At 36.8% G+C, this 144,179-nt stretch overlaps 5 protein-coding genes and 1 pseudogene across 13 annotated transcripts; 1 reads left to right on the top strand and 5 right to left on the bottom strand.

The window, feature by feature from the left end:
* Positions 1-1,060: 1,060 nt before the first annotated feature.
* On the bottom strand, positions 1,061-5,713 carry LOC137248087 (uncharacterized; annotated as a pseudogene).
* A 19,983-nt stretch (positions 5,714-25,696) lies between these two features.
* Positions 25,697-31,792, bottom strand: LOC137248086 (uncharacterized). The gene is made up of 3 exons (XM_067778972.1): positions 31,354-31,792; positions 26,362-26,460; positions 25,697-26,300 (listed from the first exon to the last, which is right to left on the bottom strand). The coding sequence occupies exons 1-3, from the start codon at positions 31,687-31,689 to the stop codon at positions 25,698-25,700; spliced, it is 1,038 nt and encodes a 345-aa protein (XP_067635073.1). The 5' UTR covers positions 31,690-31,792; the 3' UTR covers position 25,697.
* Positions 31,793-37,034: 5,242 nt separating this feature from the next.
* Positions 37,035-40,746, bottom strand: LOC137248085 (uncharacterized). 4 transcript variants are annotated; one of them, XM_067778971.1, is made up of 6 exons: positions 40,647-40,746; positions 39,416-39,562; positions 39,122-39,154; positions 38,882-39,063; positions 37,770-37,920; positions 37,035-37,712 (listed from the first exon to the last, which is right to left on the bottom strand). In XM_067778971.1, the coding sequence occupies exons 2-6, from the start codon at positions 39,423-39,425 to the stop codon at positions 37,573-37,575; spliced, it is 516 nt and encodes a 171-aa protein (XP_067635072.1). In that variant the 5' UTR covers positions 39,426-39,562; positions 40,647-40,746; the 3' UTR covers positions 37,035-37,572. The 4 variants fall into 4 exon arrangements, with proteins under 4 accessions (XP_067635072.1, XP_067635071.1, XP_067635070.1 ...); XM_067778970.1 differs by having other exon boundaries at positions 39,416-39,523; XM_067778969.1 differs by having other exon boundaries at positions 39,416-39,612; positions 39,692-40,739.
* Positions 40,747-65,608: 24,862 nt separating this feature from the next.
* On the top strand, positions 65,609-69,200 carry LOC137248083 (uncharacterized). Of its 3 annotated transcripts, none has more exons than XR_010952058.1 (5): positions 65,609-65,695; positions 67,388-67,420; positions 67,487-67,668; positions 68,633-68,783; positions 68,841-69,200. XR_010952058.1 is itself a non-coding variant. In XM_067778964.1 (5 exons), the coding sequence occupies exons 1-5, from the start codon at positions 67,094-67,096 to the stop codon at positions 68,978-68,980; spliced, it is 516 nt and encodes a 171-aa protein (XP_067635065.1). In that variant the 5' UTR covers positions 66,768-67,093; the 3' UTR covers positions 68,981-69,200. The 3 variants fall into 3 exon arrangements, 1 of the variants encoding a protein (XP_067635065.1); XR_010952057.1 differs by lacking the exon at positions 65,609-65,695 and adding an exon at positions 65,896-65,989; XM_067778964.1 differs by lacking the exon at positions 65,609-65,695 and adding an exon at positions 66,768-67,103.
* Positions 69,201-73,072: 3,872 nt separating this feature from the next.
* Positions 73,073-137,479, bottom strand: LOC137248084 (T-complex protein 1 subunit eta-like). Of its 3 annotated transcripts, none has more exons than XM_067778965.1 (8): positions 137,380-137,479; positions 77,259-77,803; positions 76,684-77,190; positions 76,251-76,627; positions 75,671-76,197; positions 75,482-75,615; positions 73,756-74,134; positions 73,073-73,696 (listed from the first exon to the last, which is right to left on the bottom strand). In XM_067778965.1, the coding sequence occupies exons 5-6, from the start codon at positions 75,834-75,836 to the stop codon at positions 75,524-75,526; spliced, it is 258 nt and encodes an 85-aa protein (XP_067635066.1). In that variant the 5' UTR covers positions 75,837-76,197; positions 76,251-76,627; positions 76,684-77,190; positions 77,259-77,803; positions 137,380-137,479; the 3' UTR covers positions 73,073-73,696; positions 73,756-74,134; positions 75,482-75,523. The 3 variants fall into 2 exon arrangements, 2 of the variants coding, with proteins under 2 accessions (XP_067635066.1, XP_067635068.1); XR_010952059.1 differs by lacking the exon at positions 137,380-137,479 and having other exon boundaries at positions 76,702-77,190; positions 77,259-77,785.
* Positions 129,231-134,092, bottom strand: LOC137248082 (pH-sensitive chloride channel 2-like). Of its 2 annotated transcripts, none has more exons than XM_067778962.1 (4): positions 134,019-134,092; positions 132,362-132,555; positions 130,884-132,294; positions 129,231-129,751 (listed from the first exon to the last, which is right to left on the bottom strand). In XM_067778962.1, the coding sequence occupies exons 2-4, from the start codon at positions 132,429-132,431 to the stop codon at positions 129,748-129,750; spliced, it is 1,485 nt and encodes a 494-aa protein (XP_067635063.1). In that variant the 5' UTR covers positions 132,432-132,555; positions 134,019-134,092; the 3' UTR covers positions 129,231-129,747. The 2 variants fall into 2 exon arrangements, with proteins under 2 accessions (XP_067635063.1, XP_067635064.1); XM_067778963.1 differs by lacking the exon at positions 129,231-129,751 and having other exon boundaries at positions 129,818-131,329; positions 131,389-132,294.
* Positions 137,480-144,179: the final 6,700 nt, after the last annotated feature.

The following is a 144,179-nucleotide window of genomic DNA, read 5'->3' as shown; positions in this document are numbered from 1 at the left end:
TTACTTATTATAAATGTTTTTATTAAATCAATCACGCTTTTGTAGCAACATGAACATTTATATATATAAATATATATATATATATTTTATTGATGACATTACAAAGCTGTGCTGCCACATAAACAAAAAAAAACATATATAAATATTACCTTACCACCTTTCATTTAATAAAGAAAAAGGAAAATATATATTTTTACTACGTGGCCGTAGCCACGGTTATACCACACACCCTGACTTGGCATGGCGTAGCCCAAGGTTATTTTTTATAAACGCGGCCGAAGGCTGCCTACGCAGAAAGGTGTTCTACGCAGAATTACTGTGCATGGCGCAGCCGGTGTTGGATCGGCTAACATAACAATAAACATAAGAGTTATAAGGTAATATCAGCTCGTTCACGAATGCAAAAAAGAGTTTTTTCAAATTTTTGGTAAATAAAGACTAGAAAAGTTAAAGATATATATACATCAGATGAAAGGTATTTTATGAGTTATTTTTCGATTCTGCACTTGTTCCGTTTTTTAGATGTGGCAGCACAGATTTGTAATGTCATAAAATATATATACGTATACACATATAAAAGTTGTATAGAAATTTGCTAACTTTAACAACAAATAACTTTTAAATTATAAGTTTGCGCACTTTAAAATATATATATTTGTGATCGGGAGAATTCCCTCTTTCATTTGATACCAAGTTAAACCCCGAACTCGGGGGGTGCTAAACTAAATCGCTGCCCCATCAACTTTAAAAACAACCCAATAAACATTTTTGTCAATTCTCAGTTTGAGATACATTTGAGAATCAGTCCATTTCTCACATTTCAAACGTTAGTTTTCAAATGCATTTAAAATAACCGTTGATAGCATTCTCAAGCTAGGCTCATTTTTAATATGGTATTTTTCTTCATTTTCAAATTGAGAATTTTTGGATTCTCAACTTTTTCTCAAACGATAATAAAGCGGAACGAAATGGAATCCAATATCTCTAGTTTAATTGTTTCTTCAGTGTTACCTACGCTGTAAAAGAAATGCCCAGTTTTAATAATAAGGGTTCTTTTTTATGAGTTTTGACAAATTTTTTAAATTTTCTTTATTCAGTTAATTCAAAAAATTATATCAATGCAAAAAATTAGTTACATACCAGTTTTTCAACCATCTTTCTATGATATTATATTCTATTATATTAAATTATACTGTAACAAATATGTATAATTTTTTATTATTTAATGTTGATAGATACGTGAATAAAAAAATTTAAATTATATTATAAAACAATTATTATTTTATGAAAATCAAAAAAATAAGCATTAAGTTCAATGTTTGTAACATTGGATGTAAAGAAACTCCCACTAGTTATACATATATTGTGAATACATTAAAATATTTCTTCATGTAGATTAAGTACACATATAGGTAAACAAAAAACTTAGGCACAAAAATTTAAGTTTGCAAAGAAAAGTGCAGATGAGGTAGAAAAGTTCCCATTAGTCACATGTATACAAGCCTAACATATTAGGTATGTTCATCTACAAAAAAATTATTACTGGAAGTTACTAGTTTCTGTCATTGCTCATAAAAAATATCAACAATTAGTAAATTCCAGTAACAATATTTTTGTAAATGAACAGGCCAATTATTTCACATAAATAAAAAAAAAAAATTTACATAAAAGGTTACAAAAAATGCATATGAGCTAGAAAAACTTCAACGGGTTACACATATAAATGTTCTTTCAATTTAGTTGAAGAAGTGAAAAGAATTTAATACAAAAATTCAAATAACATTTTTGTAGTTAAAAAATTCAACATAAATATCTTGCGTTTTTAAGAAAAAGGATACATTAAATAATAAATAAATAAATAAAATGCATCTAATAATTATTATATATAGATTATAATGTATGGCAAGCTGGTATTCTTCTGTTTTTCATATTCAACCTTTTTATTTAGCCTAGTACTAGCGTGTTGGAAGAAGTTGATTGTCGCTCGTTCAAACTCACTGTCATTGGCCACATTAGGAAATTTTAGATAAAAGGCTTCTAAATATAATCAAGGAAATAACTAAAGCCACAACATAAGATCATACGCGTAATTACGTTTCAGTGCTCCTGTTACACTTAGTGCCCTAGCTGATGTCTTTGTTTTAGTTCCTTGCCAGGAATACGATTGCGCAACATTGTCAGTTATTATTTTGCGCCAAGCCATTTTTACGAATTTAGTTGTACTTGCACAGATGATGGTCTGCAGTTCGGCCACCTGAAAAAAAATAAAGATATATAAAATAGCTGCATTTTATTGAATAGCTAAATTGTTAGGATATTCACCAAATCGTTATATTTATTCTCAGAGCTTTGAATTTTTGCTTCAAATTCGGAAAATTCTTGTACTTCTGAAAAAGGTTTTTGCGGTTAAATCTTCTTCCCTTTTACAGTTGCAGAACTAGCGCCTAATTTAGCTTCTTCCAATACCCTCTTTAGCAACTTTTGTGTTGATTGATTTTCTGAAATTATTGAATTTATAAATATGTATGAATATTACAAAAATAATTGCATGAAATAATTATATATATGGAAAGTACGCCTCGTTTCAAAATTTGCTACTGGGGTGCCACCAATGTAATTTTTTTTTTTAAGTATTAAGCAAGATATGCCAATAGGGGTATCAAATGAAAGGTATTTTAAGTCGTATACCAACTAAAATACTTTCAAGGAGGTTTATCATTATATATACACGTTTTGACTGATTTTGAGTAAGGATAAAATTCTTCATTCCAAAATTTTTGTAACTTTTCAATCAAATGTTTCACAATATTTTCGAGTATTCCATTTATTCCATACAACGTAAGGACAAAATTTAAATTTTGTATACTAAAAAGTGCATACTCGAAAATGTTATGAAAAACCTGACTAAAAATATAAAAAACATTGGGTATTCAAATTGAACATATCGCACATTAATTCAAAAAATTATAATAAATAAATAAACAAATATTACCCTTTGATAAATTTGATCTCCATTCGTCTATTTTCTTGTCTAAGGCATCAATATTCCTATTCAAATTATCCAAATCTGAAAATGATAATAGAATATTAGTATAAACAATTTCAAATAAACAATGAATAGTCAAAAACCTTACCTTGTTTGGTAACTTGGTTATCTCCAGCTGACAAAAATGTGCTGTTAAAATCCATCTACGAGTGAATAAGTGGTAAAAATAGGAATTCGTTATTTTCACAGTTATGAAACAAATTTTTTTGATATTTCATCTACAGAATGCTCAAATCGATAACTGGAAAAGTGTAAAGTGGCGCAACAATAAATATTAAAGATCGCGGGTTCGAATCGAGCTCAAGGCCTAACAATAATTATTTTATCATTATTATTGTTATGATAAATTTTTTTATGATAAATTTTTTCTTAATTGAAAAAATTATTAAATTAGAATAGAAGAAAAAATTTAGACAACTGCCAAAAAGCTCGTTGTATAGATCCATTTCGGGAACTGCTAAATTCCTTCATCGGCAACGTTTAGGCGCCGCTGCTATAACCATTCAATCATCACAGCGGTTTTTTGTTTGTCTTCATTAATCCTACTTCTATTCTGGTTCTTGCCAATTGATATTCACAACACATCTGTTGCAGAATGAATGTCAAAATTGGAGTTTTCTGATGGCAATGCTGCCATAGTGTCATATTTTATTGACACTTATTCCCCGTGCTCTGGGATGTATTAACAATTTTTGTTGTTATATCGGCCTACTGATTTGTAAGATCGCGGGATCGAATCGAGCTCAAGGCCTAACAATAATAATTTTATCATTATTATTGTTATGATAAATTTTTTCTTAATTGAAAAAATGATTAAATTAGAATAGAAGAAAGAAAAAATTTAGACAACTGCCAAAGCTCGTTGTATAGATCCATTTAGGGAACTGCTAAATTCCTTCATCGGTAACGTTTAGGCGCCGCTGATATAACCATTCAGCCATCACAGCGGTTTTTTTGTTTGTCTTCATTAATCCTACTTCTATTCTGGTTCTTGCCAATTGATATTCACAACACTGCGACATCTGTTGCAGAATGACTGCAGAGTGAAAATTGAACTTGTTTGATGGCAATGCTGCCATAGTGTCATATTTTATTGACACTTAAAAAAAAAATTTTTTTCTTTCTTCTATCCTAATTTAATAGTTTTTTCAATTAAGAAAAAATTTATCATAACAATAATAATGATAAAATAATTATTGTTAGGCCTTGAGCTCGATTCGAACCCGCGATATTACAAATCAGTAGGCCGATATAACAACAAAAATAAATATTAAAGTTTGATGACTTTATTGAGTAATAAAAAGATCATTTAAATTTGCTAGTGGAAGACCGTCAATATTTATGTTGAGGTGGACTTCAGAAGATATGAATGATTTTCTCATTAAAGAATCTGTAAGGGAATCTTCAACACCGTAGTGGAAATATTCTCCTGACCCCATTTTTTCCACTGGCGGTATCTTGGGAGTACATTTCAATGTCCTGCCATCTTTTGGAATGCCAGTAATACATTTCCGAAGTATTTCTAACAAACCATTAGTTGCATCAGTGGAAATATTAAAATGGACGGCCCATCCAGCTAGCTATTCTCGTATAACACTTTCAATTTCACTTTCTGCATCAATGTCAGATTTCGAATAGTCGCAATCCACACTTTCTGAATCACCTCGATCATAAATAACACTATTGGAAATAGAAGGGCCTTCGCCTAAGTTGGCGCCCACTCCTAAACTTTCTATTATTCCCGGTACCACTGTTGTGCCACTTTCGGTAAGCAAATTTATTATTTGCCTCACTTCACTTTTCACTCGTTTAGATTTATGCATAATGTAGTATAATATCACTTAATATTCTTAAAATTTATAAATACTTCCTTACTTTTTCACTTTATGTCCAACTTCTCTCAATAAAATCACTTGCTTATATTTCCAGCTAAAGTATGCAAATTAGAGATCGACGATTCGACATTTCAGGAATGGAACGAAATGCAAGTATATCCCAAACCATTCTCAAGTTGAAGAACAACGTTTTAGAAAAATTAGAGAGAATATTTAGGTTCAAATGATTAATAATGCAGAATATCAAACTGAGAATTAATGTTTTCTCAAACATTTGAGAGAAAAAAGATTTTCAAGTATGTCTCAAATTATTCTCAAGTTGAAGATCGACGTTTGAGAAAAAGTCGAGAAAATATTTTGTTTCAAATGATATATAATGTTGAATATCAAACTGAGAATCAATGTTTTTCTCAAACATTTGAGATTTTTGGTTTCAGTGTTTGTTGGGAAGTCATAGACCGGTCGAGTCATTATTGTGTGTGCGAAAAACTCTTCTTCGTCCATACTTTTAACCCTCAAAAAAGTTTTTCGGTGATATCGTGCCGATTAGCATTGATGGGGCGGGAATGCCATCGTCTTTTTATCTCCAAGTTCCTTCTTTTTGTGTATAATGCCATTATGTTGATGAACAAATTGTCGATTTCTTCATCACTGCTTATTTTAGGTTAAACTTGATATTCATATAAAAACAAATCAGTGAAAGTTATTATTTTATTCTCACATTGTTAATTTCATTATAAAATTATTCAAAATATATCAAAAATTCAACATCAATAACAATTGTTAATGTAAACAAAAACTTCGCTTTTTTAATGGCCGCAGCTATCAGCTAGTTATGGTATCAATAATCGATGAAAATAGATATGGTTAAGTATAAATCATGGTGGAATAACCAGGTGAAGTACGCCGTCAATTGTCTCGCTCTAAATTCTTCTTTGTTCTGTCATTCGGCTACCTGAAAATTTTTCAACGATGTTGTACCCCCGAACAGTGTGGTTTTTCGTTGAAGGTGTTGCTTTTATGAGAATTGTTCATGTGAGTCTGGGGAATTTTCGGTAAATATGGAAAAAAAAGTTGTGTATTGCAACATTTAATATTCTTTTGACATTTTGCTTTAATTTTCGTAAGAAATAATTCGTTATTATTTAAATTTCCGCGATTTATTTTTGAATATGCCAAAGCGAGCTGTGTATTGTGTAAAAGGACGTGGACGGCGGAGGGTTTTAGCCTCCTGTGGAGGAGAATAGGCTGAAATTATGGAGCGAAAGCAGCGGCGTTACGCTGAAGCATGCATTTGCTGAAAGCGATTTTAGGCAAACAACGAATCCAGCAAAACGTGTGCTCACCAAAGAAGCAGTTCCAATGGCTGTGAAATTTTTATCATGTTCGGATTATGCAAATGAAAGCCCTTTTGAAAAAGATAACAAGGTAACGCGGGCTAGGTAAACTCTTTCAGCATACGTTTCACACATTTTTGTAAAGTGACCACCATAATATGAAATAATAATGTAAGTTTACAAACAGCGATGGTTACTAGGACATGTTTCTGAATTTCACTTCTTCATCAGCTAGCTTTTCGGGAGCTGAGCGTTGAACTCGAATCTCCAACATTCATATCAGTGTAAGCCTTTAGCTGCTAAGCCATATGAATGTCCCGTTGTTCGCTGTACAATTGGTCTCTAAGAGTTGCCTTTTTGTTTATATTCCTTTTGATCACCATGTAGGCACATACACTCTGTATGTAGTTTATTCCTAACGGTGTGGATATGATTTTTTAGGCGCGCTTTTGAAAGCTTATACTATTTTCACACAGACGGCTTATTGAATAATAAAGGCAATTTTCTACATTAAGACGCTTATTGAGCTCAATCTTCCCTACAAAATTCGAATCTATTATTATTCCATTAGTAGCTAATCGAATGCCTATTGAAGTCAAAAGCACAATGCAACTCTGTTGTCAACGTTCCGCTTCCGTTTCTTAGTTTTTGGTGTGTTCAGTGCTTAAAAATGTCATTTGTCAAAGCAAATGTCATTGTCTGCATGGCGGAACGATACAAGGTGGCCGCATCGAACAGCTGATTTTAACCTTTTTTATTTGATTTGATACATCAACTACCGGCGCAGTAAGATTTTGACATTTGTCCATCGAATTTACAAGTACATGGAATTTTTTTGGTTTGTAGGTATGTCACCATGCTCCCACCTTGTGTCGTTCCGCCAAGATTGTCTGTCTCATCCTTCGTACTAATCGAGCAGTTACTTCTGTGTGAAAGCAAAAAATTTACGATTTCATTAGCAGGTGAAATGAGATCATTAAGTTTCTGTGTGAAAACAGTATTAGTAACATTTGTTCGGAATTTTACAGTATTTGTTTTTAATACTTCCGCTGTTACTATTATATCAATATGATCATATGTATTTAATTAGCGAGCTTTTCTCATATTGCTTTATACAATGGTTTTTGTAATTGATATTAGAGAAAAATTGTAAGTTTACAAACGGCGATGGTAACTAGGACATGTTTCTGAATTTCACTTCTTCATCAGCTAACTTTTCGGGAGCTGAGCGTTGAACTCGAATCTCGAACATTCATATCAGTGCAAGCCTTTAGCTGCTAAGCCATATGAATGTCCCGTTGTTCGCTGTACAATTGGTCTCTAAGAGTTGCCTTTTTTTTATACTCAGTTGAGCAGAGCTCACAGAGTATATTAACTTTGATTGGATAACGGTTGGTTGTACAGGTATAAAGGAATCGAGATAGATATAGACTTCCATATATCAAAATCATCAGTATCGAAAAAAAATTCGATTGAGCCATGTACATCCGTCCGTCCGTCCGTCCGTCTGTCTGTTAACACGATAACTTGAGTAAATTTGAGGTATATTGATGAAATTTGGTAGGTAGGTTCCTGGGCACTCATCTCAGATTGCTATTTAAAATGAACGATATCGGACAATAACCACGCCCACTTTTTCGATATCGAAAATTTCGAAAAATCGAAAAAGTGCGATAATTCATTACCAAATACGGATTAAGCGATGAAACTTAGTAGGTGAGTTGAACTTATGACGCGGAACTGAAAACTAAGAAAATTTCGGACAATGGGCGTGGCACCGCCCACTTTTAAAAGAAGGTAATTTTGAAGTTTTGCAAGCTGTAATTTGGCAGTCGTTGAAGATATCATGATGAAATTTGGCAGAAACGTTACTTGTATTACTATATGTCTGCTTAATAAAAATTAGCAAAATCGGAGAACGACCACGCCCACTTTTGAAAAAAATTTTTTTGTAATTCAAATTTTAAAATAAAAGTTAATATCTTTACAGTATATAAGTAAATTATGTCAACATTCAACTCCAGTAATGATATGGTGCAACAAAATACAAAAATAAAAGAAAATTTCAAAATGGGCGTGGCTCCGCCCTTTTTCATTTAATTTGTCTAGGATACTTTTAATGCCATAAGTCGAACAAAAATTTACCAACCCTTGTGAAATTTGGTTAGAGCATAGCTTCTATGGCGATAACTCTTTTCTGCGAAAATGGGCGAAATCGGTTGAAGCCACGCCCAGTTTTTATACACAGTCGACCGTCTGTCCTCCCGCTCGGCCGTTAACACGATACCTTGAGCAAAAATCGATATATCTTTACTAAACTCAGTTCACGTACTTATCTGAACTCACTTTATATTGGTGTAAAAAATGGCCGGAATCCTAGTAAGACCACGCCCACTTTTTCGATACCGAAAATTACGAAAAATGAAAAAAATTCCATAATTATATACCAAATACGAAAAAAGGGATGAAACATGGTAATTGTATTGGTCTATTGACGCAAAATATAACTTTAGAAAAAAACTTGGTAAAATGGGTGTGACACCTACCATATTAAGTAGAAGAAAATGAAAAAGTTTTGCAGGGAGAAATCAAAAGCCCTTGGGATCTTGGAAGGAATACTGTTCGTGGTATTAAATATATAAATAAATTAGCGGTACCCGACAGATGATGTTCTGGATCACCCTGGTCCCCATTTTGGTCGATATCTCGAAAACGCCTTCACATATACAACTATGGGCCACTCCCTTTTAAAACCCTCATTAATACCTTTAATTTGATACCCATATCGTACAAACACATTCTAGGGTCCACCCTGGTCCACGTTTATGGCGATATCTCGAAAAGGCGTACACATATAGAACTAAGGTCCACTCCCTTTTAAAATACTCATTAACACCTTTCATTTGATACCCATATCGTACAAAAAAATTCTAGAGTAACCCCTGGTCCACCTTTATGGCGATATCTCGAAAAGGCGTCCACCTATAGAACTAAGGCCCACGCCCTTTTAAAATACTCATTAACACCTTTCATTTGATACCCATATTGTACAAACGCATTCTAGAGTCACCCCTGGTCCACGTTTATGGCGATATCCCGAAAAGGCGTCCACCCATAGAACTAAGGCCCACTCCCTTTTAAAACACTTATTAACACCTTTCGTTTGATACCCATATTGTACAAACGCATTCTAGGGTCACCCCTGGTCCACGTTTATGGCGATATCTCGTAAAGGCGTCCACATATAGAACTAAGGCCCACGCCCTTTTAAAATACTCATTAACACCTTTCATTTGATACCCATATCGTACAAACAAATTCTAGAGTCACCCCTGGTCCACCTTTATGGCGATATCTCGAAAAGGCGTCCACCTATAGAACTAAGGCCCACGCCCTTTTAAAATACTCATTAACACCTTTAATTTGACACCCATATCGTTCAAACACATTCTAGAGTCACCCCTGGTCCACGTTTATGGCGATATCTCCAAAAGGCGTCCACATATAGAACTAAGGCCCACTCCATTTTAAAATACTCATTAACACTTTCATTTGATACCCATATCGTACAAACAAATTCTAGAGTCACCCCTGGTCCACCTTTATGGCGATATCTCGAAAAGGCGTCCACCTATAGAACTAAGGCCCACGCCCTTTTAAAATACTCATTAACACCTTTCGTTTGATACCCATATCGTACAAACACATTCTAGAGTCACCCCTGGTCCACGTTTATGGCGATATCTCGAAAAGGCGTCCACATATAGAACTAAGGCCCACTCCGTTTTAAAATACTCATTAACACCTTTCATTTGATACCCATATCGTACAAAAAATTCTAGAGTCACCCCTGGCCCACCTTTATGGCGATATCTCGAAAAGGCATCCACCTATAGAACTAAAGCCAACTCCCTTTTAAAACACTCATTAACACCTTTCATTTGATACCCATATTGTACAAACAAATTCTAGAGTCACCCCTGGTCCACCTTTATGGCGATATCTCAAAAAGGCGTCCACCTATAGAACTAAGGCCCACGCCCTTTTAAAATACTCATTAACACCTTTAATTGGATACCCATATTGTACAAACGCATTCTAGAGTCACCCCTGGTCCACGTTTATGGCGATATCCCGAAAAGGCGTCCAAATATAGAACTAAGGCCCACTACTTTTTAAAACACTTATTAACACCTTTCGTTTGATACCCATATCGGACAAACACATTCTAGAGTCACCCCTGGTCCACGTTTATGGCGATATCTCGAAAAGGCGTCCACATATAGAACTAAAACCCACTCCTTTTTAAAATACTCATTAACACCTTTCATTTGATACCCGTATCGTACAAACAAATTCTAGAGTCACCCCTGGTCCACCTTTATTGCGATATCTCGAAAAGGCGTCCACCTATAGAACTAAGGCCCACGCCCTTTTAAAATACTCATTAACACCTTTCATTTGATACCCATATCGTACAAACAAATTCTAGAGTCACCCCTGGTCCACCTTTATGGCGATATCTCGAAAAGGCGTCCACCTATAGAACTAAGGCCCACGCCCTTTTAAAATACTCATTAACACCTTTCATTGGATACCCATATTGAACAAACGCATTCTAGAGTCACCGCTGGTCCACGTTTATGGCGATATCCCGAAAAGGCGTCCACCCATAGAACTAAGGCCCACTCCTTTTTAAAATGTTCATTAACACCTTTCTTTTGATACCCATATCGTACAAACAAATTCTAGAGTCACCCCTGGTCCACTTTTATGGCGATATCTCGAAAAGGCGTCCACCTATAGAACTAAGGCCCACGCCCTTTTAAAATACTCATTAACACCTTTCATTTGATACCCATATCGTACAAGCAAATTCTAGAGTCACCCCTGGTCCACCTTTATGGCGATATCTCGAAAAGGCGTCCACCTATAGAACTAAGGCCCACGCCCTTTTAAAATACTCATTAACACCTTTCATTTGATACCCATATCGTACAAACAAATTCTAGAGTCACCGCTGGTCCACCTTTATGGCGATATCTCGAAAAGGCGTCCACCTATAGAACTAAGGCCCACGCCCTTTTAAAATACTCATTAACACCTTTCATTTGATACCCATATTGTACAAACGCATTCTAGAGTCACCGCTGGTCCACGTTTATGGCGATATCCCGAAAAGGCGTCCACCCATAGAACTAAGGCCCACTCCTTTTTAAAATACTCATTAACACCTTTCTTTTGATACCCATATCGTACAAACAAATTCTAGAGTCACCCCTGGTCCACCTTTATGGCGATATCTCAAAAAGGCGTCCACGTATAGAACTAAGGCCCACGCCCTTTTAAAATACTCATTAACACCTTTAATTGGATAACCATATTGTACAAACGCATTCTAGAGTCACCCCTGGTCCACGTTTATGGCGATATCCCGAAAAGGCGTCCACCCATAGAACTAAGGCCCACTCCTTTTTAAAACACTTATTAACACCTTTCGTTTGATACCCATATCGGACAAACACATTCTAGAGTCACCCCTGGTCCACGTTTATGGCGATATCTCGAAAAGGCGTCCACATATAGAACTAAAACCCACTCCTTTTTAAAATACTCATTAACACCTTTCATTTGATACCCGTATCGTACAAACAAATTCTAGAGTCACCCCTGGTGCACCTTTATGGCGATATCTCGAAAAGGCGTCCACCTATAGAACTAAGGCCCACGCCCTTTTAAAATACTCATTAGCACCTTTCATTGGATACCCATATTGTACAAACGCATTCTAGAGTCACCCCTGGTCCACGTTTATGGCGATATCCCGAAAAGGCATCCACCCATAGAACTAAGGCCCACTCCCTTTTAAAACACATATTAACACCTTTCGTTTGATACCCATATCGTACAAACACATTCTAGAGTCACCCCTGGGCCATGTTTATGGCGATATCTCGAAAAGGCGTCCGCATATAGAACTAAGGCCCACTCCTTTTTAAAATACTCATTAACACCTTTCATTTGATACCCATATCGTATAAACAAATTCTACAGTCACCCCTGGTCCATCTTTATGGCGATATCTCGAAAAGGCGTCCACCTATAGAACTTAGGCCCACTCCCTTTTAAAATTATCATTAACACATTTCATTTGATACCCATATCGTACAAACAAATTCTAGAGACAGGCCTGGTCCACCTTTATGGCGATATTCCTAAATGGCGTCCATCTATAGAACTATGGCCCACTTCCTCTTAAAATACTCTTTAATACCTTCCATTTAATACACATGTCATACAAACACATTCCAGGGTTACCCTAGGTTCTTTTTACAACATAGTGATTTTCCCTTACTTTGTCTCCACAGCTCTCAACTGAGTATGTAATGTTCGGTTACACCCGAACTTAGCCTTCCTTACTTGTTTTATATTCCTTTTGATCACCATGTAGGCACATACACTCTGTATGTAGTTTATTCCTAACGGTGTGGATATGATTTTTTAGGCGCGCTTTTGAAAGCTTAGTAACATTTGTTCGGATTTTTACATTATTTGTTTTTAATACTTCCGCTGTTACTATTATATCAATATGATCATATGTATTTAATTAGCGGGCTTTGCTTATGTTGCTTTATACAATGGTTTTTGTAATTGATATTAGAGAAAAATTGTAAGTTTACAAACGGCGATGGTTACTAGGACATGTTTCTGAATTTCACTTCTTTATCAGCTAGCTTTTCGGGAGCTGAGCGTTGAACTCGAATCTCCAACATTCATATCAGTGCAAGCCTTTAGCTGCTAAGCCATATGAATGTCCCGTTGTTCGCTGTACAATTGGTCTCTAAGAGTTGCCTTTTTGTTTATATTCCTTTTGACCACCATGTACACACTCTGTATGTAGTTTATTCCTAACGGTGTGGATATGATTTTTTAGGCGCGCTTTTGAAAGCTTAGTAACATTTGTTCGGATTTTTACAGTATTTGTTTTTAATACTTTCGCTGTTACTATTATATCAATATGATCATATGTATTTAATTAGCGAGCTTTGCTCATATTGCTTTATACAATGGTTTTTGTAATTGATATTAGAGAAAAATTGTAAGTTTACAAACGGCGATGGTTACTAGGACATGTTTCTGAATTTCACTTCTTCATCAGCTAGCTTTTCGGGAGCTGAGCGTAGAACTCGAATCTCCAACATTCATATCAGTGCAAGCCTTTAGCTGCTAAGCCATATGAATGTCCCGTTGTTCGCTGTACAATTGGTCTCTAAGAGTTGCCTTTTTGTTTATATTCTTTTTGATCACCATGTAGGCACATACACTCTGTATGTAGTTTATTCCTAACGGTGTGGATATGATTTTTTAGGCGCGCTGTTGAAAGCTTAGTAACATTTGTTCCGATTTTTACAGTATTTGTTTTTAATACTTCCGCTGTTACTATTATATCAATGTGATCATATGTATTTAATTAGCGAGCTTTGCTCATATTGCTTTATACAATGATTTTTGTAATTGATATTAGAGAAAAATTGTAAGTTTACAAACGGCGATGGTTACTAGGACATGTTTCTGAATTTCACTTCTTCATCAGCTAGCTTTTCGGGAGCTGAGCGTTGAACTCGAATCTCCAACATTCATATCAGTGCAAGCCTTTAGCTGCTAAGCCATATCAATGTCCCGTTGTTCGCTGTACAATTGGTCTCTAAGAGTTGCCTTTTTGTTTATATTCCTTTTGATCACCATGTAGGCACATATACTCTGTATGTAGTTCATTCCTAATCCTAACGGTGTGGATATGATTTTTTAGGCGCGCTTTTGAAAGCTTAGTAACATTTGTTCGGCTTTTTACAGTATTTGTTTTTAATACTTCCGCTGTTACTATTATATCAATATGATCATATGTATTTAATTAGCGAGCTTTGCTCATATTGCTTTATACAATGGTTTTTGTAATTGATATTAGAGAAAAATTGTAAGTTTACAAACGGCGAACAAATGTTACTAAGCTTTCAAAAGCGCGCCTAAAAAATCATATCCACACCGTTAGGAATAAACTACATACAGAGTGTATGTGCCTACATGGTGATCAAAAGGAATATAAACAAAAAGGCAACTCTTAGAGACCAATTGTACAGCGAACAACGGGACATTCATATGGCTTAGCAGCTAAAGGCTTGCACTGATATGAATGTTGGAGATTCGAGTTCAACGCTCAGCTCCCGAAAAGCTAGCTGATGAAGAAGTGAAATTCAGAAACATGTCCTAGTAACCATCGCCGTTTGTAAACTTACAGTTTTACTCCAATATCAATTACAAAAACCATTGTATAAAGCAATATGAGCAAAGCTCGCTAATTAAATACATATGATCATATTGATATAATAGTAACAGCGGAAGTATTAAAAACAAATACTGTAAAAATCCGAACAAATGTTACTAAGCTTTCAAAAGCGCGCCTTAAAAATCATATCCACACCGTTAGGAATAAACTACATACAGAGTGTATGTGCCTACATGGTGATCAAAAGGAATATGAACAAAGAGGCAACTCTTAGAGACCAATTGTACAGCGAACAACGGGACATTCATATGGCTTAGCAGCTAAAGGCTTGCACTGATATGAATGTTGGAGATTCGAGTTCAACGCTCAGCTCCCGAAAAGCTAGCTGATGAAGAAGTGAAATTCAGAAACATGTCCTAGTAAACATCGCCGTTTGTAAACTTACAATTTTTATCTAATATAAATTACAAAAACCATTGTATAAAGCAATATGAGCAAAGCTCGCTAATTAAATACATATGATCATATTGATATAATAGTAACAGCTTAAGTATTAAAAACAAATACTGTAAAATCCGAACAAATGTTACTAAGCTTTCAAAAGCGCACTTAAAAAATCATATCCACACCGTTAGGAATAAACTACATACAGAGTGTATGTGCCTACATGGTGATCAAAAGGAATATAAACAAAAAGGCAACTCTTAGAGACCAATTGTACAGCGAACAACGGGACATTCATATGGCTTAGCAGCTAAAGGATTGCACTTATATGAATGCTGGAGATTCGAGTTCAACCCTCAGCTCCCGAAAAGCTAGCTGATGAAGAAGTGAAATTCAGAAACATGTCCTAGTAACCATCACCGTTTGTAAACTTACAATTTTTCTCTAATATCAATTACAAAAACCATTGTATAAAGCAATATGAGCAAAGCTCGCTAATTAAATACATATGATCATATTGATATAATATGATCATATTGATATAATAGTACAGCGGAAGTATTAAAAACAAATACTGTAAAAATCCGAACAAATGTTACTAAGCTTTCAAAAGCGCGTCTAAAAAATCACATCCACACCGTTAGGAATAAACTACATACAGAGTGTATGTGCCTGCATGGTGATCAAAAGGAATATAAACAAAAAGGCAACTCTTAGAGACCAATTGTACAGCGAACAACGGAACATTCATATGGCTTAGCAGCTAAAGGCTTGCACTGATATGAATGTTGGAGATTCGAGTTCAACGCTCAGCTCCCGAAAAGCTAGCTGATGAAGAAGTGAAATTCAGAAACATGTCCTAGTAACCATCGCCGTTTGTAAACTTACCATTTTTCTCTAATATCAATTACAAAAACCATTGTATAAAGCAATATGAGCAAAGCTCGCTAATTAAATACATATGATCATATTGATATAATAGTAACAGCGGAAGTATTAAAAGCAAATACTGTAAAATCCGAACAAATGTTACTAAGCTTTCAAAAGCGCGCCTAAAAAATCATATCCACACCGTTAGGAATAAACTACATACAGAGTGTATGTGCCTTCATGGTGATCAAAAGGATTATAAACAAAAAGGCAACTCTTAGAGACCAATTGTACAGCGAACAACGGGACATTCATATGGCTTAGCAGCTAAAGGCTTGCACTGATATGAATGTTGGAGATTCGAGTTCAACGCTCAGCTCCCGAAAAGCTAGCTGATGAAGAAGTGAAATTCAGAAACATGTCCTAGTAACCATCGCCGTTTGTAAACTTACAGTTTTACTCCAATATCAATTACAAAAACCATTGTATAAAGCAATATGAGCAAAGCTCGCTAATTAAATACATATGATCATATTGATATAATAGTAACAGCGGAAGTATTAAAAACAAATACTGTAAAAATCCGAACAAATGTTACTAAGCTTTCAAAAGCGCGCCTAAAAAATCATATCCACACCGTTAGGAATAAACTACATACAGAGTGTATGTGCCTACATGGTGATCAAAAGGAATATGAACAAAGAGGCAACTCTTAGAGACCAATTGTACAGCGAACAACGGGACATTCATATGGCTTAGCAGCTAAAGGCTTGCACTGATATGAATGTTGGAGATTCGAGGTCAACGCTCAGCTCCCGAAAAGCTAGCTGATGAAGAAGTGAAATTCAGAAACATGTCCTAGTAACCATCGCCGTTTGTAAACTTACAATTTTTATCTAATATAAATTACAAAAACCATTGTATAAAGCAATATGAGCAAAGCTCGCTAATTAAATACATATGATCATATTGATATAATAGTAACAGCGGAAGTATTAAAAACAAATACTGTAAAATCCGAACAAATGTTACTAAGCTTTTAAAAGCGCACCTAAAAAATCATATCCACACCGTTAGGAATAAACTACATACAGAGTGTATGTGCCTACATGGTGATCAAAAGGAATATAAACAAAAAGGCAACTCTTAGAGACCAATTGTACAGCGAACAACGGGACATTCATATGGCTTAGCAGCTAAAGGCTTGCACTGATATGAATGCTGGAGATTCGAGTTCAACCCTCAGCTCCCGAAAAGCTAGCTGATGAAAAAGTGAAATTCAGAAACATATCCTAGTAACCATCGCCGTTTGTAAACTTACAATTTTTCTCTAATATCAATTACAAAAACCATTGTATAAAGCAATATGAGCAAAGCTCGCTAATTAAATACATATGATCATATTGATATAATAGTAACAGCGGAAGTATTAAAAACAAATACTGTTAAAATCCGAACAAATGTTACTAAGCTTTCAAAAGCGCGCCTAAAAAATCGTATCCACACCGTTAGGAATAAACTACATACAGAGTGTATGTGCCTACATGGTTATCAAAAGGAATATAAACAAAAAGGCAACTCTTAGAGACCAATTGTACAGCGAACAACGGGACATTCATATGGCTTAGCAGCTAAAGGCTTGCACTGATATGAATGTTGGAGATTCGAGTTCAACGCTCAGCTCCCGAAAAGCTAGCTGATGAAGAAGTGAAATTCAGAAACATGTCCTAGTAACCATCACCGTTTGTAAACTTACAATTTTTCTCTAATATCAATTACAAAAACCATTGTATAAAGCAATATGAGCAAAGCTCGCTAATTAAATACATATGATCATATTGATATAATAGTACAGCGGAAGTATTAAAAACAAATACTGTAAAAATCCGAACAAATGTTACTAAGCTTTCAAAAGCGCGCCTAAAAAATCACATCCACACCGTTAGGAATAAACTACATACAGAGTGTATGTGCCTACATGGTGATCAAAAGGAATATAAACAAAAAGGCAACTGTTAGAGACCAATTGTACAGCGAACAACGGGACATTCATATGGCTTAGCAGCTAAAGGCTTGCACTGATATGAATGTTGGAGATTCGAGTTCAACGCTCAGCTCCCGAAAAGCTAGCTGATGAAGAAGTGAAATTCAGAAACATGTCCTAGTAACCATCGCCATTTGTAAACTTACAATTTTTCTCTAATATCAATTACAAAAACCATTGCATAAAGCAATATGGGCAAAGCTCGCTAATTAAATACATATGAAATAATAATGTTTTACACATATGCATTTAGGGGCGGGCTCACGATTCCTAGTGTGGGACGTGAAATTAAAATAAATAAATGAATCAACAAAGACAGATCCACAAACAAACTTAACATTAATACTACTCCAAAAGTCCCAATGTGATAGAACCACTTGATTTAAGCACGTATGCCTCCACAATAAAACTCTACACATACACAAAAGAATATTTGGGCTTTCTAAAAAATTTATGGAATTTTCCAGTTGTAATATTCCAACAGATTTGCTTGCTCAAATTGCCACACTAAAGTTGCAATTACAAAATTTGGAGTGCGAAATTGTACAGCGAACAACGGGACATTCATATGGCTTAGCAGCTAAAGGCTTGCACTGATATGAATGTTGGAGATTCGAGTTCAACGCTCAGCTCCCGAAAAGCTAGCTGATGAAGAAGTGAAATTCAGAAACATGTCCTAGTAACCATCGCCGTTTGTAAACTTACAGTTTTACTCCAATATCAATTACAAAAACCATTGTATAAAGCAATATGAGCAAAGCTCGCTAATTAAATACATATGATCATATTGATATAATAGTAACAGCGGAAGTATTAAAAACAAATACTGTAAAAATCCGAACAAATGTTACTAAGCTTTCAAAAGCGCGCCTAAAAAATCACATCCACACCGTTAGGAATAAACTACATACAGAGTGTATGTGCCTACATGGTGATCAAAAGGAATATGAACAAAAAGGCAACTCTTAGAGACCAATTGTACAGCGAACAACGGGACATTCATATGGCTTAGGAGCTAAAGGCTTGCACTGATATGAATGTTGGAGATTCGAGTTCAACGCTCAGCTCCCGAAAAGCTAGCTGATGAAGAAGTGAAATTCAATAACATGTCCTAGTAACCATCGCCGTTTGTAAACTTACAATTTTTCTCTAATATAAATTACAAAAACCATTGTATAAAGCAATATGAGCAAAGCTCGCTAATTAAATACATATGATCATATTGATATAATAGTAACAGCGGAAGTATTAAAAACATATACTGTTAAAATCCGAACAAATGTTACTAAGCTTTCAAAAGCGCACCTAAAAAATCATATCCACACCGTTAGGAATAAACTACATACAGAGTGTATGTGCCTACATGGTGATCAAAAGGAATATAAACAAAAAGGCAACTCTTAGAGACCAATTATACAGCGAACAACGGGACATTCATATGGCTTAGCAGCTAAAGGCTTGCCCAGATATGAATGCTGGAGATTCGAGTTCAACCCTCAGCTCCCGAAAAGCTAGCTGATGAAAAAGTGAAATTCAGAAACACGTCCTAGTAACCATCGCCGTTTGTAAACTTACAATTTTTCTCTAATATCAATTACAAAAACCATTGTATAAAGCAATATGAGCAAAGCTCGCTAATTAAATACATATGAAATAATAATGTTTTACACATATGCATTTAGGGGCGGGCTCACGATTCCTAGTGTGGGACGTGAAATTAAAATAAATAAATGAATCAACAAAGACAGATCCACAAACAAACTTAACATTAATACTACTCCAAAAGTCCCAATGTGATAGAACCACTTGATTTAAGCACGTATGCCTCCACAATAAAACTCTACACATACACAAAAGAATATTTGGGCTTTCTAAAAAATTTATGGAATTTTCCAGTTGTAATATTCCAACAGAGTTGCTTGCTCAAATTGCCACACTAAAGTTGCAATTACAAAATTTGGAGTGCGAAATTAAAAATTTAAAAAGAAAAAAGCCGAACACGAAGAAGTATTAAAAAACGTGAAGAAAGTGTTTACTGTTGGGCAATTGAGAAAGCTGGCGAATCCAGATAAGATAATTCATGGGAGTTGGATTGAAATATCCAACGCATTAACACTTCACGCGGCAGGGTCTAGCGCATGCCATCAGAAGATCGTTTGACAGTTCTAGCTTTTGATGAAATGAGAGTAGTTGCAGTGTAAGTGATCTCGTTCGCAAGCCAAGTCGTAGCATTCAAGTCGTTATTGCACATGGTTTAAAGTCCTCATGGAAGCAGCCAGTGTTTTACGGCTTTGACCAACCGATGACTCGTGCTTTATTAATGGAGGTAATTAATGAGCTTTGTATGGCTGGCTATCCGGTGGTTGCTATGGTATCGGATATAGGACCACACAACCGAAACCTTTGGAAAGAGGTAGGTATATCACCAGGTACAACACATGTTTTTATAAGTAGTGCACATATATATATATATAAGTATATATTTCTTACACACAGAAAGAACATGGTTCAGTCATCCGTCAATAAATGAAGGAAAAGTTTTTGTGTTCGCGGATACACCCCATCTGCTTAAGTTAATACGAAGCCATTTTTGGACAACGAATATATTGTAGAGGGAAAGCGTATAAATAAAGAGGCAGTACGTCAGGTGATGAACCACACGTTATTTCGGCTGTGCCAATACCATACAAATTGACGAATGAGCACTTAACCGTCAAACGCGAACGTCGCCAACAAGTTAAATTAGCGGCGGAGTTATTTTCTCACTCTGTAGCTTGTGCCATAAGACGGTGCTACGTACTTCGCAAAGAAATAACAAATCCTTGCGAAACGGCAGAATTTTTTGATTTAGTGAACGACTGGTTTGATCTCCTCAAATCGAAGTTGAGCACAATAAGCAATACCGCAGCCAAAAAACTGTATGGCATGGATATTGCAAACCAGGAAATCATACTAGACAGGATGCGTTATATATTCGGACAAAACATTGTAGAAGACAGGAATGTGCTGTTGCCGTTTCAAGAGGGAATATTGATGACAAATGCAAGCCTCAAAGGCTTGTACGAATACGTAACCTGCCAGTACGGGATGCAATATGTGGTAACGTACAGGCTCAATCAAGATATACTTGAAAACTTTTTCAGTGCGATGAGAAGCATAGGGGGACTGCACGATCACCCCAGCCCGCTACAGTTTAAGTACCGGCTTCGCAAGTACTTATTAGGTAGCATCTAACCTAATAAAACTCATTGTAACATTCCAATAGTAATTTATTTCCGCACTTTTATAGCACGAAATACTGAAATTTAGGAAAGAGGAAGGGGTAACGTTGAGCCTGACGATACTGAATGGCTCGAATTGGGTGATATTCAAGTCAATTCACACAATTTTGAAGAAGCTCAACAGGACGAGTCCTTAATCGAGCTTGTTCGTGGATTCGGTGATGATGTTTTGGATGAGTTGGCGGAGGACGGTATTGAATATTTGGCTGGATATATTATAAGGAGGTTAAATTTGTCAGATAATGAATCGCACGATAGTACTTTTACATGGATAGGCGAGTTATCGCATGGACCGTCAGTATTGTTTACAAGAAAAATTAATTTATGAGAACGCTTATTTCAAAAGTTTAATGGAGAATCAGTTTTCGGAATGGAACGTTTTTCCGATAAGCTCATTAAGCTTAGCGGGGGAATAGCCCTTCCTTTAGAAGTAAAGAAACTCTTCTTCAGAAGTAAAATGCACATATGTACGTATTAAATATCTCAATAAGTGCTTGAAGTCCTGAAGGTAAACTTGTACTTTTTAAGCAGAGAAGTATTTTTTTTATTTACTTTCATTTACTTTTATTTTTTTGAAAGATCCCGATTGCAAGAAGTATCCTTTGCCCCCATACAAAAATCAGTATACAACTTCCTTTTGACGTTTCAAATTTTAAACAATAATATGGCCATCTTCGAATCCAAAGACTAAGCTTTCATCGAATTATTTAATTTCTAAAATATGGCGTTTTATATATATATACCGTAAGTCGTCTAGAAATCATAATTCAAGAAGTCATACTTATGCTTTTTATTCTAAACAGGGTTTCAATGAAAAAAATCAGATGATATATAGCAGTTTGCACAATTTTATTATTTCCCCCTTTCTACCAAAAGGGGTAAAAACTTAATGCTATTTTACCCCGTTTTCCCTTCTAAAATGCATCCCTACCATCTCAGATAGCGTACATCTTCTATCTCTTTTTATTTACTTCACCTGGTGATTCCACCATGGTATAAATATGGTTATGACAATGGCGTTATGACTATGTCAATTTCGCCAGCAGCTTAAGCCTTTTGGCCATAATGTAATGATAAAAGGTGGAGGAAGATTTGACATATCGAACGCCCTTAGCTCCAGTGAGCTCCAGGTTGTATTTTGGAAGTACAAAAGAATGGGGCATAAAAAAGGGCCCGAGTTTTAAAATAGTACTTAATTTCATACTTTTTTATTTATTGTTAGAATTGGATTGCAAAATAAAGAAACGATTTGAAATATAATTAAAGTAAAAAAACACATGTTTTGTTTTGGCTTAACAATCATTAGCGATTTTTTTATATTGAGAAAAAGTATAAATTATAAGCTCAATGCGTTTTACCGCTTAAATTACAATTCAATTTAAAAGGTAAATCAAGCGCTGCGTTGTCTAGGGAGAGAATCAGAGAATAAAATGCAGATACCAAGCTATTTGAAAATAGGATTGGCGCTTAGTAGAAACGAATTTCTTCAAAGATAAAGTAATCATTTCCATGTATCTATGTAGTTTGCGAAATTTTAAGAGAAAAACATTAATTTTACCCATCAAATTGGCGATTAATAAAAGTTTTATTTATATTTTAGGTAAATTTAACGTTAGAGAAAATTACTTTACATCAAAATTAACATTACTTACAAAATACTTATATTCTATTGCAAAGTTTTTCCTTTAATTTAATTTTACCAAGTTTTTGAAATTAATAAATTGAGATAAAATTAAATTAATAATTTGTTTATAATAATTTACATATTTATTTTTATACATATTGGAATAAGTGAAGATCGAATAATGGCGGTTATGACAATTATAACGATTAAGATATAGGTGACGTATGCCCCTATTACCGTTTACAACTCAACTCTGTTTGGATTGAAATTTCGCAACTTCATATTACAGATTACAACTCAACCAGTCAAAAAAAATCTCGGTTGAGTTGTCTAGTCTAACAACCTTTCGTGGCATTACCGTTTACAACCTTGTGTTGGTGTAGTTGTCAAAGACGTCAAAATCTTACAACTGATTACTAGCAGTTGTCTCATACAATTTTGCAGTTGTTTTGAAAAAATGTTCCGTTTTACAACAGGGTTCACCACCTAATTTTTAACAAAAATTTTCAAAGTTGGTATCAAAGGACACGCTTCGACCTCCGATTTAAGAATCCGGAAACAAAAATTTAAAATTTGATTTTTGTCATATAATTTTGGTTCAAATTTTCATGTGGTTGTTGTATTTTGCAAGATTTTTTGTACACACTAACGCAGAAAGGTGTTCGACCCACCCAGGGTTATTTTTACAAATCGCGGCCAAAGGCCGCCAACGCAGAAATATGTTCTGTGCAAAAAAACTGTGAATCGGGCCTCATATTTCGGACCCTTTCGGGCCATTTTGTGGGTTTTTGTAAATATTTTTCGACAGAAATAAAATTTTTAATTTCCGCTTTCGGTCCTAAAAACGGAGATCGAAACCCGTCTTTTGATACCACCCTTGATAAGAGTTAGATGGTGCACGGGCTCATAAAACTTTACCAAAAAAAAAAAAAACAAAAAATTGAAAGCCGGTAGTTAAACCTTTTTTTATCAAACAATAATTAACAATTTTGTACACATTTATAGAAAAAACAATGTTTAAACGAAGGATTACATTGTACAAATTTTTGACTTTATGGAGCGACATTCCGAAGTTGGACGAGCCAGCCTTCGGATGCAGCCAAAATAGGTGAAATTATGCGAATGTGAGTTCCATTGATACTAATCACTACTCCTGTGAAACCTGTTTTAGAGTAAAATACAATTTTTGCTGTTTGGGTTTTAATCCAATTCGCACAAATATGCTCCACAATAATATCTAAAACCAGTCCAACACCAAATCATTTCCACCGCATTTTTGATAGCTGCTATCAGCAAGGAATCTGAGTGTGGCGCATAATTTTAAAATAGGGATAACGCCTTCCCCCGAACGCGTTTGCGGAAATTGTCCTTAATTGTGTTTAGTAATGAGTAAAATTCTTCCTTTCAAATCTGCAAAATAAGTTCATTTGAAGCTCATAATTTGTCACTTGAACATTTTCCTACTTGGTGCTTGGTAGTTCCAAGGGATTGGAATGATCACGCGACTCTTTTTCGTATTCGCGACATATCAATCACCAACATTTTCGCCATTATAAAATAGATTTCATATAATATCCGTTTTGCTTTTAATAACAAAATAACTTTTGCAAATGCTTAAATTTCCGCCACAAATTGATCAGCTTTTCATTTATCTGTCAAATCATCACTTTCTTAGGTTGGCAACATCAATTCAACTTCAACTGAAAATAAGTTGTAATTGGTAATACCAAACAGGAGTTGAGTTGTTTTAAAGTTGAGTTGTTTTAATTACAACCCAACTAAGTTGAGTTGTTAGCCGTAATAGGGGCAGTAATTTTATTTAATTTAGGTAAGTTCGATAAGGCAAAAAAATTCACACTTATGCGGCTTTTCGTTACAATGAATAAGTTGATGCTTATTTAATTCAGATTTTCTTATACTTTCGAATCTTTCGTGACTTGTTTTATGTGTAGACAAAGATTCGCTGCAACGGAATCTTCGGGGACTATAGGGACACCTATCCTTCGGGGACTATAGGGACACCTTAGGCTTATCTCCACCATGACCGAGATGGTGTCTATTTAGGTTGCTGAGTATTCTTTATAGATAACAAGCGAAACATTTATTAATTCAACTAATTTACGTTTTGAGATATTCGAGTTTTAAACATTTAAAGTACTATAACTTCTTTTGTAGTATTTGAACATTTTTTTAATAAGCAGCGGCCGCCGTGGTGTGATGGTATCGTGCTCCGTCATCCACACCAAATATCCTTGGTTCACGCCAAAGCAACATCAAAATTTTAGAAACAAATTTTTTCAATTAGAAGTAAAAATTTGTCTAAGCGGGTCGCTCCTCGGCAGTGTTTAGCAAGCACTCTGAGTGTATTTCTGTCATGAAAACTCTCAGTGAAAACTCATCTGCTCTGCAGATGCCGTTCGGAGTCGGCACAAAACAAGTAGGTCCCGTCCCGCCAATTTGTAGGATAAAATCAAGAAGACCACGACGCAAATTGGAAGAGAATCTGGGCCTAAAATCTCTTCGGAGATAATCGCGCCTTACATTTATTTAATCTTCTTCTTGAGCAGTAACCCAAACGACAATAACACAAAATTTGTGTTATTTCCCATTCAAATGAGAAATAACACAAAATTTGGAGGTTTGCTTTATTACCACTATGGGAAAAACTCGAATTTTGGCTTATTGCTCAAATATACTATTTTGTTACCAGAGTGGAACATCGCCATCGCTGGGCTGTCTTACTTCGAAAACGTCGTATCTAGCAACGTTCTATTTACAAATTGACTGGTTTTAGGCGTTTGCTAGAATAACAGATTGCAGAATAATATGCATATTTAAGAAAAAATACTTTAATGAACATAAGTTTTATTTAACAAAAGTTTTGAAAAATTCATATATACAACAACATTTAACGAAGTAAGCATAGTAAAGTTTAGTAAAATATAGGGAAGGCATCATTAATGACTGATCGGCAAATCGGACATTTCATATCAGCATTAGCTTCCTCTGCATTATTTTTCATTTGCTGAAAACATTGATTGCAAACTTTAAAATGTTTGCATGGAACAAACAAAAGTTGCCGTTCTCGTAAGCAGCATATAACGCAAAGAATATAATCCTTCAGACTTTCATCTTCAGGTAAAATCTCTGCAGTATCTTCATCACTCGATTCACTGTCAGATGTGTGGATTTCGTTTAAGAAATCATTAGAGACCATAATTGATTTCATGTTTGAGAATTGCAGTAAAATTTCGTGTATCGTAATTTTTTTATTTTTCAAGAGTTTTAAGCGGTCTTTATTAAATTTGTCAAGATTTGCAGAGGAGCTTCTTTTTCTTCTACTTATTGAAGTTAATCCACATCTTGATTTGTTGTAATCATTAGACTTCACTTCATCTAGCCCGCACAACGTATCCAAAAATTTGTAAAAGTTTCCATGTTTCAGAATTGAAATATTTAATCGGCTGTGAAAAGTTTCGGCCATACTACTTTTTCTAATTGATTCTCCATAGACAGAAAAATTTTCTGGTTTTACCTAGATTAATAATAATAAACTTATACATTATTGGAAAAAGTTTTAAATCAGTTATATTTACCTTTTTCATCCACTGTGAATGGAAATATCTTATAAATGGTTTAAAGTAATCCATGACTTCGACTTTAAAACTATCGAATCCCTTTATTAAGTATGTAGGCTTTAATAATGGCAAGTAAATGAATGTGTTAAATGTTTCTTTTGCTTTTTTATCTTTGTTGAGTTATGTAATGAATTTAGGAATATTTAACGCTTTTCACAGTAAAGCTTTTGTATAATGAAACCAGCAGCCAACCATTTGTGTTTTTGGGTATAAACGTTTTAATGCATTACGCATACCAGTCTCATAATCAGGGATGACGGTGGTTCGGCACAGATCTAGTACATTTGACTTATAGCGTTTTCTTTTCTGTAATAAATTGTTGCCTAAGTAGAGTTACTCCTACCCCAGAAAATGTTCAACATTTATAGTGCATACAAAGAACATTTCTACTCACCAAATTCACTCATATTAAAAGAGTATATGTGGAACTTAAGAGCGAATTGAGAGTTTCACAGAGTTGTACTGCCACACCGCCATTTTATACAGGGTAAAAGCGTAAAGCTTTTGCGTTGCGAGCAGGCAACAATTTTCACAAAAAAACGAAATACCACATGTCTTTTAGAAAAGAACAACCCTTGCGCGGCGTACAAAAAGCGTAACACTTTAGCCAGAAAAGAAAACGCTATTAATGTATTGTAACAAATGTGCGTATGCCTGTTGAGACTTGTTAGACATTAAAACATATGTATATAAGCGGGAAAGCCTTAAAGTTATAAAAAGTTATATATAAGTCTTTAGCCTTTTTATACTCAGTTGAGCAGAGCTCACAGAGTATATTAACTTTGATTGGATAACGGTTGGTTGTACAGGTATAAAGGAATCGAGATAGATATAGACTTCCATATATCAAAATCATCAGTATCGAAAAACAATTCCATTGAGCCATGTCCGTCCGTCCGTCCGTCCGTGCGTCTGTCCGTTAACACGATAACTTGAGTAAATTTTGAGGTATCTTGATGAAATTTGGTAGGTAGGTTCCTGGGCACTCATCTCAGATCGCTATTTAAAATGAACGATATCGGACAATAACCACACCCACTTTTTCGATATCGAAAATTTCGAAAAATCTAAAAAGTGGGATAATTCATTACCAAATACGGATTAAGCGATGAAACTTGGTAGGTGAGTTGAACTTATGACGCAGAACTGAAAACTAAGAAAATGTTGGACAATGGGCGTGGCACCGCCCACTTTTAAAAGAAGGTAATTTTGAAGTTTTGCAAGTTGTAATTTGGCAGTCGTTGAAGATATCATGATGAAATTTGGCAGGAACGTTACTTGTATTACTATATGTCTGCTTAATAAAAATTAGCAAAATCGGAGAACGACCACGCCCACTTGTGAAAAAAAAAATTTTTTTAATTCAAATTTTAAAATAAAAGTTAATATCTTTACAGTATATAAGTAAATCCTTGTGAAATTTGGTTAGAGCATAGCTTCTATGGCGATAACTCTTTTCTGCGAAAATGAGCGAAATCGGTTGAAGCCACGCCCAGTTTTTATACACAGTCAGCCGTCTGTCCTCCCGCTCGGCCGTTAACACGATAACTTGAGCAAAAATCGATATATCTTTACTAAACTCAGTTCACGTACTTATCTGAACTCACTTTATATTGGTGTAAAAAATGGCCGGAATCCTACTAAGACCACGCCCACTTTTTCGATATCGAAAATTACGAAAAATGAAAAAAATTCCATAATTATATACCAAATACGAAAAAAGGGATGAAACATGGTAATTGTATTGGTCTATTGACGCAAATATAACTTTAGAAAAAAACTTGGTAAAATGGGTGTGACACCTACCATATTAAGTAGAAGAAAATGAAAAAGTTTTGCAGGGCGAAATCAAAAGCCCTTGGAATCTTGGAAGGAATACTGTTCGTGGTATTACATATATAAATAAATTAGCGGTACCCGACAGATGATGTTCTGGATCACCCTGGTCCCCATTTTGGTCGATATCTCGAAAACGCCTTCACATATACAACTATGGGCCACTCCCTTTTAAAATACTCATTAACACCTTTAATTTGATACCCATATCGTACTAACACATTCTAGAGTCACCCCTGGTCCACGTTTATGGCGATATCTCGAAAAGGCGTCCACATATAGAACTAAGGCCCACTCCATTTTAAAATACTCATTAACACCTTTCATTTGATACCCATATCGTACAAAAAAATTCTAGAGTCACCCCTGGCCCACCTTTATGGCGATATCTCGAAAAGGCATCCACCTATAAAACTAAGGCCCACTCCCTTTTAAAATACTCATTAACACCTTGCATTTGATACCCATATCGTACAAACAAATTCTAGAGTCACCGCTGGCCACTTTTATGACGATATCTCGAAAAGGCGTCCACCTATAGAACTAAGGCCCACGCCCTTTTAAAATACTCATTAACACCTTTCATTGGATAACCATATTGTACAAACGCATTCTAGAGTCACCCCTGGTCCACGTTTATGGCGATATCCCGAAAAGGCGTCCACCCATAGAACTAAGGCCCACTCCTTTTTAAAATACTCATTAACACCTCTCTTTTCATACCCATATCGTACAAACAAATTCTAGAGTCACCCCTGGTCCACCTTTATGGCGATATCCCGAAAAAGCGTCTACCTATAGAACTAAGGCCCACGCCCTTTTAAAATACTCATTAACACCTTTCATTTGATACCCATATCGTACAAGCAAATTCTAGAGTCACCCCTGGTCCACCTTTATGGCGATATCTCGAAAAGGCGTCCACCTATAGAACTAAGGCCCACGCCCTTTTAAAATACTAATTAACACCTTTAATTTGATACCCATATCGTACAAACACATTCTAGAGTCACCCCTGGTCCAGGTTTATGGAGATATCTCGAAAAGGCGTCCACATATAGAACTAAGGCCCACTCCGTTTTAAAATACTCATTAACACCTTTCTTTTGATACCCATATCGTACAAAAAATTCTAGAGTCACCCCTGGCCCACCTTTATGGCGATATCTCGAAAAGGCATCCACCTATAGCACTAAAGCCCACTCCCTTTTAAAACACTCATTAATACCTTTCATTTGATACCCATATCGTACAAACAAATTCTAGAGTCACCCCTGGTCCACCTTTATGGCGATATCTCGAAAAGGCGTCCACCTATAGAACTAAGGCCCACGCCCTTTTAAAATACTCATTAACACCTTTCATTGGATACCCATATTGTACAAACGCATTCTAGAGTCACCCCTGGTCCACGTTTATGGCGATATCCCGAAAAGGCGTCCACCCACAGAACTAAGGCCCACTCCTTTTTAAAACACTTATTAACACCTTTCGTTTGATACCCATATCGGACAAACACATTCTAGAGTCACCCCTGGTTCACGTTTATGGCGATATCTCGAAAAGGCGTCCACATATAGAACTAAGGCCCACTCCTTTTTAAAATACTCATTAACACCTTTCATTTGATACCCATATCGTACAAACAAATTCTAGAGTCACCCCTGATCCACCTTTATGGCGATATCTCGAAAAGGCGTCCACCTATAGAACTAAGGCCCACGCCCTATTAAAACACTTATTAACACTTTTCGTTTGATACCCATATCGTACAAACACATTCTAGAGTCACCCCTGGGCCACGTTTATGGCGATATCTCGAAAAGGCGTCCACATATAGAACTAAGGCCCACTCCTTTTTAAAATACTCATTAACACCTTTCATTTGATACCCATATCGTACAAACAAATTCTACAGTCACCCCTGGTCCATCTTTATGGCGACATCTCGAAAAGGCGTCCATCTATAGAACTTAGGCCCACGCCCTTTTAAAATACTCATTAACACCTGTCATTGGATACCCATATTGTACAAGCGCATTCTAGAGTCACCCCTGGTCCACGTTTATGGCGATATCCCGAAAAGGCGTCCACCCACAGAACTAAGGCCCTCTCCTTTTTAAAACACTTATTAACACCTTTCGTTTGATATCCATATCGGACAAACACATTCTAGAGTCACCCCTGGTCCACGTTTATGGCGATATCTCGAAAAGGCGTCCACATATAGAACTAAGGCCCACTCCTTTTTAAAATACTCATTAACACCTTTCATTTGATACCCATATCGTACAAACAAATTCTAGAGTCACCCCTGGTCCACCTTTATGGCGATATCTCGAAAAGGCGTCCACCCATAGAACTAAGGCCCACTCCCTTTTAAAACACTTATTAACACCTTTCGTTTGATACCCATATCGTACAAACACAGTCTAGAGTCACCCCTGGGCCACGTTTATGGCGATATCTCGAAAAGGCGTCCACATATAGAACTAAGGCCCACTCCTTTTTAAAATACTCATTAACACCTTTCATTTGATACCCATATCGTACAAAGAAATTCTACAGTCACCCCTGGTCCATCTTTATGGCGACATCTCGAAAAGGCGTCCATCTATAGAACTTAGGCCCACGCCCTTTTAAAATACTCATTAATACCTTTCATTTGATACCCATATCGTACAAAATAAATTCTAGAGTCACCCCTGGTCCACCTTTATGGCGATATCTCGAAAAGGCGTCCACCTATAGAACTTAGGCCCACTCCCTTTTAAAATTATCATTAACACATTTCATTTTATACCCATATCGTACAAATAAATTCTAGAGTCAGGCCTGGTCCACCTTTATGGCGATATCCTTAATGGCGTCCATCTATAGAACTATGGCCCACTTCCTCTTAAAATACTCTTTAATGCCTTCCATTTAATACACATGTCATACAAACACATTCCAGGGTTACCCTAGGTTCTTTTTACAACATAGTGATTTTCCCTTACTTTGTCTCCACAGCTCTCAACTGAGTATGTAATGTTCGGTTACACCCGAACTTAGCCTTCCTTACTTGTTATTTCCAATAATGGATTTATAACACTGAACATATTAATTACTTACATGGTCTGCAGAAACGATATGATTTATGAGAAGCTGTTTAAATTGTTTTGACGAGGGAACCACGGAAAAAGTTGCGTCCGCTATATAGGTGCGAGAGTCAGACAAGTTGGTGATTGAACGCAAACAATTTACAATTGTTGGTGAAGCAAACAGTGAATATGAAAAATTTGTGTTGATTACTGCATCGGTGTTAAATTCACTTTCTTCCTTCTTGTATCGTGATACACCAAACCGCTTATACATTTGTTCAATTGTAAACATGGTTTTAATATGTTCGAAATTTGTTGGCATCTTTGGAAACTTTTCGTGTTTAATATTGAATAATTCTCTTCGCATTCTAACATACTGCAGCTTTTGGGAACCTCCCTGCAGTCAAACCAACTAGTTGTATACTAGTTTGCCAAAAATCTCAACTAGTATGAGTTCTGTATTTTTTCCATATTAGCAACTGGTATTTTTAACACGGCGATGTCCTACGAAATATCAATTGCCAGCCTCTGCATCAGCATCATACCAATTGACAAACTAGTCATTATATACACCAGCATCATACCATATGACATACTAGTCAGCATACCCATCAGACTCATACTAATTGACATACTAGTCAGTGTATTCAACATCAACATACCCGTTGGTATACTTCTCAGTCTATGCATCAATGTAATAACAGTTGACATACTAGTCGATATTTGCATCAGCATCCTACTATTTAATATACTAGTCTCAGTTGGGTTGAAAAATTCCCTGCAGTCAAAAGCCAAAGTAGTCAGCAAACATTCTAGTTCATTGACTAGAATTTTGTGGGTTTATTCATACTAGTCAGCTTTTGAATAGTTCATTGACTATAATTTTGTGGTGTTATTCATACTAGTTTAGTTAGTGTATGAGTAGTTAATTGACTAGAATTGTGTGGCGTTCATCATACTGGTCAGTTTTAGAATGGTTCATTGAATATAATTTTGTGGTGTTATTAATACTAGTTAGTATTTAAATAATTCATTTGACTAGAATTTCGTCTGTCGGCTCGAGGAAATGCGCGAGTGCTTTTTGTAGCCAATTTGCAATGCATACTTCAGTTGACAATGCTAGATATGATTGATAAATTAGCTCAAATGTATGTTATTCATAATATTTCATATATATAAAAGGTATGTATATATTTTTTATTTATTTTTTATATAACTTTAAAATTTATCACTTCAATACATTATACTTTGGAATAAATTTTAATAAAAATACGTACATATATATGAAAACTAAAAAGTAAAGGAATAACACACGAATGTGACGCAATCTCAAGACGCAGGGCTAAGTTTATGGGTACACCATGGCCAGAACATTCCCAATTTAAATCCCTCAAGCACTGCTAGGGTTCATCATGGAAGTCGGATGGGATGAGGTGCTGACCAAAGGTCGCAGTGCAATCCTCAATAAATTATCTATCTATCTAACGGAGAAGGGACGAACCAGTAGTGGTTGACTGTGTAAAAACAGGCCAAGCTGCACTAGCGCCGTCCTGTTATGAGTGTTAATGGAGTTCAGAATGGTGGGTTGAGGGAATCATAACGTCTTTAAACATGTTCGTTACTGACTAAAGGGATAATATCGGTAGATACTGGCTGGGTTTCCAGTCTTTCTCTGTTATTATGGAAAGGCATAGGCTTTTAACGACAAGTAGAAAAAATGTCCTAAGCTACTGATGCCCTCATGGCCAAGGTGTTTTGGCATCGGTATAGGTCTTCCGTCTGGGACTATTGATATGGAAGGCTTGGCCTTTTCAATAACTTCTTTAACCTCTGTTGAGGTAACGGTGAGGGTTGACTCGTCATGCTTGTGTTTATGTGCCCGTTGATTTGGACGATATCTAGCATTGTCAACTGAAGTATGCATTGCAAATTGGCTACAGAAAGCACTCGCGCATTTCCTCGAGCCAACAGACGAAATTCTAGTCAAATGAATTATTTAAATACTAACTAGTATTAATGACACCACAAAATTATAGCCAATGAACCATTCTAAAACTGACCAGTGTGAGGAACGTCACACAATTCTAGTCAATTAACTACTCATACACTAACTAGTATGAATAACACCACAAAATTATAGTCAATGAACTATTCAAAAGCTGACTAGTACGAATAAACCCACAAAATTCTAGTCAAAGAACTAGAATGTTTGCTGACTACTTTGGCTTTTGACCACTACCACCATTCTGAACTCCATTAACACTCATAACAGGACGGCCCTAGTGCAGCTTGGCCTGTTTTTACACAGTCAACCACTACTGGTTCGTCCCTTCTCCGTTAGGTTAGGTTAGGTTGGGTGGTAGCTTCCCTGATTGAGGAAGCTCACTTGGACAACATGACGGTCCGTTGTGATACCACATATAATAAACTAAACTAACGGTGACGTAGATATAACTACTTAGAGAATCGTTGGGTAGCAACGATAAAGTTCCGAATGATCCCGATCTCAACCTTGGATAGCTCCTCGGGAGATCCAAGTGAGTCACGACCGAAATACTTTCGCCTAGTTCTGGCAAAAGCTGGGCAGTCAAGCATAAAGTTATTTGGTGATTCCACCTCATCATCCTCCATACAGCTGCAGCAGGATGGAGTTTCCAATATATTGAGACGTACCGCATGGATACCCATGGGACAGTGCCCTGTCAAAACCCCAATGACCATTGATAGGTGAGCCTTAGTGAACCCAATTATTTCAGCAGACCTCCTGCCATCCACTTTCGGCCAGAAAGATCTTGATATCCTACAAGACGTAGTGTCCGCCCAACGTTTGCTGAGCTGACTCGAGGCCCAGCTATGGAAGAGCAATCCACAGGTGGCTAGCGGAATCCCGAAATCCCTACAGCCATCTTCATCCGGTTCAGTTGTACCGATTCGGGCTAAGAGATCCGCTTGACAGTTACCCGGAATATCACTATGGCCCGGGACCCAGATAATCTTAATTGTAAAATAATTCGATGCAATCGCAAGTGTGGTCAGGCACTCCCAGACCACCCTCGATCGCACTGTAGTTGAGCTCAAGGCCTTTATAGCCGCTTGGCTATCAGAGTAGATGTTAAATTCCCTAACCGTAGTAGCGCTGGATAGCATTTCATCCACCGCATCCTTAATCGCAGCAACTTCCGCTTGGAATACACTGCAGTGATCAGCCAACTTAAACTTGCGGCTTACATTTAGCTCTTGACAAAAGACCCCCCCGCCAACCTTTCCGTCCAACTTCGACCCATCCGTGAACAAGTTAACCGGTCCAATGTCCCAGATAATTCCTCTTCTCCACTCCTCCCTCGGGGGAATGACTGGGGTGAAGGTTGTATAGGGAGCTGCCACCGGCATGCAATAGTCCGTCCTGTCCGGGATAAAGTCGAAACTAGTAAGAAGGCTAGAGTGTCCGAAATCAGAAAGCATATAACCCATATCACGAAGCCTGACCAACGACCGGGCCGCGGCTGCCTTTCCCGCAATATCTACTGGATGTATATTCAGCATGACATTCAGTGCCAAGGTAGGTGTTGTTCTCATAGCGCCTCTGATACCGATAAGCGCCGTCCGTTGCACTGACACTAGCATTTTGGAGGTGCTCGCCGTGTCCAGTGCTTTCCACCAGACCAGCACCCCAACGGAGATAGTACTTTGTTTACTTAAGCCTCAATCTCTACAAAAAAGTGGGTTTTGTCCAATACCCAGAAAAAAAGTTGATTTTGTCGCATAGCGTTATTATTATAAATACGAAACTACAGGTTTGACTCACTTATTTTGTTAGCTGACCTAATCATGTGAAAACGACTTCATAGCTTAAAAGGACATTAAACGGAAATGTGGAGCTTCTCAAGGCCAAAATAACGACATATCAATTCTAAAAATCGGTCTTCAAATAACCAAGTTACAACCAAAAAACCTTTTTGGCTATATTTCGAAGGATCAAAAAAAAATTAAAAAAAATTTTTCCGAAACCCTCTCAACATAATCTTCAAATTTAGGGGCGGACATTAGCAACCCAGTCTACTGACTAGTATGTCAATTGGTATGATATTGGTGTATATAATAACTAGTATGCCATCTGGTATAATGCTGGCGCAAAGGCTGACTAGTATGTTAATTGGTATGTATCTGATGGGTATGCTGACTAGTATGTCATCTGGTATGATGTTGGTGTATATAATGACTAGTTTGTCAATTGGTATGATGCTGATGCAGAGGCTGGCAATTGATATTTCGTAGGACATCGCCGTGTTAAAAATACCAGTTGGTAATATGGAAAAAAGACAGAACTCATACTAGTTGAGATTTTTGGCAAACTAGTATTCTTCTAGTATACAACTAGTTGGTTTGACTGCAGGGTATTTATAACTTGTAATTGTTTAAGAAGTTCTGTTTGTGGGCCATGTTCATGCGCGTGTACTTTACCAATCTTCCGGCAAAACTTTTTGTTATTGAAATCGACCGCAACACCTGTTTTGCAATATTTCCCTACAGTCAAAAGCCAAAGTAGTCAGCAAACATTCTAGTTCATTGACTAGAATGTTGTGGGTTTATTCATACTAGTCAGCTTTTGAATAGTTCATTGACTATAATTTTGTGGTGTTATTCATACTAGTTAGTGTATGAGTAGTAAATTGACTAGAATTGTGTGGCGTTCATCCCCTGCAGTCAAACCAACTAGTTGTATACTAGAAGAATACTCGTTGGCCAAAAATCTCAACTAGTATGAGTTCTGTAATTTTTCCATATAAGCAATTGGTATTTTTAACACGGCGATGTCCTACGAAATATCAATTGCCAGGCTCTGCATCAGCATCATACCAATTGACAAACTAGTCATTATATACACCAACATCATACCAGATGACATACTAGTCAGCATACCCATCAGGGTCCTACCAATTGACATACTAGTCAGCCTTTGAGCCAGCATTATACCAGATGGCATACTAGTCAGCATACCCATCAGGGTCCTACCAATTGACATACTAGTCAGCCTTTGCGCCAGCATTATACCAGATGGCATACTAGTCAGCATACCCATCAGGGTCCTACCAATTGACATACTAGTCAGCCTTTGAGCCAGCATTATACCAGATGGCATACTAGTCAGCATACCTATCAGGGTCCTACCAATTGACATACTAGTCAGCCTTTGCGCCAGCATTATACCAGATGGCATACTAGTCAGCATACCCATCAGGGTCCTACCAATTGATATACTAGTCACTGTATTCAACATCAACATACCAGTTGACATACTACTCAGACAGTATGCATCATTGTAATACCAGTTGACATACTAGTCAATATTTGCATCAGTGTCCTATTAGTTAATTTACTAGACCTAGTCGGGTTAAAAAATTATTTGAATAAATTAGCTCAAATTCATTTATTCATCATATTTCATATATATAAAAAATATGTTTATATATACATATGTATACCACTTTAAAATTTATCACTTCAATACATAATACTTTGTAATAGATTTGAATAAATATATATATACGTCTATAAAAATTAAAAAATATAGTTCAAATTTGCTAAACTAGTTCAAATGCATTATTGATTAATGTAATTTATTTATAAAATTATTAATGTATAGATATCACTTCATATATATCACTTCAAAATATATAAAAATAGGTACTAATGTAAATAGAATTACTTGTATATAATAACTAAAAAAATAATAGTTCAAAATTTTCTAACTAAATTCAAATTCATTTCAAAAATAACCTACATCTTAGGAACTAATGTAAATTAAAATTACTTATATATACAAATTAAAAAGTTATAACTCAAAGTTTCCTAACTAAACTCAAATTCATTTCAAAAATTAACCTTCAAGGTTTCATTATTCTTATGTAACTAAGTAGCTACGCCTTTTTTAGGTTAATTTGAGAAAGTTGCAGTTGAAGTTCAGAATTTTAAATTGAAGTTCATAAAATTATAATAGGAGTTAAGAAAATTACAATTGTAGCTCAGAAAATATATAATTGTAGTTAAAAAAATTTCAATTGTAGCTCAGAATATTTAAATTGAAAAATTTTTTGAATATCAACTGTTATTTTCTGAATTTCAATTGCAAATTCTGAACTTAAATTGTTATTTTCTGAACTCCAATTGAACGTTCTGAACTTCATTTGTAATTTTCTGAACTTCAATTGCAACTTTCTGAACTAAACCTGAAAAAGGCGAAGTGAAACAGTTAATCCAGCCTTTCTGGCAATGGTTTTACTGCCTTCGCCATGCCGCCTTTTTTTTGGAAAACCCGCTTCTTATGCAACTGCATTACCTTTCGTAGTTGTTCTTCCGGTTCATCATTAGAAGTCAGACTTATAATAGATTCTACGAAATAATAATATATTAAGATTATGTTAATTTAATACTTTTTATGGATGTTACCCAAGAAAACTGAATAAAACTTTGCGTGTTCTTTAAGGCCCTTCTTCCCATGAGTGCCGTCAACATTGTAGTCCATTATGACTGCACTGCTGAGGACTTTGTGAAGGTTTTTGTTCACCGAATTTTGCAGTAAGTTCCTAAGTGTTGAAATCTGTGAAAATAATTATTAAAACATACCAAGTATGATACAAAATCATTCCAATCACAACATAGCTTTAACTCCATTCACAAAGTCCATAACCAAATTTTTAACATATCTTCTAATTGTTGGTTTGGGACTTTATTAATTGAGCTAACGATAAGTAATTAAGAAAAATTTAAAACGAATGTTTACTGTCCAGAAGGAAGTATGACGAAGAAAAACAGCAAAAGACTGTGGAAAACTTTTTGAAATTTTTGTCGTGGGTACGTATTTTGTTCTACAATGGCGTAACCGATTTTATACCAACGATAAATATGAATCTGTCGAAATATTTGTGAAATTGATAAAACAGTATGGAATTAATAAGTAGACGTTGTCTTTAATCCGATTCACCAATTACTATCCATTGAGATTTTAAAAATTTTCCACCTTTAATTTTTTACGTAAAAAGTAAAATTAAGAAGTAAAGCTGTATAAGATCGGGTGTAATCAAACTCCATATTCTCAGCCAAGAGCTCTTATCGTACAGACAATTAAAGTTTTTTGAAATTAAATAAAATTAGTACTTGGTGCGATTTACCTACGACGAGGTTTAGGCCGAACTTTTCTTTCAATTTGTATTGATCTTTTTTTTAGTTTTTCTTACAAATTGGCGAGACGCGAACTACAGGGCTTACGGCAATTCTGAATGTCATCTGCAAGGCAGATGAATTTTCACTGAGAAGCTTTTCATGCAGAAATACACTCTTAGTGTTTGCCAAATCACTGCCGATAAATATTTCATTCTAATTGAAAAAACATGTTTCTAAATGTTTGGGCTTTTTATCGGGACCATCGGTGTGATAGGCTGAGTTTCCTTTCTGAAAAAATTAACCCGATTTAAGAAACCTTAAATAAAATAAAAATTCAACAACGGTTCCCCAAACCTAATTGATTATTTATAATTTTCACTGTTGGAAAAAATACTCACAAACAAAGTCCGATTTTCAGGAACAACCTTTTCATTTATCTTAAACAAATCCTCTGCACACGACAGAGGAAAGTAAGATCTGACTGAGCATGCTGCAGCATCTTCTTGAACCAACTTGCTCATCACCACTTTTGTGTCTACAAGTGCAGACGTCACTGCAGTATTCTGAGATGACATTAAGGCTAAAGAAAAGTTGAATTTAAGTATATGTAATATATAGAAAATATTTAACACTCTTACACAAAATGGTCTCCTTCAGGTTTCCGACTAATTCTGGAAGTAAAAACAACACAAATTATTGTGTCAATTGCAAGCAAACAGGTAAAATTAATTGCAATAACTTTTGAGTTTAAATTGAAATTTTTCATCATCTTTTGTCATTTTCTGAACTTGACTGGAAAAAGTGTAGACTTATAACAAAAATTATTTTATTATTATTAAATCATCAAAATATCAACAACCACAAAATTTTAAACTCTTTTACTGTTAAGTATCATTGCCCCGGTATTGTTCGTATACATATCAGATACCTACCATGCTTCATACATACAAAAATGACCCTCTATACACTGAATCACTTTTTCTTAAAAATTTGTTGTATATTTCATTTAAATCGGCCGTACGGTGAAAATTTGCGTGTGGCTTATTTATATGGTAAAAGTCTAGTTGAGGGATCGACTGCTAATACGCGTCCAAAAATATCGAGAAAGATGTAAAACGAGGCGTCTTGACTTCAGTATTAATAATCCGAAGGCGGAAAAGAAAAACTTTAACTCGTTCAAAAGATATTAACGTAAAGCCGAAAATTACCCACGGGTTCCTCCGAAATTTTGAGAACAGCTTTCTGCGTTAAGGGGCTTCGGCCGCGATTATAAAAAATTAACCTGGCCGGTCCACCAATGGGGTGGGATAAAAAAAAAATGCGTGCAAAATCCCTTTGAGCACACACTTTTTTCAGTGCATAACAACCATTGCCAAATCTAACTGCAAATATCTCCGGACAGAGATACAATTTTGCTTTTCTCCTTCGGATTATTGTTGTTGAGGTCCTTTGACACCTCTCTCGATATTCTCGACGCGTGTTAGCAGTCGACCCCTCAACTAGACCATTACCAGAACTTTTAAATTGCCTCTAGTAAAAGCGCAACGTTAGCAAAGGTAAACTGGTAATATACTTGCAACATTTAGACGTGTCTAATCAGCTAACACATGTTGTAAAGTAAAAACCTGTAGCACAATATTTGGTAATAGTTTAGTTGAGGGGTCGACTGCTAATACGCTACCAAAAATATCGAGAGAGGTGTCAAACGACGCGTCTTGACATCAGTATTAATAATCTGAAGGCGGAAAATAAAAATTTTAACGCGTTCAAAAGATATTAACCGAAAAAGACCCGCGGGTACCTCCGAAACCGGGGGTCGGATCCATAGTATTTTTGCGCAGAACACCTTTCTGCGTTGGCGGCCTTCGGCCGCGATTATAAAAAATATCCCTGGGCTACGCCATGCCAAGTCCGGGTGTGTGGTATAACCGTGGCTACCGCCACGGTGATGCACAATTTTTTTTTGGGGGTACAACACAACAACAACAACATGGAAATCTCCAACTTCAAATGCAAATATCTCCGGACAGAGATAAAATTTTTCTTTTCCGCCATCGGATTATTATTGTCGAGATTAATACGCGTCATTTGACACCTCTCTCGATATTTTTGGTAGCGTATTAGCAGTCGACCCCTCAACTAGACTTTTACCCAATATTTTACCTATTTTATTCTAGTCAAACGATGTAAACCCTTAAAGTATGAGATTTATTCTATAAATCGTTAACTTCTCAAAATATAAACAATTTGTTTACAAAATTTTTCGATATGACAGAAGATTACCTAGTTAGAGAACGCTTAGTACCGATGGTACTATCGAATTGCATTGCATTGGACTGAAATTATAGGCCCGACACATAAGATTTTGTATGCATCATAGTAAGCTGACGGATGAGTGCATTTATACTCGAATTTCGCGGGGGAGCGGCAAATAGCCTAAAAATGTGACTACCATGCCCGTCAAATAACTTACCTTGCAAATTTGTTATCTTTGCATCCAGCGCCTTGCAACCTGCACACTCTGCAACTTGTGACTTTTTATCTAAAAAAGAATACTTGAGTTGATGATATCTTATTCATATGTACATATATGTGATGAAACTTACAAGAGGATTGTAAGTTTACAAACGGCGATGGTTACTAGGACATGTTTCTGAATTTCACTTCTTCATCAGCTAGCTTTTCGGGAGCTGAGCGTTGAACTCGAGTCTCCAACATTCATATCAGTGCAAGCCTTTTTTAGCTGCTACGCCATATGAATATTCCGTTGTTCGCTGTACAATTGGTCTCTAAGAGTTGCCTTTTTTGTTTATATTCCTTTTGATCACCATGTAGGCACATACACTCTGTATGTAGTTTATTCCTAATGGTGTGGATATGATTTTTAGGCGTGCTTTTGAAAGCTTAGTAACATTTGTTCGGATATTTACAGTATTTGTTTTTAATACTTCCGCTGTTACTATTATATCAATATGATCATATGTATTTAATTAGCGAGCTTTGCTCATATTGCTTTATACAATGGTTTTTGTAATTGATATTAGAGAAAAATTGTAAGTTTACAAACGGCGATGGTTACTAGGACATGTTTCTGAATTTCACTTCTTCATCAGCTAGCTTTTCGGGAGCTGAGCGTTGAACTCGAGTCTCCAACATTCATATCAGTGCAAGCCTTTTTTAGCTGCTACGCCATATGAATGTTCCGTTGTTCGCTGTACAATTGATCTCTAAGAGTTGCCTTTTTTGTTTATATTCCTTTTGATCACCATGTAGGCACATACACTCTGTATGTAGTTTATTCCTAATGGTGTGGATATGATTTTTAGGCGTGCTTTTGAAAGCTTAGTAACATTTGTTCGGATATTTACAGTATTTGTTTTTAATACTTCCGCTGTTACTATTATATCAATATGATAATATGTATTTAATTAGCGAGCTTTGCTCATATTGCTTTATACAATGGTTTTTGTAATTGATATTAGAGAAAAATTGTAAGTTTACAAACGGCGATGGTTACTAGGACATGTTTCTGAATTTCACTTCTTCATCAGCTAGCTTTTCGGGAGCTGAGCGTTGAACTCGAGTCTCCAACATTCATATCAGTGCAAGCCTTTTTTAGCTGCTACGCCATATGAATGTTCCGTTGTTCGCTGTACAATTGCTCTCTAAGAGTTGCCTTTTTTGTTTATATTCCTTTTGATCACCATGTAGGCACATACACTCTGTATGTAGTTTATTCCTAATGGTGTGGATATGATTTTTAGGCGTGCTTTTGAAAGCTTAGTAACATTTGTTCGGATATTTACAGTATTTGTTTTTAATACTTCCGCTGTTACTATTATATCAATATGATCATATGTATTTAATTAGCGAGCTTTGCTCATATTGCTTTATACAATGGTTTTTGTAATTGATATTAGAGAAAAATTGTAAGTTTACAAACGGCGATGGTTACTAGGACATGTTTCTGAATTTCACTTCTTCATCAGCTAGCTTTTCGGGAGCTGAGCGTTGAACTCGAGTCTCCAACATTCATATGTTTATATTCCTTTTGATCACCATGTAGGCACATACACTCTGTATGTAGTTTATTCCTAATGGTGTGGATATGATTTTTAGGCGTGCTTTTGAAAGCTTAGTAACATTTGTTCGGATATTTACAGTATTTGTTTTTAATACTTCCGCTGTTACTATTATATCAATATGATCATATGTATTTAATTAGCGAGCTTTGCTCATATTGCTTTATACAATGGTTTTTGTAATTGATATTAGAGAAAAATTGTAAGTTTACAAACGGCGATGGTTACTAGGACATGTTTCTGAATTTCACTTCTTCATCAGCTAGCTTTTCGGGAGCTGAGCGTTGAACTCGAGTCTCCAACATTCATATCAGTGCAAGCCTTTTTTAGCTGCTACGCCATATGAATGTTCCGTTGTTCGCTGTACAATTGGTCTCTAAGAGTTGCCTTTTTTGTTTATATTCCTTTTGACCACCATGTAGGCACATACACTCTGTATGTAGTTTATTCCTAATGGTGTGGATATGATTTTTAGGCGTGCTTTTGAAAGCTTAGTAACATTTGTTCGGATATTTACAGTATTTGTTTTTAATACTTCCGCTGTTACTATTATATCAATATGATCATATGTATTTAATTAGCGAGCTTTGCTCATATTGCTTTATACAATGGTTTTTGTAATTGATATTAGAGAAAAATTGTAAGTTTACAAACGGCGATGGTTACTAGGACATGTTTCTGAATTTCACTTCTTCATCAGCTAGCTTTTCGGGAGCTGAGCGTTGAACTCGAGTCTCCAACATTCATATCAGTGCAAGCCTTTTTTAGCTGCTACGCCATATGAATGTTCCGTTGTTCGCTGTACAATTGGTCTCTAAGAGTTGCCTTTTTTGTTTATATTCCTTTTGATCACCATGTAGGCACATACACTCTGTATGTAGTTTATTCCTAATGGTGTGGATATGATTTTTAGGCGTGCTTTTGAAAGCTTAGTAACATTTGTTCGGATATTTACAGTATTTGTTTTTAATACTTCCGCTGTTACTATTATATCAATATGATCATATGTATTTAATTAGCGAGCTTTGCTCATATTGCTTTATACAATGGTTTTTGTAATTGATATTAGAGAAAAATTGTAAGTTTACAAACGGCGATGGTTACTAGGACATGTTTCTGAATTTCACTTCTTCATCAGCTAGCTTTTCGGGAGCTGAGCGTTGAACTCGAGTCTCCAACATATGAATTTAATTAGCGAGCTTTGCTCATATTGCTTTATACAATGGTTTTTGTAATAGATATTACAGAAAAATTGTAAGTTTACAAACGGCGATGGTTACTAGGACATGTTTCTGAATTTCACTTCTTCATCAGCTAGCTTTTCGGGAGCTGAGCGTTGAACTCGAGTCTCCAACATATGATCATATTGATATAATAGTAACAGCGGAAGTATTAAAAACAAATACTGTAAATATCCGAACAAATGTTACTAAGCTTTCAAAAGCACGCCTAAAAATCATATCCACACCATTAGGAATAAACTACATACAGAGTGTATGTGCCTACATGGTGATCAAAAGGAATATAAACAAAAAAGGCAACTCTTAGAGACCAATTGTACAGCGAACAACGGAACATTCATATGGCGTAGCAGCTAAAAAAGGCTTGCACTGATATGAATGTTGGAGACTCGAGTTCAACGCTCAGCTCCCGAAAAGCTAGCTGATGAAGAAGTGAAATTCAGAAACATGTCCTAGTAACCATCGCCGTTTGTAAACTTACAATTTTTCTCTAATATCAATTACAAAAACCATTGTATAAAGCAATATGAGCAAAGCTCGCTAATTAAATACATATGATCATATTGATATAATAGTAACAGCGGAAGTATTAAAAACAAATACTGTAAATATCCGAACAAATGTTACTAAGCTTTCAAAAGCACGCCTAAAAATCATATCCACACCATTAGGAATAAACTACATACAGAGTGTATGTGCCTACATGGTGATCAAAAGGAATATAAACAAAAAAGGCAACTCTTAGAGACCAATTGTACAGCGAACAACGGAACATTCATATGGCGTAGCAGCTAAAAAAGGCTTGCACTGATATGAATGTTGGAGACTCGAGTTCAACGCTCAGCTCCCGAAAAGCTAGCTGATGAAGAAGTGAAATTCAGAAACATGTCCTAGTAACCATCGCCGTTTGTAAACTTACAATTTTTCTCTAATATCAATTACAAAAACCATTGTATAAAGCAATATGAGCAAAGCTCGCTAATTAAATACATATGATCATATTGATATAATAGTAACAGCGGAAGTATTAAAAACAAATACTGTAAATATCCGAACAAATGTTACTAAGCTTTCAAAAGCACGCCTAAAAATCATATCCACACCATTAGGAATAAACTACATACAGAGTGTATGTGCCTACATGGTGATCAAAAGGAATATAAACAAAAAAGGCAACTCTTAGAGACCAATTGTACAGCGAACAACGGAACATTCATATGGCGTAGCAGCTAAAAAAAGCTTGCACTGATATGAATGTTGGAGACTCGAGTTCAACGCTCAGCTCCCGAAAAGCTAGCTGATGAAGAAGTGAAATTCAGAAACATGTCCTAGTAACCATCGCCGTTTGTAAACTTACAATTTTTCTCTAATATCAATTACAAAAACCATTGTATAAAGCAATATGAGCAAAGCTCGCTAATTAAATACATATGATCATATTGATATAATAGTAACAGCGGAAGTATTAAAAACAAATACTGTAAATATCCGAACAAATGTTACTAAGCTTTCAAAAGCACGCCTAAAAATCATATCCACACCATTAGGAATAAACTACATACAGAGTGTATGTGCCTACATGGTGATCAAAAGGAATATAAACAAAAAAGGCAACTCTTAGAGACCAATTGTACAGCGAACAACGGAACATTCATATGGCGTAGCAGCTAAAAAAGGCTTGCATTGATATGAATGTTGGAGACATAGTGTACAAGTACAAGTGTGTTGACTTATCTGTCAAGCATTCTGACAGGCACTCGCTGGATTCGGAATGACAGCGAATTCAAAATGGATACCATTACCGAGTGCGTCGAATGATTGAAAAATTGAAAAAGTCGATACGATTGGTAGTCAAAAATGTTGTCGTTGAGACCAAAAATGCGACTCTAGACCTGAGATTTCCATCAGGTGAGCGAGGCTGTTTGTATTTTTGACGTTTATCGCTTAGTGAACACACTTGGTATAGGTACACTATGGTTGGAGACTCGACTTCAACGCTCAGAAGAAGTGAAATTCAGAAACATGTCCTAGTAACCATCGCCGTTTGTAAACTTACAATTTTTCTCTAATATCAATTACAAAAACCATTGTATAAAGCAATATGAGCAAAGCTTGCTAATTAAATACACTTACAAGAGGATGTTGGTACGTTCTCGACGTTGCTGAAGGATACGCGCTTTACTTCTTTTGGCATGATTGTTATATTTATTGTCAAAGTTTACTGTATGTTAATTTAGTTAAAAGTAGGGAAATTAATATTTTGCTGCATATGATTTTGAATCACTAAACAAAGCAAACTATTAATTTCCCTAATGTGTTCAATTTAAATTGAGTTAAAAAGTGCCATGTAACAATGGCAGCAATAATATGCTATCAATATGAGGGAGACCTACTAATTTACATTCTATTTCTTCAATAGGATATTGGGTTTCCTCGTCTATGAGTGTGAAGTCGCCCACGCAAATACGAAGAGACAGGGAGTCAATTGGTTCTAAAAAGAAACTTCTCAAATTTGCAAACTCTTTCCCTATTATAAAACATCTGTCTTCTGAAAACCCTGTAATTTCTATTGGTTTGAATGGTTTAATAAGGCAGAAGCTATCTGGCTTTTTAGAAGAAAAGACACAAGCCTGGAAAAAATAACACAAACCTCTGCCCCTCAAAGTTTTAAAGCCCTGATGCTTTTCATTTGCTAGCAACGTTTCATGACTGACTCGATTTATTATTTGTGGAAGAATTTGAGTTGGCTTTTTGACATACTTTTTTAATGTTTGTAAATAATTTTCGAAATCGTACGCTGAAAAACTTGATAACAGACCAATTGATTCAACACTCTCCGTTAGATGTAGTAAATGATGAACGTTATGAGTAACACTGGAATCCCCGAATATAGTTGAGAAATTTTCAACAAATAAAGATAACATATTTTTTGCAATTCCCAAATTATCTAAATATGATTTGGGGCAAAAGAGCATCCTATACGCACAGAATAGAAGCAAAAATTGATAATGTAAGTCACCATGAACATTGTCTTTCAGAATAAGGACCCCTGTATATAACAGAAATTGGCGAAACTCAGTTGCCTTCCAATTTGAGATTTCATCGAACGATCTGGGTTTACGGGCGAATTCCTTCGTGATGAACGGTGCTAGAGAGACTAAAAATTGTGACATATGTTTCTATTTAAGCTTTTCAACTTTTATATTTATATCGTCTAGTATAATTCTTTTTAAAAAGTTTCGCATTATCCCCAAATCCACCAAATGCCTACTATCTATAGCTACTTGCCTTATCATTTTTACACCAATTTTTTCTAGTGGAGTCTTTGAATTCCTAAATTTCGGTTCATGATGTGTTTTGTATCTTCTGGTTAAAAAGCCAATGTCAGTTACTAAATTTCCAGACACAGAAGAATATACCATTACATGGTTTACCTTTAACCCGATTTGCGTACACTTGCTGCAACCATGAGAAGCTGAATGATAAGGTGTACCACAAACAAACGCTTTCGCGGGAGCATCACATACAATTGACCTTATCAGAACTTTTAACAATTTGCCACCTAGTTCAATGCCATTTTCCATGATATTCTCCATTTCCGTAACAAAAGTATTTAAAAATTCCGAAACATCGCTTGGCTTTTTATTTCCAACATATATACCGACGGGAAAAATACAAACTGAACTATAATCAACTAGCCGCACCAATATTGGCCACAATTGAATGCGAGAGCTTCTGAATAATGGCAACCCATCAATGTTGATGTCTATATAAACAGTGTCAATTTCTTTAAATATGTATGCAATTTTCTCCAATTGCTTGCTCAAACCAACATGGCAATAGAGTCCTGGTGGAATTGATTTAGTAACTGCGATTTCTCTTCTTTTTGCATAGAGTGTTTCGGCGGTTCTTGGTACATCTAGATTCTCTTCTTGTAAAATACTAAGAAGGCTCTCAAATGCTCTACGTGATGGTCTAAAAGTAATAAACCATTCCAGGATTTTTTCCTTAAAGGAACGCTGCAGTTTGCCTATAACAGAATTTCCACTATCTACATTAATAGCTCCATCAGAACAATCACTTTCCTCACATTCGTACTTAGTAGGCAAACTCCCTTTATCGCCAACTCCACTTATGCTAGTACCGCATTCCTCCACAGAGGATTTTGATGGCCCTGCTTCATCATTACTAGAAACTGGTCTAAACAAAGTCTTAGCATATATTTCCCTTTGCATCTTGAAAAGTCTTCTCATATTACGTTTGCTACTCATTATTACATGCAATTTTCAACTTACCAAAATCGCAAAACACAACAAAATTTATATTTTTAGTTTTATTTTTTATTTTATATTATTTTTATAAGGCACGAGCAAAATTTTTCCACTTTTCCGTACACGCTTGATAATTTGGAATGTATACTGAAAAAGTTAGATGTGTATACGCAAGCCGTTTATCGATTATTGCGATTGCCTCCGATAAATCGAAAATATGTAGTCGGCTGATATGATCGTCCGTGCTCGTGTTATGTTTTTCTTAAAACAGCTGTTGTTATATTACAACTCTAACAAACTTTTTATTGAATAGCCACAATATTTTGTTTTCCAAATAATATATAAAGCTTTACATGTAAAACCACCAATGCGGTAACGACAGATAGCAAATCGATGATAGGTTGAATATAGCAGCAAAGGCACAAAGCAAAGCAACGGGAGCAAAAAATTCACATGGATCGTCTTTCTGCGTTGATTTTGAACTATGAAACGTCTTGCTGCTTTAATACAAGCACATATTTAGCTGCACTACATTACGCGGCAAAATATTCTTTGCATGTATTCTTATGGGCAAAGTCCAAAAAGTGTAGCGCCGTTGCTGCTACATGTCGCGCAAGTAAGTCCGCCTTTACTTTTATTGACGACATATCTGTACCGTTTTCACTATTCAACTTGAATCCATGCATAAAAATTACAATCGCCTTTTTAATGAAATTTCTATACAAATTTTTGAACATCAAATTTTTTTCACTGAACTGGAACTAATTTACACACAGTCGTATTCTTAAAATTTTGAATAGTATACTTTTACGGGAACCCAAAACTTAATGGTTTTGGGTAATATAAGGCAGCGCGTAAGATTTAAAGTGCGTGCATACTAAGCGGCGCAACACGTAGCGGCAGCGGCGCTTCACTTCTTTGCCTAATTGATCAACATTGCTGCTCATGGCCGCGCCGCGCAGTGCTGCTGCCCCTAGGTGTGAATTGCTCGATAAGAATACATGCAAATAATATTGTGTAGCGCAGTGTAGTGCAGCTAAATGTGCTCTTAGCTTTAGAAATGCTTAATCGCACAAATAACCTACTCAGATTGCGGATTCACAAGTTCAAAATTGCTTCGTTCTGCGCATCTACGTCACAGTTGCCTACTTAAGCGAATGAAAGAGAGAAAAAAAAAAACAAGATCTAAAGGAAAATGACGTAATAATTGCCCATAAAAATCAGCTGAAATAATGGCAATGCGCCACCTTCTATAATTCCATAATGCTTATATCGCTATATCAAAATCGATAGTTTCGTATATCGACCATCTTTTGTCATCGTTGACATTTACATATATATAAAGAAAAAATAGCCAACCTTCAACAGGCTAGAAAAAGCAATTCTTCAACGAATTGAATTACTAAATCTGAAATAGAGTAATACCAATTCAATTTATAAAAAGGAAATTGACGATCTTACGCAACAACTAAATAAATCTAAAGCTTTAAGGTAATAGTCTAGTTGAGGGGTCGACTGCTAATACGCTACCAAAAATATCGAGAGAGGTGTCAAAAGACGCGTATTAATCTCGAGAACAATAATCCGATGGCGGAAAAGGAAAATTTTATCTCTGTCCGGAGATATTTGCAGTTGAAGTTGGCGATTTCCATGTGGTTGTTGTTGTGTTAGTACCCCCCAAAAAAATTGTGCATCACCGTGGCGGTAGCCACGGTTATACGACACACCCGGACTTGGCATGGCGTAGCCCAGGGTTATTTTTTATAAGCGCGGCCGAAGGCCGCCAACGTAGAAAGGTGTTCTGCGCAAAAATACTATGGATCCGACCCCCGGTTTCGGAGGTACCCGCGGGTCTTTTTTCGGTTTTTCGTTAATATCTTTTGAACGCGTTAAAATTTTTATTTTCCGCCTTCGGATTATTAATACTGATGTCAAGACGCGTCGTTTGACACCTCTCTCGATATTTTTGGTAGCGTATTAGCAGTCGACCCCTCAACTAGACTATTACCAGCTTTAATTGTAGAGCTCAATGAAAAGTTAAAGGTAATCGAAGAACAAGAAATGCTTATACGCGAGCTCAAAGCCAAAGCTGCACGATTCGAAGAGCACATCAAAAGTCAAAGTAGCACATCCGAATATAGTTCAGCTCCACCAAAACAAGCATCACCAAAGCAACAGGCTGCCAATGATGCTGACAACAGTAATGGGCAAGAAAATAAGCACTTGCACACAACTGAGATAAAGCAAATTGAAGCACGTGTACGCGATGAAATGTCCAAGTTATTTGCCATCGAAATTAAACATTTTCAAATAAAACTTAAACTGAAGAGAAAAATATTTGTTTACAACGTGGATATGAACTTGCGCGTAAAGTCATACAACAGCGACAAACCGAAGTTGAGTATTAAAGCAAGCTATCCTAGTTGAACGTGAACATATCGCAGAAGTACTAAACAAAAAAGGTGCTGAAGCGCATGCGATGATTGAAACTGCCATATTGCATAAATGTCGTGATGAATTATTAGCAAAAAATCAACATGCTGTTCAACTATCTAAAGAATTAGAAGAACGGCAAACGCCATTCGAAGCCTAGCGTCAATCGATGAAAGCTGTAATGATGCAATGGGCGGAGTAGAGTAAACATGTCGATGCTATAGAGGTGAATGGAAAGATAAGGTACAAACTTTCGAGCGAGCGCACCGAAAGGCGTTGACAGCATGGCAAAAGAAATACAATTCAGCAAATATACAGCAGAGAATTATCAGCGTTACGCTGAAGATAAATAAACACATATGTTGCGAGAATATGATCGACTTAAAACAGAATATGATGTTTCACTGACAAAGATCAAAACTTGTATGAAGGATACCCTGGAAAAACGGAATCGTGAGATGAGGGAAACTATAGCTGCAATAGAGAAACATCATGAGTTAGGTTATGACAACGAAAATAGAAAATGAAATTAAGAAAGAGCTTCAGTCTGTATTACGAACGATAGTTCAAACGATTGATTCGCCTCCAAACGATTGCGTCTAGCAATGGTATTCTTCGGTCTTTACGTTTTTTACTTTATGTCAAACAGGAAGGCGAAAGCAACTATCAAATGATATGTTGCCATCGTTTACAATTGTGCAAATATACTGGCGATTCGTCTCTGAGGCGAAACGAACGTTCTTTTTGTATATAGAATGGAGCCCTAAATAATTGTTTTAGACAGTGGATACGAAGGGCATTTATTTTAATATTAGTTTATAGTCTTGCTATTATCATAATGTTCAAATAAATTTTTTTTTTTAAAGCTGAAATTAACGGGTAAATTTTTATGATCTTGAAATTTAATGGTATGTTGATCTTATACATTTGTAAATTTTAATGAGTTATAGACGCCTTTCATAATAATTTGTTTACATTGATATGTTATATTAATCTATTGCATCGAGCAAATAAAGTAAACAACAATACATAAAAAATAAAATAAATAACATAAATTTCGATAGACATAAACTCTTTGATTTTATCTTCGGATTCGCGTTCCAAAACAAATATTTTGATACCTCTCCAAAATTTTAGGATGTGTATTAAGGGTGTCTTGCGGTCTTATAGTAATATCTTTGTATGCATATTACAATTAAGTTGATGTATATTGAACTAGATAGATATTAAATTAGATAGATAATCAATCATTTTGTTAACTAATTTATCTATTGAGGGTCCACGGACTTTTGCCATTATTATGCAGCTGTCGGCATAAGAAATTATAGTAACTCCTCCTTTATAGTTCTCCTTGATTTTGAAGTTTCGTTCCTAAACTTTGCCGACTTTGGCCGGCCACTCAAAAAGCTTGCACGCAATCTACTCTGCCAACGGAACGAAATAACACTTGGCGATTTTGTAATCTATCAGCGGAGAGCGGATCATATCCTCCTGATATGTGACGAAATCTCAAGCCAAGAGAACTTTTAGGGTACATCCTTTGATGAGGTGGTGTGAAGGAGGTCGCAGCGAAATAAATTATCTATCCATGTAATGGAGAAGGAACGAGCCAGTTGTTGTTGTTGTAGCAGTGCTTCGCCCCATTCAATAGGTGCGACCCATCACAAATTGTCATCAATATCCTCTAACGGGAGTCCAAGGAAACTTGTTGTTTCAACAGGGGTGCACCATAATGAGAGGGGTATTAGAGGCGGTGGTTCCACAATACAGTTAAAGAGATGGTTGGTGTCATGTGGGTACATATGTTTTGTATGTCGGGGTTGATACTGGATAGGTAAGAGTTTAACCTGTTACAGTGTCCAGATCGAAGTTGAGCTGGAGTGACGCGCGTTTTCCTACGGATAGCGCGTTCCTCCTGCTAGTTCTGAGTACTTTTCTTCGAGTACCGGATTCGCGGGGCAACTCCTAGCATAGAGGTCCGACGCCTGTTTGTGGATATCATCCAGGAACTGCTTGTGCTTTTTGGCATCATACGACTGTGTTCGCAGGTGCCGTATCTCCTTATAATGCTTACGGATATGGCCTTTTATGGCCACTGGGCGGTGTAGTCTCATTAATCAGATGTCGGTTTGGATGGCCAGTTTGTGGGTATTTAAGAGAAACTGTTTGGTTAGCATTTTATTTCTCTCGCTAATGGGGAGTACACTCAACTCATAGTGTAGATGGTGTTCTGGGGACATAGGAAGACAGCACGTAGCGATTCTGAGGGCAGAATTTTGGAAGGCCTGTATTTTCTTCCAGTGAGTAACTTTTATTTAACCTTGGCGACCATATCGGGGACGCATATCATTCCGGCCACTTGCTTTGTAAGTGAAAAAGCGTTTCTTTGTCTTTACCCCAAGTGTTGCCGGCAAGACGTCATTCCCAAGATTTTAGGGTATAAGACAGTCGGTAGCGTAGTGCCATCGACGTGGATGTTCACAATGGTCGACATTTGGGATGTCCATGTTGTAAAGAAGGTCGCGGAGGATTAAGTCGGTGATAATGCCAGGTTTCGCGAGGCGAAAAAACTGGAGAGATCAGGGAGGTAGCTTATTCTGATGCAAAGCTCATCGATCTGTGCGCCTGGACCTGTGGCCATTATTTTGCAGTCACCGGCGTAGGAAGCGATAGTGTCTCCTTCTGGTGGTGATATGAAGAAGTTAATCAAAAGTGGCACCCCTTGTATAATAATTCTCTGGTTTGATGTTACTTTCCTGAATTGTACCGATGCTTGCCGATCAGACTTGGGGGAAGGGGAGACCCTTCTAGGTCTTCCATTAACGTGCCGTGGTTGACCATATCAAAAGCTTTTGAACGAGCCAGTCATGGTTGACAGGCCAAGCAGCACCAGCACCGTCCTATGATGAGTGTTAATGGAGTTCAGTAGTGATATGCACTTTACGGAAGTCTGGATAACCGAAGAATTTCGTTTAAATGAGTTACTGACTAAAGGGATAATATCGGTAGATAATGGTGGGGTTTCCGGTTTTTGGTGGGGGGTTTATCCTTGCCATTCTCCGTTATTTTGGAATGGCAAGTGCTTTTAAAGATAAGTAGAAAAAATGTGCGAGGCTGCAGATGCCCTCATGGTCAAGGTGTTTTGGCATCGGCATAGGTATTCCATCTGGGACGTTTGGGAATTCTAGTCGATTAAATCATTCAAATACTAACTAGTATGAATAACATCACAAAGTTATAGTCAATAAACTATTCTAAAACTGACTAGTATGATGAATCCCATGATATTCTAGTCAGTTAACTACTCATACACTAACTAGTATGAATCACACCACAAAATTATAGTCAATGAACTACTCAAAAGCTGACTAGTATGATGAACGCCACACAATTCTAGTCAGTTAACTACTCATACACTAACTAGTATGAATAACGCCACAAAATTCTAGTCAATGAACTAGAATGTTCGCTGACTACTTTGGCTTTTGACTGCAGGGTCATACTGATCAGTTTTAGAATGGTTCATTTGCTATAATTTTGTGGTGTTATTAATACTAGTTAGTATTTAAATAATTCATTTGACTAGAATTTCGTCTGTCGGCTCGAGGAAGTGCGCGAGTGACAGGTGACAATGCTAGATATCGTTCAAATCAACGGGCACATAAACACAAGCATGACGAGTCAACCCTCACCGTTACCTCAACAGAGATTAAAGAAGTTATTGAAAAGGCCAAGCCATCCATATCAATAGTCCCAGACGGAAGACCTATACCGATGCCAAAACAACTGTGCCATGAGGGCATCAGTAGCCTAGGACATTTTTTCTACTTGTCGTTAAAAGCCTATGCCTTTCCAGAATAACAGAGAAAGACCGGAAACCCAGCCAGTATATACCGATATTATCCCTTTAGTCAGAAACGAAAACGTTTAAATCCGTTATGATTCCCTCATTTAAATGAAATTGTTCGGTTATCCAGCCATAAGCATGACTTCCGTAAAGTGTATAACTACCACCATTCTGAACTCCATTAACACTCATAACAGGACGGCGTTTACACAGTCAACCACTATGGCTATGTTTATACTCAGTTGAGCAGAGCTCACAGAGTATATTACGTTTGATTGGATAACGGTTGGTTGTACATATATAAAGGAATCGAGATAGATATAGACTTCCATATATCAAAATAATCAGGATCGAAAAAAAATTTGATTGAGCCATGTCCGTCCGTCCGTCCGTTAACACGATAACTTGAGTAAATTTTGAGGTATCTTGATGAAATTTGGTATGTAGGTTCCTGAGCACTCATCTCAGATCGCTATTTAAAATGAACGATATCGGACTATAACCACGCCCACTTTTTCGATATCGAAAATTTCGAAAAACCGAAAAAGTGCGATAATTCGTTACAAAAAACCGATAAAGCGACGAAACTTGGTAGATGAGTTGAACTTATGACGCAGAATAGAAAATTAGTAAAATTTTGGACAATGGGCGTGGCACCGCCCACTTTTAAAAGAAGGTAATTTAAAACTTTTGCAAGATGTAATTTGGCAGTCGTTGAAGATATCATGATGAAATTTGTCAGGAACGTTACTCCTATTACTATATGTACGCTTAATAAAAATTAGCAAAATCGGGGAAGGACCACGCCTACTTTTTAAAAAAAAATTTTTTTAAAGTAAAATTTTTACAAAAAATTTAATATCTTTACAGTATATAAGTAAATTATGTCAACATTCAACTCCAGTAATGATATGATGCAACAAAATACAAAAATAAAAGAAAATTTAAAAATGGGCGTGGCTCCGCCCTTTTTCATTTAATTTGTCTAGGATACTTTTAACGCCATAAGTCGAACAAAAATTAACCAATCCTTTTGAAATTTGGTAGGGGCATAGATTTTACGACGTTAACTGTTTTCTGTGAAAATGGGCGAAATCGGTTGATGCCAGGCCCAGTTTTTATACACAGTCGTCCGTCCGTCCGTCCGCCTGTCCGTTAACACGATAACTTGAGTAAATTTTGAGGTATCTTCATGAAATTTGGTATGTATGTTCCTGGATACTCATCACAGATCGCTATTTAAAATGAACGATATCGGACAGTAACCACGCCCAATTTTTCGATATCGAAAATTTCGAAAAATCAAAAAAGTGCGATAATTCATTACCAAATACGCATTAAGCGATGAAACTTGGTGGGTGAGTTGAGCTTATGACGCAGAATAGAAAACTAGTAAAATTTTGGACATTAGGCGTGGCACCGCCCACTTTTAAATGAAGGTAATTTAGAAGTTTTGCAAGCTGTAATTTGGCAGTCGTTAAAGATATCATAATGAAATTTGGCAGGAACATTACTCTTATTACTTTATCTCTGTTTAATAAAAATTAGCAAAATCGGAGAACGACCGCGCTCACTTTTTAAAAAAACTTTTTTTTAAATTCAAATTTTAAAAGAAAAGTTAATATCTTTACAGCATATAAGTAAATTACGCCAACATTCAACTCCAGTAATGATATGGTGCAACAAAATACAAAAATAAAAGAAAATTTCAAAATGGGCGTGGCTCCGCCCTTTTTCATTTAATTTGTATAGGATGCTTTTAATGCCATAAGTCGAACAAAAATTAACCAATCCTTGTGAAATTTGGTAGAGGCTTAGCTCCTAGGACGATAACTGTTTTCTGTGAAAAAGGGCGAAATCGGTTGAAGCTACGCCCAGTTTTTATACACAGTCGACCGTCTATCCTTCCGCTCGGCCGTTAACACGATAACTTGAGCAAAAATCGATATATCTTTACTAAACTCAGTTCACGTACTTATCTGAACTCACTTTGTATTGTTGTAAAAAAGGGCCGAAATCCGACTATGACCTCGCCCACTTTTTCGATATCGAAAATTACGAAAAATGAAAAAAGTGCCATAATTATATACCAAATACGAAAAAAGAAATGAAACATGGTAATTGTATTGGTTTATTGACGTAAAATATAACTTTAGAAAAAAACCTTTTTAAAATGGGTGTGACACCTACCATATTAAGTAGAAGAAAATGAAAAATTTCTGCAGGGCGAAATCAAAAGCCCTTGGAATCTTGGCAGGAATACTATTCGTGGTATTGCATATATAAATAAATTAGCGGTACCCGACAGATGATGTTCTGGGTCACCCTGGTCCACATTTTGGTCAATATCTCGAAAACGCCTTCACATATACAACTAAGGGCCACTCCCTTTTAAAAACCTTTATTCCTTTAATTTGATACCCATATCGTACAAACACATTTTAGAGTCACCCCTGGTCCACATTTATGGCGATATCTCGAAAAGGCGTCCACCTAGAGAACTAAGGCGAACTCAATTTAAAAATTCTTTTTATACCCAGCTGTACTTGTACACAGGGTATTATAACTTTGAGTGGATAACGGTTGGTTATTAATCATAAATCTGAAATCGTTTACTATAAGGAGTGCTTTGAAAAAAAATTAACAAAATCGGTTAAGGACCACGCCCACTTTTATATAAAAGATTTTTAAAATGGTTGTAGACGAAAATGATAAGCTATATCTTAGCGAAAAAGAGCTTTATATCAATAACATTTGACTTTCTAAATTGAATTATTACATTAAATTGGAAAACACTAAAATTTTAGAAAATGGATGTGACATCGCTCCTTTTTGGTCTAAGCACTTTTCAATTTTTCGGGAGCCATATCTCGAAGAAAAATAAACATATCCTAACAAAATTGGGTACGCATATTTTCCTAATAGCAGGAAATATTTCTAGTAAAAATGGATAAGATTGGTTAAAGACCACGCCCACTTTTATATAAATTACTTTAAAAAGGGTCGTAGGCAAAAATAATAAGTTTAATCTTAGCGAAAAATAGTCAATATAACAAGAAATGAGACAAAATTTAAATCTTGAAAAATGGACGTGGGACTGCCCCTTTTTTATAATGCATTTCCCAATGTTTCTGGAGCCATAGCTCGACGAAAAATTTGGTGCGCATGTATGCCTTTTAACAGGAAATATTTTCAGTAAAAATCTACTAAATCGCCTTCTTTTATATAAAAGATTTTGTAAAAGTGCGTAGATGCAGGTAATAGGCTATTTTTAGTAAAAGTTGGAAATTTTCGTTAATTATCCTGCCCACTTTTTTGTAATTATTTGTTCCATCCTAAATCCCTTGCTCAAGCAAAATGATTTATTGAAAGTAATAGCAACACATATTTATATCCACGCCAATACAATAAGTGTCAAACGCCTATTCTATGGTAAAAATGTAGGCCAATATCCCCAAACCTAAGTGGGTTTTTGAAATAATAACCCTCCCATATTGATAACCTCTTCAATACCTTTGATTGATATCCACAGTGTCACATAAACTCACAACACATTTTTCGAAACTGCGTTTTTCACAGATTTGATATGGGTGCAATTTAAAGACGAAATATAGATAAAAGCTTCATAAAAACTTTAAATTGCCGACTAAAGAAAGTTTGAGAGTTAGTAATGAGTCGGATAAAAACTATACTCATTAAAAAATTCAAAATTTTATTGATATTGAACAATTAAATTATATTATACAATATTAAAATGGAAAAAAGTCGAATCACAACTAGACCTTCCCTTCCTTATTAATAGGAACAGAAAATATTTTACCTCTGAAAGCAGTCGAGGTTCATATGTATATATAATGATTAACCTTGATATATTAGATGACCTGCAAAGAAAAGAAACATTTGGACCAATTTATGTATGTAAGTCAGCACACATGCTAATTTCATCACTGCGATGTTTATTAAATCTTATTATGAAAGTCAACCTTTTGTATGTTGTAATCACTAGTTAGTACATTTTTTATTTTTTTATTTTCAATACAATACACTTAAAGCTTTAATTTCGATTAAAAAGTTTATATGTATTTACTTAAAACTAAGGCTTCTCTTATTTGTGTAAATTAATAATATTGATAATATAATAAATCTTAAGAATCAGAAAAATATGTACCGAATTAGCTACAGTATATAAATATCTTAATCTATCTTAGTTAGTTTCACTATTTTCATAAAAAGAGGCGCAGATGCTATCGTGGTAGCTACCCTGCAGTCAAAAGCCAAAGTAGTCAGCGAACATTCTAGTTCATTGACTAGAATTTTGTGGCGCTATTCATACTAGTTAGTGTATGAGTAGTTAACTGACTAGAATTGTGTGGCGGTCATCATACTAGTCAGCTTTTGAGTAGTTCATTGACTATAATTTTGTGGTGTGATTCATACTAGTTAGTGTATGAGTAGTTAACTGACTAGAATTTTGTGGCGTTCATCATACTAATCAGCTTTTGAGTAGTTCATTGAATATAGTTTTTTGTTGTGGTTCATACTAGTTAGTGTATGAGTAGTTAACTGACTAGAATTTCATGGCATTCATCATACTAGTCAGTTTTAGAATAGTTTATTGACTATAACTTTGTGATGTTATTCATACTAGTTAGTAGTTGAATGATTTAATCGACTAGAATTCCCAAACGTCCCAGACGGAATACCTATGCCGATGCTAAAACACCTTGACCATGAGGGCATCTGCAGCCTCGCACATTTTTTCTACTTATCGTTAAAAGCACTTGCCATTCCAAAATAACGGAGAATGGCAAGGATAAACCCCCTACCAAAAACCGGAAACCCAACGAGTATCTACCGATATTATCCTTTCAGTCAGTAACTCATTTAAACGAAATTCTTCGGTTATCCAGACTTCCGTAAAGTGCATATCACTACTGAACTCCATTAGCACTCATCATAGGACGGTGCTGGTGCTGCTTGGCCTGTCAACCATGACTGGCTCGTTCAAAAGCTTTTGATATGGTCAACCACGGCACGTTAATGGAAGACCTAGAAGGGTCTCCCCTTCCCCAAGTCTGATCGGCAAGCATCGGTGCAATTCAGGAAAGTAACATCAAACCAGAGAATTATTATACAAGGGGTGCCACTTTTGATTAACTTCTTCAAATATCACCACCAGTAGGAGTCACTATCGCTTCCTACGCCGATGACTGCAAAATAATGGCCACAGGTCCAGGCGCACAGATCGATGAGCTTTGTAACAGAATAAGCTACCTCCCTGATCTCTCCAGTTTTTCGCCTCGCGAAACCTGGCATTGTCACCGACTTAACCCTCCGCGACCTTCTTTACAACATGGACGTACCAAATATCGACCATTGTGAACATCCACGTCGATGGCACTACGCTACCCAGTGTCTTATACCCTAAAATCTTGGGAATGACGTCTTGCCGGCAACACTTGGGGTAAAGACAAAAAAGCGCCTTTTCACTTACAAAGCAAGTGGCCGGCATGATATGGTCGCCAAGGTTAAATAAAGGTTACTCACTGGAAGAAAATACAGGCCTTCCAAAATTCTGCCCTCAGAATCGCTATGGGCTGTCTTCCTATGTCCCCAGAACACCATCTATACTATGAGTTGAGAGTACTCCCCATTAGGGAGAGAAATAAAATGCTAACCAAACAGTTTCTCTTAAATAACCACAAACTGGCCATCCAAACCAAAATCTGATTAATGAGACTACACCGCCCAGTGGCCACAAAAGGCCATATCCGTAAGCCTTATAAGGAAATGCGGCACCCGAGAATACAGTCGTATGATGCCAAAAAGCACAAGCAGTTCCTGGATGATATCCACAAACAGGCGTCGGACCTCTATGCCAGGAGTTGCCCGGCGAATCCGGTACTCGAACAAAAGTACTCAGAACTAGCAGAGGAGGAACGCGCTATCCGTAGGAAAACGCGCGTCACTCCAGCTCAACTTTGACCTGGATACTGTAACAGGTTAAACTCTTACCTACCCAGAATCAACCACGACATACAAAATGTATGTCCTGCTTACAGTGCGTCCCTACATGACACCAACCATCTATTTAATTGTAGTGTGGAACCAACGGGTCTCATTATGGTCCACCCCTGTTGAAACAGCAAGTTTCCTTGGACTCTCGCAAAGTTTAGGAACGAAACTTCAAAATCAAGGAGAACTATAAAGGAGGAGTTACTATCATTTCTTATGCCGACAGCTGCATAATAATAGCAAAAGTCCGTGGCCCCTCAATAGATAAATTAGTTTACAAAATGATTATCTATCTAATTTAATATCTCTCTAGTTCAATATACATCAACTTAATTGTAATATGCACACAAAGGTATTACTATAAGGCCGCAAGACACCCTTAATACACGTCCTAAAATTTTGGAGAGGTATCAAAATACTTGTTTTGGAACGCGAATCCGAAGATAAAATCAAAGAGTTTGTGTCTATAGAAATTTATGTTATTTATTTTATTTTTTATGTATTGTTGTTTGTTTTATTTGCTCGATGCAATAGATTAATATAACATATCAATGTAAACAAATTATTATGAAAGGCGTCTATAACTCATTAAAATTTACAAATGTATAAGATGAACATACCATTAAATTTCAAGATCATAAAAATTTACCCGTTAATTTCAGCTTTAAAAAAAAAGAATTTATTTGAACATTATGATAATAGCAAGACTATATACTAATATTAAAATAAATGTACGATAAATGCCCTTCGTATCCACTGTCTAAAACAATTATTTAGGGCTCCATTCTATATGACGAATCGCCAGTATATTTGCACTATTGTAAACGATGGTAACATATCATTTGATAGTTGCTTTCGCCTTCCTGTTTGACATAAAGTAAGAAACGTAAAATCCGAAGAATACCATTGCTAGACGCAATCGTTTGGAAGCGAATCAATCGTTTGAACCATCGTTCGTAATACAGAATGAAGCTCTTAATTTCATTTTCTATTTTCCTTGTCATAACCTAACTCATGATGTTTCTCTATTGCAGCTATAGTTTCCCTCATCTCACGATTCCGTTTTTCCAGGGTATCCTTCATCCGGGTTTTGATCTTTGTCAGTGAAACATCATATTCTGCTTTAAGTCGATCATATTCTCGCAACATATGTGTTTCTTATCTTCAGCGTAACGCTTATAATTCGCTGCTGTATGTTTTGCTGAATTGTATTTCTTTTCCCATGCTGTCAACGCCTTTCGGTGCGCTCGCTCCAAAGTTTGTACCTTATCTTTCCATTCACTCTCTATAGCATCGACATGTTTACTTTGCTCCTCCCATTGCATCATTACAGCTTTCATCGATTGACGCTCGGCTTCGATTTGCGTTTGCCGTTCTTCTAATTCTTTAGATAGTTGAACAGCATATTGATTTTTTGCTAATAATTCATCACCACATTTATGCAATATGGCAGTTTCAATCATCGTATGCGCTTCAGCATTTTTTTGTTTAGTACTTCTGCGATATGTTCACGTTCAGCTAGAATAGCATGCTTTAATAGCTCCACTTTGGTTTGTCGCTGTTGTAGGACTTTACGCGCAAGTTCATATCCACGTTTCAAACAAATATTTTTCTCTTCAGTTTGATTTTTATTTGAAAACGTTTGATTTTGATAATTGTAGAGTCCGTTGAAAATTGGCTATTTTTTCGCCTGTTGAAGATTGGCTATTTTTTCTTTGCATATATGTAAATGTCAGCGATGACAAAAGATCGTCGATAAACGAAACTATCGATTTTGATATAGCGATATATGCATGATGGAAAAATAGAAGGTGACGCATTGCGCATGTAAACATTAGTTCAGCTGTTTTTTATGGGCAATTATTACGTCATTTTCCTTTAGCTCTTGTTTTTTTCTTTCTTTAATTCGCTTAAGTAGGCAACTGTGGCAGAACGAAGCAATTTTGAACTTGTGAATGCGCAATCTGGGTAGGTTATTTGTGCGATATAAGTAAGCATTTCTAAACTTTACGCGCTGCCTTATATTACCCTAAACCATTAAGTTTTGGGTTCCCGTAAAAGTATACTGTTCAAAATTTTAAGAATTCTACTGTGTGTAAATAAGTTCCAGTTCAGTGAAAAAATTTGATGTTCAAAAATTTTTATAGAAATTTCATTTAAAAGGCGATTGTAATTTTTATGCATGAAAACAGTATAGATATATCGTCAATAAAAGTTAGGCGGACTTACATGCGCGACATGTAGCGGCAACGGCGCTACACTTTTTGGACTTTGTCCATAATAATGCATGCAAAGAAGATTTTGCCGCGTAGTGTAGTGCAGCTAAATCTGTGCTTGTATTAAAGCAGCAAGACGTTTCATAGTTTAAAGGGCGAATTAATGGTGACTTATAGCCATAAAGCCATAACCAGATAAAACAGCTGAACTAATCTACCTTATGGAAATCAATGTAATCGATTAATGGTGCCATACCATAACGCTAACTAGATTACATTGATTTGCACAAGGTAGGTGTGATCAGCTGTTTTATCTGGTTATGGCTTTATGGTTATAAGTCACCATTAATTCGCCCTTAAAATCAACGCAGAAAGGCGATCCATGTAAATTTTTTGCTCGCGTTGCTTTGCTTTATGCCTTTGCTGCTGTATTCAACCTATCGATTTGCTTTCTGTCGTTACCGCATTGGTGTTTTTACATGTAAAGCTTTATATATTATTTGGAAAACAAAATACTGTGGCTATTCCATAAAAAGTTTGTTATAGTTGTAATATAACAACAGCTGTTTTAAGAAAAACATAACACGAGCGCGGACGATCATATTATCCGACTACATTTTTTCGATCTATCGTTGGCAAGCGCAATAATCGATAAACGGCTTGCGTATACACATCTAACTTTTTCAGTATACATTCCAAATTATCAAGCGTGTACGGAAAAGTGGAAAAATTTTGCTCGTGCCTTATAAAAATAATAAAAAATAAAATTAAAAATATAAATTTTGTGGTGTTTTGCTATTTTGGTGAGTTGAAAATTGCATGTAACAATGAGTAGCAAACGTAATATGAGAAGACTTTTCAAGAAGCAAAGGGAAATGTATGCTAAGACTTTGTTTATACCAGTTTCTAGTAATGATGAAGCAGGGCCATTAAAATCCTCTGTGGAGGAATGCGGTACTAGCATAAGTGGAGTTGGCGATATAGGGAGTTTGCCCACTAAGTATGAATGTGCGGAAAGTGATTGTTCAGATGGAGCTATGAATGAATGTAGATAGTGTAGATAGTGGAAATTCAGTTGAAGGCAAACTGCAGCGTTCCTTTAAGGAAAAAATCCTGGAATGGTTTACTACTTTTAGACCATCACGTAGAGCATTTGAGAGCCTTCTTAGTATTTTACAAGAAGAGAATCTAGATGTACCAAGAAGCGCCGAAACACTCTATGCCAAAAGAAGAGAAATCGCTGTTACTAAATCCGTTCCACCAGGACTCTATTGCCATGTTGGTTTGAGAAAGCAATTGGAGAAAATTGCATACATATTTAAAGAAATTGACACCTTTTATATAGACATAAACATTGATGGGTTGCCATTATTCAGAAGCTCTCGCATTCAATTGTGGCCAATATTGGTGCGGCTAGTTGGTTTTAGCACTGTTTGTGTTTTTCCTGTCGGTATATATGTTGGAAATAAAAAGCCAAACGATGTTTCGGAATTTTTAAATCCTTTTGTTACGGAAATGGAGAATATCTTAGAAAATGGCATTGAAATAGGTGGCAAATTGTTAAAAGTTCTGATAAGGTCAATTGTGTGTGACGCTCCCGCGAAAGCGTTTGTTTGCGGTACACCTTATCATTCAGCTTCTCATGGTTGCAGCAAGTGTACGCAAATCGGGGTTAAAGTAAACCATGTAATGGTATATTCTTCTGTGCCTGGAAATTTGGTAACTGACAATGACTTTTTAACCAGAAGATATAAAACACATCATGTCCCGAAATTTAGGAATTCAAAGACTCCACTAGAAAAAATTTGTGTAAAAATGATAAGCCAAGTAGCAATAGATAGTATGCATTTGGTGGATTTGGGGATAATGCGAAACTTTTTAAAAAGAATTATACAAGACGATATAAATATAAAAGTTGAAAAGCTTAAAAAGAAACATATGTCACAATTTTTAGTCTCTCTAGCACCGTTCATAACGAAGGAATTCGCCCGTAAGCCCAGATCGTTCGATGAAATCTCAAATTGGAAGGCAACTGAGTTTCGCCAATTTTTGTTATATACAGGGGTCCTTATTCTGAAAGACAATGTTCATGGTGACTTACATTATCAATTTTTGCTTCTATTCTGTGCGTATAGGATGCTCCTTTGCCCCAAATCATATTTAGATAATTTGGGAATTGCAAAAAATATGTTATCTTTATTTGTTGAAAATTTCTCAACTATATTCGGGGATTCCAGTGTTACTCATAACGTTCATCATTTACTACATCTAACGGAGAGTGTTGAATCAATTGGTCTGTTATCAAGTTTTTCAGCTTACGATTTCGAAAATTATTTACAAACATTAAAAAAGTATGTCAAAAAACTAACTCAAATTCTTCCACAAATAATAAATCGAGTCAGTCATGAAACGTTGCTAGCAAATGAAAAGCATCAGGGCTTTAAAACTTTGAGGGGCAGAGGTTTGTGTTATTTTTTCCAGGATTGTGTCTTTTCTTCTAAAAAGCCAGATAGCTTCTGCCTTATTAAACCATTCAAACCAATAGAAATTACAGGGTTTTCAGAAGACAGACGTTTTATAATAGGGAAAGAGTTTGCAAATTTGAGAAGTTTCTTTTTAGAACCAATTGACTCCATGTCTCTTCGTATTTGCGTGGGCGACTTCACACTCATAGACGAGGAAACCCAATATCCTATTGAAGAAATAGAATGTAAACTAGTAGGTCTCCCTCATATTGATAGCATATTATTGCTGCCATTGTTACATGGCACTTTTTAACTCAACTTAAATTGAACACATTAGGGAAATTAATAGTTTGCTTTGTTTGGTGATTCGAAATCATATGCAGCAAAATATTAATTTCCCTACTTTTAACTAAATTAACATATAGTAAACTTTGACAATAAATATAACAATCATGCCAAAAGAAGTAAAGGGCGTATCCTTCAGCAACGTCGAGAACGTACCATCATCCTCTTGCAAGTTTCATCACATATACATATGAATAAGATATCATCAACTCAAGTATTCTTTTTTAGATAAAAAGTCACAAGTTGCAGAGTGTGCAGGATGCAAGGCGCTGGATGCAAAGATAACAAATTTGCAAGGTAAGTTATTTGACGGGCATGGTAGTCACAGTTTTAGGCTATTTGCCGCTCCCCCGCGAAATTCGAGTATAAATGCACTCATCCGTCAGCTTACTATGATGCATACAAAATCTTATGTGTCGGGCCTATAATTTCAGTCCAATGCAATGCAATTCGATAGTACCATCGGTACTAAGCGTTCTCTAACTAGGTAATCTTCTGTCATATCGAAAAATTTTGTAAACAAATTGTTTATATTTTGAGAAGAAAATCTCATACTTTAAGGGTTTACATCGTTTGACTATAATAAAATAGGTAGTATATTGTGCTACAGGTTTTTACTTTACAACATGTGTTAGCTGATTAGACACGTCTAAATGTTGCAAGTATATTACCCTTTTACCTTTGCTAACGTTCCGCTTTTACTAAAGGCAATTTAAAAGTTCTGGTAATAGTCTAGTTGAGGGGTCGACTGCTAACACGCGTCGAGAATATCGAGAGAGGTGTCAAAGGACCTCAACAACAATAATCCGAAGGCGAAAAGCAAAATTGTATCTCTGTCCGGAGATATTTGCAGTTGGATTTGGCAATGGTTGTTATGCACTGAAAAAAAGTGTGTGCTCAAAGGGATTTTGCACGCATTTTTTTTTATCCCACTCCATTGGTGGACCGGCCAGGTTAATTTTTTACATCGTTTGACTATAATTAAATAGGTAAAATATTGTGCTACAGGTTTTTACTTTACAACATGTGTTAGCTGATTAGAAACGTCTAAATGTTGCAAGTATATTACCCTTTTACCTTTGCTAACGTTCCGCTTTTACTAGAGGCAATTTAAAAGTTCTGGTAATGGTCTAGTTGAGGGGTCGACTGCTAACACGCGTCGAGAATATCGAGAGAGGTGTCAAAGGACCTCAACAACAATAATCCGAAGGCGAAAAGCAAAATTGTATCTCTGTCCGGAGATATTTGCAGTTGGATTTGGCAATGGTTGTTATGCACTGAAAAAAAGTGTGTGCTCAAAGGGATTTTGCACGCATTTTTTTTTTTTATCCCACCCCATTGGTGGACCGGCCAGGTTAATTTTTTATAATCGCGGCCGAAGCCCCTTAACGCAGACAGCTGTTCTCAAAATTTCGGAGGAACCCGTGGGTAATTTTTCGGCTTTACGTTAATATCTTTTGAACGAGTTAAAGTTTTTCTTTTCCGCCTTCGGATTATTAATACTGAAGTCAAGACGCCTCGTTTAACACCTCATTCGATATTTTTGGACGCGTATTAGCAGTCGATCCCTCAACTAGACTTTTACCATATAAATAAGCCACACGCAAATTTTCACCGTACGGCCGATTTAAATGAAATATACCACACATTTTTAAGAAAAAGTGATTCAGTGTATAGAGGGTAATTTTTGTATGTATGAAGCGTGGTAGGTATCTGATATGTATACCAACAATACCGGGGCAATGTTACTTAACAGTAAAAGAGTTTAAAATTTTGTGGTTGTTGATATTTTGATGATTTGGCTGCATATTCCATTTACGATTCCGGATAATAAAATAATTTTCGTTATAAGTCTACACTTTTTCCAGTCAAGTTCAGAAAATGACAAAAGATGATCAAAAATTTCAATTTAAACTCAAAAGTTATTGCAATTAATTTTACCTGTTTGCTTGCAATTGACAAAATAATTATTGTTGCTTTTACTTCCAGAATCAGTCGGAAACCTGAAGGAGACCATTTTGTGTAAGAGTGTTAAATATTTGCTATATATTACATATACTTAAATTCAACTTTTCAACTTTTCTTTAGCCTTAATGTCTTCTCAGAATACTGCAGTGATGACTGCACTTGCAGACACAAAAGTGGTGATGAGCAAGTTGGTTCAACAAGATGCTGCAGCATGCTCAGTCAGATCTTACTTTCCTCTGTCGTGTGCAGAGGATTTGTTTAAGATAAATGAAAAGGTTGTTCCTGAAAATCGGACTTTGTTTGTGAGTATTTTTTCCAACAGTGAAAATTATAAATAATCAATTAGGTTTGGGGAACCGTTGTTGAATTTTTATTTTATTTAAGGTTTCTTAAATCGGGTTAATTTTTTCAGAAAGGAAACTCAGCCTATCACACCGATGGTCCCAATAAAAAGCTCAAACATTTAGAAACATGTTTTTTCAATTAGAATGAAGTATTTATCGGCAGTGATTTGGCAAACACTAAGAGTATATTTCTGCATGAAAAGCTTTTCAGTGAAAATTCATCTGCCTTGCAGATGGCGTTCAGAATCGCCGTAAGCCCTGTAGTTCGCGTCTCGCCAATTTGTATGAAAAACTAAAAAAAAGATCAATACAAATTGAAAGAAAAGTTCGGCCTAAACCTCGTCGTAGGTAAATCACACCAAGTACTAATTTTATTTAATTTCAAAAAACTTAAACTAATTGTCTGTACGATAAGAGCTCTTGGCTGAGAATATGGAGTTTGATTACACCCGATCTTAGACAGCCTTACTTGTTAATTTTACTTTTTACATAAAAAATTAAAGGTGGAAAATTTTTAAATCTCAATGGATAGTAATTGGTGAATCGGATTAAAGAAAACGTCTACTTATTAATTCCATACTGTTTTATCAATTTCACAAATATTTTGACAGATTCATATTTATCGTTGGTGTAAAATCGGTTACGCCATTTTAGAACAAAATACGGACCCACGACAAAAATTTCAAAAAGTTTTCCACAGTCTTTTGCTGTTTTTCTTCGTCATACTTCCTTCTGGACAGTAAACATTTGTTTTAAAGTTTTCTTAATTACTTATCGTTAGCTCAATTAATAAAGTCCCAAACCAACAATTAGAAGATATGTTAAAAATTTGGTTATGGACTTTGTGAATGGAGTTAAAGCTATGTTGTAATTGGAATGATTTTGTATCATACTTGGTATGTTTTAATAATTATTTTCACAGATTTCAACACTTAGGAACTTACTGCAAAATTCGGTTAACAAAAACCTTCACAAAGTCCTCAGCAGTGCAGTCATAATGGACTACAATGTTGACGGCACTCATGGGAAGAAGGGCCTTAAAGAACACGCAAAGTTTTATTCAGTTTTCTTGGGTAACATCCGTAAAAAGTATTAAATTAACATAATCTTAATATATTATTATTTCGTAGAATCTATTATAAGTCTGACTTCTAATGATGAACCGGAAGAACAACTACGAAAAGCAATGCAGTTGCATAAGAAGCGGGTTTTCCAAAAAAAAGGCGGCATGGCGAAGACAGTAAAGCCATTGCCAGAAAGGCTGGATTAACTGTTTCACTACACCTTTTTCAGGTTTAGTTCAGAAAGTTGCAATTGAAGTTCAGAAAATTACAAATGAAGTTCAGAACGTTCAATTGGAGTTCAGAAAATAACAATTTAAGTTCAGAATTTGCAATTGAAATTCAGAAAATTACAATTGATATTCAAAAAATTTTTCAATTTAAATATTCTGAGCTACAATTGAAATTTTTTTAACTACAATTATATATTCTGAGCTACAATTGTAATTTTCAATTATAATTTTATGAACTTCAATTTAAAATTCTGAATTTCAACTGCAACTTTCTCAAATAAACCTAAAAAAGGCGTAGCTACTTAGTTACATAAGAATAATGAAACCTTGAAGGTTAATTTTTGAAATGAATTTGAGTTTAGTTAGGAAACTTTGAGTTATAACTTTTTAATTTTTATATATAAGTAATTTTAATTTACATTAGTTCCTAAGATGTAGGTTATTTTTGAAATGAATTTGAATTTAGTTAGAAAATTTTGAACTATTATTTTTTTAGTTATTATATACAAGTAATTCTATTTACATTAGTACCTATTTTTATATATTTTGAAGTGATATATATGAAGTGATATCTATACATTAATAATTTTATATATAATTTACATTAATCAAAAATGTATTTGAACTAGTTTAGCAAATTTGAACTCTATTTTTTTAAATTTTTATAGACGTATATATATATTTATTCAAATCTATTACAAAGTATTATGTATTGAAGTGATACATTTTAAAGTGATATACATATGTATATATAAACATATTTTTCATATATATGAAATATGATGAATAAATGAATTTGAGCTAATTTATTCAAGTAATTTTTTAACCCGACTAGATCTAGTAAATTAACTAATGGACGCTGATGCAAATATTTACTAGTATGTCAACTGTTTTACATTGATGAATAGACTGAGTAGTATGTCAACTGGTATGTTGATGTTGAATACAGTGACTAGTATGTCAATTGGTAGGACCCTGATGGGTATGCTGACTAGTATGCAATCTGGTATAATGCTGGCTCAAAGGCTGACTAGTTTGTCAATTGGTAGGACCCTGATGGGTATGCTGACTAGTATGCCATCTGGTATAATGCTGGCGCAAAGGCTGACTAGTATGTCAATTGGTAGGACCCTGATAGGTATGCTGACTAGTATGCCATCTGGTATAATGCTGGCTCAAAGGCTGACTAGTATGTCAATTGGTAGGACCCTGATGGGTATGCTGACTAGTATGTCATCTGGTATGATGTTGGTGTATATAATGACTAGTTTGTCAATTGGTATGATGCTGATGCAGAGGCTGGCAATTGATATTTCGTAGGACATCGCTGTGTTAAAAATACCAGTTGCTTATATGGAAAAATTACAGAACTCATACTAGTTGAGATTTTTGGCCAACTAGTATTCTTCTAGTATACAACTAGTTGGTTTGACTGCAGGGATGTCAATTGGTATGATATTGGTGAATATAATAACTAGTATGCCATCTGGAATAATCATGGCGCAAAGACTGACTAGTATGTTAATTGGTATGAGTCTGATGGGTATGCTGACTAGTATGTCATCTGGTATGATGTTGGTATATATAATGACTAGTTTGTCAATTGGTATGATGCTGATGCAGAGGCTGGCAATTGATATTTCGTAGGACATCGCCGTGTTAAAAATACCAGTTGGTAATATGGAAAAAGACAGAAATCATACTAGTTGAGGTTTTTGGCAAATTAGTATGCTTCTAGTATACAGCTAGTTGGTTTTACTGCAGGGTTATTGTAACAATATTAATATTTCACGTTGCATGTACTTGTTTGATATTGATAAACTTGATCATCTGCGCAAACATATAACAGCTGACTATTTTTCCTGAATCCAGCTATTATGGTACCTACATTATAGAATTGTTTCTTCAGCCATTTTAAATTAATATTTTTTAACCCTGCACGAGGATTATAGTGAAACAATCACACCTATTACGGTTGTCAATAGTGAGAAAGTTAGTGTCAACGCTCATGAATTCCCTGCAAAAACGCTCCACGTCATTTGGCTAGTTATTTTACGGTCATTGTGACTTTCTGCAGCGGTTATATTCATAGTCACGTTTGCATGGGCGTGATGAACTTTTGTGACCAAATTTTCCGTTTCGCTCCTATTAATGTGATTGTGCATTCCGCTCCCACTTATAGCATGTGAGCTTAGCACTGTTCTGCTCACACACGGCACAATGCTCGTCAAATGATGGTCATTTCTTCAGTCATTTCACCAAAGAGGATAAATACAATAAGAGCCGTCACTCGTTATTTTGTGGCGAGTATCTCGCTGGAAATTGAAAAAATTGATGCCGAATGTTTTCTGAGAGGGACATTTTTAATTGTATCGCATTTATCCATGCCGTGTAGGCCCCTTGTGCAACTGTGATTTTTGGAAAGAGAATTAAATAAATTAATTAAATACAGTCCAAAAATAAACACAAATACCCCATGAAAATTTATAGAAGACATTTATAAACATCTCGCCCAAAAAAAAAGTAGCGTCTATCTCTCAGTATACATCGAGTAAATGCCAAAAAAATAACGAGTGACGGCTCTTATTGTATTTATCCTCTTTGGTAGAGTGGTACATCGAGTAAATGCCAAAAAAATAACGAGTGACGGCTCTTATTGTATTTATCCTCTTTGGTAGAGTGAACTCAAAGAGGATAAATACAATAAGAGTTCACTCTACCAAAGAGGATAAATACAATAAGAGCCGTCACTCGTTATTTTTTTGGCATTTACTCGATGTATACTGAGAGGTAGTCGCTACTTTTTTTTTGGGCGAGATGTTTATAAATGTCTTCTATACATTTTCGTGGGGTATTTGTGTTTATTTTTCGACTGTATTTAATTAATTTATTTAATTCTCCTTCCAAAAATCACAGTTGCACAAGGGGCCTACACGGCATGGATAAATGCGAGACAATTAAAAATGTCCCTCTCAGAAAACATTCGGCATCAATTTTTTCAATTTCCAGCGAGATACTCGCTACAAAATAACGAGTGACGTCTCTTATTGTATTTATCCTCTTTGACTCTACATTTTCGAGTCTTTTGACACTAAAGTTTACTGCGGTTTTACCATTTATATAACCGCCATATAACTTGAATTTTACCTGCCGATTTACTTTACCTGGAGTAGCCACATGAATAAAATATCAACCAAAAAATTTAATTTTCAATATTTATTATTTTCAATATTATTATATATGTACATGAAATTGCAACATAAATTAATACAGTTGATATAAAGGAAAGTAATGATTTTAATAATAAATAAACTCGCCTTATTGGTTTTTGTTTTCCAATTGAAATCTTTTCTAAGCGAGCAGAAAATAATTTTAAGCTTTAGAAAAAACTCCAATTATTTGAATAATCTACAACTTAAAGCTTAGTAGAAATTCAGATTAGGTTTACTCTTTGTTTTAGATCAAGAATATTCAAAGGTGTCGTGGAATCCGATTGCTGTCGTAATTGATGAACTTAAAAATGTACGAGTAGTAATTGAGTCAGACTTATACTAGGTTCAAACACACACCAAATTGGCAATTTATACTGGTTGGGCAATTTATTACGCAATTTGTCATATAATAAATTGTAATAATAAATTGCCAATTTAAAAAAAATTGCGTAATAAATTGTTTCAACCTGCAAATGCAACATTGTAAAGTGTGTTTATTGAGTATATTTAAACGTCACTTACGCATGGCTGAACTATATGGTTGGCTCATTTCATCAGCTGATTTTATGCCTTTCATTTCACTGGAGTAGGGACTGTCAAAAGAAGATGGCAAAATCAAAATGAAACCAAAACATTGAACACATTTTCTTACAACACACAAAAATTTCAAAGTTTTATGTTTTCATTCCATTTCATTCACCTAATACCAACAAGCACATTTTGACAGTCTCAACAGAGATATGTTGTTACTGTAGAGATGAGCCAACCAGCTATCAAATTACTATTGTGTAAACTAAATAGAGTTGTTTGAACACCACTCAATTTAAATCGAAATAGCCTCAATTTATTCTTCTGTTTGAACATAGTATTATTATTGTTCTAAATCTAATCATTCAAGCAATAATTCTGCAACCCTTAGCAGGAGCATTGATTGGTTTCAAATCTAATTCCGACAGCAATCGTATCACATCCCTTATTATATATGCACATGAAATTGCAACTTAAATTAATACAGTTGATATAAAGAAAAGTAAGTACTTTAATAATAAACAAACTCTCTTAATTGGTTTTTGTTTTCCAATGGAAATATTTTCCTGTGCAAGCACATCGCTAACCTGTGTTGGCAAAAGATATGATTATACTGTCTTCGATAGATAGTCGGACGAGCGGCTACTCGGCGAAGTAGAGATGACCGTTGTGTCGGTGGCAGCAGTTACAACAGCAGTTTAATCGTTCCCGAGATGGTCGGGCTAGCACCTTAATGATGCTATGGTACCGGAGCGTACCGTATTTGTATCCGGCAAAGGACCATCACATCGATAACACTCCCCAAAGCCTTCGGGGAACAACCTTATCGCTACAACAACAACAACAACAACAGCAGTTTATAACTTTGCACCATCCGTACAGTGTGATGAATACTTCACTGCCCTTTCCAATTGCTCGGCGCCAGCAATTTTTGCTGTTTGTAAAGCTTTAGCTGTAATGCAAATATATAGATGGGCTAAAGTGGTTTTCGTATGTTATTCAACAACTCACCCTATACCATCATCACAGACTTCTGATCGATTTTGAATATGTGTACTGTTTCAGTATTCAGAGCCAGTTCGTGGTGCAATATTTTTGATTTGATGAATATGTATACTATCCGTTAGCCAGACAATTGGGTGCATTCGATTCATTCATATACTGTGTGTATTTGAGCCGTAGATGCAATGGCAGATATTTTGATTCTTTTTGAAGTGTAACATTTGTAAACAGTTGGGTTTCTCTGCTGTCACCATCACCACTAGAGAGCTATTGAAGAAACGCCCGACCAAGATAATATGTTGCGATTTACGGGCATAGATTTCTTCCACCTTGTCAAAGTTATTGATGGAGAAAATGCGAAATCCATATGGTAAATACGGAAATGTAACTGTAGAGGAAGAAACATTTTATAAAATTTAATAAAATCAAAAAATGATAGTTGTGCTAAAATGGGGTAAAGTATTGTATGTTAAAGTATAGCGAAGTCTCAGCGGCTTTGTCCTGGTCAAAATTGAGTTTGAATAGGTTTTATTCTTCATTCTTAGAAACATGTACGAAGGTACCTGGTAAGATAATAAAAATCCTCAACGCTTTTTTTACAATAACTTAAAAAAAAACTCATATTCAAAATTCTGCTTAACTTCTACATATCAATAGCTACTTTTACCACCAGGAGTCACTATTGCTTCTACGCCTGTGCTATTGTTTCCTACATCGATGAGCTTTGTAATAAAAAAAACAGATATCTCTCCTCGGAACACCACCTGCACAATGAAGCGAGAAAACTCCCAATAAGGGAAAGACATGAAATGCTAACCAAACAGTTTCTGTAGAATACCCAGAAACCTGGGTATCCCAACAGACATCTGATTGTTGATCCAACACCGCTTAGGGGCTTAAAGAGTAATCTCCGTAAGCATTATGAGGAAATACGACACCTGAGAACTCAGCCGTATGAAGCAAAAAAACACAAGCAGGTCCTCAGTGAACTCCACAAACAGGCGTCGTACCTTTATGCTAGGAATTGCCCGGTGAATCCAGTACACAAAGAACAGTACCCAAAACTTGCGGAAGAAGACCGCATACGCCCCAGGGAAAAGCGAGTCACTCTAGCTCAACTTCGTTCTGGATACTGTAACAGGTTAAACTCTTACCTATCCAGAATCAACCCCTACATACAAAATGTATGCCCCGCTTTCAACGTGTCCCCACATGACACCAACCATCTCTTTAATTGTAATGTGGAACCAACGCCTCTAACACCCCTTTCATTATGCTCCACCCATGTTGAAACAGCAAGTTTCCTTGGACTCCCGTTAGAGGATATCGATGACAATTTGTGATCGGTCGCACCTATTAGGTGGGGCGAAGCACTGCTACAACAACAACAACCATCTCGGGAACGATTAATATCATCACTTTAAACCTTCTAAGCCATCCCGCCCCACCCCCTATTTCCACGAGGAATTTGGGGTCGCCATTACACATTACACTAAACGAGTCCACGGCGACGTTACTGATCAGTTAACCGCCTTACAGGTAGTTGGCAAAAGAAACGGCATACGACCAGAAGGCACTCGAAGACGATGCCTCAAAACTACAACCAAAAGCAATAATTATCATTTCACTGACACAAATTTTATAGTTTTTTCTTCCGGAGTTGGACACAATCTTTTCATAATATTACTTAACAATTTAAGATTAGAAATTTTTTTCAATTTGTATTTTGACTTACCAGCAACAACATAATCATGTTTAATTGTACGCCGGACAATCATTATAGCATCATGTAACGAAGCTCAGTTTCTTTCAAAAATTGTTCGGCACCGCCACGTAAAATCAATGTACATGTTCTAGCATTAACGCAACCTTTAAATAATTATAAACTATAAAAATTAAATTAATGTCAAACCCACTATCAAACCTTGGAAAATGTTGAAACGCTCACCACCAACCTGACGTTCTTCAAAGTAATCACATTGACCCAAAACACTTGAATTGATATCATTAGCTGTAGTCATAACAGCACCACCACAAGCTTTCATTCTACGCGTCCAATCTACTTCTGGTACATGAACAGCACAGAACATATCACGATCTGCAAAATACTGTGTAGCAACATCAATTGGTAGTTTAGAAAACAAAACATTGGCGCCTTATTTAGCTAGTTTATTGTACAGTAGACGCCATTCAGCATCAATAATTTTCTGATACTCTTGAACATTGGAGGACATTGCTGTGGCAGAGCATTTTTCCAATAAAGCACTTTGTTGTTCCTTTGATTGGCGCTTCGACATGTACAGCCGTGTCATATTTTATCATGCATAATTGTAATGCTTTACGTATAGCTTTAATGATGATACCTGCATGCACGCCTTCCTCAACATATGGCTTAACTTGTTATAAGATTTCACATGCTTAAAATACTACTGAAGTGGTGCCATCGCCGACCTGATAAGAGAAACATTTTTATTCTACACATTCTAATATAACAAAAATCTTACCTCAGCATTTTGATATTTGGCGATGTCTCCTAGAGTTTTACGGCTGGATTCACAATAGCCAATAGTTTCATAATGGTTGCCCCATCATTTGAAATTGTGGCCTTACCACTGGAATCAACAATATGCTTGTCAATACTACGTGAACCCAATGTAGTGCGTACAACGTCCACAATTGAATGCGAGGCAGGAGCATCCTTATCGCTACAACAACAACAACAGGCATTGATATTGGATATGAGTTGAGGTTTACCTTGAGAGCTATCGGTACCCAAACATTTTTTACACAAATACCCTTGTACCCAATACAAGTTCAGGACGTTCATATTTATCGACACGCTGTCCGGTGTGGCCCAAATGTTGGAAATATGCAGTTGGCACTGTTGAGAAAAAATATGGATCAATGAACACAAGTAAAAGTGAAAGATTTTTTTACCATCTCTTGTTACTTTACACATTAGACATTGGAAACGACGACCAGCATCTACAAGTTGCATATGAGCCTTGCAACGATTACATCTAATTGCACCCAATTCACCAAAATTTACAATGGGTGGCTCATATTCGCCCTCAACCGTGCGTGCCATTGATGAGACGGTAAGTGTAATGGGCAAAGCTGTTGTTTTTAAAAAATCAGCTGTTGCAGGTATGCAATACAAAGACGACGAAAGATCAATGTAATTGCCAAACAAAACATTAATTTCGATTATCGATACGTAACGTAACGTGGCGAGGAGTTACCCTGATCTTCTACCACATATTTTGTGTTCACCAATGGTGGTAATAAACCCTGTTCATTAGTAATAAAAGCACCACCAGCGCCATTTTGATTTCCAATGATAACGCTTATCGGATTTGGCATCTGATCGGGATCTAAACGGCGTTGGGCTTGATCATACTGTTGCGGCTGTTGATATTTACCAGTAACAGGTGCAGGTGGTTGCTAAAGAAAATAACACAAAAATAATCATCAGCAAATTTGTAAATTATTAGTTGTTATTATTAGCATACATTATAACCAGGACGTCCGGACGTGTCCGGGTATTGGGGGTTGACCCGGCTTGGGTGGTTGACTGCGCATTGGCGTCTGTCCAGGTTGTGTTGGTGGCATCATTTGACCCATGTAACCACGTGGTGCACCTGGTTGTTGTAGAGGATAACCTGGATGTTGAGGTTGTGGTGGATAGCCCGGATTTTGTGGCATTGGCAGATAGCCAGCCTGGGGAGGTTGTTGCTGCTGCTATCGTGGCATTGCATAACCCGGTTGCTGTTGTGGTATATACCTTGGTATAACTGGATGTGGTGTCATTGCCCCACCTGGTTCAGTTGATGCGGGCGGCATACCTGAAGGACCATGTTTCTCGTGGCCACCAAATGGCTGGTGTATATGGTCATTGAGGTGGCATTTGTCTGGATTGTGACTGCATTAGACCAGACTGTCGTGGCATTGGACACGATTGCGGTGGCATTTGCTATTCACCTGTGTGCTGGTATGGAGCTGCAACACCGCCTGCACTTGATATTGGTGGTGTAGCTGAAACTGGTGGTTGACCAGTCTAGAAAAATAACAAAATTTATTAAACACAAAGTATGAGGCAAGCCAGGTATATTTCCCCTATTTATAGTCATCTAATTGGGACCACCAGGTACAGCTTTCCCTGGCGGTGTCCTTGCTGGAGGCGATGGCGAATCCATGGAAATTGGCGCATTGACTTGAGGCGGCGGCTTAGCTGTTTCACCATATTGACCAGCTATAAAGCTATTGTTGTGTCTTGTTGTTTTAATTTAATTTAATATAATGCTCCAACATTAGCACAGGCCTGCAGCTCAATTCGCGGAAAATGGCGGACTCGCAGACAATTTTTTTCCACACAAAAATTACATATTTCACAATACCTATGAATATAGTAGGTGCGAGAGAGCACGATACATTGTGGCAAAGCTAAATTTGTCAACATGCTATTTCATTTGGAGAATTTTTCATTCCAAATCGTCACCCCTGTCAAAAATTCGTGTGGCTGTGCGCGTTTTTGGTCACACGATTTTTGCAGGGTTGGTATCGGCGTTGTCAACGTCGATAACTATTGATAGGTGTTGACGCTTTTTTGGTATTGACTAAAACAATATTGAAGTTGTGTTGACGTGACGCGACACAAAGTTTGTCGACACAGTTTTTGGTGACGACAAGCGCGGCAATACAGAATTCAACTATTAAAAATTCAAAAAATAAATTTTTTATGATTTTTATGCTTCCTATTTATTAATTTTTTATTCATTTTCAGAAAATAGTCAAAATAACCAACAACAGTCAGTTTAGTAGAATTGTGGTAATGTAGCGGTCGACTGCTAAAACACGCCCGAAAAATTCAGGAGAGGTACCAAAAGACACGAGGTCAATTCGGGTATTTTGATACCCCTCCCGAATTCGATTAAGTTTTCCATTAGTGCACCACGCTATGGGAGGTAGGGAGCTACTAATGGTATACTAAAGAGAAATCCAATCATCTACAATATATTTACTAAAGTTCGTAAACTAATTCCTTGTGTGTATTTTGCCCGGAATGCTTAATTGTGCACTAATAGATTTCAGCAGTTATATAGATCCACAAATTGTCCACTAAACAAAAAATTTACTCAATACAAATTGTAAATAAACAGCTGTCAAAAATATAGGGATCGCGTTTTTTATCGATATCACGCCGACATCAATACATTGGCATAGTAAATACCAATTATGCATTGACGTGACATTGATGTTGATACGACGTGATCCCTGCAAAAATTGTTGGATTACGTGTTCCATTTTCTTCATGTTGGAGTACTCTAACAATACACCTTTGCACTGCGTTTGCGGACCACCATTAGCCGATCATTGCTCGTTTTTTAACGACCGTGATCACGACACGAATACGATCGAACAGAGTTGCCAAAAGTAAAATATTGCATACAAATAACTGATAATACAATTTTACTATGGCAAATCTGATAAAATGCAACCGCGCACTGGTTTTATGCATACATGTGGAGTGGTCAACGAAAGAAGCAGTCGTTGCTTGACCGCCGTGGAGATTGAACGTCAACCGTGGACGCTGTTAATACGCTAACCGTGGACGCTGTTGATACGTGCTTTCATAACATATATTCGCTTTTCATATACTTGTACATTTAACTACTTGCCATATATTACCTAAAATATATATGTACTTCACTCTCTATTTAAATAAAATCCTACATTTGGGGGCTCAGCCGGGATTTGCGCAAGCTAAAAACAAAAAAAACATTACGCTTGTTATTGTAAAGCGAACGTTTGTGGGAGTATATGAAAGCAAAAGAAGAAAACAACTACCAACAAGAAGAGTTGTTACTGAGAGAATCGGATGATGTTAACGTGTGAAGGGGGAACCGTGAGGAAAATAAAATAACAAGTATCAGGTGACGAAAAAAAAAACTCTGCTGATATAACTGCATGGTTGTGACCTGATTTGTATGCCAAATATAATTTGTTATTGGCATAACGGAAGAAATATCGTGCATGGTGGTGGCCTGATTTGTATGACAAATATAATTTGTTGTTGGCATAACTGCAGAAATATCGTGCGTGGTGGACAGTAATTTCACGCAATAGAAAAAATTAACTTTATGATATAGCAGTAAGTTCAGTAATTTCAGTGTGTTCAGGTCGCATAATGACAAAGAATCGGCGTTCGCAACGAAGTGACAGTGCGGTGGAGGTAGATTCTAGTACTGATTATGGTACAGTACGATTCTCTGTGAACGATGTTGAGAATATTATTAAAAAATATTCTGGCGAAGACACGGTTCTAGTATCTGCATGGATTGACGAATTTGAGTCTTATGCAGACGCATTTAGATGGAATCCTTTACAAAAATTTGTGTTCGCTAGAAGATCACTTACGGGTGCAGCAAAATTATACATTGAATGCGAGGCAAAACCAATTTCATATGAACAACTGAAAACAGCGCTCACTCAAAAATTTCGTTCAAAACTAACAAGCTGTGACGTACATAACAAGTTGAGGGAGTCGAAAAAGAGTAAAAGCGAATCTTGTCGTGAAGCATATGAAAAGAAGAAAACAATTGGTGGGGAAGACAAGTTTGTGAAAACTAACTCCGGTGAACGACCTCATAGCGATACAAAGAATGTAAAAAAGGGTAATACGACTAAAACGCGGTATTTCTTTAATTGTGGTTCGTCAGAACATGAATGTTTCGCTTGTCCTGAAAAGTCGAAGGGTCCAAAATGTTTCGGATGCAATAACTATGGACATAAACGAGTCGATTGTCCAACAGCAAAGAAGGTATCGGCTAATATTCTACAAAAGCCAAACATGATTCGTCCAGTCACAATAAACGGTGTAGTTTTGTCTGGCTTAATAGACACAGGTAGTGATGTTTGTATTTTAAAAAAGTGCCACTTGCGTACAATTTGCCCTCAGGTGACATTCAAAGGTACAAAGCTGTCGCTAAACGGTGTAGGTGCAAATATCACAGCTAATGAGTCTTGTCGGGTCAATGTTAATTTGGATGGTGTTGCCTTTGATAATACAGAATTTTGGGCAGTCGAAAATAGTTTTATTACTGCTGATGTAATAATAGGAATGAGCCTACTCGATAAAGCCGTAGTGAGCATCGATCGAGGACAAGTCACTATAAAGAAGCATGAGAATAATACAGCAACGAAGAGAGAATCCAAAGCGGAGGTAAGCTGTTTTCTGGCGAAAGTGGACACTGATATATTTAGTGCAAGCGAACATGACATCATGGCCAGTAATTTGCCCACCAAGGCTATCCAAAAAACAGTTTTCGACTTGATTGCCGGCTACACCCCAGCCAAACAAGTGAGTACCCCAGTGGCAATGAAGATAATACCGATAGATGATGAGCCAGTTTACCGACCTCCACGACGATTTCCACCTGTAGAACGAGACGCCATTGACAAGCAGGTCACTGAATGGCTTAAAGCCGGAGTTGTTACAGAGAGTGTGTCTGATTATGCGAGCCAAGTAGTGTTGGTCAATAAGAAAGACGGCACACTACGTCTTTGTATCGATTACAGGGCTGTCAACAAGAAGATCCATAAAGATAAGTACCCACTGCCAGTAATTGAAGACCAAATTGATCGATTACAAGCTGCACATTATTTTACCACGTTGGACCTTGAGAATGGGTTTTTCCACGTGAACATCGAAGAAAAAGTCGTAAGTCCTTCGTAACGGAAAGCGGCCAATTCGAGTTTACTAAAGCACCGTTTGGCTTGTGTAATTCTCCAAGCGTTTTTCAAAAATTTATCAACTACGTATTTCGAGATTTGATACGTGATGGAATAACGATCGTATACGTTGACGACATCGTAGTACCATCCCGAAACATCGAAGATGGCGTCACTAACTTGAAGAAAACTCTCGATGTGGCTGCCGCGAATGGCGTAAATATAAAGTGGAAAAAGTGTCAATTTTTAAAGCCAGAAATCGAGTTTCTTGGTCACCGTATATCTAATGGAACTGTAGCTCCCTCGTCATCAAAAACGAAAGCTGTGCTGAATTTCCCGGTTCCGACTACAGTGAAGCAGCTTCAGAGCTTTTTGGGGCTTGCCGGGTATTTCAGAAAGTATATCGCTAACTTCGCTATACGAGCGAAACCACTCACGGAGTTAACTAAAAACGACGGACGTATCAATTTAGGTCAGCTGGAACTAGCTGCACTCGACGATCTGAAGAATGCATTATCGTCTAATCCTGTTTTGCGAATCTTCAAGTATGGTGCTACGACAGAGCTGCATACCGATGCCAGTAGGCAAGGCTATGGTGCAGTGCTTCTCCAAGTTTGCGATGATGACAACGCACTTCATCCCGTATTTTATATGAGCATGTGTACAACCGATGATGAAAAAAATTATTCAAGTTATGAGCTGGAGGTTCTGGCAGTTATAAACGCTGTGAAGAAGTTCCGTATATACTTACTTGGCCAGAGGTTTAAAATTGTATCTGATTGCAAGGCGTTCGAGTGTACGTTGAAAAAGAAGGATTTAACTACACGGGTTGCAAGATGGGCCCTTTTGCTAGAAGAGTTCAACTACTGGGTAGAGCACCGAGCCGGGACAAGTATGCGACACGTAGATGCTTTAAGCCGCAACCCAACTGTAAATGTGCTGCAGGAGGAGAACAGCTTTCTACCTAAATTGTTAGATGCTCAACGTGGAGATGATAGTCTGAATGCAATTTTCGAGATGTTAAAGAGTGGACCTTATAAGGATTTCACCACCCAAAACGGTATATTATGTAAAGTTGTTAATAATAACATGTTGTTTGTTGTTCCAGAGGCAATGATAGCTTCGGTTATACGCGAAGCACATGAACGTGGTCATTTTGGTTCCCGAAAAATGAAGGAAGTTTTGGAAAAGGAATTTTACACACCGATTTAGACCGACGCATCGACAGATGTGTAGCTAACTGTATCAAATGCATACTTTCCGATCGCAAGCGGGGAAAATCAGAAGGTTTGTTACACCCTATTCCTAAGGGAGAAATTCCGCTTGCGACTGTACATGTTGACCATTTGGGGCCGATGCAAGACACTAAAAAGGTCTATCGGTACATTTTAGCATTAATCGACGGTTTTACGAAGTTCTGTTGGCTATTTCCAACAAAAACGCTAGGTACTGAAGAAGTTATACAAAAAATGGAGATTATTGCAGAAACGTTTGTCTATCCGCATTTTATCGTATCTGACAGGGGTGGCGCATTCATATCAACCGATTTCAAAAGTTACAGCACGTCACAACAACTGGAGTGCCCAGGGGTAACGGGCAGGTGGAACGCCTACACGCAGTCATTATTTCAGCGCTAACCAAAGCTTCATTGGACAACCCAAATAAATGGTATCAAAATGTAAAATCAATTCAGAGAATTATCAACTCAACTTATCAACGATCCATAAAGACAACGCCATTTCATTTGCTGGTTGGTACAGAAATGCGTTGTAAAAATGATACGAATTTGATAGAATTGATTGAAACTGAAATGCAACAGCAGTATGAGAACGCAAGGCTGGAATTGCGCAATGAGGCAAAGCAAGCAATAGCGCAAGTGCAAGCTGAAAATGAGAAACAGTTTAACCGAAGACGTCGACAAGCAAGGAAATACCAAGTAGGGGACCTGGTAGCTATTGAGCGAGTACAATACGGGACTGGTCTTAAAATACGCCCAAAATTCTTTGGCCCCTATCGAGTAACGTCAGTAAAGGGATTTGACCGCTACGAAATGCAAAAAGTAGGCGAGCACGAAGGACCAAAAACCACCAACAGCAGCATAGACAAAATGAAGCCTTCGATTGAAGACCTAGTTTCGGATTACGAAGATGACGATGAAACCTGCAATGAAAATGAAGGCGATAGTCACTCGCCTGAGGCAGGCGAGTAATATGGATGACCGAGTGAAAGAACCATTTTTTTATAATTGTTTATTTGCTTGAAAAATATTGCATTTTCATGATTATTAAACACTTATCAAGTTCCACTTTCCTTTTTTTCAATACCTCGTGTTTTCGCGATTTTATATTACAAATTTCGCCTGCGGCGCTTTTTTCAATAAGTTCCAAATTCATGACATACAGTTTTTTTGATTTAAGGTTATAACAAAAATAAGTAAATAAAAATTTGGATTATAAAATCGCTTTTGGCATGCGAATCGGTGTCAATGACGTTAAATCCGTGGAGATTAGTGCACGTTATCACAGAATAAAATTAAAATTTGGAACATAAGATCACGTGATTCGCTGTTTTTGAATATGTTCCATCAGTCACTGAGCGACCATGTCCGTTGTTTTGCTTTATTGCTCAAATGCCCCAATAAGAAAGTTTGGCTTATTTCCCAAAAAAGATGCAACAACCGAAGTTTGTGTTATTTCACATTCGATTGAGCAAAAACACAAATTTGGGTTATTGCCGTTTGGATTATAGCACCCCCTCTTATTTAGTACGTGTGAAGTATACGAAATAAAATCTATGGTATAGTTAACTTCGAGTAGCTCAGTAATACAGGGTGATTGTGATAGCAGTGGACAGGAAAACTTTAAAGAAATTAAAGCAAAAATTTTAAGCAAGGAGTACGAAATTTGCACCAAAAGGCGTAGCGCAGTTTGGAATATTTTTGGTAAGGTAAAGACTAGCACGGGCGTCGAATTAGACAATACAGTTGCTTGCAGATCTTGTTGAAATATAGATAAGTTTAACCAAGGTAGCACTCTTAATTTAGCAAAGCACAAGTGTTATAAAAGCACAAAGGAAAATGTTTCTTTAAAATTAGAAGTTAGTGCTGACCTGAAACATGATGGTATGACTATTTTAACGGGATTGGTGATTTTTAATTGGCGCCCTTTTCAAATAGTACAAGATAGAGGTTTGCTGAAGTTTTCTGAGTTTCTTATGTCAACCGGCGCCAAATATGGACCCCACGTAAATGTTGAGGCACTGCTACCACATGCGACAACAATATCCAGAAACATAAATAGTTTATATGACAAAACTCTGTCCATAATCAAAACTGAATTGCAGTTTATCTTAAGAAATAGAGATAAGATAGGTTATGGCTTGACTTCTGATATATCGACCGATAATTTCATAAGAACGTCATATATGTCCCTAACAATTCATTATGTGAAGGATGGTATGCTCATCAATCGCCTATTAGGATTATCAGCGTTTAAAAGAGAAAGATGTTCAGGTAACGGTTATGATTTCAGTAAAAAACAAGTAAGGAAGGTTAAGTTCGGGTGTAACCGAACATTACACAATCAGTTGAGAGCTATTGTGACAAGTTTAGGGAAAATAACCATGAAAATTAACCGAGGGTAACCCTGGAATGTGTTTGTATGACATGTGTATCAAACGAAAGGTATTAAAGAGTATTTTACGAGGGGCTATAGGTGGTCGCCTTTTCGGGAAATCGCCATAAAGGTGGACCAGGCCTTACTCTAGAATTTTTTTGTATGATGTGGGTATTAAATGAAAAATGTTAATGAGAATTTTAAAATGCGTGGGCTTAGTCCTATAAGTGGTCGCCTTTTCGGGGCATCGCCATAAAGGTAGATCAGGGTTGACTCTAGAATTGGTTTGTATGATATGGGTATCAAATGAAAGGTGTTAATGAGTATTTTAAAAGGGAGTGACCCTTAGTTCCATTGGTGGATGCCGTTTCGAGATATCGCCATAAAGGTGGACCAGGGTTAACTCTAGAATTTGTTTGTACGATATGGGTATCAAATGAATAGGGCTAATGGGCATTTTAAAAGGGAGTGAGCCTTAGTTCTATAGGTTGACGCCTTTTCGAGATATCGCCATAAACGTGGACCAGGGGTGACTCTAGAATGCGCTTGTACAATATGCGTATCAAACAAAAGGTGTTAATGAGTATTTTAAAATGGCGCAGAGCTTAATTCTATAGGTGGACGCCTTTTTGAGATTTCGCCATAAAGGTGGACCAGGGGTGACTCTAGAATTTGTTTGTACAATATGGGTATCAAATGAAAAGGGTTAATGGGTATTTTAAAAGGGAGTGGGCCTTAGTTCTATAGGTCGACGCCTTTTCGAAATATCGCCATAAAGGTGGACCAGGGGTGACTCTAGAATGTGCTTGTACAATATGGGTATCAAACGAAAGGTGTTAATGAGTATTTTAAAAGGGCGTGGGGCTTAATTCTATAGGTTGACGCCTTTTCGAGATATCGCCATAAAGGTGGACCAGGGGTGACTTTATATTTTGTGTGTACGATATGGGTGTCAAATGGAAGGTGTTAATGGGTCTTTTTAAAAGGGAGTGGGCTTTAGTTCTATAGGTGGTCGCCTTTTCGAGATATCGCCATAAAGGTGGCCCAGGGGTGACTATAGAATGTGTTTGTACGATATGGGTATGAAATTAAAGGTATTAATGAGGGTTTTAAAAGGGAGTGGTTGTAGTTATATATGTGAAGGCGTTTTCCAGATATCGACCAAAATGTGTACCAGGGTGACCCAGAACATCATCTGTTGGATACCGCTAATTTATTTATATATGTAATACCACGAACAGTATCTCTGCCAAGATTTCAAGGGTTTTTTATTTCGCCCTGCAGATCTTTTTCATTTGCTTCTACTTAATATGGTAGGTGTCAAACCCATTTTACAAAGTTTTTTCAAAATTTATATTTTGCGTCAATAAACCAATCCAATTACCATTTTTCATACCTTTTTTCATAATTGTGGAATTTTTTTCATTTTTCGTAATTTTCGATATCGAAAAAGTGGGCGTGGTCATAGTAGAATTTCGGCCATTTTTTATACCAATACAAAGTGAGATCAGGTAAGAACGTGAACTGAGTTTAGTAAAGATATATCGATTTTTGCTCAAGTTATCGTGTTAACGGCCGAGCGGAAGGACAGACGGTCGACTGTGTATAAAAACTGGGCGTGGCTTCAACCGATTTCGCCCTTTTTCATAGAAATAAGTTATCGTCCTAGAATACAAGCCCCTACCAAATTTCACAAGGATTGGTAAATTTTTGTTCGACTTATGGCATTAAAAGTATCCTAGACAAATTAAATGAAAAAGGGCGGAGCCACGACCATTTTTTTTTTTTTTTTTTTTTGTTGCACCGTATCATTACTGGAGTTGAATGTTGACATAATTTACTTATATACTGTAAAGATATTAAATTTTTTGTTAAAATTTGACTTTAAAAAAAAATTTTTTTAAGTGGGCGTGGTCGTTCTCCGATTTTGCTAATTTTTATTAGGCATACATATATTAATAGGAGTAACATTCCTGCCAAATTTCATCATGATATCTTCAACGACTGCCAAATTACAGCTTGCAAAACTTTTAAATTACCCTCTTTTAAAAGTGGGGGTGCCACGCCCATTATCCAAAATTTTACTAATTTTCTATTCTGCATCATAAGTTCAACTCACCCACCAAGTTTCATCGCTTTATCCGTCTTTGGTAATGAATTATCGCACTTTTTCGATTTTTCGAAATTTTCGATATCGAAAAAGTGGGCGTGGTTATAGTCCCATATCGTTCATTTTAAATAGCGATCTTAGATGGGTACTCAGGAACCTACATACCAAATTTCATTAAGATACCTCAAAATTTACTCATGTTATCGTGTTAACCCTTTCGACCCTCCTGGGACACTATTGTCCCACGAAAAGTTTGAAAATTCCTTTTGATTATGGTAAGTTACAAAATATGTATTTAATTGTTTATTTCCAAAGATTTTGGATATTTTTTTCTTTCGGACGTTTATGTCCCTACAGTATTTTTTGATGGGACATTAATGTGCCAGTAGATATTTTTCGACCCTATATATGATTAATGTTAATTTCTTTTAGGCACTGTAAATGGCCACAAAACTAAGCGAAAATGAAATCGCAGATATCCTTGAAGACGAACAGAACGAGGATCTGTCAGGTACTGATTTTAGCAGTGAAACTGAAGTTGACTCAGCAAAAGGCTACTCGGATAAGGATGTTAACCTGAACAATCATCACGAGACATCAGATGTCTCTAGTCAAGAAGTTATTATTTGGGGCTCTCCTAGGGACTCTTCCGTTCCAAGAAAATTGGTCACCAATAACCGTAATTGCAAAACCGCAGAGAGCATTTTATGCTTTGCAACACCATATGATATATTTCGTAAAATCTTTCCAAAAAGATTGTCACAATATATTGCACAGTGCAAAAACGAGAGGACAGATATAATGCTTAGATCAAAGGCTAACGGCAAAGAATAGCTTGTACAGATGCTTCTGAAGTTGATATACATAGTTGATATAGTGATTGGATGCATTTTTGTAATGACATTTGTATTGATCGTAGGTCAACCAAATGGTGGAAGAAAGTATTTTATCGCATTCTAATGTGTGCTGTAAATGCGTGGATTTTTCATTCGGAGGTGCATCGAAAAAAACTTCCTCTTCTGGACTTTATAGTACAACTTGCTGAGTACTTTGTTGCAAAAGGTAGAGGGGCCACGGACTACAAAAGATCTCGTCGGCAGGGAAGGCGATCAAGCAGATTAAGGAATATAAAAAAATTTGGCGATCATTTGCCGATGTGCCACATGTGCCCAGAGGAAAATTTAGAAAAGAACGTAAACTATTTGTAATTTGACTTTTTGTAAAAACTGTTTTGTTTCTGCTCATTCATAAATCATTTTGTACAATATGGGTATCAAAAGAAAGGTCTTAATGAGTATTTTAAAAGGGCGTGGAGCTTAATTCTATAGGTTGACGCCTTTTCGAGATATCGCCATAAAGGTGGACCAGAGGTGACTTTATACTCTGTGTGTACGATATGGGTGTCAAATGAAAGGTGTTAGTGGGTCTTTTTAAAAGGGAGTGGGCTTTAGTTATATAGGGGTGACTCTAGAATGCGCTTGTACAATATGGGTATCAAACAAAAGGTGTTAATGAGTATTTTAAAAGGGCGTGGGGCTTAATTCTATAGGTGGACGCCTTTTCGAGATATCGCCATAAAGGTGGACCAGGGGTGACCCTAGAATTTGTTTGTACAATATGGGTATCAAATGAAAAGGGTTAATGGGTATTTTAAAAGGGAGTGGGCCTTAGTTCTATAGGTGGACGCCTTTTCGAAATATCGCCATTAGGTGGACCAGGGGTGACTCTAGAATGCGTTTGTACAATATGGGTATCAAACGAAAGGTGTTAATGAGTATTTTAAAAGGGCGTGGGGCTTAATTCTATGGGTAGTCGCCTTTTCGAGATATCGCCATAAAGGTGGACCAGGGGTGACTTTATTCTTTGTGTGTACGATATGGGTGTCAAATGAAAGGTATTAATGGGGGTTTTAAAAGGGAGTGGTTGTAGTTGTATATGTGAAGGCGTTTTCCAGATATCGACCAAAATGTGTACCAGGGTGACCCAGAACATCATCTGTTGTATACCGCTAATTTATTTATGTATGTAATACCACGAACAGTATCTCTGCCAAGATTTCAAGGGTTTTTTATTTCGCCCTGCAGATCTTTTTCATTTGCTTCTACTTAATATGGTAGGTCTCAAACCCATTTTACAAAGTTTTTTCTAAATTTATATTTTGCGTCAATAAACCAATCAAATTACCATGTTTCATCCCTTTTTTCATATTTGATATAGAATTATGGAATTTTTTTTCATTTTTCGTAATTTTCGATATCGAAAAAGTGGGCGTGGTCATAGTAGAATTTCGGCCATTTTTTATACCAATACAAAGTGAGTTCAGGTAAGAACGTGAACTGAGTTTAGTAAAGATATATCGATTTTTGCTCAAGTTATCGTGTTAACGGCCGAGCGGAAGGACAGACGGTCGACTGTGTATAAAAACTGGGCGTGGCTTCAACCGATTTCGCCCTTTTTCATAGAAATAAGTTATCGTCCTAGAATACAAGCCCCTACCAAATTTCACAAGGGTTGGTAAATTTTTGTTCGACTTATGGCCTGGAACTAGGAAGTTGGTTGTAGTCCCTCCTAAAAAATCGATATTCGTGTCGAGAGATTCGAGAGGGATACTACTGAGGAGGATCTGAAATCGTATATCTTCTCAAAAAAGAAAACCCATGACGTAACAATTCGGAAATTTAATTTTAGTTATGAAAGAAACGTATCTTCCTTTAGATTAGATGTACCTATTGACCATTTTGACACTATCTTGAGTAACGATTTTTGGCCCTCTGGGGCACTTGTGCGGGAATTTGAATATAGGCGGAATAAGAGTGTTCCAAACTTGGCAAAGATCCCTGTTAATAACACTGAGTCAAAAAACTGAACGAAAAATCTGCTTTAGATATACTTTACCAAAATGTTAGAGGTTTAAACACCAAGTTAACAGAACTGTTTTTAAAATCATTTAACTCAAGCTACGATATAATTGCTTTAACCGAAACCTGGCTGAAACCTCATGTTTTTAACTCAGAGATCCTCTGTAATGACTACCAGATATATCGAAATGACCGCCTGAACAGGGTTGGAGGTGGGGTTCTGCTTGCTGTACACTCTTCAATACCATCTGAAGAGATTTGCGTAACCGCCACCGATACAACTGAGTTCTTGTGCATACGCACACAACTAGCAAATATCCACATTTATTTGGCCATCTGTTATATCCCGCCATCTTCTGAACTGTCCGTTTATATGAATCACATTTCCTTGCTAAGAACTGTTAATTCGATGCTAAAGCCTTCCGATTCCATTATTGTCTTGGGTGACTTCAATATGCCACACATATCATGGTGCATCTCTGACTTTAATATCGTACCAGTTTCGTCAAAGTCTTCCAACAATGAATTTCTAGACGGAATGTCTGAGCTGTGCCTTCAGCAAATGAACATCCAATCGAATAAATTCGGAAGAGTGTTAGATTTAGCCTTTGTGGATGATGAATCTAAATATTCCATGAGTCGATGCGAACCCATTATTGAACCTGAAGATGCTTACCACCCTTCCCTCAAAATAGTTTACGAAGTTGTAAATTATGCTTGTAACAGCGGAAATAAACGATACGACTCCAGTTATCGCTTCGACTTTGCGAAGGCCAATTTTAAAAAAATTAAATCGTGATCTATCTCGAATAGTGTGGCCAATATTTAATGCTGATGTGGAGCAAAGCGTTTCTCACTTTTACAATACCATTTACTGTCTTTTTGAAAAATACGTACCTAAGCGGATTTGTGTACATTCCGATACAAGCCAAGTATGGTTCACTAAAGAGCTGAAAATTTTAAAGAATAAAAAGTCTCGATCTTTCAAGTTGTTCAAAAAGACGGGTTTACATAACCATTACTTACAGTACTCGATTCTACGCTGCAAGTATTTTCAATTGAACAAAAAGTGTTACAAAGCTTATCTTTGTAAAATGAAAAGAAATATAACTTGCAACCCGAAGGCATTTTACGGATTCGTAAACTCTAAACGCAGGGTGAAAGGGTTTCCATCATCCATGAAATTCCAAGATAATATTTCCAGCGATGATCAAGAGATCGCCGACTTCTTCGCGGAATTTTTCAAATCAAATTACTCTATTGAGACCAACGTTTCACCTAATTAATACCCATACCATATTGATTCATGTTATTCAATCAGAGCTCCATTTATATCTTCAGAAGATGTATTATCTTATTTAAAAACTTTAAAAGTATCATATTCATACGGCCCCGACAGGATCCCGACACACTTTCTTAAAAAATGTGCCGCAAACATCTATCAGCCGCTAACAGATTTATTTAATTTATCTTTAATTTATGGCGTTTTCCCAACAATATGGAAGGAATCTTTTCTTATTCCGCTTCATAAAAATGGAAGCACGTCTTCAATAGAAAACTACCGGGGCATAGCAAAGTTATCCGCTATCCCAAAGTTATTTGAGGCTATTGTTACCCACCACCTAACATTATCTATTTCCCCCATAATTGCAAGCTCGCAGCATGGGTTCTGTAAGGGCAAATCACCTATCACCAATTTACTAGAATTTACCACCCACGTTTCTAATGGATTTAGAAAAGGCCTTCACACTGATGTAATTTACACCGATTTCAGTAAAGCTTTCGACAAAGTATCACACCCATTACTTATTCATAAGCTCAGTCAACTCGGTTTTCAACCCCGTCTTATATGTTGGATTTCTTCGTATCTTGGTTATCGTACGCAAAAAGTAATCTTTAAAAATACACTTTCTGGGGTCATCAATGTTTCTTCTGGTGTTCCTCAGGGCAGCCATCTTGGTCCGATTCTGTTCTTGTTGTTCATAAACGATATATCTGGTACAATTAAATACTCAAAAATCTTGATGTACGCAGACGATGTAAAACTTTTCAAATCATGTGCCTCGGTTGAGGAACATTCCTTGCTTCAAATGGATTTAAATCACTTGGTTACCTGGTGCAATGTAAATTATATGCCGCTCAATCTCAAAAAATGTAAATTCATGTGTTTTTCTCGGAGAGCTTCGCCACCAGCTTCATATACAATTAACAACTATAGTCTAGAAACTGTAAATAATTTTATTGACTTGGGAGTCATGATGGATTCCAAACTTAGTTTCAATCTTCATATTAATGCTACAGTGAATAAAGGCAAAGGTGTTTTTGCATTTGTTAAACGGTGGTCAAAAGAATTTAACGACCCTTACATAACTAAAGAACTTTTTACAACATTAGTTAGGCCAATATTAGAATACGGCTCGATAATTTGAAATCCGCGTTATCAAGTCCATGCAGACAGTCTCGAATCAATACAAAAACAATTTTTACTATTTGCCTTAAGAAATTTCCAATGGGACTCTTTAACTAATCTTCCACCTTATACTAATCGATTAAAGCTTATCAATCTTCCAACTCTTGCTAGTCGAAGGGAAATGCTTGGTGTGATATTTATGACAAAACTTTTAAATGGATCAATTTCGAGCCCATTCCTTCTGAATGAAGTGAACTTTTGCGTTCCCTCTCGGACATCGAGACACTTCAAACCACTTCTGCTGAAACAATGTAGAACGAATTTCGAACAAAATGAACCTTTTCGGCGTTTATGCCAAGATTATAACTCTCACTCAAACACATTTGATAGCTCGGACTCCCTTTTTTCTATAAAAAAGATTGTTCTCACCTCTCTAAATTAATGTATAATACGTTTGCTTCTGTTCTCTTTAAGTATTACGCTTGGCTGATGAAATTTCTTCTGTAGCTGAGCAGTCTCAGATCGTGACGCTTGACAAACCGCTGCCCATCAAAGACTCGGCAAAAAAAAAAAAAAAAAAAAGTTATTATATATATATATAAATCGATCGCGTGAACAGGATTAGCCTGGTTTCATTGGGCCACTTGAGGGCAGCGCGCTGCCACAACGTCCATTAAAAAAAAAAAAAAAAAAAAAAGTATCCTAGACAAATTAAATGAAAAAGGGCGGAGCCACGCCCATTTTTTTTTTGTATTTTGTTGCACCGTATCGTTACTGGAGTTGAATGTTGACATAATTTACTTATATACTGTAAAGATATTAAATTTTTTGTTAAAATTTGAGTTTAAAAAAAACTTTTTTTAAGTGGGCGTGGTCGTTCTCCGATTTTGCTAATTTTTATTAGGCATACATATAGTAATAGGAGTAGCATTCCTGCCAAATTTCATCATAATATCTTCAACGACTGCCAAATTACAGCTTGCAAAACTTTTAAATTACCCTCTTTTAAAAGTGGGGGTGCCACGCCCATTATCCAAAATTTTACTAATTTTCTATTCTGCATCATAAGTTCAACTCACCCACCAAGTTTCATCGCTTTATCCGTCTTTGGTAATGAATTATCGCACTTTTTCGATTTTTCGAAATTTTCGATATCAAAAAAGTGGGCGTGGTTATAGTCCCATATCGTTCATTTTAAATAGCGATCTTAGATGGGTACTCAGGAACCTACGTACCAAATTTCATTAAGATACCTCAAAATTTACTCATGTTATCGTGTTAACCTTTTCGACCCTCCTGGGACACTATTGTCCCACGAAAAGTTTGAAAATTCCTAAATCTCTTATAAGTTACTTAAAGTGGCAGAAAAAAGTCCCAAATATTAGTTTATGGGGTTATTTACATTTTGCCCTTACAAACATGCACTTTCTTGTGCTTAAAATAATTGTTCAAAAGCTTTCATTCATTACGGTTTTTAAATCGGAACTTAAATTTGATTATGGTAAGTTACAAAATATGTATTTAATTATTTATTTCCAAAGATTTTGGATATTTATTTTCTTTGGGACGTTTATGTCCCTGCAGTATTTTTTAATGGGACATTAATGTGCCAGTAGATATTTTTCGACCCTATATATGATTAATGTTAATTTCTTTTAGGCACTGTAAATGGCCACAAAACTAAGCGAAAATGAAATCGCAGATATCCTTGAAGACGAACAGAACGAGGATCTGTCAGGTACTGATTTTAGCAGTGACACTGAAGTTGACTCAACAAAAGGCTACTCGGATAAGGATGTTAACCTGAACAATCATCACGAGACATCAGATGTCTCTAGTCAAGAAGTTATTATTTGGGGCTCTCCTAGGGACTCTTCCCTTCCAAGAAAATTGGTCACCAATAGCCGTAATTGCAAAACCGCAGAGAGCATTTTATACTTTGCAACACCATATGATATATTTCGTAAAATCTTTCCAAAAAGTTTGTCACAATATATTGCACAGTGCAAAAACGAGAGGATAGATATAATACTTAGATCAAAGGCTAAGAGGCAAAGAATAGCTTGTACAGATGCTGCTGAAGTTGATATAGTTGATATAGTGATTGGATGCATTTTTGTAATGGCATTTGTATTGATCGTAGGTCAACCAAATGGTGGAAGAAAGTCTTTTATCGCGTTCTAATGTGTGCTGTAAATGCGTGGATTTTTCATTCGGAGGTGCATCGAAAAAAACTTTCTCTTCTGGACTTTATAGTACAACTTGCTGATTACTTTGTTGCAAATGGTAGAGAAGCCACGGACTACAAAAGATCTCGTCGGCAGAGAAGGCAATCAAGCAGCTTGAGGAATATAAAAAACGTTGGCGATCATTTGCCGATGTGCCAGATGTGACCAGAGGAAAATTTAGAAAAGAACGTAAACTATTTGCAAAGCTTGTAATTTGGCTTTTTGTAAAAACTGTATTGTTTCTGCTCATTTATAAATCATTGTGTGCTCTTTGTATATAATTTTGAAATGCTATGTTTGAACTTACGTACAAAATGAAATATTTTACTTTTTTATACTGAATTCAATAAAAACAAACTGTATAAATAATTCTAAAAAAATGTTATGCATACATGCGTAATAAATAATTATGGGACATATATGTCCCATTATAATACCCTATTGGGACACATCAGTCCCACCCTTAAATATCATTGTAGACAAAAAATACCGCTATCATCATGCTACCACATATTTACTGACCTATTTTAACCTTACATATTCAAAAATTATGTTTCCATACACATTCTACAAAATTCGGATCGAAAGGGTTAACGGACGGACGGACGGACATGGCTCAATCAAATTTTTTTTCGATCCTGATGATTTTGATATATGGAAGTCTATATCTACTTCGATTCCTTTATACCTGTACAACCAACCGTTATCCAATCAAAGTTAATATACTCTGTGAGCTCTGCTCAACTGAGTATAATTAGAGTTTGAACTAATAAATTAAATTATCTTCGAATCCGGTTGAAGAACGCCCATCTCAGATTTGTTTCAAAACGCCCTACCTGAGCTCATGATTCAATCACAAGAGGTTTGCTCGACAGGCACATTTTTTGACAATTGCACCCATTTTGCTCCCACATCGAATTGACATCCATTAACTGTGTTTCTTTGCAAATTTTTGAAAAATATTATTAGTAGAAATAGGAAGCAGTCAGTTTACAAATACCCGATAAGTACTTAACTGCATAATTCCTTAGAACATTTTTTTATTTTATAGTGAATTTATTAACTATGTCTCGATCTATTAGTATGGCTGAACATTGAACATACAGTGAAAGAAATGCTGCTATTAAAATCAACAAATCGGTTCTGTTCTTCTTGACTTAACGGAGATTCGGTGAAATTGATCGAATTATGGTTAATTCGACCGAGTTCTTTGTCAAGCGAACAAATTAGCTTAGTCATTTCAACAGAAGAGAAATTGTCGCTCTTACGTTAACAAAATTTTGTAAAATTGACAGATTCCTAAATCAATCTAACTGATTTTTCTGTTAACACAACTGATCTTACAGGTCATTTCAACGGCGAAATTTCAAAGATAATTTTACGCTCACTGCGCTCTCTACTTTGTACTTGTGCACTTGTTAAAAAAAAACACCAAAATAAGCAAACCACCAAATCGAAAAAACACACAAAATTGGAAAACAATAAGTAAATAGTTTTTCAGTTATTAATACAAAACGAAAAAGCCCTTTTTTGAATTTACTGTGCAAAAAATTATGAGATACCGGGACACCTATTTACCGGGTACAATTTTGCAACTTCGCGTTCAATGCAAAATTGCGCCCTCGTGTTGCAAAAGATTTGCTTGAACGAACAGGATTTTGCCAAAGTTAGTAATATTTTGTTCAAGTTTTTATGAATTTTCACTCACGTAAACGAATCTAATAAGATAATAAAAAACATCCTTTTTAATGTTGATGTTTCCAACGAAATAAAAGTTTGAGTTGTTTCGGAATCGTTTCAACTTAAAGTATTACGAAAATTAAACTTGCCGAATTACGTGTAAAGTTACTCCAGTGGTGAATTACCTTCCTGCGATTTGATTCTTTACTTTTCTATAACTTTCTCTTTTTAAAATGTTACGTCAAACATATATACTAGAAGTTATGTTCGAAACAATCAAGTGTGGCAACTACATGCGAGAAAAGAAATTGAGAATGAGCTGATCTGCAACTGAAAAAATTGAGAATCAGTTTTGTGACTACTATTTTCATTTCTATATTCATATGCATGTATATGCAGCAAGCATGCATATTTAGATATTCACATATTTACGTATTTACATGGCGGCCGCCGCTCCGCCTACCACACCCAGGGTCTTCGGTGTGGTAGGCGGAGCGGCGGTTCACACCCCGGGAAAAGCAACATCACAATTTTAGAAACAAGCTTTTCTATTAGAAGAAAAATTTTCTAAGCGGAGTCGCCCCTCGGCAGTGTTCGGCAAGCACTCCGAGTGTATTTCTGCCATGAAATGGTCTCAGTGAAAACTCATATGCCTTACAGATGCCATTCGGAGCCGGCATAAAACAAGTAGGTCGCGTCCCGCCAATTTGTAAGAAAAATTAAAAAGGAGCACGATGCAAATTGGAAGAGAAGTTCAGCCTAAAATCTCTTCGAAGGTTATCGCGCCTTACATTTATTTATTTTTATGGCAACATAGGTATTTTCATACAAAGCTGTCGCAACAACTTTTTTTTGTTCATTTGACTACTAAAATGGTCAATTACGTATCAACGATTTGTGCGCAGTTGATTCAACATCTTGTTGCGATGGTAAAAATGAACAGAAATTTCGGTTGAATTAACTCGTATTTCGCTTGATTTTACAAGTCCTTTTCTTTCAGTGTAGGTTATTTTATGAAAAGTGAGGACACCAAGAAATCGTGCACTTTCGTAAACCTATAAACCATTTCAAAATTCATCTTTCAACGTCACAACCTCGACTATTAAATGAATTCACGTAAAAATGTCATTAGTAAATAATCGAGATGCCATAACGAAATGTACTCATTGGGCATGCTAACTTATTCAGGTTCTAGAACAGGAGTCTACTGCTAATACGCGTACAAAAATATCGAGAGAGGTGACCTCGACAACAATAATCCGAAGGGGGCAAAGAACAATTGTGTCGTTGTCCGGAGATAATTGCAGTTGAAGTTGGCAATTTTCATGTGGTTTTTGTAATGTTTTTGTGCACTGAAAAAGATTTTGTGTACAAAGGGATTTTGCACGCATTTAATTTTGATCCCACCTCATTGGTGGATTGGCCAGGGTAATTTTTTATAAGCTCGGCAGAAGGCCGCCAACGCAACCCGGGGTCATTTTTCGGTATTTCGTCAGTATCTTTTGTACGACCTAAAATTTGTATTTCTGCCTTCGTTATCGAGGTCAATACGCGTCTTTTGACAATTCTCTCGATATTTTTAGGGGCGTATTAAAAGTCGACCTTCTGTTCTGTTAATTACGTATGTTCGGAACATTCGTCTCCATTTAAGAATTTGGGGAATAGGTTTACATTTGGAATATTATGTATATACTTATTTGATATATTCGGATCTCGTGAGGTAGTGTCAAATGAACGTATTCCGAATATTCTAAATTAACGGTTTTTCCGGAACGCTTCCGTGAATACTTAACGGAAAAGAGCTTTCTAAGACAATAAGCCTGTTACGTACGGGTTTTGGGTTGACGCGCCTACTGCCTATCTTCGCGAAGAACTCATCGCCTTCAGCCCCTCAACTTTCCATGCCCGGTCTGCCACGGGGTACGCTTGCTCACGCACGAGCTAGCTCGCCGGACCGTGGGTTCTTGTGGCACCGCGGCATGACCGCACCATACAAAAAATTCGTACCCCCCTTTGCTTCTCACCCATTCGATGGGCACAAAACTCAGAACTCCCCTTTGCATGCTTAACTTACCATGACTCCTCCAAAGTTTGCAGCTGCCGATGGTGTTATTTGGCCAGCCCTCTTATTCCCTCCCTTCCATGGTCGGTAGTGGCCTTATGGTTGCCGGCCCCAATGTTCAACCTACAATTGTATATCCCCTCATGTCACCCGTCCGTCCCCTCCCTGTCCGTCCGTCTGACCACATCACATCCGAAATCAAATACAACTAACCTAAATTGATTAGCAATTCATTGTAAATTTATTGACAAATTAATTCACAAGTTTGTACTCACACCAACGTGTGGTCCTTACTTACTATGTGTTTATTACATACTATATGAGCCTTACGATCGGCCCTCGTAACCCTATAAAGCTACAGTGCTTTTGGTAATAAAATGTGAAAAGAAAGAATTATGCAAAATTCGAAGCTACTCAAACGTGTCGCCTAGTCTCATCTTTTTGGCCCAGTTCGGCCCGTCGATTGAAATTATCAAGGCTTAAAAGAAGTTGCCCAACGCGGCCAAGGAGAAGCGGTTTGAAAAACCGCAGGGTACTGAGCGTGTAATCCACGCCTGGGTTGTGGCAGCCTACCTCCTACAAGACGTCTTGCTCCGGAGAGCGCTAAAACTACGGGTGTATCCCTACAATAACCCCCCCCCCCCCCCCCCCACCCCGCCCCCCCCCCCCCCCGGCCTCACTTCCTTTTACTTTAGGTGTGCCCCTGCATACTTGTTCACACGCATGAAACTGTGCGACTCACAAACATTACTATGATGAATTTAGTCAAACTATTATTGAAATTTCTCTCCTTGAAGAGGAGAGGGAAACAAAAGGCATGCGCACTCTAATGTGCAGATAAAACTGTATAATGTACGATGAAAGTTCAATGTATTGGCAACGTACAAGCTGTTTGCGGTGATCTCGCAACTATTTATGCACTCCAATGTGTTGTGATGCTGCGGGAGCAACAGCTGTGGCAAAGATCTATGCAGCTCCACGCCGATCTGTGATGGTTTCCATGCAAAAAAAAATTCAAGACACTCTCACCTGGTATATTTGCTAGCAATCTGCCCCAGCACTTCTCGTTTGTGCCGTGGGGACCGGGTAGTGACTTGCCTGCTGGCGATTTATCTATCCAAAGGTGCGCTTTTTTAGTAAGTAGCGGATTGGTTAGGTGTCCAGTGCACTGAATATGCTGTGTCCAAAAAAAATTGCAGCTATTACAATTCGCAGCCGGCGGCACCCACACTTGTTTGTGCCAATTAGCTTTAGTAGCTTAATGCTGCCCGTGGTGTTGGCATACCAAAGTGGCTTCTTATTTAGAGCACGCGATGAAACTTGCAAATTGACTTTTGTTGCTTTTTTTCTTTTTTTATTAGTTTGTGATCTAATTTTTGATCACGTCCAACTCCTTGAGTAATCATCGGAAAACGGACAGAATTTTCGCAAAGCTCGTGGCAGCTATTGCCTTATTTGCAGAAATGTCAAAAACAGCTGAGTTGACTGCGTTCGCAACATGTAGTTCAAGGTTGTTGCATTAGCTTTAACATGGTTGCAGCCAGTGTTAGCAGAAAGGTCGTTGAAATAAACAGGGTGACCGCAACAAGCCATTTTCTTTTATTTTTGTTTTTGTCAGTTCATTGCGGCTGCTGAGTAGCGTATCACTCCATGTCGGGTGTCTGTTCAAAATCGTGCTATCTCAAAATATTTTTCAAAAATTTCGCCAATTCAGGATTTGTCACAGCACCGCTCTATATTATATTAGATTTAGATTGAAGAACGCTTCATCTCAGAACGGCTTTTCATTAACTCCCTCTTATGACAAAATGCATTGAACTCTTGATCATATAGGGAGTTTATGAAAAAAATTTTGGGATAGTGCATTTTTGAATAAAGTTCTTACGTACGGCATTCTTCAAACAATTTCTGAAAGAATGACCAAACCAACCTAACTTTATTAATTCACGAAATATTTAGTAGAAAATGAATTACTTCCCCAAAACTTTTGGCATTTACAAATTTATTATCACTACTAATATACTACCAAAGATACTTTTCTACTACAATTTTCACTGAAGGGCATTGAATTACTTCGTAAAAGCAGCCCGTCCAGGTTTTTTCAATTTGGGAGTGACAAAGATCTGCCATCATTGGAGAACAAACCTCTAGTAATTGAATCATGACCTGAGCTCAAATTCAATACATTTTGACATTAGCTGGGGTGTTTATGAAAAAATTCTGAGAAAGGGCGTTTTTTGAAACAAATTTTGAAATAGGGCGTTATTCAAACATTTTATGAGATAGGGCGTTTTCGAACCGCAGTCGAGTCCAACTCAGCAGTCGATATACTTATCACAAGTAGTTGTTCAGGAAGCAACACTAGTAACCGTTGGTTTTCTGTTTAGGGGAAAATATCCATCAAAAAATTTCAAATATATTATAATTACATGACCTACTGGTTGAAAAAGCGGTATTTGTTACTGAGAGAGGAAGAAATACGAAGAAAGCTTTTAAGTCCTTTAAAAAAATCTCATGCATAAACCATTTGCTAAATTCTGTGTTGAAAAAATCTGTCAGAGGTGAATGAAATAGGCAGCTGCTAAAGCAGTAGCAGTAAGCAACACTAGTAACCGTTGATTTTCTGTTTAGGGGAAAATATCCAACAAAAGATTTCAAAAATATTAAAATTTCATGACCTACTGGTTGAAAAAGCCGTATTTGTTACTGAGAGAGGAAGAAATATGAAGAAACTTTTAAGTCCTGTAAAAAAATCTTATGCATAAACCATTTGCTAAATAATGTGTTGGAAAAATCTGTCAGAGGTGAATGAAATAGTAGAGGCAGCTACTAAACTCATAAATTTTTTTTAAAAATCTGGTGAAAATTCAGTATTAAATCATCCCTAAAAAGCTTTTCACCATGGAAGACTATTTTTTATATGCTAAGTTCAATAAAAAAAATGGACGGAAATTACCAGTATTTTGCAAAACAAATATCAAGACTAAATAGTATTAACTTAAACTATGTTGAGGAAATTTTGAAAGTATTGTAGGTTTTCGAAGAATCGTCAAAGGAACTGGAAGATGAAAACTATCCAACCCTGAATTTAGTCCTTCCACATGTTTATAGACTAAAAGAAATTTGTAGAACAAATAACGTTGACGTGTTAGGTAGACAGCGATAAACGAATTTTATAATGGGTATTTCTTTCAAAATTTCAAAATTTTTTTTTGCTTTTTTAGAAAAAAATTTAAACTCGTAAACAAAAATAAATTAAGCAAGTTGTTTAATTTGTTTTTGCTTTCAATTGAAATTTTTTTCTATGCGGGCAGAAAAATTTTTGAAGCGTTAGAAAACAAAGACGCTCTTTCTACCTTTTGAAGTCCTTCGATCAAATATCTATATTAATAAAGCATTTTCAAAGAATGTCATCAGAGGTTCGTAATTGGCCAATACAGTTTTTGGAGACTCGATTCGCAATGTAAATCTGAAAGAAAATAATATTCCCACAAAACAAGGTTTCACAAGTTTCTTAATTACTGTTTCGGACATCTATCTGTTCCTAACACCACGTAAACAGAGTGGCCGTAGATTTTGTCTATGATAATGCAGGTTGCGCAGGGTAAGGAAACTAGAAAGATCGGGGAGATAGCTGTTTATTTTAAAAACTAATTCATCAATTGAACGGCCAGGTCCTGTCGCCATAATCTTGCAATCGTCGGCATAGGAAATGATTGGACTTTTGACATTGCTTGCCACCGTTCAGATAGTTTGCGGTCCATATTTTTAGACAAGGAGGAAGGTGTGAGCCTTTTATGTCTTGGACTAGCGTGCCGTGGTTGACTGTGTCAGAACCACGAGCACCGTCCTATGATGTGGTTTTTCCAGATTAAGTGCGTAATTTTCTGTATGTTTATGGCATTTAGCGCGGTGGTGGGCTGTGCATTTTGCGGAAGGCCTTCTTGGTGCGTGGCTAGGCGAAGATTTGCCGTGAAATGAGGGAGCAAAATGGCTTTAGTAGTGAATTTATTTATCCTTGCCATTTTCCATTTTTCAGGAATAGCGACAGGTTGAAAAAGTGCGTTAGGTAGTTTATTGCCTTAGCGCCAAGGTGTTTTAGCATTGGCATGGCTATTCCGTCGGGGCTATTGATTTGGAGGGTGGCACGCCGTGTTTATATGTGCCCGTCTGTTTGTACGTCGTGTGGCCTTGTCTACAGAAGAATACATTTTAAATTGTCGGCAAAGGCGGTCGCGCATTTCTTCGAATCAGATAAAGTTTTGTCGGCGAAGACTTTGGATACTGTATCGTTGTGTTCAGTTGGATTTGACGGTTGAGCACAATTTACCCAACCCGCAGAGAGTTAGATGCGTATTTACACTTTTTTTCTGTATACGTTTACTAATCAAAATTTTAAATCCACCTTTTTAATTTAGATTATTTATTTATTAACTAAAAAGTAAAAAAAAAAAGTTAAAAAAAGAAGCAAAAAAAAAAAATGAAAGAAATATTTCATTGTCACTTGTCATTTTTGAATTTCCCTCATTTTTCCAACGCAATTGCCTGGTATTTGATATAGTATGTATGCATAATTTTAGGCTATTGCTAGTGAACTGTGCTTAACTGAACGTAACAAATGAGCGCACTGCGCACTCAACGAACCGAACGAATAACTTCTCTTGGCACCGTGCAACGATATACAAATGCGCAAAAGGTATTTCCGGTATTTGTAATCGAATTTGAAGAAAAAAGTTTGCTCACGCTTTTGAAGTTTTCCGATTCATTTTCGGTGTTCGGAATATAATTAACCAATTTAAAGATAATCTGAATGATTTATTGGACACTACTGCTTGGAAAATCTGACCATATTCCACCATTTAGCTGTATTTTTGTTCCCGCCAATGAACAAGCTAACATTTTTTAGCGAAAATTTAACGAAGCTTCTAATCAGAAACGAGTGCAAAGCACAAATGTCAAGCTACGTTGATGAAAGAGCCGACAAAGATCAGCAAAGTACTTCGACGAATCCTCTAACTCGCAAATCCCAGCTTTTCACGGCATTCTTACAGCCAACTCAATTTTCCAATGAGGATGTTACAAATGCGCTTGTTAAATACGAATCGACTAATGCTATATACTATGACGAATTCAATGTTTTTCGGTGGAGGCAGCTACATCAATTAGATTTATTTTTGCTATATAAAGTAGCCAACAGCCTGTTAGCTATTCCAGCCAGTAGCGCCGTTTCAAAAAGAGTTTTCTCCAAAGCTAGACACTTAATACCAGAGAAGCGGAGTGCAATTGGTTTTCAGTACATCAAATAATGTTTTTATATAATAATATGGATATCAATATGTTAAGTACATGCCAATAAATATAAAGATGTAAATTCACTATCTATCTATAAATCTTATAAAATAAAGTCACTAAACGCCATGTATGTATGCACATAACTTCAACAGAATGCTCGGATTTTAAAACGGTTTTTTGCATTTGAAAGCTTAGCTACGTGAGATGGTACAGTTAATATAATTTGAATGTATATATTATAGGGTCGTGGAAAATTGCCAAAATGTAGTAAAAACTCACAAGATTTTTGTTTACACAGCTATAACTCATAAACGGATGGATGGATTTAAACAATTTTACTTTTCAGTAAAACTCTGAAATATTTACCTTCGATCTGCATCAAAAAAAATACTTGATTCCTTTCTTATATCAGCCAAATTGTTTAAACAAAAGTAACATTTTTACAAAAAAAATCGTGTGTGTGATTGTTCGGTGTCAACCGTGCGCGCTAATTGCTTTTGAGTGAGGCGATGCGACACATACGTACATATGTACATAGCATTCCAGAAACAAAGACCTTTATGAGATTATTGCAACTTAATCTTAACCATTGTGAAGCAGCCCAGGACCTTCTGGCACAAACAGTTTTGGAGTTGAAGATTGACTTAGCACTTCTTAGTGAGCCCTACAGAGCGAAGACTGCGAATTGGATACAAGACGAATTGAGCAAGACTGCTATTTGGTCCTGCAGACATAATCCCTTAAATAATCCCTTATATGCGGAATTAATACTTAAGGAACGAGGATTCGTATGCGGTAAGATTGATGGCATTTACGTTTACAGTTGCTATATACCACCTAGTACGCCGCTGGACGCGTTCGAAGAAATCGTCGGGAAAATAGCCATGGATGCGACGTTGCGGGAGCGTTTTGTCATCGCGGGAGACTTTAATGCATGGGCTATAGAGTGGGGCTCACAGAGAACATCTCCCAAAGGGAGGGCTCTGCTCGAAGCATTTGCATGCCTTGATGTAGCGCTGCTTAACGTGGGTGGGCAAAACACCTTCTTAAGAAATGGGTTCGGCTCCGTAATCGACATAACGTTTGTCAGCGCCAATCTCTACAGGTTGGCTGAGTGGAAAATCAGTGATTGCTATACCCAAAGTGGTGGACATCAACCTCGAGGGGGGGGGGGGGCGGCCCACTATACAGCCACCCCTAAAAAACAGAGGTTGGAATATCAATACTGTAACGAATTTGCCGCAAATCCTCTTATTTGCAATCCTCTGCTAAGTTCGAATCACTAAACTGTTGAATAAATAACTCCAATATTGAATAATGGAAAAATGGCCTTTATTCAAGTACTTCACAATAACACTTGTACTTTGCAACGAATAGCTTACTTAATAACCAAACTGATTGACAGCTCAAATGAAACTCTACTATTCAAAATAATACTGCTATAGCTCGCTAGATAGCGCTTAATCCAAATCTCAAATCAAACTGAATTTTTCTTACTCGCTTGCCCCGCTTTTATAGTTTACGCTGCATACTTCTAGGCTCTTCGATTTCCAGAACTTACTAGTTGTTTCGGCTACAAAATCGCCAGCCACAACTACGTGCACAAATTATTGCTCTCTCTTGTGACAACTCAGATGAGATATATGCATGTGTTTGTGCATTGCCGCTCCGCTGCTCGTATACGTACATGGTACATATATGTATACGCAGTTATTGTTTCGTTTATGTAGATACATAATGATTGAATTATTGATGTGTATTCACGTCACTGGTTAGCATCGGCTTAGAGACGATAGCATCGCTCAGTGCTGCTAACATTCATTACACTGCCCTCCACCTAAGTCTGATCGTCCCGATCAGACAAATCTCTCGATCTAAACGCTGCTAGCATCGCCAAATGTACCACTCTTCTACTCCGTGGTTTCTCAATGCTTTGTATGCGGTAGATGGTATCACTGATCTTCTTCACAACCTTGTACGGGCCTTCCCAACTGCACCGAAATTTGGATGGAACACCTTTCCGCCGGTGAGGGTTGTATAACAGTACCAAATCTCCCGCCAAGAAACCTTTCGAATTATTTTCCTTGTCGTACCTGTGTTTCATCTTACTACTCGTTATCCTGGATCGTTCCCTCGCACTCTGTTGCTTGACCAATGAAGAACTACTTCGCAGAGCTTGCGCTGGACGGATTTCCTTTGCATAATTAGTATCGTTCCGACACTTCACAACAGTAGTGTGCCTTGGCTTGAAACCACCCTTGCATTCTTTCTTCGTTTCAGTACGTCCGTTAGGGTTTTTCAATGCCAGTGTTTCTCTCACAGGTACCTTCGGTTTTGATTTGTTTGGCCCATTTGTTCCATCAACCTTTACCTTTGAATTGCGTGGCCTTCGTCGAGTCTTCTCCACCAGTACCCGATTACAGCTGAACCCTTTTTCCAAACTAAAGTTAAGTGGCACATCTTGGTTCTCATAACACATCACCCTTCTCTGCATATCGATCTTGATGTCATGGTCAACCAAGAAATCCACTCCCAATATAACTTCATCAACAATCTCCGCCACAACAAATTTGTGTAGAACCATGACCTTCCCAATCAATACTTCACATATCACTTCTCCCTGAACTTGGTTATACTCGCCAGTGACCGTACGCAACTTTGCTCCAGGTAACGGTTTTACTCTCCTGTTGACCAAGTCAGATCGGATCAAGGAATGAGATGCGCCCGTATCTACAGTCAGTACTCGTTCTTTGCCATCCACATTCCCTTTGACGGTAAGACTGCTTGATTTCCTTCCAATTTGCGACACAGATATCACAGGGCATTCAATAGCTGGATCTAGCTCTCTACCTCTTACTCGCTCTTGCTCATCTCCTCCAGCTTTGCGTTTACGGCCACCCACATTGTTGGAACTATTAAGACCAAGATCGCAATGACGTGCTATGTGACCGGACTTCCCGCATTTGAAGCATTTGATAACTTTTTCACTTCGCTTTTGCGATCCTTTCAGTGCCTCCAATATTGCGTCTACCCACTCTGGCCTTTCTACTTCCACACGATGAGCTTTGTATGCTGGTTTACTCAATAATGACGCCGTTTCCTGAGTCAATGCATGGGATACCGTTTCAGAAAATGTTTGCTTTGGGTTCGCGTATGTGGCTCGCTTCGTTTCGACGTCCCGTATGCCATTTATAAAGCTCTGAATCTTCACTCTTTCCGTGTATTCCACGGGTGCATCCGCATTTGCAAGATGAGCCAATCTTTCAATGTCCGAAGCAAACTCCTGCAAAGTCTCGTTAGCTTTTTGGTAGCGGTTTTGCAGTTCTATTTGAAATATCTGTTTCCTGTGTTCGCTTCCGTATCGCCGTTCTACAGCAGCCATCAATGCGTCATAACTGTTCCGTTCGTACTCTGGAATAGTCTGTAAGATTTCGGCAGCTGGTCCTTTCAATGCTACGAAGAGTGCGGCAACTTTATCTTCCACATTCCAGTTGTTTACTGCTGCGGTTTTCTCAAACTGTAGCTTAAAGACCTGGAAAGGAACAGAACCGTCAAAGGATGGTGTTTTTACCTTTGAATTACTAGTTGAAGCTGCTGGGCGATTTAGTTGCAACTGCTCGATACGTCCTCTCAAAGCATCCACCTCGGCCTCGATTTTTCCTTCAAACTGTAAAATTTTTGTATCTTGCGCCTCCAACTTCGAGAAGATACGTCCTTCTTGCTCTTCCAGTTGAGCAGAGATCTGCGATGATATCTGTGCTGAAATTTGAGCCGACATTTCGGATATCCGTGCCTCTTGTGCTTCAATCTTCGCTGTTATACGGTTCTCCTGCGATTCCAGCTGAGATGACATTTGCGACGACATTTCGGATATACGCGTTTCTTGTGCTTCCATCTTCGATGTAATCTGTGTCGACATTTCTGACATACGCGTTTCTTGTGCTTCCATCTTCGATGTAATCTGTGTCGACATTTCTGACATACGCGTTTCTTGTGCTTCCATCTTCGATGTAATCTGTGTCGACATTTCTGACATACGCGTTTCTTGTGCTTCAATCTTTGATGTTATACGTGTCTCTTGAGATTCCATCTGTGATGACATTGTCGATGTTTGAGCAGATATTGCAGCCAATATCATGTTCAGGTCTGTGTTCGCCATTGTCTGCGGTGTTTCTTCCATTTTTGTTATTTCCTCGCCATCAAGATGAAAGTCATACTCTTCCACATCAATTCCTTCTGCTTCCATTGCCTCTCGTAGCCGTGCCTGAAGTTCAAGTTTAACGCCGCTTGTATTCAATCCACGGCTCTCCAACTCCTTCTTTAGTTGCTGGATCTTCAATTCACTGAACTTTGCCATGTCCTTGTTGTCCTCTGGAATTTATTCAACAATTTCTCTTCTGACACCAATTGTAACGAATTTGCCGCAAATCCTCTTATTTGCAATCCTCTGCTAAGTTCGAGTCACTAAACTGTTGAATAAATAACTCCAATATTGAATAATGGAAAAATGGCCTTTATTCAAGTACTTCACAATAACACTTGTACTTTGCAACGAATAGCTTACTTAATAACCAAACTGATTGACAGCTCAAATGAAACTCTACTATTCAAAATAATACTGCTATAGCTCGCTAGATAGCGCTTAATCCAAATCTCAAATCAAACTGAATTTTTCTTTCTCGCTTGCCCCACTTTTATAGTTTACGCTGCATACTTCTAGGCTCTTCGATTTCCAGAACTTACTAGTTGTTTCTGCTACAAAATCGCCAGCCACAACTACGTGCACAAATTATTGCTCTCTCTTGTGACAACTCAGATAAGATATATGCATGTGTTTGTGCATTGCCGCTCCGCTGCTCGTATACGTACATGGTACATATATGTTTACGCAGTTATTGTTTCGTTTATGTAGATACATAATGATTGAATTATTGATGTGTATTCACGTCACTGGTTAGCATCGCCTTAGAGACGATAGCATCGCTCAGTGCTGCTAACATTCGTTACAATACTTTCGACCCCGACATATTCAAGCTAATGTTGACAACAGTCGAACATAGAGGAAGTGCTAACGTCATGGCGAATAAATTAATGGCGGATATTAGAGCAGCATGCGATGCGTCAATGACTATAAAGACCAAGCGCAAACAACATTGTTCCACATTTTGGTGGAACGAGCGCATACACTCCCTAAGGAGAGAGTGTATTCAGGCTAGGAGGCGCTATCAACGAGCCAGAGGGAGACCGGAATTTCTACAGTGCAGAGCTACCTACAAAGAGCGCGACTCGCACTTAAGAGAGCAATAAAAGATAGTAAGCGCGCATGCTTTCTCAAGCTTTGCGATGACGTCGAGAATGACCCTTGGGGCACAGCTTATAAATTGGTTTTTAAGAAATTGAAACACAAAGGAGAGGCGATGCCAACATGCCCCTCTTTTCTCAGAAACGTGGTAGATACTTTATTTCCCACGCAAAGGGAGCTAGTGTCTCCCACATCAGGCGCCGTACTATAGTCATTTGACGAGGTTACCGTCGTCGAGGTCCTTCAAGCGGTGAATAGACTGCAAGACCGCAAGTCTCCTGGCCCAGACGGGGTACCAAACAGAGCACTCAAACTAGCTCTCACTTATAACACGCCAACATTTGCGGAACTATTTAATGCATGCTTGGCTGAGGGGACATTTCCTACAATATGGAAACGACAAAAGCTGGTCCTGCTGCCAAAGTTTGGTAAAAATACGGCGGAACCATCTAGCTACAGGCCCATTTGCCTGCTCTACTCCGCTGGTAAGGTTCTTGAGCGAGTCCTCTATAATCGACTCGAAAAAGAAATTGAAGATGTGGGTGGTATTTCCGATAACCATTTTGGGTTTAGGAAAGGAAGATCCACCATCCAAGCTGTGAACATGGCGAAGGAAGTGGCCCAAGAAGCCATAAGTGGCACCCGATGGCTCGAAGGCTCTAAGGAATATTGCCTTATCGTTACTTTAGATGTAAAAAATGCCTTCAACACTGCCAATTGGGCAAAAATTCTAGACATGCTGGAGCAGATAGGCATATCCCTTTACCTGCGTAGGATCATACGCAGCTACTTTGAAGGTAGAGTGCTGGAATATGAAACGGCTGCTGGAGTAGAAAAGCTTCACGTCACAGACGGTGTTCCTCAAGGCTCCGTGCTCGGTCCACTGCTTTGGAATATTATGTACGACGGAGTATTTCGACTCAAGGTACCCAATGGGGTGAAAATTATCGGCTTCGCGGACGATATCGCATTGGTAATCACCGCCAAGCACCTAGGCGAAATATGCGCCAAATCTAATACAAGCATAGCGATGGTTCAATCGTGGCTTACGAAAAATGGACTGCAGCTGGCGGAACAAAAAACAGAGGCTGTACTCATATCAAGCAGGAAAAGGGTGGAGCAGGTCACTATAAGAATCGGCCGCCATGACATCGACACGCTGCCTGCAATAAAATACTTGGGGGTTGTGATAGACAGGAGGTTGTCATTCAAATCCCACTTAGAGTATGCCAATGGAAAGGTAGCAAAAACCGTAGCAGCATTATCTAGGATAATGATAAATGCAAGAGGACCAAAGCAACGACGGCGTCAACTTCTGGCTGGCGTTGTAAAAAGCCAAATACTTTACGGGGCTCCTGTTTGGCATCAGGCCACGGAGTATAAGTCATACTTCCGCGGGGTAAAGTCGACTTACCGCCTGTGTGCACTACGCATCTGTAGCGCCTTTAAAACTGTCTCTGACGACGCAGCACTAATCATCGCAGGAATGTGTCCTATAGACATATTAGCAAAAGAAGCAGCGGCGATTTATCGGGATCAAAGCTCTAGTAACGGAGCACCAGAGCGAAGCGTGCAGAACTGGCAGCTCAGGTGGAATGCCTCAACAAATGGTCGTTGGACACACCGATGTATCCCAGATATTAATATATCGATATCTAGAAAGCACGGCGAGGTGGATTTCTACCTCACACAGTTTCTGAGTGGTCACGGATGCTTTAAGGAATATTTGCACCGATTCAATCACGAGCCTAACAACATATGCGATCACTGCGGCGGCGATACAGTAGAAGATGTTTACCATGTATTTTTCGAGTGTCCTAGGTTCTATAGCTCGAGATGCAAACTGTGCAGAATATTTGGAGAGGATTACACTCCTGAAACAATTGTTGGATGCATGCTACAAAGCAAGGTAAAATGGTCAGCGGCGTGCGATGTAATAGCGGAAATAATGAAGTGTCTACGAAGTCTCGAAAGGCTACGGCGCAGCAGCGAACATTGAACAGTCGAGTTGTGTGGGTGGATAACAAATTGCTAAGGTGGAGGGGATCGAGCTGAGCATGTATTGAATGCAAGGCCTCCGTACAATTAGCGGCGTGAGAATGATAAAATAAGAAAATACCGTAATATATGTAGGTAATGTAATAGCAAACCAGGCGACGGATTGGAGACAAGGTCTCTTCAACCGTTCGAATACTGCCCCAGGTGAAGGAATAAAGCACGGATTGGAGACACGGCCTCTTCAACCGTGCGACCAAAAGCAGTCAGCATACACCCAACGACAAACCTACGGATTGGAGACAAGGCCTCTCCAACCGTAGAAACAACGAGTATGAGGGTAAACGTCTCACATGTAATCAGAGTTTATACTCGGATTGGAGAGAAGACCTCTCCAACCGGTGGAAGTACGAGGAAAGCCCCGTTACGTATTGTGGAAAAAAAAAACAAAAAAAAAAACAAAACAAAAAAAAAAATTAAATGAAAAACGGAAAAACCTATTGAAATAAAAAAAAAAATAAAAAAAAAAATTTCTATTTATACATATATAATTTATTTACACATATATACATATGTAAAAAACAAAACCCTACAATACAAGTAGTCGAACGCACACGCATGCCACAAGCACGCCACAAGCACTATATGCACAGTGTTTAAGGTAGGCTTGCAAATATTCGTAGAAGTGGTATGCGTCAAGCACATTCAGGTAGTAAGCAGGGCGTGTCAGTCCCAGCGTTAACCATACCGCGGCACTATCTAAGTACAGCAACGTGACCCTGACAGACGTAGAGCTTAGTGCTCAACCTATCAGACGGTAGGAGGTTATCACTGACTATGAGGCTTTCGATGCTTCCTCCTCGTAAAAAAAAAAAAAAAAAAAAAACACAGCATTCGCTGCTTTACTTAACTTCTGGCGTAGGTTTATCGGTATGTATGAATGTATATATGTATGTATTTTCATATCATATCAGCTTGACATAGGTATGTACATACATATTTATGTAACATAAATGGTTAATTGTTAATGCAACATAAATGATTAAGAATGCATACATCTATTGAAAAATAATCTTTCGTTAAAAATATTAAACATTTCCTTAAAATTCTTCAAAAAAGTTTTATTTTTTGGTATTTTTGCATGTATCACTATCACTACATATTATAAAACAAAGTCGCTTTTTCTGTCCCATGTCCCTTTGATTGCTTAAACCTTTAAAACTACGCAACGGATTTTCATGCGCTTTTTTTTAATAGATGGAGTGATTGAAGTTTGTAGATTGTATAATAACATCCATTAAATAGTGGAGAAATCCTGTTATTTTTGAAGTTTCTTATGCGATGTATATCTATAAATCTTATAAAATAAAGTCACTAAATGTCATGCAGGCATGCTTAACCAACGAACCGATATCATTTCGTTACGATAATTAACGTTAATAAACGAAACAAAGTCATTTCGATTCGTTTATTAACGTTAAGAACGTCAAATTAACGAAATGATTTCGTTTCGTTTTCTGCCGTATCAAAACGAAGTCAAATCGTTTATGTTGATTATTAATTTCAAGCTATGCTGGCAAAGTTGATTGATGGCGGAGTCATTAAAGGTGAAAGCATTATCCAAGCTGATTGCAACTTTTCTCATGAATTTTGACAGTACGAACATTTCTCAGAGTATTTTGACATTACCACCAACGAATTACACGAACAAATTACATGGAGTTTGTGTGTGTACGTCCGCTCGCTGTTGCCACCTTACGGCTTCACCTGGCTATAGCATTGCCAGCACAATTCAAACATAAAGTATCACGTTTTTGTTAACGTTTTTAACGTTAACGAAAGCTTTTCGTTTCGGTTAAAAACGAGATACAATTTATCTTGATAATTTCTTTATCGATAATATTTCGAAGTGTTTCAACGGAAACGGTGGAATTTTTTTGATAAACGATTAGCTTAACGTTAAGGTGCATCCCTGATGCCATGTATGCACATAACTTCAACAGAATGCTCGGATTTTAAAACGGTTTTTTGCATTTGAAAGCTTAGCTACGTGAGATGGTAAAGTTAATATTATTTGAATGTATATATTATAGGGTCGTGGAAAATTGCCAAAATGTAGTAAAAACTCACAAGATTTTTGTTTACACAGCTATAACTCATAAACGGATGGATGGATTTAAACAATTCTACTTTTCAGTAAAACTCTGAAATATTTACCTTCGATCTGTATCAAAAAAATACTTGATTCGTTTCTTATATCAGCCAAATTGTTTAAACAAAAGTAACATTTTTACCAAAAAATTCGTGTGTGTGATTGTTCGGTGTCAACCGTGCGCGCTAATTGCTTTTGAGTGAGGCGATGCGACACATACGTACATATGTACATAGCATCGCTGCGTTACTTAACTTATGGCGTAGGTTTATAGGTATGTATAAATGTATATATGTATATATCTTCATATCATATCAGCTTGACATAGGTATGTACATACATATTTATGTAACATAAATGGTTAATTGTTAATGCAACATAAATGATTAAGAATGCATACATTTATTGAAAAATAATCTTTCGTTAAAAATATTAAACATTTCCTTAAAATTCTTCAAAAAAGTTTTATTTTTTGGTATTTTTGCATGTATCACTATCACTACATATTATAAAACAAAGTCGCTTTTTCTGACCCATGTCCCTTTGAATGCACTATTTCATGCGCTATTTTTTAATAGATAGAGTGATTGAAGTTTGTATAATAACATCCATTAAATAGTGGAGAAATACTGTTATTTTTGAAGTTTCTAATGTGATGTATATATGTACATATATAAGAGAAAGTGGTGTTAGTTACACTATTTAAACTCAAGAACGGATGAACAGATTTGGCTGAAAATTGGTAGAGGGGTAGCTTTGAACCAGGAGACAGACATAGGATACTTTTTATCCCGTTCTGTTTAGGGTCTTGAGATCACAACGTGGACCTGGGTAATCCTAGGATATGTTTGTAAAATGTGGGCATCAAATGGAAGCTGTTTATGGGTAATTTGATACGGGGTATTTTTCGTACCCGTGGGTGACTAGGGTCTCGAGATATGGGCCAAAATGTGGACCCGGGTAACCCTAGAATGTGTTTATATAAGAAGGATAACAAATGAAAACTGTTGATGAGTGCTTTCGTACAGGGTAATTTTCATATCTGTTTGTGACTACGGTCTTGAGATATAGGCCAAAACGTGGACCAGGGTAACACTAGGATGTGTTTTTACATTATGGGTATCAAATTGAAGCTGTTGATGAGTGCTTTAGTGCAGGGTAGTTTCATACCTATAAGTGACTAGGGTCTCGAGATATAGGCCAAAACATGGCCCAGGATAACACTAGGATGTGTTTTTACATTATGGGTATCAAGTTGAAGCTGTTGATGTGTGCTTTAATACAGAGTAATTTATACCGCTGGGTGACTAGGGTCTCGAGATATAGGCCAAAACGTGGAGACGGATACCCCTAGAATGTGTGTGTAATATGGATATCAAATGAAAGCTGTTGCTCAGAGCTTTAAAGTAATTTTCATTGTGATATTCGATTTAGTCGTATCAACCTGGCAAAACTGATAAATATGCATGCGAAGGCGAAAAAAATCATGAATTGATAATACCCACATACCTATTTACATACGTCCTATTCGATTTGTCTGAAATTTGGTATATAAATTTGCCTATATTAGTATTTACGATCCTTTTTTCGGGGAAGTAGAGCAGAGACGGGCTGGGAATGCGATTAGGACTAGGATTGGGACTGAGACTCGGAGTGGGACTGGAACTCGGAATGGGACTGGAACAAAATACATATCACCCTCTGGGACTGGCAATAAGAGATGAAGAAGAGTGGGAAAAACTTGAGAGAAGAGAAAAGAGGGAAGGATAAGGAGACTGAGAAAGAGATATGTTGAGACGAAAATAGAGATAGATGAAGCCTTTCGATTATATTGCCTTTCGGATCAATTGCCTTTCGGGTCAATGGCAACCGAATCAATTGCCTTTTGAGCTGTGTGTATAATCAGCTATAAAAGCAAGCAGTGTAGTGAGTGAGATGCACTCTTGCTGTTTGCTCAGATTCTGAGTTATTGTTGTGTAGACAAAGAGGATAAATACAATAAGGGCCGTCACTCGTTATTTTTTTGGCATTTACTCGATGTATACTGAGAGGTAGTCGCTACTTTTTTTTTGGGCGAGATGTTTATTAATGTCTTCTATACATTTTCGTGGGGTATTTGTGTTTATTTTTCGACTGTATTTAATTAATTTATTTAATTTTCTTTCCAAAAATCACAGTTGCACAAGGGGCCTACACGGCATGGATAAATGCGAGACAATTAAAAATGTCCCTCTCAGAAAACATTCGGCATCAATTTTTTCAATTTCCAGCGAGATACTCGCCACAAAATAACGAGTGACGGCTCTTATTGTATTTATCCTCTTTGGTCAAAGAGTATATATTTGTTAAGAGGCGTCACTCGATACTTTGTTGTTGCCAAAGCAACCCTGTCATGTCGAATGTGATTCTCAAGGAAGTTTTGTTTAGTTTTTTTAAATTTAATCCTATATAGTTATGCGGTAAAGTGACTTTGCATAATTACGATTTTTGGAAAGAGAATTAATTAATTAATTTAATACAATCAATAAAATAAACACAAATACCCCACGAAAATGTATAGAAGGCGTTTTTATAAATACATCTGATAAAAAAAACTAACGACTACCTTGAGAAAACATCGAGTAATTTGCTTTGGCAACAACAAAAGTATCGAGTGACGCCTCTTGACAAATATATACTCTTTGCTTTGGTGTAGATAGAGTAGCGAAGCTTTATGCTTATGACCTAAAACACCGAATGGATGAATCGTTGCAAGGGTTTAGTCGCTAAGCGTAAATAAGCGTTGAAAAGAGCAAAAAGAGGATGTTTGTTTACAATTTTTCGTTTGCAAACTTGTGTTTTAAATGGAAATTTCTTTTTTTTACTTATACGCGGTTGTGAAAACTTTTCTTTTTAATTTTATACACAATCAATTTTTGCATAATGACAATTTTATAGCATAATTTAATTTGTTTAATTTTTTTAGAAATATTTTTCTTTTTGTAGCGACGCTTGGAAGTAGCTACGTATGCAGATCTTGAAGCGTAGAGGAATTGTAGCTACATGAAATATCTTGTACGGCTCTATGACGCGTAGCCTCGTGTGCACCTGGCCTTAACCGTAGAACGCATAACCGGGTACCTATGTGTCCAGTTGCGACTTTAAACTACTTTAGTGAGAGAACCACCTACACTAGAGTGTTGGACCTTCTAATCTAGGAAACTACAGTATTTCTGTATAGTTTAAGTCAATGATTGTAGGTTTCAGTTGAGGGGTTCCCCAGATATAAGTTTCCAAAATCGACACCTACGCGAGCGTATAACCGGGTACCGGGTAAATATCAAAAAATTCATTTGTTATACTCAGTTGAGCAGAGCTCACAGAGTATATTAACTTTGATTGGATAACGGTTGGTTGTACAGGTATAAAGGAATCGAGATAGATATAGACTCAGATCGCTATTTAAAATGAACGATATCGGACAATAACCACGCCCACTTTTTCGATATCGAAAATTTCGAAAAATCGAAAAAGTGCGATAATTCATTACCAAATACGGATTAAGCGATGAAACTTGGTAACTTAGTTGAACTTATGACGCAGAATAGAAAAATTTTAAATTTTGGACAATGGGCGTGGCACCGCCCACTTTTAAAAGAAGGTAATTTAGAAGTTTTGCAAGCTGTTATTTGGCAATCGTTGAAGATATCATGATGAAATTTGGCAGGAACGTTACTCTTATTACTATATGTCTGCTTACTAAAAATTAGCAAAATCGGAGAACGACCACGCCCACTTTGTAAAAAAAACATTTTTTAATTCGAACTTTAAAAGAAAAGTTAATATCGCCCTTTTTCATTTAATTTTTCTAGGATACTTTTAATGCCATAAGTCGAACAAAAATTTACCAATCCTTGTGAAATTTGGTAGAGGCTTAGATTCTAGGACGATAACTGTTTTCTGTGAAAAAGGGCGAAATCGGTTGAAGCCGCGCCCAGTTTTTATACACAGTCGACCGTCTGTCCTTCCGCTCGGCCTTTAACACGATAACTTGAGCAAAAATCGATATATCTTTACTAAACTCAGTTCATGTACTTATCTGAGCTCACTTTGTATTGGTGTAAAAAATTGCTGAAATCCTGCTATGACCACGCCCACTTTTTCGATATCGAAAATTACGAAAATTGAAAAAAATGCCATAATTATATACCAAATACGAAAAAAGGGAGGAAACATGGTAATTGTATTGGTCTATTGACGCAAAATATAAAAAAAAAAAATAAATGTAAGGCGCGATAACCTCCGAAGAGATCTAAGGCCGAGCTTCTCTTCCAAGTTGCGTCGTGCTCTTCTTGATTTTCCCTACAAATTGGCCGGACGGGACCTACATGTTTTATGCCGACTCCGAACGGCATCTGCAAGGCAGATGAGTTTTCACTGAGAGCTTTTCATGGCATAAATACACCCGGAGCGCTTGCCAAACACTGCCGAGGGGCGACCCCGCTTACCTTATTTCTAAAATTTGAATGTTGCTTTGCCCGGGGTTCGAACCCAGGGCATACGGTGTGGTAGGCGTAGCACGCTACCATCACACCACGGTGGCCGCCAATATGGACGCAAAATATAACTTTAGAAAAAAACTTGGTAAAATGGGTGTGACACCTACCATATTAAGTGGAAGAAAATGAAAAAGTTTTGCAGGGCGAAATCAAAAGCCCTTGGAATCTTGGAAGGAATACTGTTCGTGGTATTACATATATAAATAAATTAGCGGTACCCGACAGATGAAGTTCTTGATCACCCTGGTCCACATTTTGGTCGATATCTCGAAAACGCCTTCACATATACAACTAAGGGCCACTCCCTTTTAAAACCCTCATTAATACCTTTAATTTGATACCCATATCATACAAACACATTCTAGAGTCACCCCTGGTCCACGTTTATGGCGATATCTCGAAAAGGCGTCCACATATAGAACTAAGGCCCACTCCTTTTTAAAATACTCATTAACACCTTTCATTTGATACCCATATCGTACAAAAAAATTCTAGAGTCACCCCTGGCCCACTTTTATGGCGATATCTCGAAAAGGCATCCACCTATGGAACTAAGGCCCACTACCTTTTAAAATACTCATTAACACCTTTCATTTGATACCCATATCGTACAAACAAATTCTAGAGTTACCCCTGGTCCACCTTTATGGCGATATCTCGAAAAGGCGTCCACCTATAGAACTAAGGCCCACGCTCTTTTAAAATACTCATTAACACCTTTCATTTGAAACCCATAACGTACAAACGAATTCTAGAGTCACACCTGGTCCACCTTTATGGCGATATCTCGAAAAGGCGTCCACCTATAGAACTAAGGCCCACGCCCTTTTAAAATACTCATTAACACTTTACAACTAAGGGCCACTCCCTTTTAAAACCCTCATTAATACCTTTAATTTGATACCCATATCATACAAACACATTCTAGAGTCACCCTTGGTCCACGTTTATGGCGATATCTCGAAAAGGCGTCCACATATAGAACTAAGGCCCACTCCTTGTTAAAATACTCATTAACACCTTTCATTTGATATCCATATCATACAAAAAAATTCTAGAGTCACCCCTGGCCCACCTTTATGGCGATATCTCGAAAAGGCATCCACCTATGGAACTAAGGCCCACGCCCTTTTAAAATACTCATTAACTCCTTTCATTTGATACCCATATTGTACAAACGCATTCCAGAGTCACCCCTGGTCCACGTTTATGGCGATATCCCGAAAAGGCCTCCACCTATAGAACTAACGCCCACTCCCTTTTACAACACTTATTAACACCTTTCGTTTGATACCCATATTGTACAAACGCATTCTAGAGTCAACCCTGGTCCACTTTTATAACGATATTCCGAAAAGGCGTCCACCTATAGAGCTAAGGCCCACTCCCTTTTAAAATACTCATTAACACCTTTCATTTGATACACATGTCATACAAACACATTCCAGGGTTACCCTCGGTTCATTTTCCTACATGGTTATTTTCCCTTATGTTGCCACCATAGCTCTCAACTGAGTATGTAATTTTCGGTTACACCCGAACTTAACCTTCCTTACTTGTTTTAATATGAAATTTTTACTGCGGATTGTAAAAATATATTAGAAAACATGAATCTTGAAACCAAAAATATTGTATTTTGTAGACATATACTAATTTTTCTGCTCGCAAACGGTGCAGATTCAATTTGTCACCGAATGTACCAGGCACATTGGTTTTTTGAAGATGCTGCATGCTTTTCACGTTTTTCTTCTTCTTTTGGGGTTTCAGTATAACATGTAGGTAACAGGATCCAGTTACTGGTTTTCTCGACCTTGTCGCAGTAAGTAAGTAACTCACTGCTCAGCACAAAATGTGTAATAATTTTTACTTATGACGCAAACGTCATTATAGCTGTGAAGTTGCATTTTATTTTGCTGTGTTTATTTTGCGAGTTTTAAATTATAATATCTAAATTGTAATATTAGTTTGTGCCAAAAATAAGTGCGAAAACCTAGAGTTCATTTTAATACAATTGGTTTGCTTTGAAAAGTTAAGATTTTGTGAATTTTTAAAGTTTTTAATCAATTTCTTATTATTCATTTTGTGTTTGCCGAGTCATTGTGCATTTGTGTTTTTGTTGCAATTTTGATTGGCACCTTTTCACCTTGCAATTGTTTTTGTGCGCACACTTTTTGTTTTTCTCGCAATTTACTGTCTTCGCAGCTGTTTGCGTCGCTTTTTTAGTGTCAAGTGACAGTGACTCTAAAACTGCTAGCTACCGCTAAGCTTCCAAACTTTCAGAGTTGCTTTGTATATAACCTTTCTCCTTCTCAGTGCTATTTCAAATGTTTTTTCTTTGTATTTTACAAACATATCTTTACCATTTCTATATTCTTATACTAGTCTATTTTCACCTTTCTATAAAAAATGACTTGAATTTTCAAAAACTGTCAGGTAAAAAGCGGATCCGAACGTTTTGTCTCTTGCTGGCTTTGCGATGGGCTCGCCCATGGGCTCGCCAACGGCTAGAGTTGTTGACACTGTCAATGATGGGGAGAAGGGAGTACGTTGGTCATGCATTAAATGCAGATCAACTGAGGTTGACCTATTTAAACTGCTTAGACAAACAGGAAATGCGTTTTCTGAAATTGCTAAAGAGTTTTCCATAATCACGGAAAAGTTCAATCAATACGATAGCTTGTTCAAATCCTTCAAGTGTTTGGATGAGTTACCGCATTGTTTAAATAGAAACAAAGACAACCGCGATAATAAACAAAAACACTCTGAAGACTCACCTAACGCTTTGAATCTTAATCCTGCTCAGAACATTAATCTTCCGCAAATGGAGCTCATAGACTTGGCTTCCCCTAATCCGCAAGCTGTGGTTCCATCCACTTCTAAGGCAGCGGAAAAAACCTTAGAGTCTCAAACTGTAACTTCTGAAACTGTAACTTCTCAATCTGTGACTTCTTATTCAGAAGCACCGGCTAAGAAGCTGGTTGAAGTCCCGCTCAAAAAATCGATTTTTGTATCTCGCTTTGACAAAGACACTTCCGTTGAGGATATCAAGTCTTATGTCACTTCGAAAATTAAGGCTGACGGCATAACTTTAAGAAAATTTAAATTTAATTACGAAAGAAACATATCTCCATTTAGAATTGATGTCTACTCAAAAGATTTTGATAAACTTTTGGACAGCGCATTTTGGCCGCCAGGGGCTTTTGTTCGCGAATTTGTGCATAAGACTATTGAGATTACTCAAAATGTAGCAAAAATTCCTCCCCAAAGTTCCGATCCAAAAAACTTAATTTAACATATTGCTTAAGCATTTACTATCAAAACGTTAGCGGCTTAAATACTAAATTAACTGACTTATATTTGAAAACCATTCACTGTAACTATAATATTATTGCTTTTACCGAAACATGGCTGAAACCTAATGTTTTAAATTCCGAAATTTTTTGCGGTGAGTATCAGACCTATAGAAATGATTGCTTAAATAGGACCGGAGGTGGTGTCTTGCTAGTTGTACATTCTTCAATTCCATCTGAAGATGTTAATTTAGCCGAAGTTGATTCCATCGAGTTTAAATGCATCCGAATCTTACTAGGCCGGGGTCATATTTACTTAGCCGTTTGCTATATTTCACTGTTACAATCAGTCAATTCGATGATAAAGCCCACGGACTCAATGATTGTTTTAGGCGACTTTAACCTGCCACATATATCTTGGAATACCGTTGATCACAATATTGTCCCCGTATCATCCAAGATGCATAACAATGACTTTTTGAATGGAATTACTGATCTTTGCCTTAATCAGATCAACTTCTTTCCGAATAAGTATGGAAAATTCTTAGGCTTAGCATTTGTTGACGACATATCTAAATTCTCTATAAATCGGTGTGAACCTCTTGTTTTGCCAGAAGATGTTTACCATCCTTCTCTTGAGATAACATACGAAATCATAAGCAACGAAGTCGGCTGCACTAACAAAACACGTGTCTCTACCAGATGCTTTGATTTTTCCAAAAATAATTTCAATAATTTATATAAAGAGCTCTCTGAGATAACGTGGCCTCGATATAAAGAGGATGTAGAGGAAAACGTTTTACATTTTAATAAAACCATTTATACTTTATTTGAAAAACATGTGCCCAAACGCACATGCTTGTACATTGAACCAGCGCAAGCCTGGTTTACTAAAGATTTAAAAGCTTTAAAACATAAGAAATCACGTTTATTCAAATTATATAAGAGAACCGGTTTACATTCTCATTATGCACAGTACGCTATTTTCCGGCATAAGTATTTTGAACTTAATAAAAAGTGTTATAAAGCTTACATATGTAAAATTAAAAGAAACATTATTTGCCACCCGAAGTCTTTTTATGATTTCGTAAATTCTAAACGCAGAACTAACGGGTTTCCTTCTGCCATGAACTTTAGAAATAGCATTTCCAGCGACGATCAAGAGATTGCAAACTTCTTCGCTCAATTCTTTCACTCTAATTACTCTGCCTACAAATTATCCGTATCAGCTCCATTCTAGTAACTCAATATATACCCCACATTTGCTGCCTGAAGATGTTCTACTACATCTAAAGACCCTAAAAAAATCCTTCAAATACGGTCCCGATTTGATCCCAACATGTTTTCTTAAAAAATGTGCGGAATACATTTACCAGTCCCTTACTGATCTGTTTAACCTCTCTTTAAAAAATGGCATTTTCCCGACGGCTTGGAAGGAATCTTTTCTTATCCCACTCCATAAAAAAGGAAGCAAGTCGTCTATTGAAATCTATCGTGGAATAGCAAAGCTCTCCGCTATCCCTAAGCTTTTCGAAGCAATCGTTACTAATCACCTTACATTTTCGATTTCTACATTGATAGATAGTTCTCAGCATGGCTTTTGTAGAGCCAAATCAACCACAACCAATTTGCTTGAATTTACAACTCACGTCTTTAATGGGTTTAGAAACAATCATCATACCGACGTTATATCGATCGCTGGATCTCCTCCTATCTTTGCGGTAGAAATCAAAGAGTCATTTTTAAAAACATTTGTTCGAATGTCATCGCCTCAGGGCAGCCATCTCGGTCCTATTCTGTTTTTGATCTTTATAAACGATGTTTCCACAACTATAAAATATTCTAAAATTTTAATGTATGCCGACGAAGTAAAACTTTTTAAGTCATACGCGTCGGTTGAAGAACGTTCTGTACTTCAGTCGGATTTAAATTGTTTAGTTACTTAGTGTAATGCGAATTTTATGCCGCTCAACATAGAAAAATGTAAATTCATGTGTTTTTCACGTGGGAACATACAGCCAGCTTCCTACACAATTAATGGCCAAACTCTGGAAAGCGTTGATCTTTTTGTCGATTTGGGAGTTACAATAAATTGCAAACTTAGTTTCAACCCTCATATTAATGCCACAGTCAATAAAGCGAGAGGAGTTTTAGCATTTGTGAAAAGACGGGCAAAAGAATTTAGTGATCCTTACGTTACAAAAACCCTTTTTACATCATTGGTGATGTCGATATTAGAATATGGATCGATAATTTGGAATCCGCGTTATCAAGTTCATGTGGATAGACTGGAATCAATTCAAAAATAGTTTTTTCTTTTCGCCTTGGGAAATCTTCAATGGGACTCTCCGTATAATCTTCCTCCTTACACTAATCGATTAAAACTAATAAATCTTCCTACACTTTCAAGTCGTAGAGAAATGCTAGGTTTACTATTTATGGCTAGACTTTTAAATGGATCGATTTCAAGCCTATTTCTTTTGAACGAAGTAAACTTGAATGTTCCATGTTTCTAGTTTCAAGGCATTTTAAAACCTATAATTCTTAAACAATGCAGAAGCAATTTCCAACTACACGAACCTTTTCTATGTTTGTGTGAAGATTATAACTTCACTCGAGAATAATTGATGTTTCGGACTCGCTCTTTGCCATAAAAAAGACGGTTCTATCTTCTCTTAATAATTAAAGAATTATATTTATACTTTCAGTCTATTGTATTTTGTGAATCTATATTTCTCAGCTGATGAGTTTCTCTGCAGCTGAGCGGTTTTAGATCTCGGCGCTTAAGAATCCACTGCCTCTCAAAGACTCGGTAACAAAAAAATTATAAATAACATATAAATAAGAATTAGGACACAAAAAAAAAAAAAAAAAAAAGTATGTATGAATTAAAAAAAAAAAAAAAAAAAACAGGATTAGCCTGGTTTCATCGGTCCACTTGAAGGCAGTGCGCTGCCACAACGTCCAAGAAAAAAAAAATTGTTACTGTGCATTTGTAACGGTAAAAACTTGTAAGTTGACACGCGGGTACCCCCGTTATGCGTTTGCGTGGTATTTTTTGGTTATGCGTTCTAGGGTTTAATGGCGTTTGGTTTACAGCTTGCAAAACTTTTGAATCTTTTTCTTTTGTGAATGTAGGCAGTGCAAAAAATCAGCAAAAATTGAAAAGGTCACAAAAAACTCATCTAATATTCCTTTGATATGTATATTTTTTTTTTGTTTCGAAAGCGCACCGCTAATGATATCATTACAAAGACATCATTTTGACCGTCCTTGTTGGATATTGGAGACATAAAGTTTTTAGAGTGGGAACACTTGACGTGAATATCCCCATAGATAAATTTAAAAAATATATACTTGGCGCGATGTGCCTCCGAGGATATTACTTCCAATTCCCGTCTATTAGTTCTCCCTACGAATTGGCAGTACGGGATTTGCATGTTTTTGCCGAGTCCGAACGGAGTCTGCAAGGCAGATGAATTTTCATTGAGAAACATTTCATGGAAAAAATATAGTCCGAGTGTTTGCCAAATCACTTCCGAGGGCGACCCCGATTAGAAAAACTGTTTCATAATTGAAAAAACTTGCTTATAAATTTTTTGATGTTACTTTGTCCGGGAGTTGAATCCAGGACTCTCGGTGTGGTCGGCGGAGCACGCTACCACCACACCACGGTGGCCGCCAATATCCCCATTTATGGGTTAGGGTACGCTTACACAGCCACCGATAAACCGAAAAATTGCAATCAGCTGATGAAATCGGCCGGGCTGGTGTTGAAATTGCAACCGATTATATCGGCCGGCAGGTCCTTTTCTTACATTTTTCTTTTTCGCAAAAATACGATTGCGTTTATTCTTTTATGTGCTTATCCCTTAAAGGGCGCCTGTTTTGTACACAATTAATCAATTTTTCAGGTCACCGCACAAATAATAAATTTTTCACAGTGAATGCCCGCAATTTATCGGACGATAAAATTTAACATGCGCGAATTTATTGGCAGTGAAAAACGACAACAATTCGGTGATTGATTGAAGTGTACACACGCTCACTTAAATACATGTGTTTATATTTTGCGGACGTTTACGACCGGCATAAGCGATCAAAATCGGTGGCTGTGTAAGCCACAAATAACCTACCCAGATTACGTATTGGCGAGTTCAAAATCGCCTCATTCTGCGCATCTACGTCACATTTGACTTGAGCGAACGGCTGATATGCTGTTTTTATTGCAAAATAAAAGAGCATGTTTTTGTGTAAACTTATTCTGTTTTAACAATTGTTTTTGTTTTGTTTTAATTAATTGTTTATCTAAAATGTTTCTAACCGTAAATGTATCCGAGAAATGTATCCCTCTTAGCGGTCAACTATAATTTAACATATCTAAACAAATATCGCCGAAACTTCGCTCACAATTGACAACATTATATATGTGTGATAGATCCTGGTTTTGCCAAGCAAAATAATTTAAATTCTCGTACTGGTATGGAATCATTAATGGTTGTACCGATTTCTAAAGCATCAGCATGCAGGACGTGCTGGACACACTGCGCCAGGCAAATGTTTTCGCCTCTATACCGCTTGGGCTTACAAACAAGAATCAGAAAATAATATTGTACCAGGGATACGGCTCATAAATCTTGGGAATGCTGTGCTTATGCTTAAAGCACTTGGTGTAAATGATATAATTCACTTAGATCCACCGCCACATGAAACGCTTGTGCGCAATCTTGTGTATGTGATTTTTGGCAAGGGGCTGGCTGGGCAAAAGATAAATCTTTTTTCATCAGTAAAATGAAGTGAAAATATCTTTGCTTTTAAATCAAATATGGATTCCTCACAAAGAACGGAAGTTTCATTGGAATATATGCGCTGCTGTCGCTCGTGTCTATGGAGTCATTTACACTTTCTCACAGTGATGTTACAAATTAAACCTGATGATTTCGATGTCAAAGGATATCCACCATGTCACTATTTGTGTGGTCGCTCTTATCAAGATCTAAAGCAGTCACATCAATTCATAAACCGAGCTCAATTGAGTAATCAAATATTAATGGGAAATTATAAAATCGCACAACTTGATACCGCAGCGGAGGAGCTAAACGCGGAATCAAAAAATAAGCATACGCAAATTCATCAAGACTATTTTAAAGATTCAGGATGTTCGATAGCCGTAAAAGAGAATGGGAACGAGGACGCAGAAGTGGAGTTCATTAGCAAGGTAAATATAGGGATATGTGTATTAAAATGGAAATGTAACTAAATATAATTTAAGGAGTTCGAATACGACGAATCAAACGCAAACATTGTTGATGATCCCGTTGACATAAGTGATACCGATAATTATGATTTAGAAATCGCAAACGAAAAGCTAACTAAATTAGTGGTAGAAAGCCTCAACCCACATAAAACCGGCCAATATACTAGTCAAAAGCAGTTACACCTTAGTGAAAGTGTAGGCGGCATCGTTTGTATTGAGCAAGAGGGTAGTATTGCAAATGATGAGAATGGGCTGACAAAAGGAGTTGCTGGCTATGATGATAATTTACCAGATGATCCAAGTATTTGTGGTACACGTAAAACATGTTTTGATTTTAAATGCGAGTTTTGTACATCTATATTCGAGTTTCAGAGGGACTTGTTACATCACTATGAATTAGATGATGGTAGGTATTTACGGAGTTCTACGCAATATACCAAAATTTTTGTTAAATTTTTCCATTTTTTAGGAGATAAAAATCTAGATTTCCCCTGTTATATTTGGGAAAATAGATTTGTTACGAAAAATGCTTTACGTTTACATAGACGGCAAGTTCACCAAAAGGATGAGTATATGCATTGTAATCTCTGTGAACGCGCTTTACTAAAATCATTTTATCATGTGCACTTGAGTCGTCATAACCAACTGAAGTTTCTGTGCAGCAAATGCCGTAACTGAAACTACATAGTACTTAAAAGTTAATGCATATATACATGGATTTGAGCGTGGTTTTGAAAAGGGGCATTGTCTTGAGCAATGCGATCAGATTCTGCAATATGTAGACAGATATTTCATTGTCCTTGCTGTGGTAGTAGGTCAAATGTGCGACCCTTTATAAACAACTCTCTCAATCCCAGTGTTGTTAACGTTGTTGTTGTTGTAGCGATAAGAACACTGCCCAAGGCCTTGGGGCCCTCCCACCCCCTAGATCCATGAGGAGTTCGGGGTGGCCAGAGCCTCGGCTCTTAATGAAACAGGATTCGCCACGGATAGGTGTGGTTGACAATTGGGTTTGGAGAAGCTATATTATGCGGTGGTAACCTGAAAGGGTTGCGCTACACAACCCCTTGAATCTGTTATTTTAGTCGCCTCTTACGACAGGCATACCCACGGCGGGTATATTCTGACCCCGTAACCGCCGTGGTCTGTGTTGTTAATCCTTTGCCGAATATACATAAATTCGGTACGTTCAAAAAAATATTACCTTTAAGATACTAGCCCGACTATCTCGGGATCGATTTCAAGCTGGATCATCCAAACACGTCCTTCCGTGAGGAGTTTTTGATTCCCAGTTTACGTTAAATGAGGTATGATAGAACCCCTAGTAGAACAAAATACTTCATGATTTTAAAACTGCATTCAAATTTATGTTGTGTTGCTATAGAACCTTGCTAATGAACCTTTTCGGCGTTTATGCCAAGATTATAACTCTCACTCCAACACATTTGATAGCTCGGACTCCCTTTTTTCTATAAAAAAGATTGTTCTCACCTCTCTAAATTAATGTATAATACGTTTGCTTCTGTTCTCTTTAAGTATTACGCTTGGCTGATGAAATTTCTTCTGTAGCTGAGCAGTCTCAGATCGTGACGCTTGACAAACCGCTGCCCATCAAAGACTCGGCAAAAAAAAAAAAAAAAAAAAGTTATTATATATATATATAAATCGATCGCGTGAACAGGATTAGCCTGGTTTCATTGGGCCACTTGAGGGCAGCGCGCTGCCACAACGTCCATTAAAAAAAAAAAAAAAAAAAAAAAAAAAAAAAAAAAAAAAAAAAAAACATTCCCATAAGAGTTCTAGGACTTTTGATCTTATGCTGTTAACTTCATCCTGTGTTTCCCTCCCTGGATGTTAGGAGAGTCTTACCAGAACTTTCCCTTCGAACCTTCAGCTCGACCTTAAATTACTAAACGCGAGTCACTCTAGCTGAACTTCGTTCTGGATACTGTAATAGGTTAAACTCTTATCTATCCAGAATCAACCCCGACATACAAAATGTATGCCCCGCTTGCAATGTGTCCCCACATGACACCAACCCTCTCTTTAATTGTAATGTCGAACCAAAGCCTATAACACCCCTTTCATTATGGTCCACCCCTGTTGAAACAGCAAGTTTCCTTTGACTCCCGTTGGAGGCTATTTATGACAATTTGTGATCGGTCGCAACTATTAGGTAGGGCGAAGCACTGCTACAACAACAACAACAACCTTAAATTACTTATGTATATGTTTTCGAAAAGATATTTGGAGCTTGCAAGACCACCTAATGTAAAGGGCGACAGGATGCTGATAAGATAATGATGTATGCATATCAGACAATGAGCTTGAACAGCACTTGGAGCTTGCAAGACCACCTAATGTAAAGGGCGACAGGATGCTGATAAGATAATGATGTATGCATATCAGACAACGAGCTTGAACATCACATGGAGCTTGCAAGACCACCTAATGGTGGGTGGAGTGAAATGCACTTCACATATGCATGATGTTTTGAGGTTCACTACGTCCTTTCGGCGGCAAAAATTAAGCCATTTCTTAGTCATTACTGCATCTTTTGGAAAATGGAAAAATCTCCATTTGTTTTCACTGGTTTTCCTCTTGTTGGTTTTACACCCAAACACAGAAGAAAGCATTATTAATAGATTTATTTAATTAAAACTCTCAAAAATAACGCCAAATACACGCGGCTAAATGAAAATTAGCTATTTCTACGTCATCAAAAACAGCTGATCTTTTGTTTACATGCGCAATGCACAATCTTATGTCTGTGATTTGTGGTGTATGCGCACAAATCACACAAGAATATTGCGCAATGCGCATGTAAACATTAGATCAGCAGTTTTTTATGACGTATAAATTGCCCCCTTTCCTTTAGCTCTTTTTTTCTCGCTCTTTTTTCATTTGCAATTTTGAACTTGTGAATGCGCAATCTGGGTAGGTGATTTGTGGTGTAACTGTACTCTTAGTTATGTGTTGTAAAATTGTATCATATTTGACACGTAACGCAACATGCCTCGGAATAAAACTCCACAGTTTAGTGATATCAGCGAAACATTAACAGACCATCCTAATATAAACGCACGCAAGTCATTTTCTGTCAAAAATGTCTCATGCACATACAACTTGTATGAGAGCAACCGAAATTAAAATTGCTGCGTAAAAACTAACTCGATTTCCAATTTTTGTTCTGCGTGACATTTTGGTTTGACGTTTGCATACATGTTTTACATTGTCGCAACGCATGCTTATTTCGGTTCGGTTAAAAAAGCCATTTAAGCGCGTGCGTTGAAAAACCGCAGTGCATTTTTATTAGGTTAGCACGTATTCTTTAAGAACAGCAGCAGTAGGATTATAGGGTTTTGTAATAATTAATGATACTGTAACTAGGCAAGCTCTTTTCTTGTCTGAATTTTTTTATATACGTCTCTTGTGAACATTACATTGACTTTAATGTTGTTTTGAATACATCCATAAAAGGTTCATCTGTAATAAGCATAAAAAATGTTTAATTCATGAAATCGCTCAGTTTTTCATTAATACTATCACATTTTCGTTTTTATTTTGCATTTTTTTTTTTACAAAAATCTCTTTGAAGCTTAAACAATTAATATACATATAACTTTGCATACGTGTCAAGACAGAATTTTGTCACTTTGTCAGAGACTATTCAAAAGATTCTTTATAACCTTGTCGGGGTTTCAAATTGTTGCTGACAAAACTTTCGCAGTGCCGTATATTCATTCTTTATTTTCTTTAGAACAATAGCATTTGCCTTTGTTGACTTAAAAACCGCTAGAAGAAATGTAAAACAATTAGTTTATATTCAATATTATGCAAATAAAACTAGAAAACTAGCCTCATATTGCTTCTGACAGAGCCATATTGTTCTGTCATTATTTTACCGACAATGTTGTCAGACCGCCAAACGTCAGCACCATATTCCATCAACTGCCGATTTTGTCACTGTCAATTTTTAAGGTTGGTCTAAAGGTATTTATAAAACAAAAACATTCGGTAGCAACTTTCTTGCTTGCAATTTAAAAAAAAAACCACAATTGTCGCCTTTGTCCCTTTTATGAAACATGCCCGTGATATACATAATGGTAGCTTGCAACGGCATAAATTAATGGAGATAGACAATAACTTCCACATATCAGAATAATCAGTATGAGAAAAGAAATTCCTTAAACCGTCGATAGAAGCTCTCAGCTGAGTATATAATGGTAGATTACTTCCGAACTTACACATCCTTACTTATTTCACCCAAATTTTATATGAGAAAAAACAAGAAAGCATATATGACGGTCTTAGAATCATAGCACATACGACGAGTAAAGCTTGTGAATTGTCTAAATTTACTATTGTTATAATGCTGCATGAATACGAAGAAGCCCGAATTAATTTGATTTTTTTTTTTTTGAATTGTTGATGTTATAACAAAACGAAATATTTGTTGATAATTTTTTTTTTTTGTTAACCATAGAACGAAATAAGTGTTTGGTATTTTTTTTATAATCAACGCAACGATATTTTTTCGTTTTTGTTATTCGTTATTTTTAAAGTACTTTTAGTTTAGTTTTGGCAAAGTTGGTACACAATTATATAATTAACTTACATGCAAAACACAACTGTCCAAAAAACTGCATTAAATATAATAAAGGACAGAGGGAAAATAAATCTAGCCTTTCGATCAATCCAAAGCGATATCTCGTGTGGAGTCATCTTAGTCCATCCATCGTCATACGTCAGTTTGGACTGATTAATTTTATTTTTCTCCTCATCGCTTGCTGTAATGTTCGTTGCTATTTTATTAACTTGTAGCTCACAAATATTTTTAGTTAAACGATTTGAGTAACTATTATTCTTGCAATCTTTCTTCTGTTCAATAGGTTTAGGGAATAAAGTTGATTTGAAAATATGTTTGCTGCTTGCTTTTTTCAAATGCAGGCAACTATTTCGGCGCCATATTGTGTTCACAAAAGCAAATTCTATTAGACTTCCAAATATAAAAAATGTGCAACCGAAAAACCAGATCTTAAACATTTTTTGAAAACTAAATCTCTGAAAGTTACGTTCGTAATTAGAAGTTAAAGTAATAAACGAGAGCAGAGTGCTAGTACCTAAAGTTGTTCGTGCGGGAGTTTGGTCTGCTTGCAGCCAAAATGTAACCCAAGAAATCGCTACAAGCATAATAGATGGTACAAAGTAATCCATTGTGTAAAATTGAGAGTCTCGAGTTAAGAGCACCGTTAAACGTAATGAACTGAAATTGCCACTTAAAATTTCAAATCGCAGATCTCCATTTCTAATTTCAAGCATGGTTTCATTACACTCCACATTTTGAATGTTATAACCTGCTAATAGCATTTTTTTATCAAAAACGATAGGAGATTTATCTTCCCAGCGAAGTAAAATCTCAGAAGAGTTATACATCCAACTTTCTAATAATGCCGAGCAATGTTGAACGTCAAAAGGAAACCTCGTTAAGTATATCCAACATGAAAAAGTCGGTTGTATGTGAGAAGATATAATTATTCTACCATCTGGCATAATCGTTGTTAAAATATCTTTATCTTCAGTTCCGATAAGAAATGATGTTTGTTCATTTTCGAAGGATATATATGGAATCCAAATTCGTTTTAATAATTGCGAATCGCCAAATATTGGATCCTTGAGATTTGGACTAAAGACTCCAAAAGCTAATCTAGTGTCAATATAACGAAGCTGTATCAAGCCAAATATTTTAAGTTGTAAGTCATGTGAGTCTTTAATTTGTATATTATATATATGTATTCGCACAGAAATGTCTAATGGCTGATTAGATAAGCACTTGTCCTTAGATACCGGGAATGGTCTCTCTAGACGATCGTAGCGACATGGCGATGTTAGGCAGGATATAACTTGAGTTTGAGTTAGTGAATAATCATTTTGAAGAGAAGGGCAGTTCACGTTTGCCTGTGTTTTATTGAAATAAGAACAAGTGTTTGAATATGCTTCTTCCACATCCAACGAACGTACATTTTGTTCTGTAACAATTTTGGTATGCATTTGTTATTTATGTTATTATAAAATATAATATAAATTAAAATTTACCTCCTATACTTTTCACAAATAATATATTCATATTTATCAAACACATCTTCAGAACTCTATTGAATAGCATTGTGTGTGCGAAATTATTGGTAAATTTTAATTTCCCTCTTTTTTGTGACGGAGGTTGTTACACGAAATGTGCACAAATTTAAATGATGTTTCCAAATTAATTCTAGTTAATTTAAGGTGCATTCCTATTACAGCCGGCAGCGACACACAGTGGAGTAGAATGTACTCAGAGGTATACAAAAATGGGTACGTGCACTTACATATGTAACTGCATGCAAATAATTAATTACACTAAAATAATAAAAGGCCTGGCAAAAGATAGTCTGCAAAGTTAATAAAGTTCAGCTTAAATTTGAAAAATTAAATAAAAAAAATTTTATTTTCTTACATTCAGTTATAATAAATTCGCGAATTAAACGAATGTTATTATTTTTAACATGCCAAAGCATCTTCCGGAAATGAATAAAATTTGTTGGAGTAGACCAGTCTCAGGTCCACTTCCCGGAAAAAAACATCGTAAATACTAATCTAGAAAAAAGGCTACCTATATACCAAATTTCAGGCAAACCGAACAGTGAATAGTTGGTAGGTACATTGACCTTATGACGCAAAATAGAAAATTAGAAAAATGTTGGGCGTGGCACCGCCCACTTTTAAAAGAAGGTAATTTAAAATTTTTGCAAGCTGTAATTTGGCAGTCGTTGAAGATATCATGGCGAAATTTGGTAGGCACGTTACCCCTATTACTATATATGTGCTAAATAAAAATTAGCGAAATCGGATGACGAACACGCCCACCTTTAAATTTTTTTTTTTGTTTTAAGTCAAATTTTAACAAAAAATTTAATATCTTTACAGTATAAAAGTAAATTATGTCAACATCCGACTCCAGTAATGATATGGTGCAACAAAATACAAAGATAAAAGAAAATTTTAAAATGGGAGTAACTCCGCCCTTTTTCATTTAATTCGTCTAGAATACTTTTAATGCCATAAGTCGAACAAAAATTTTCCAATCCTTGTGAAATTTGGTAAGGACATAGATTCTATCGCGATAACTGTTTTCTGTGAAAATGGGCGAAATCGGCTGAAGCCACGCCCAGTTTTTATACACAGTCGACCGTCTGTCCTTCCGCTCGGCCGTTAACACGATAACTTGCGCAAAAACGATATATCTCACTAAACTTAGTTCACGTACATTTCTGAAGTCACTTTACCTTGGTATAAAATATGGCCGAAATCCGACTATGACTACGCCCACTTTTCCGATATCGAAAATTACGAAAAATGCCATAATTCTGTACCAAATATGAAAAAAGAGATGAAACATGGTAATTGGATTGGTTTATTGAGGCAAAATATAACTTTAGAAAAAAACTTTGTAAAATGGGGGTGACACCTACCATATTAAGTAGAAGAAAATGAAAAAGTTCTGCAGGGCGAAATCAAAAGCACTTGGAATCTTGGCAGGAATACTATTCGTGATATGACATATATAAATAAATTAGCGGTACCCGACAGAAGATGTTCTGGGTCACCCTGGTCCACATTTTGGTCGATATCTCGAAAACGCCTAAACATATACAACTAAGGGCTACTCCATTTTAAAACCCTCATTAATCCCCCACATTTGATACCCATATCGTACAAACACATTCTAGAGTCATCCCTGGTCCACCCTTATTGCGATATCTCGAAAAGGCGTCCACCTATAGAACTAAGGCCCACTACGTTTTAAATAATCATTAACACCTTTCATTTGATACACATGTCATACAAACACATTTCAGGGTTACCCTAGGTTCATTTTGCTAAATGGTGATGTTCCCTTATTTTGTCTCCAAAGCTCTCAGCTGAGTATGTAATGTTCGGTTACACCCGAACTTAGCCTTCCTTGAATTTGACAATTTTTTTTTACATTCAAGTTATTTTTATTGGTCCTTAATCATAATATTTGGCGGCCACCGTGGCGTGATGGTAGCGTGCTCCGCCTACCACACCGTATGCCCTGGGTTCGCACCCCAGAAAAAGCAACATCAAAATTTTAGAAATAAAGTTTTTAAATTAGAAGAAAATTTTTCTAAGCGGGGTCGCCCCTCGGCAGTGTTTGGCAAGCGCTCCGGGTGTATTTCTGCCATGAAAAAGCTCTCAGTGAAAACTCATCTGCCTTGCAGGTGCCGTTCGGAGTCGGCATAAAACATGTAGGTCCCGTCCGGCCAATTTGTAGGGAAAATCAAGAGGAGCACAACGCAAATTGGAAGAGAAGCTCGGTCGTAGATCTCTTCGGAGGTTATCGCGCCTTAAATTTTTTTTTAATCGTAATAATCACTTATTATATTGTATAAAACAAACAAAAAATAGGGATATATTTTTTTACTTGAATGCCCTCAATATGCGAAAAGGTCTTTTAATAATCAAAGAAGGAAAGCAAGCTTTCGGAATCTTTTCATGATGAATAGCTTGAGCAGCGATTCTGCAATAAAAAAATAAGTCAAAAATTAATTTTAAATTTTAAAAGCAAATAAAATTACTTCTTTTGTCATGTTTCTCAGAATCTGTTTCACACTTGAGAAAGTGCGTTCCGCGGTTGATTTCTATACCGGTAAAGTAGTTTTTATTAGAACAATTATGACTGTGATATAAACTGTAAGATTTAATAATTTAGGTGTAAAGTTTTAATGTTAAAAATATATAATTATGTACAATATGGAATTTTTTGTCGAAGACGAAAAAGCCTAATTATCGTTAAACGTACAATGAATTTATAAAGTGTTATATTTCTTTACAGTCAATTTATTTTTTACTTTTTAGTTAATTTTATTAACAATAATACAAATTTTTTTAAAAAAAATTTTTTAATTTTATTTTTGTCTACGCGCTATTCTTTTTTGTTTAATCTCAATGTCAAGAGTTTCAATTATTTTCGAAGCTCCGTACATTTCAGCAAAACCTTCTTCTATTGCACTAATTTTCTTAAGTTCTTCGCGCAAATCTTTGGCGAGATCATTGGCTTGAACCAAATCTAAATTAACCTTTTGCAATTCGCGATTCAAAGGCAACGAAAGTTGAAAAATTACATTGATAATACATATGTAAACATATTAAAAATTCAAAATCCATGGCATTTTTTAAATTTTTGGCGTCTTTTTCCGAGGTTCTCATTTCATTTACAGTTTCGTATACGAACGGAAATAACTCATAAAAATCGTTGACGGTCTCATATTTCGAAACCCATAGAGTCAGGTTCAATCTTTTTGAAGATTTCGTTCGTGAAGTTTCGCCAGATTCTTCAATCTTTTCATCATTAGATAACAACAATGCGAACGTGATTATAAAATAGGTTTGTCACTAGCTTCTGGACGTGCTTAATGTATAACGAAAATAAGTAAACTAAGGTTTGAATAATTTACATAGTCGACCGAGTCAGCTGATTATAGTAGTCACATTTTATGTTTTCATATGTAACGGAAAACTACAAAATTTTAAACGTCAGCCAGACTCTTCTCCTTCGTTCATGAATGCGATTCGGAGACGCGCTGGTAGGTCGACAGAACTTTGTGTGTATCAGTGCAGTGAAATAAATGATTTAATACTGCAAGATGGTTAATGACATTTCGAGAAATGAATGCATACATGAATATGTATAAGTACAATTTTTCAAAAATTATATTTTCAATTTCCCATGGGAGGAATGGTCCCCTTGACCAACCCCCCTCCCCAACGCCCCCCCCCCCCCCCCCCCCTATGTACGCCACTGGTAGGAATAGGTCGGCCTGGAGCATCCTCAAATCTCCTTCAACATCTCGTCAACTTTGGCCGCCTTAGCTGAGATGAGCAGCAAATTTTATGTTATCGAACAAAGTGGCAAGGTTAAAAATTAACTGGAATTTAAACTTGCACCAAAAAACCGGGTATTAATGCACATTAGTATACATGTACATATATACAAACATAAAAAAAAATTGAGGCACTATTTCTATTTTGTTATTAGCTTTTTTTGAATACATACATACTGCCATATACATTAGACTGGGTCGTTTATTAACCGATATCGCGCCATCGATTTCTCGATAGGATTTGGGCTCAGGAAAAAAGTTCCACTACGCATACCCAAAAAAATAATTTTCGAGCCTGCGAAATTTCATCGATTTTTTATGCATTTTTTTTTTTAATTTTCAAGGCTCGATATCATTTTTTATGTATTTTTCTCGTGTCAATTGGCAAATGCAAAATTGGAAATGGAGTTTTTTGAAAAAAAAATTTCTTTTATGGAGATTTAGAAGAATTTTGGTCGAAAAATCGACTTTTTTCCGCAGGCTGGAAAACTATTTTTTTTCGTATCGAAAAATCGATGGCGCGATATCGGCTAACCTTCGCCCATATCAACTGACCCAGGTTAATATACATGCATCCCACAAAGTCAAGTTTTCTCGCACAATTCACAGCGAACATACACACGAACTGTATTTTCAATCTGTGACTTTTGTGTCACACTTTTCAAAATATCACTCTCATTAAATTTTCGTCATGCGCCTAAGGAAGTATACGTCGCTTAAAAAAAAAAATGGCTACGCCAATTTTGAATAGATTTATGCAAGACTTTCTCCCAAGGGTTTTTCAAGGTCGGGGACTACAAATTCGAATCCAAAAAGTTCCCAAGACACAAATTATAAAAATCTACCGCTAGCCTTTAGCCCTAAAACCTTGCACTTCATTATTCCAGAATTAAGTGGGCTATGAATCGGCATGTATAGAAACTATTTTAATCGTATAGTTGAACGGTGTGAGATTTTGAAGTAACGAAGGCTGTTAAGGATAGACAAATTCCTATGGCTGTTAAAAATTTGCATTTGTAGTTGCCTGCAACTATTTTTATTTCTATCTAAAAGTTATGGATAATACTGATACAATGTTCTTGGGTTAGAGAAATGTGAAGCAAGTCGCTTTATCGCATGTAATTAGAAGCGCGAGAAGAGGAATAATAACTTACTTGCTTAATTGGCACTTACCCGTTCAACCGGTTATGGTCGTACAACAAGATACGCCAGTCGCTTCGTTGGGTTAACTGGCGCTAAATGGTCACATCAAGGGAATTTAAACCGTTTTCAACCTGCTCCTTCTAGCGGAGTGGAGGTCGCCCTCTTCCCTTGCTTCCACATGCGGGTTCCGATAAAAATACTTTCTTAACCGTGGCATCATACTCCAGCGTGGCTGCTGTGTTTTAATTCGCTGGACTATGTTGAGTCTGCGTAAAGCTGGAACAGCTAATCGTTAAATCTTCTTCGGTATTCGCCGTCGTCAATGCGTAGATGTCCGTAAATCTTTCAAAGAACTTTTTTCTCAAATACTCCCAGAGTCGCCCCATCTGATGTTGTCATTGCTTATGTTTCTGCACCATATAGCAGGACGGGTGCGATAAGTGACTTGTAGAGCATACATTTTGTTGGCCAAGAGAGGACTTTACTTTTCAATTGCCTACCCTAGTCTAAAGTACCTTATATTGGCAAGAGTGAAGATACAGAAAATGTCATTAAAATTATTTAATAACTATATACTGTCAACAGAACAACAATTTCTTAGATCTTTCTTGAAGTATATAATACAAACAATGAAATTAGAATATTTTTTTCTAAACACACATGGAATTGGCTAATCAGAAAACATTATGGGAAAATTAGTTTTTACAATTTTTACATCTATACTTGTATACCACTGTGCGACGTTCCTTATCTATAAATTAAAGAGATCCGATTCCTATAGACATATTTCAGTGCAGTATGTAGATATGCATATAATAAAATAAACAAGCATTAGTTAAGTGTTTATCAGCTAGTCGCAACTGTTGGTAGTTCTTTTCTAATCGATGCTAAGTAAACTTAGTTATAATAAAATGTCACCAAGAGTAATTATCGCGTAAAATTCATATGTTATCTTGCATAGGCGAAACTACACATTCGTTAACATTACAAGCATTCGTTTCCATGGAAAGCTGTCATTTTTGGGTTTCTAATTGCCTTTCTAATTAAATTCAATGGGAACCAGACTACACCTGCAGCTTTAATATGCAAGTTTTATGTAATCTAAGCAAATTGGGGTAAACTTACATGCAGAAACAATGATTTAGATAAGCCAAGTTTCCTGTATGAAAATTTAAAAACTAAGTTCCGTAGGTACATATGTGTCCCGTACAAAGAATTTGATTTTTACATTATACTCTTTTTTGGGGGTGAGCATATTTTATTTTATTCGTTATTTTAATAAACCTTGACCAGAAAAATTTCAATTGAAAAGATATGTAAGAGCCGCCACTCGATACTTTGGCAACAACAAAGCAACCAATTTATGCCAAATGTTTTCTCAATGTAGTTTTTTAACCAAAACTTCCTTAAAAATGTATGCGGTATATCCACTTTGCGTAATCGCGATTTTTGGAAAGATAATTGATTATTTAAGTTACTCAATCATTAAAATAAAAACGCCACGAAAATCTATAGAAGACAATAAATAAAGACATCGTTTAATTTACCAAAGTATCAAGTGACGGCTCTTACACACTAAGCAACATATGTACTTGCGCTTGCTTGTTTTTGTTTTCCAATTAAAATTTTTTTCTAACAAGAAATAAAATTAAAGAAAAAAAATTTTTTTTTAAATAAGCTTTTATTATTGGTTAATAAAATTAACTAAAAAGTAAAAAATAAGTTGACTATAAAGAAATATAAAACTTTATAAGTTCATTGCAACCTTTAAAGATAATTAGGCTTTTTCGTCTGCGACAAAAAAATTCCATATTGGACATAATTATATATTTTTAACATTAAAACTTTACACCTAAATTATTAAATCTTACTTTTTATATCACAGTCCTAATTGTTCTAATAAAAAGCGTGTTAAATTTTGGTGGTATAATTAAGAACATTTAGGACCTCGTCAAAGGTTACAATGAACTTATAAAGTGTTATATTCCTTTACAGTCAATTTATTTCTTACTTTTTAGTTAATTTTATTAACCAATAATAAAAGCTTTTTTTAAGTTTTTTTTCTTTAAGTTTGTTTTTTACTTTTTAGTTCGTTTTATTAACAAATGATAGAAGCTTGTCCTTAGAAAAGCTTTTTTCTTAAATTTAATTTAAATATGAATTTGTTTTAATTTTTAGTGGGGTAAAATATTGTTTTAATTAGTTATGTAGTCTTTACTTAATTATTTGTAACGTTTCTCATCCTATCCATTTATTTGTAACGTTTCTCATCCTATCCATTTATTTTAATCCATCAACATTACAAGGTTTTTTCGAAGTAAACTTTGAACAGTCAAGTTCTTCTATTCGAGTGTTAACTAACTTAAAATCATATTTTATTGTGACTTTGCCTATGTCGCATTCAGTTTACAACTACTGATTGCAGATCTCTGCTCCGCTCCATCGCCAAAAATCTGTAAAACAAAATCAAGTGCGCAGAATAGTATGCAACATTTAGCGATAACAGCCTAATACTGTTTTCACACAGAAACTTAATGATCTCATTTCACCTGCTAATGAAATCGTAAGTTTTTTGCTTTCACACAGAAGTAACTGCTCGATTAGTATGGAGAATGACACAGACAATCATGGCGGAACGATAAAAGGTGGGAGCATGGTGACATACATACAAACAAAAAAAAAATCCATGTACTTGTAAATTCGATGGACAAATGTCAAAATCGTAGTGCGCCGGTAGTTGATGTATCAAATCAAATAAAAAAGGTTATAATCAGCTGTTCGATGCAGCCACCTTGTATCGTTCCGCCATGCAGACAATGACATTTGCTTTGACAAATGACATTTTTAAGCACTGAACACACCAAAAACTAAGAAGCGGAAACGGAAGCAAAACGCTGCCAACAGAGTTGCATTGTGCTTTTGACTTCATTAGGCATTCGATTAGCTTCTAATGAAATAATAATAGATTCGAATTTTGTAGGGAAGATCGAGCTCAATAAGCGTCTTAATGTAGAAAATTGCCTTTATTATTCAATAAGCCGTCTGTGTGAAAATAGTATAACTTATACGTTTGTTGCATACACAAACAAAGCGAAATGACCTGCGTTCTTGAGGACTTACGCTTTTATTCCCTTGTGAACACAAATCTTTACCGATAACTCTGTTATTGATTAATTTATCGAATTCTCGCAAAGTAATATTACAGTGTCATCGGAGTTATACATGTTTGCAAAATTTCAGCTCAATCGGATACCGGGAAGTGTATTAAATTTAACTTGCAAGATTTTATTACAGACAACAGCCAAGTGAAAATAAATAAAAGCTTATAAATAACAAGGAAGGCTAAGGTCGGGTGTAACCGAACATTACCTACTCAGCTGAGAGCTATGGAGACAAAATAAGGGAAAATCACAATGTAGGAAAATGAACCTATGGTAACCCTGAAATGTGTTTGTATGACATGTGTATCAAATGGAAGGTATTAAAGGGTATTTTAAGACGAATTAGGCCATAGTTCTATGGCTGGACGCCATTTAGGGATATCGCCATAAAGGTGGACCAGGGATGACTCTAGAATTTGTTTGTACGATATGGGTATCAAATGAAGGGCGTTAGTGAGTATTTTAAAAGGGCGTGGGCCTTAGTTCTATAGGTGGACGCATTTTCGAGATATCGCCATAAAGGTGGACCAGGGGTGACTCTAGAATTTGTTTGTAAGATATGGGTATCAAATGAAAGGTGTTGTTGAGTATTTTAAAAGGCCGTGGGCCTTAGTTCCACAGGTGGGCGCCTTTTCGAGATATCGCCATAAAGGTGGACCAGGGGAGACTCTAGAATTTGTTTGTACGATATGGGTATCAAATGAAAAGTGTTAATGAGTATTTTAAAAATGAGTGGGCCTTAGTTCCACAGGTGGGCGCCTTTTCGAGATATCGCCATAAAGGTGGACCAGGGGTGACTCTAGAATTTTTTGTACGATATGGGATCAAATGAAAAATGTTAAGGAGTATTTTAAAAGGGTGTGGGCCTTAGTTCTATAGGTGGACGCCTTTTCGAGATATCGCCATAAAGGTGGACCAGGTGTGACTCTATAATGCGTTTGTACAATATGGGTATCAAACGAAAGGTGTTACTGAGTATTTTAAAAGGGAGTGGTGGTAGTTGTATATGTGACGGCGTTTTCGAGATATTGACCAAAATGTGAACCAGAGTGACCCAGAACATCATCTGTCGGGTACCGCTAATTTATTTATATATGTAATACTACGAACAGTATTCCTGCCAAGATTCCAAGGGCTTTTGATTTCGCCCTGCAGAACTTTCTCATTTTCTTCTACTTAATATGGTAGGTGTCACACCCATTTCTAAAGTTATATTTTGCGGCAATAAACCAATCCAATTACCATGTGTCATCCCTTTTTTTTCATAACTTTCGATATCGAAAACGTGGGCGGGTTATAGTCGGATTTCGGCCATTTTTTACACCAATACAAAGTGAGTTCAGATAAGTACGTGAACTGAGTTTAGTAAAGATATATCGAGTATCGTGTTAACGGCTGAGCGGAAGGACAGACGGTAGACTGTGTATAAAAACTGGGCGTGGCTTCAACCGATTCCGCCCCCAATCAGACAAATCTCTCGATTTAAAGGCTGCCAGCCTTTCCAAATTAACCACTTTCATTTTGGTTCGTGGTTTGCCAATGGTTTGTATGCGGTAAACTACATCGTTGATCCATTTTATAACTTTGTATGGGCCTTCCCAATTACACTGCAATTTCGGGGACAAACCTTTTTTTCGTTGTGGGTTGTATAACAGCACCAAATCTTCTTCCTGAAAACCTTCCGAATTAATTGCTTTATCGTATCTGGCTTTCATCTTGTCACTCATAATCTTTGCTCGTTGTCTTACAAGATCGTGTATCTCTCTCAGCTCTTCTTCCAAGACACCAGTGGATTTCTTGACATTTCTCTCCGCATCGGTATCTATCCCAAACTTCAAATCAGCTGGCAGTCGAAGGTCATTGCCAAAAATTACTTTTGCAGGGGTTTGGTCCGTTGTCTCATGCACTGCTGTTCGGTAAGCCACCAAGAATAGTGGTATGCGGGTATCCCACTCCTTATGGTACTTGTCTACTACTTTCCTTAAATGCTCCTCCAAGGTTCTATTGAAACGTTCCACCATACCATCGGACTGAGGATGCAATGCAGTTGCCGTGTTTTTCGAATGCCCAATGATTTACACATTTCCTGGAACACAGCTGATTCTAAATGCCTGCCTTGGCCAGAATGTAACTCCATTGGTAGCCATATCTTGCAACCCAATTGTTTGTAAACACTTCTGCTACTGTTTCCGCTTCTTGATTTGGGATTGGGTATACCTCGGGCTATTTGCTGAAATAATCCATAACCACCAGCACATATTTGTTTCCGCAGTTGCTAGTAGGAAATGGACCTGCAACATCCATAGCGATCCTTTCAAATGGCGCACCTGAGTTATGTTGTTTCATCTGGCCATGACTTCGGGTTTTTGGGACCTTTCGCTCTGCTGCAAACCTCGCAGTTCGCAATCCGTTCAGTGACCAACTGACGGCAACCAACCCAATAGAATCTCTGTTTAATCTTCTCGAGCGTCTTTGTTTCTTCTTGCATTGACCATCCTCACTCTCCCATACTCGATGCAAGCAACCGGATGTCAATTCTAAACTGTTCCACTGTGCCCAATATGACTTCGCCGGATATCTATAACGACTTCTTTAGCCTTGGCCTTTGAACAGTGCTTGCATTCGAAACTACATGGTCTTCGTGACATTGCATCGGCATTCCCATGGTACCAGCTTTCCGATGCTCAATGGAAAAGTCATAGCTTTGTAGTCGCTCGATCCACCGTGCCAATTGTACTTCTGGATTACGGAACTGCAGAAGCCATTTCAACGCTGCGTGATCTGTCCTGATGCGGAATCGCTGGCCGTAGAGGTATTTGTGAACATGTTTAATGCACTCTACCAATTCCAACAGCTCTCTCCGTGTAACGCAATAGTTCCTCTTTGGTTTTCCAATCGAACGGCTGTAGTATGCAACTACCTTCTCCTGTCCATCGACCAGTTGTGATAAAACGCCTCCTATAGCATATCCACTCGCATCTGTATCTAGAATAAAGGTTGCTCCTGGAATCGGATATGCCAACATTGGGGCAGTGCACAAACGCTCTTTCAAAGTTTGGAAAGCCACTTATTGCTCCTTCTTCCATTCAAAAGCTTTATTTTTTCTTGTAAGCTCATGGAGGCTATGGGCTACGCTGGAAAAGTTTGGTACAAATCGCCGGTAATATGTGCACAGCCCAAAGAAACTTTTTAATTCATGCATGTTCTGTGGTCTTGGCCAATCTTTTACTGCCTCTATCTTTTCATTCGCTGTACGGTACCTTCTGTCGTTACCTTGTGACCCAAATAATTTACTTCTTTTTTAAATAGCGCACACTTTTTGGGACTTAGTTTCAGACCAGCGCCAGCTATTTTTTGAAAACTTCCTCCAAGTTTTTAAGATGTTCATCGAAGTTCTTGCCTAATACGATGATGTCGTCCAGGTATACCAAGCATGTTTTCCAATGCAGTCCTTTCAATACCTGATCCACGAGTCTCTCAAAAGTAGCTGGTACATTAAAAAGTCCAAAGGGCATTGGTGCGGCCTGGTTTAGAACCATCCTGGTCAAATATGTTTGCGTACTTTAGGAGCAGTTGTTTTTCCTTGCTCTGATAGTCTTCCTCTAGTCCCTCCGTCCATGCCATGATGTCATCTGAAAGATCAATATTGCTAGTTGAAACCTCTTCCTG

Source organism: Eurosta solidaginis, chromosome 4, assembly GCF_040869045.1.
Source record: "Eurosta solidaginis isolate ZX-2024a chromosome 4, ASM4086904v1, whole genome shotgun sequence".
Taxonomy (NCBI): Eukaryota; Metazoa; Arthropoda; class Insecta; order Diptera; family Tephritidae; genus Eurosta; species Eurosta solidaginis.
Note: the sequence above shows the minus strand (reverse complement) of the source record. Positions and strands in the feature narration are given on the sequence as shown.

Excerpts from the sequence above, each read along its gene's own strand:
- LOC137248086 (XM_067778972.1), bottom strand. The coding sequence starts at position 31,689 with ATGCGAAGAGAATTATTCAATATTAAACACGAAAAGTTTCCAAAGATG. Across the intron at positions 26,461-31,353 it reads ATATCGTTTCTGCAGACCAT|CCTACATACTTAATAAAGGG; the intron begins GTAAGTAATTAA and ends CCATTATTAAAG. Across the intron at positions 26,301-26,361 it reads ATTCACAGTGGATGAAAAAG|GTAAAACCAGAAAATTTTTC; the intron begins GTAAATATAACT and ends TTATTAATCTAG.
- LOC137248085 (XM_067778971.1), bottom strand. Across the intron at positions 39,064-39,121 it reads CCTGAAGGAGACCATTTTGT|CCTTAATGTCATCTCAGAAT; the intron begins GTAAGAGTGTTA and ends ACTTTTCTTTAG. Across the intron at positions 37,713-37,769 it reads GTTTTATTCAGTTTTCTTGG|AATCTATTATAAGTCTGACT; the intron begins GTAACATCCATA and ends ATTATTTCGTAG.
- LOC137248083 (XM_067778964.1), top strand. Across the intron at positions 67,669-68,632 it reads CTGAAAATCGGACTTTGTTT|ATTTCAACACTTAGGAACTT; the intron begins GTGAGTATTTTT and ends TTATTTTCACAG. Across the intron at positions 68,784-68,840 it reads GTTTTATTCAGTTTTCTTGG|AATCTATTATAAGTCTGACT; the intron begins GTAACATCCGTA and ends ATTATTTCGTAG.
- LOC137248084 (XM_067778965.1), bottom strand. The coding sequence starts at position 75,836 with ATGTTCTGTGCTGTTCATGTACCAGAAGTAGATTGGACGCGTAGAATG. Across the intron at positions 75,616-75,670 it reads GCGTTTCAACATTTTCCAAG|GTTGCGTTAATGCTAGAACA; the intron begins GTTTGATAGTGG and ends AATTATTTAAAG.
- LOC137248082 (XM_067778962.1), bottom strand. The coding sequence starts at position 132,431 with ATGCTATTCAATAGAGTTCTGAAGATGTGTTTGATAAATATGAATATA. Across the intron at positions 132,295-132,361 it reads ATTTGTGAAAAGTATAGGAG|AACAAAATGTACGTTCGTTG; the intron begins GTAAATTTTAAT and ends AAATTGTTACAG.